Here is a 110,049-nt window from a genome sequence, read left to right on the forward strand (position 1 = left end):
ACACTCTTTTCGCCTGCTGCGATGGATTTCTCTGTCTCCTTCCCCATATTGCAGCCGCTTGAGTTAAGCACACTACCAGCTCCACTGCTTTTTTTTTAATTGACGGCAATTTGCCATTTTCATCTAGCAAAAGGTAGATTTCTTTGCTAAAACACAAGAGCAATGTCACTGTTCACTTAGCACTATCACTGGAAGATTCCCATGAAAGGTGTACATTCTTTTATCTATGATTATTCGTCTTACAAAGAATAACAAGTCTTGGTGAGCTTCAACACTTTGGTAGGCAACTGTGAAATATTAGCTTGCAAATACAACTGCATGCCGTGGATACTTTATCCAAGCCCATACCACTCCACATCCAGCACCACTGCACTACTCACCTCTGCAGCTTTAGCAGCTTATTATAAAAAACACATCTACAGTTTGAGCCTCAACCACTCATTTGGAGAGAACATCACAGCTATAATAGCCTATTGCATAGATGATATGCCCAGTAGTGTCAGGGCCTATTGATACGTGTTAATGCAAGGTAAAGCTTCTTTTTTTCCTCCATTTTTCGTTGGTCTTGATTGTCCACTGTTGCACTGATATGACAAGCAGTAGCTCCTCAAAGAGCTTCCAGACAGTTTTTGTGCAAACCGTCATTCACAGTGAAGTAAAACTGAGTCTGTGAAGCAGCCTAGAGCTAGAGTCTAACCCTATGAATTAACAGTCAGTTCCCCTCTTATCATTCAATGGTGGATTTCACAGCTGTGTCGATCAAAAACACTTTCTCTCTCACACACAAACACACACCCACATACACACACACACACACACACACACACACACACACACACACACACACACACATGCACACATACACATCCTTGTTTTCTTCTGATTACTCATCATTGGTTGCTCCATGTTGGCTGGTCTTGTTTCTCTTTCCTCTATATTCCCCTTGTGTCCCTGTGGGTTCCACTCAGAGGAAGTAGTCAGGGGGTGGGGAGGGGGGGTTGCTGTTGCGGGTCGGTGGAGCGTCGCTGCCGATGCTGTGGTTGGTGCTGAGGAGCTTCTCGTAGCGAGCCTTGTAGGCGTCTCGCTCCCTCAGCACTCGAGTCAGCTCGCACTGTAACTGCTCCAACTGACGAGGAAAGAAGAAACATGTCATGCACAGGTGATGTCACCTACGACCACGATCATCTAGGTGTTCACAAATTAAGACTGATATGAGATTTAGAATTAAGTAAGGGGTTGGACTAGCAGAGGAAACACCAAACATACACCTTTCTGTGTATGTGTACTTGTAAATGCAGCCTTTTGAGGACCATTGGATTTTAACCTGTGTGAGGACATTTTTGTAAAGTGTGGACATTTTGCCTGGTCCTCACTTCTTCAAAGGGCTTTTTGAGGGTTAAGACTATATTTTAGGGTTCAGGTTAGAATTAGGTAAAGGTTAGTGTTAGGCATTTAATTGTGATGGTTAAGATGAGGGTAACGGACTAGGGAACGCATCAGGTCAATGAGTGAAAATTGTAGTTCTTTCAAAGATAGAAGTACAAGGATGTGTGTGTGTGTGTGTGTGTGTGTGTGTGTGTGTGTGTGTGTGTGTGTGTATATTTGTGGTTGTACCTGGTTTGTGAGCACATGTTTCTCTGACTCCAGCGCGTGCCTGTGCTGTAAGCGCTTGTAGCGGCAGGATTGCGCATAGCCGCGGTTCTTTAGCGTGCGCCGCTTCTGCTTCAGGCGCACCACCTCGTCCTTACTCACTCCTCGCAGGTGTCGGTTGAGCTCTCGCACTGACAGGCTCACCAGCTGCTCATCAGAGAAGCGCTCATTCACCCCGCACTGCTCAGCAGATGGAGGAAAACAAAACAAATAAACAGAATATTCATTTTTCATTTTCCTTTATTTAACCTCGAAAGATCAATTGAGGAGGGACCCTCTTTTACAATAACGTCGAGTTATAATATGATGTGGCTCAATGTTGTTTGGCAATGAGACACATGGTGGCAGTGACTGGAGTGTGAAAGGTGAGATGAGGCTGAAGAGGGTTTATCTGGGATTTAGATTTAAAGCAACAATATACCTTTTTTGGTTTGGTGATCTATGGCGCCAACTAAAGGTCTCTAAATGGAACTGCACTGTCGTAGCCTGATCCAACCAGACCATTGGCTTCTGACGGTGCATTCAAGTTGTACAGGGAACTCGGAAATTTCCGACTTCACTACATATTGTAGTCTATGGATCTACCGGTACCTGGCAAAGGTAACTTGTTAGAGCCTAACGTTTAGTTATTTGGACGAGAAAGGTTGTCGGCGTCCATACTTTCGCGAGCAGATGCACTGGAACACAGACAGGTCAGAACTCGGAACTACCAAGTCGGAAATCTCCTTCTTCCGAGTATAAAGGAACGCAGCGTGCGACTGGAGTGCGACTTCGACGTCATCGTTCTCAGCCAATCGTTTTGTTCGCTGATTGGACAGGCAGAAATCTGCCTGAGCAGAATCCCAATACGCCCCGTCCCCAGACTACTGAAGGGAAAATGAAATTTGGCCGGAAGTAGGTAGGCGGGCGGAGCCAGGCTAGCACTGTCGTACAACATACATGACTCCTACGCGTTCCCCTTATGGACAACCTGCATTTGTTGACAGACGGAGGGTTGTGAAGCCAGTAAAGACAGACACCAAACAACAGTGTTGTCTGAGAAGGTACAGTAATGTTACAGGAATTTACACAAATTTGACTATATCGTCAACTGCCCGTTCTTTGCATGTGGAGTAATTTACGAAACACATATGGACTTGCAGCCCACCTTTTCGCGAAGATCTCTCCAACGCACCAAACTGAAAATGTACACATTGACATTGTTGCTTTAATTATGTAACTGTGATACAGTTGGTGAACATGTGATGCACTATGCAGGCTGTGTGTCTGTCGAGGGGAACATTTCGGCACCACATGTCCATAATCTGTAATGTAATCTGGCTAAGCGTGGGTGACAGTTATCAGGATTACGCACATCAATAATAGTAGATATTATCATAAGCTCAGACTGTGCTGCCCCACATAGAGATGCACCCAGACATCTTGATTCACATTCACATTCACATTCAAGCACATACACAAAAGTTTACCCACCAACTCAAATTTTTGACCGGTTTAAAGATTAAGAATTGGCCTGTGTAAATGTAAAAAAAACTTATAGGTGTATGTCAATGTTAATAGTGTATGTGTTAACAACTGTCACTCAGAAAACATAGTACCATGTGTTCTAAATTGTTATATACTCATTAATGCAAAATATGGGCTTTCAGAAAAAGTTTTTCTGTTTGCAAAATCTAGACTTCGTCTTCAATGAAAAGTTTAGACTTTCATATTGTTGCCATATGGAGAGTGATCCTTAAAGTGACCTTACCCTAAGCCCTAACCCGTTCAAACAAACACATTATAACCATGTTCTAATGACCTAATCCTAATCCTTCACCGCGCAATCCCTCTCTCCTTACACCCAGGCCCTCTAATGCAACAAGTGTCACTGTTTTCTCACCCTCCAAATAATATCCCATGTTTTATCTTTCAGCACTTCTCCCCGGGGCTGTATTATTTTAGCTACTGGTTCTGGATCGATTAAGTGATGCCCAGAGTTTAGTACCTGAATAACTTGTGAGTGGTGGTGATGGTGATGGCTGCCATGCATGGAATGGTGCGGGTGGTGCTGATGGTGGTGGTGATGCTGGTGGTGATGGAGGCGGCCCCCGGGGCTGAGGGGTTGTGGGTAAGGGGCCGAGGTGGGTCCGGTGTTGGGGAGCGAGGGGGTGCCAGACGAGAGGAAGACCAGCGGGCGGTGGCACATGTCGGTCCCTTTGGCGCAGGAGATGTCACCTCCGCTGTCGCTGCCCGAGTCTCCCAGGTTGCTGGTGGAGCTCTGGGAAAGACCTGGGAACTGAAGGGAGAGGGAGGAAAATGATGACGAGGAAGCAGCAGTGGTTGAGAAGATAAAGTCAAGTCTATACATACCAACTTCACCTTTAGAACACACCTAGGAAGATGGCTGTCCGACAACTATAACGGCACACATTAATCTCTGTCAGATGTGACGTGTGTTTGATCTGAAGTCATTGTTGCTGCTGCTCCATCTCTGCTATACTTGCCTGCACGTTATGTCTTGTGTGTGCCTTCAATGTGGCCTCTGATTAGTCTTAGAAGCCCCTTTCACACATGAATTTAGAAAATTATTCAGATAATCTGACCCCGAGAATGACGGGATCTACCCTTTAACACATGTATCACACAGCAGGAGATTGTCCGTGTGGGACACATTCACATATGTTACGCCCGTCCCCTGACGCTCCTGTCCCTGACTTATCACTAGGGTGCCACCTGGGTAAAGTTGGGGTAAAGTCAGGGTCAAATTACCCTGACATTTGTGTTCACACATACACCTCACCTGAGTAAACTCTGGATAATTTCAGAGTCACAGTGCATGTGCGAAAGTGGCTAGAGAGAAGAGACACACACACATGACAGATTGTTTACCTGCGAGCTGACAGCTGCAGCAGCCGAGTTCAGCAAAGCCTCCACAGCATCCTCGCAGCCCATGAAACCATTGCCCGGCCCCCTCTCTCTGTCCCCTCGCTCTTGCACTCCTCCTCCCCCTCCTCCTCCTCCCAAGGCTCCCAGCAAAGTCCCGGGCCCCGTCACCTCGCCTCCAAACTGTTGCTGAAGCGCTGCCAGCCAGATCAGGTCCTCCAGGGAGGCCGGGGTGGGACCCTGAGGCCCGCCGTGGCCCGGGCTGCCTTCCACGTTCCCCTGAGAGCCGGTGCTGATGCCCGAGGTGAAGCTATTGGAGAGAGATAGGGGGAAGGAGATGGAGGAGGATGACGAAGACAAGGAGGAAGAGCCCGATGGTGGCAGGTGGCCACTGTCGCTGAGCGTCGGCGAGGGCGGCAGCGAGTTGTAAGGGCTGGAGCTCAGGCTGGAGTCCGGTGGAGGGTGGCTGGTGTAAGGGGAGCTGGAGGGGTCGTGGTGGGGAAGGCCGGATTTGGGGTACCCACCTGGCGTAGGGAGTGGAGGGGTGTCGGGTTTCACCTCGAACTTGAGGAGGTCAAAGTCGTTCAGGTACTCCATGGCCAGAGGGCTGGGGGGGAGAGAGGGCATGGGGAGGGGAGGAGAGGACATAGTGTCTTCTGCCGGTCCGAGCATCAACAGGTGGTTTTCCTCGTGTCAGGATCGTTGGACAGTCCACTCGTCTGCCTCAGCGCAGCTCATAGACAGCAGCAGTGGTGTAGTCAGGAAGTAGACTGGTTGGAGAGTTCCCCCTGCGAGACACTCTTCGTCCCAGGGTCGTTGTCTCTGTCTCTGTTATTCTGAATCAAATATGGAATGGGAGGTTGGCATACAGGAACAAGAGAAAAGAGTGGTGTTACAAGTTTTTCATGTATACGTATGTCAAAAAGAAAGATTTCCTTCTAAGGATGCCCCCTGTATTCAGAACAAATGCTGCAGCTTCTTTTTCCCTGTTGTCTACACTAGCCACAATGCAAGTGTCTGATTTGGGTATGTGTTATGCAATGGGCAGCCAATGGCTTTATACTGCTTTATCCGTTTGAAGTCATAATAAGAACAAATTTCTAGTTTTTAGGTTGTGGGAAACCCTCCAGCATGATACTTGCGTTGTCCTTTTCACTCTAAAATTCATCATAAAATCCACATAAATGAGCCGACGCTATTTATCATAGCCAGTTAATGTATTAAGTCAAGTTAAGGATACTTTTTAAATTAAATAGCATGACAGCTCAAAGGAAAAAGCTTTCCAGGTTGAATTGCTGATGATTGTTGACAGCCTGGCAACCCAAAGGTTTTTCTGATCTATAAAGCCTGAGTAGAATATTTATTTACAATAAATAAAGCCATTCGTTACATTTTATACTGGAGTGGTACCATTTTATTGATAAAATGTTCCTTTAAAAATAAACAGTTCCAGTTTGTTTGAAGTGTTGCACAATGCTTGGACCATTAATACTTAGGCAAAAAGGTCATTCTCACTTTGGTCAGCCTGAAGTTCGACTGTGGGAGTGTTATTATGAAGACACCCCGCCCAGCATCTCACAGCGCGCGCACACACACACACACACACACACACACACACACACACACACACACACACACACACACACACACACACACACACACACAACTATTTGTGACTTCTTGAGTTGCACTAAACTTGTACAGTGTAATGCAACGTAACTGTGCGCATTGAACAATCGCTCAAATGTGGATTCATTTTATAAAACTGACAAAGGAAGCCATCTGTATGTGAAACACATACGTACATGGTTTGATTTTCTACATTTAAAAATCTTCTGCCTGCCAAGTGTTGCATTCATCTCTCTGTGGAGGTGATTGCAGGTTATTGTGCTCATGTAATCACACACACACAAACACACACACAACAGATATGACATGTAATATTTCTAGAAAGATCTGCCGACTGAATACAAAACCGAATGAAGCGCAAGAATTCACAAGGCCTAATATTTTTTTAATGAAAGATCCACAAGTCTCATAGGCCAAATCCAATTATCAAAAGGTTCAGACTTTAATCCAGAGCCCGAGACTTTTAAAAATGAATGGGCACAATCTTTTAAATGTGGCCGTGCTGATGTTGACTTTATATGTTATGCATTACAAAGTTAGAACTTGGTATTTTTCTGTCAGATGTTGAAAAAATGTTATCCTCAGTCAAGCATCCATCTAACAGATTAACACATTCACACACTGATGAACAAACTGTAAAATCTTTCCCCTCATTATATCAATCAAAGGTTAAATATTTTCAGAATTAGACAGTTACTACATGAACGAAAGCTGTTTTATGAGCAAAGCTGTTTCCTTCAACAAAACTGGCCTCAAATATAAAAGTTATTATTATTACAGAAATGGATTTAATTAAAAATGAATCTAATTAAAAATCCACCTTTGACTGCCGCCTCATTAGTTTCACCCCCCGTGGGTCAAAATGGAATGTAAAAGAAACCAAACAGTGACAGAGCTCCATGGAGGCCTCAATCTGGCCATGGACCAGAGTCACGGCAGCCAGAAAAGAGCAACACACATATACACACACACACACACACAAACACACACAGGCATGAGAGAAGCAAGTGGAATGAAAGCAGAGAGAATGATAGAGGCCCGACAGCAGAGAGATGAGTGAATGAGATGATCTTACCGTCGGTCAAAGAGATGAAGGATGGTTTGGAGCTCGCTTCAACATTGCCCCACACACACACACACACAGATAATCAACTGACTGGCTGACGGACACAGAGGAAACAGAGTTAAAGAGTGTGCGTGTGTATGCGCATGTGAGTGTGTATAGCACTCTGTCACTGAGTGCCACTGCCCCCTTTCTTTCTTTCCCCTCTGTCGCAAATCCCTGTTTGCAACAATCCCCTCCTCTCTCTCTCCCACATCCCTCTCTCATGGTTCATAGGCATGTCCATGCTCTGAAATGTCTCTCTCTCGCTCTCTCTCTCTCTCTCGCTCTGTTTTTATCTCTCCCTATGTCTATCTGTCACTCTGTATTTCAGGTTCAGTTCTTTGTATATGTCTTTCTCACCCCTCACCACTGCTGAATTTAATTCTGCGTATAAAGGAACACATATTTAAAGAGTTTCAGGCACATACACACACACACACACACACACACACACACACACACACACACACACACACACACATTCCTACATTACCAACAGTGGACTATATTGACTAAGTGTGGACCTCTATTTCTGGTCATTACATTTTTTTTATCTGAATATTACACACACAAAAAACAAACACACACACACACACACACCAGTGTTGCTAAGTTTTTTTGTGAAGTTGCTCACAAATATTTGTTGTCGTATTTTTTTAGGGTTGTTTCTAAAGTGAAGTCGCTTATGTGGGTGTGCTGCCTATGCATTAAATAATATTCAGTGAGCTATACGCATTTAAACATCTATTCAAACTTTTGTCATTATCATAATGGGTTTGCCTAATCTTAAAACTACAAACATTTATAAATCTATCACAGTAACATTAACCATTAATAATGCAGAAGTAGGCTAATAATAATACTTTAAAAGGTTGCTTCTTTTGGGCTTGTTTTCATAGGCCTGGTTGCTTGTTTTTCTCGCGAGATCTCGTAACACTGACACACACACACACACACACACATCAACGCACACACACTCACAATCTCTCTCTCTCTCTCTCTCTAATCAGGTATTTCATCACATCCTAAATCATGTCATGTTTCACACGCTCCTGTCATGGTGTCATCTCACATTGAGTAAAGTTTCGTAAAACAGTGATTTGAGTTGCACCCGACTCTCTCTCTGCACTGCCTCACAGTGGACGCTCGTAGCCTGCACTGAGAGGGAGATGGATGGTAACAAAATAGATTTACTCAATTGAAGTACTTTTTATACTTTTAAGTTACTTTACTTTTCATGTTATGATTGTTTTTCTTTTTATAATTATTCTCTTCTGTTCACTATATTTCAGAGAGAAATATTGTATTTTTCCCCTCCATATATGTTTAGTTATTGATAACCTTTCAGATCAGCATTTTGCATGCAAAACATAGGGGAGAACGGGGGAATCTGAGGCATCGGGTAATGTGAGCCACCCCCTGTATCTAGGCAACGGAAAACATTCATGGTCATGTGAGATATATGTTTTCAAGCTCCTTTCATTTCCCCTTGGCCATGAAAGAGAGGGCCTCATGGTGCTGTGGTTAGCATGTTTTTTTCACCAAAATAGGTATTTTGCATGTAAAAGTACATTTTCTTGCTGTCAACTTAATCAACTTCTGTGCCAAAGCAAATGTATTCACGTAGAAAAACTTCTATCATACGTGTTGATGAACTACCAACATATAAAAACCATGTGATGATATTAGCTAAAGATTAGCCTGAAATGCTAAGAGAGGTAGTTTTTTCTCAAATTGTGGTGGTGGGAGAAAGTGAGCCAAATGCTGTGGGGGAAAGTGAGACACTTTTGAATTATAATGTGTTGTATTTGATTTTGTTCAGAGTTACTTTCAAGTGTTTAGAAAATTTGCTTTGCTTAATTGACCAAACCCCATCATTATTTTACTAGTCTGACATTAGTTCTGGAATGTGTGGCTAACTTTCAGGATTCTAACTGTTACAATATGTGTTGTAGTTTCAGAGTGGTAGTTTCAGAGTGGAAAAAGTATGTGGTTCACTTTACCCCCTTGGTTTTTCTGGTCTGTCTCAGTTTACCCTACAGCTGGGGTAAAGTGAGCCACATGACAACTTTTTTTTAAAACAATCATATTTTCACTGCCCTTAGTCTTGAAAAAATTCTGCTAAAGCCAATTTCTAGGAAACATCCTAAATTAAAGGGAAATGTGTAAATTTGAGTGATACATAATTTTAGCCCGCTTAGAGGGGACCAAATGTAAAAAGTTGCTCAGATTACCCCGTTCTCCCCTATGAAGTTTATAAATATAATGCCATTATTTGCACTCCAGTTATAGTGTATAAAATAACTACAATTAAAAAACTACAATATTAAGTGATAATATCCAATTATATGTTTTTTATGATAACATACCACTGTTATAGGTTGTCTGTGCAATGAATATTTTTATGTTTGGTTAGTTAAAGGTGCTAAGCAGAATGGTTCTTTTAGCTAACTTCCTGTCAGTTACTGCAGTTAGCAGTCCCCTCGCTCGTCCTTACGTCACCACATTAATGCACTGCGGTCTTCAAGCAGCGAGTTATCTAGCATCATCTCAGATCCATAAGTGTGATAAAACATGATAAAAACCATCAAAACAGACATTGGGAAGGATTTTTACCTGCTTCGCCATTGTAGGCGCATACACATTCACCCATCTGTTGCTCTGGCGTGCACTGGCAGTGAGACCATGAGTGAGACGGGTGTCGGTTTGTAGCATTTTCTCTTGTGATTGAATAAAAATTTCGGAATCCTCCAATAAGTTTACATACTACAATAAGTTTATTTGCCGATTACATGCAAAGCAGCTGACTGAGAGATCGGCTTTATGAAACATGCACATTATGTAAGTGATCACTGTATGAATAAATAAAAAATAAATGATTTAACACTTATATTAACATAAATAAACCGCTTACTTCACCTTTAAGTGATAAAATCCAATTATGCTATGTTTTATTGATAACATAACACTGTTATAGGTTGTCTGTGCAATGAATATTTTTATGTTTGGTAAGTTAAGTACATTCTCTTGATAATACTTTTGTACCTTTCTTAAATAATACAGTACCTTCATAATTTCAGTGCATTATGTCGTGCAACGATTTGGACCTGTGCAGTCTTTCAGAACCTGTTATGGGCTTGACACCAATCAGTTTAAAGGCGTGTATGTCTCTCCCTAAGAACCAATTACTGTAGTTTAACTGCAATGAATCTGTCTGGGATGTGACTTTGATGTCTAAATCGAAGTGTAATCCTTCAATGTGACGTTTCATCAGCAAACAGAAGTCTAGACAATTTTTGAAAACCTTCAGCTGCAAAATGCCAACGATCCAATGAGACAGATCCGCGGCTTAAATATTTTAATATTTCCACAAAGAGGTGTGTTTTTGCTCGTGTCGACTGCCCCCCTCATGTGTCACCACCTACCCTGCCTCTTGCAGTTAGGCTCAAAACCTATGAATTAATTCTGTTTTTTTACGACCCGTCGAGCATAGAAATGCATAACAAGCATTCCTCGATGCTCCTTAAAAGCTAAACTTGTTAATCCGGAGTCTCTCTGTGTCTTAATAGTGTCTCGATAAGGAATCAGTGATTTAATAGTGCCCTCGCAAATCTGATCCGGACAGTAAACAAAACCTTTAAGACTAACAGACTATGCTGACTCATGAAAACAGGCTAAAGCAGACAAGCAGGATAGAACTATTTCACTCTGCAGTTTAACAACTTTAGGATCTTTGGTGATCAGACAGAGATTTAATTATAGCACGCACAAGACCCTTTGCATCTGTCTCTATTCTCTTCCTCCTCTCTTTCTCTATTTTAACCTCTCTATCTGTCCCATCATTTGTGTTTCCGGGGAAAGCTTAGCAGCTAAACCAACAGGGCCTCCCAATGAGGGTGAGGGACAAAGAGAGGGAGAGACACAGAGGAACTTACCTCATGCTTCATGCCGAACGCATCAGTGGCCTTCCTGCGTCTGCATCCACGCACACATATGTCCTGCAGCCGCTGAGACGCACCTCATGGCCTGGTGGGACTGGACTTACAGAGAGACTGTTCTCGTGCAGCCTTATTTCCAGAGGTGTAGTTTAGTAATCAGCCCTTAAGAATCCCCCACTGTGATTATCAGAATAGATAGAGGTAGTAGTCAGCGGTGGTTGTGTCCTGATTGCAGGTTGTGTGGTGGATTACAATACTTATTTTAATGTTCCAATTATTCACACAAAGTCGCTGTGTTGAAGAATTAGTGCACCTTAGCCAGGCTAGTCGTTCCCCATTGTTTCCATTCTTTGTGCTAAGCTAAGCTAAATGGCTGCTGGCTTTAGCTTCATACTTAAAGCTATAGTGCGTAACTTTTTGAATGAATGTCCGTTACATTCAAGCTATTGCCAAATGAGTTGACACAAAGTTGATTAGCGTAACAAATCTCTGTATCTCTGTATTTTGTGAGTATGACACAGTTTGCGAGCTGTTGTCATCCGGAACATTGGTACGCAGGAGACAAAGAGGACTGCCTTTCAGGTGAAAGCCCCATGAAGCGCCTACGAAATGTTTAAGTTGTTGATTCTACTAAGAAAAAACCTGGAGGTACAGCAGATGGAATACAATCCATGTGTGATCACCGAATACCTACGTCTTGTAGATGCGCAGCAGTGTTGTAATTACTCAGAATTCCTCATGGGGGTAACAGCAGGTACGCACAATAGCTTTTAACAGACAGTCATGAGAGTGGGGGGAGGAAATGTAGGATTTTAGGGCCTATGGGTAGTGGTGGAATAGTTTGACATTTTGGTAAGTGTGCATTGTCTAGCTTTTTGGTGTTCTGTTTTTCACAGGCAACGGGCAGAGACTGCAGGAAGTTACTGGGCCCATCCATGACCACCCCTGTAAAACTACCCCTGTATAACCACAATATTTTGTGCTGTTTCCGCCTCTTTCCTCGTCTTTGTGCAAGCTACGTGAACCATCAGCATGGTGTTAACTTGTTAACTATACTCATATTTACCTTCCAATTTGCTGCATTGATTTATATACTGTATTACATTTGTTTAACCTTTCTTACCCGGACAGAGCCTGGCTAGCTGCCTCCCCATTTCCCATTTGTATGCTAAGCCAAGCTGCTGGCTGTAGCTTCATAGTTTTCACACAGACATGAGAGCGGTCTCTGCAGGCCCGGTTCTAGAAAGTTAGATTAGGGTGGGCCTGTAGAAATTTTAGGTGTGCACACTGGGCAGGGAGCCCGAAGATGCGAGCGCGCTTAGCGCGCGAGCCAATTTTTTGTTGCAAATAAACTTTGAGTGTTGCTGTGTGGGAGATTTGATTCTTGCATGTTTTTTTCTCCAAAATGTTTGTGAATAACATATAATATACATTATATACAACATAATGTACCTTTTTTATCGCAGTATTAACTGTAGGCAGCTTGAGCTGATAGAAGAGAAAGCTTTGGGTCTGGGCAACCTGGATGGTGGTAGTCCAGAGCTATATACTATACACACTATATAGATCTATAGTCTTTCCACTATTGCCTCCGATGTCCAGCTGGGTGAACATATTAGCCAGCCGAGGTCACTACCCTGCTAGGAGGGTCCGGGGAGATTTTTTTTTACCTTTTTAAAGTGAAATGCATGAATCTGGTGCACTTTGAGAGGAAAATTAAGAGGCTAAATCTGAGGAATTTTGTGTGAACAAATAATTTGGAGACACTGGGTCGGATGAATTAGAAGCTATTGAAGACACATGGAATTTCCATAGAAATATAAATTTGAAATAAAATATTATGCAGGGCTTGGTGCTCTTTTTCTTTTACGGGACATATTTTTCTGCAATATAATGAATTCATTTAAATGCAGTGAGAGGAACGAAGCAGAAGAATTCTGTTGTCCAGTTATCTTTTTTTCCACAGACGAGGCTGAAATAGGCTATAGACCACATGTGTCAAACTCAAGGGCCCGCGACACGTTTCGATCTGGCCCGCGAATCAATTCGGCCGATTTGAATCAATTTTTATTTTTTGTTTTTTTCATTCTTCATGGAGCCTGTGCCATATCCGCACGTCACATTCGCTCCCAACTGTTAGGAAACTTACGTGGCTTACAGCTAGGAATGTCTGCTGAAAGTTCCACAGCTCAGGATTTTAAGCCATGAATTGATGAACTTGCATCTAAGAAGAGCTGTCAGTTTTCTGAGGGCTGTAAATAGGCCAATACATGTGGCTAATTAGCATGCTAATATTGATGATTGATTGTGTCAAGTGTCTAAGGATTAATGCCAAAATTATCTGGTTTCTAACTTTTGCTTTAAGTTACAATATAGCCAACTAGCTAACGTTAGCTAGCTGCTGATAGCCCACCCCTTTCGTTTCCAATGGTGGCTTGGCATTTCATTACCAATGTAAAGTGTCATAAATAGCTAACACTGGTGCTGCGTCATGATTCCTAAAAAAACAAAACATGTGATATGTGATATTGCAGAAAGTTTTGAAAAATCCAGGAGAATAAATATTGTGGCTCAATCCAGAATTCCTGAGAGCCTTACTGCATTATAGTCCTTTATAATTGTTTCACCAGGAACCTGAATGTTGTCTTTTCCTTTACAAAAATTAAGACATTTCCAACATAAATTGATGCCGAAAAGGCACAGATTTGTGGATAAAAATCCACCAGAATGCAGGAAATTAAGTGTTTGACATTCAAAAATTTCGGGGGGAGCACCCCCATACCCCCCACCTATCATTTGTCCCCCGAAAATGTTGAAGCGAAAACTAGCCATTGTACGCAGTTTATATACTTACTTAGATATGTTCTTTTTATTTTTCGATTATAAAGAAGGTATGTCAGTCTGGCCTTTGGTGTGATTATCATATCGTAGAGTGGCCCTTTGTGAAAATTAGTTTGACACCCCTGCTATAGACTATACACAGTGCATGGGCAACTGAGGGCAGCCCCATTTTCAAATATTTCTAAATAAACTGTGCATGCCATGGACTTGAACGTGACGTGATCAGTTAACCTCGGATTACCTCCCAGATGAACTGATTCAATTATTAAGCTATTAACTATCTACCAAAACATTGTATTCCTTTTATTGTATGATCATTTACATTTACATAATATGATTAGGGCTGTCAAGCGATTAAAAAAATTAATCTAATTAATTACAGGCTCTGTGATTAATCAATCTAAATTAATCGCATACTTATATGACACTTGTATGCCTGTTTATAAACAACTGTATAGGCTACCGTTCGTCTCTCTCTCTCTCTCTCTCTCTCTCTCTCTCTCTCTCTCTGAACTACTAGCGCCAGAAAAAAACAAGCAGGCTAAATGACGACTGTCTATCTCCCACAACAGACAGCGCTGCACTGCCACACAGGTGTGCATAGCCTATGCCGACTCATTCAACATCGTCCTACTCATAGCCAAAAATATTGACACACACACACACACACACAAAGGAGGAAAAAAGACAGGCATATGCTAGGAAGAGTGAGGGGGGCGGGTGTCCGTTTGCTGTAGACGATCGCAGCTAGCAAACAAAATTGAGACACAGAGGAAGATTGAGAGTTGTTTTGAACCTACATTTTTAATTAGGCACCCACTAAATCAACTGCGGAGAATAACATAAGACGTATTCCTATACCTTCTTGCTATTTGCCCGGAGCTTCCCATAAAACGTCCATAGAGTCCTCTCTATGCTTCTTTCTTCACTCTTTAATCCCGTGCGGGCCGTGTCCGCAAACTACAGGTGCAGCTCCGCTATCGTCTCACCTCTTTTGCACCGGGTCAAAGGGCAATATAGAAGTGCGATTAATCTGCATTAATTTTTTTAATCACGTAAATTTTTCTGTGATTAATTAATCGAAATTAACGCGTTAATTTGACAGCCCTAAATATGATGTTGAAATCAAACACACAAACTAAAAAAAAGACTAAGTAAAAAAAAAATTGGGGGGGGGGCCCTGGCAGTCGGGACCCTAAGCAACCGCTCATTTCGCTTATGCCTCGGGCCGGCTCTGCTGACCAGTGACCACTATAAGCGGGTGGGTAACTTGGAGGCAGGCTGTCCTGCCCACCCAATAATACAATTAGAAGCAATGCATGGTAATGGTATATTCTTTAGTATTAATTAATTGTCTGAATTTTATTTTACATTTTTTTGGACAGCGAATGAACTTTTCCGTCCGATAGTGGTTCTGGACTTCCACCTAAAAAAAAAATTGTTTTGATTGGGTGGGCACAGCCAACATTTGGGTGGGCACGGCCCACCCTGGCCCCTGGCTACCGCCGGCCCTGGGTCTCTGCCTTCTCATTTCACTCTCTGCAAAAACACTCTTTTGGGACTGATTGCTGTTGGTCTGTGTCTCAAACCCTCAACAAAGAAAACAAAAAAAAATCTGCACGTGAAGAAATGTATTTTGGAGATTTGGTTGAACTGACCCTTTAAGCTTGAGCATCTCTCATCATCAGCCCCAACACCCCCTCAATGGGAGAGCCAACCCCTCCGCCATACTGTACATATACAGCTTTTATCCTCTGAGGGGCTCTAAAGGGCAAGAAGAAGTCACGAAACAGGACCTGCTGATGAGGGAAAATCTAAGGTCAGGCCTGAACGGAAAGCAGAGGTTTTGTTCTGGAAAAGAAGATTTGAGTGAGAGGTGACGAGAGAGTGACAGAGTTGAGGACAGGCCAGGACCGTTTGGACAGATGGTGTGAAGTGGAGGAGGCCTACAGGGTCCCTCTAACTCAGCTTTATCCCACAGATACATGTCCTAATCTAGATTTACTCTGCTGCAAGCGGGAGGTTTACACGACACACCACCAAAGGGGCCTCCCCCTCTCTCCCTCGATGTGAGGATTGGTCTCCTTCACTCTCTTAAGACACACGCACACACACACACACACACACACACACACACACAAACAAACGCACATGTACGCACACACGCACACACACACACACACACACACACACACACACACACACACACACACACACACACACACACACAGAAATAGTTTTATGAAGTCACTTCATAATCAGCCTCAACAAAAAAATATATATATACAGTATACTGTATAGGGGAGAGTGGGGTGAGTTGTGCCAGCGGGCGGGGAAGTAGTGCCACCCCTTGTTTCTAGAAAACCATAGAAGAAATTGGAAATGTGACCACATATTTTTGAAGAGCCATCCATTTGACTCATCCTGTAAAGAAGGGAGACACATGGAATAAGATATAAGGACATTTAAGCTCAAAAACTGTTTTTTGCCCTTCAAAGAAAAATGTATATGAACAAGGTTTTGTGATTATTGTGTCTGAACAATTTTAGACATGTTTGAAAACATTTGACACATGTTTTAGTGCTTTAGTATGCTACAGTTTGAGTCTATACAGTTAGCACGATGTTAGCCCTAAACTGCTGCATCATGCTAATTATCCAAAATGCTGGGGTTGGGGTGATTTGTGCCAAAGGGCTTGGGGTGAGTTGTAAGTAAGTAAGTAAGTCAAATTCATTTATAAAAGCACATTTATAACAGTTTTCACTGACCAAAGTGCTGTAAAAAGTGCATTCAGTAGGTACAAAACAAAGGTAACATAACAATAACTAAAATAAAATAAATAAAACCCAGACATCCACATATAAAAAAAGATAGAATTGCAGAGGTAAGATAGTTAATGGGGAGGAAAAGCCAGGGTGTACAGATGGGTTTTGAGCCTTGATTTAAAGGCAGTAATGGAGGGGGAATCTCGTATGTCAGGTGGCAGTTGGTTCCACAATCACGGAGCAGCTACTGCAAAGTAAATTTCTGAGAGTTGTGCCAGTGGAATGGCTGTATACGCTGTCACCAAAAAGAAAGTGATTGTCTACAGTAGCTCAGAAGAGACTGACACAATTTGAAACTTGCACATGGCAAAGATTTTGCTCATTTTATTGATTGTTCCACATCCTTCACCACTCCCATACAATGGATCCAGCACTATTTAATTAGGAAACAAATGTGTCTTTTTCCATCTACTGTTAATCTGTAAACTGGGAACAATAATGATCACTCATTACAACCACTAACTAATTGATTATAACCACTAACCCCCTGAAGATATCAGCCTCCTGCCTTATCACATTGAGTGATATCACTTTACATGCAGAACAGGTTTTGCTCTATAATAGCATTTTTTTTAAATAAAAAATACAGGCAAATTTACTTTACATGGACTTTTAGTTAATTATTCACAATAAACGGTGTGTGCCTCCCTGGGTGCTGCCAATAAAAAATGTGCTGCCGTGGTTGTGTGACGTTGGACCAAAAACTCTCTCTGAAGTCGGAGTAATCTTCCGCCCCTGATCGTAGCGTTACAGAATTTAAATTAATCTCCAAAATTAACGCATTAATTTTGACAGCCCTACTTTTTCTTGGTTGTGTTTATTAGATACAGACCAAATGCAATTATTGGATCACAAATATGTTTTACTCCCTACAAAACTTCACACTGAAAACTGACATTTAGTAAATCATATAAAGACTCTTTTGCTTTTTATTTTCATGTTTGTAGGCTACAATAAATATGAAGCTACACTGATTAAAAACAAAAATCCTTGATCTAAACACATTTAGGCAACTTTTTGCATTAGATTCAATTTACTATAAATGATCAAGTAAAGCCAACTTAACTTTTCTTGAAAGTTGGTTTTGCTTGCTCAATTAAGTTGACTTCACTTGCTAAATGTATTCATTATTTTGAAGTAATTATGTAGTTCATACAAATTCTAGTCTTGCTTGATCTACATAATAATCCGATGCATAACGTTGCCTTGATTTCTTTAAGTAGATATATTTTCTTTAAATAGTTAAATATCATTGCCATCCAGTTATTACATTGTGTGATACCTTTTGTATAAAGTAGACATTTTAGTAATGAGTTAATCTAACTACCAGGAGTCTGTGAAGTGACAGCCAGCAGCGTAATGTAGCACAGAGGATGCAGGGAGAGGCAGCTATCTTGGCTCTGTCTATGTAAAAATAAGTTAAAGAAAAGTTATTATTTCAAAATATCTTGGGAAGTTTAGTGGATTTTGGCTACCTGTTTCCAGTCTTTATGCTAAGCGAACACAGTTTCCTGCATACCAGTGGAGGATCCCCATATATATTATATTAATCATAATTTCTGATAAAATAAGACATTTGTATATCTTAAGCCTGTATAAGTTACCCTATATAATACATGGCTACAACAGCATGTTATTTTGAGTGACATGACATATTATGTTAGTGGAATTTATATGGAAAGAGAATAACAATACAGTAGTTTAGGCTGGGACTGCAGTCAGACCCTCTGCCTACCTTTCATCTGCCTGCTGATCACTACCTACCTCTGTCCCTCTGTCTGAATATAAAACCTCCTCTTCATCCCTCACATTTATTTCTTTTTTTCCCTCTTCTCCTTCACTTATTTATTCATGTCTTTAACATATGATTATGTAACCTGGTTTAATTTGTGCAGCTTGTTTGCTGTGATATGTGAGAATTTTTAGTAGGCTACTGTTTGGCTATCCAAACAAAAAATATCGATCTCCTAGCTAGCACTGTCACTGCCTCAAAAACGGCGACTCTATCTCTCACTGTGTGAAATGCAGCAATGGTGAGAACATGGCTTTGCTTCTTGGTCTATTTTATGATGAAATTTTTCTTGAATATGAAACCATCTTTCTGTGTACCTGTGCCTCTCTCTCTCTCTCTCTCTCTCTCTCTCTCTCTCTCTCTCTCTCTCTCTCTCTCTCTCTCTCTCTCTCTCTCTCTCTCTTTCTCTCTCTCAAAACGCCGCCCCTGTAGAACCCCCCCTGCTGCACACAGACATGAGACATTTTCTTATTTACCTCTAAGCAGAAGAGCAAATAGTGCATTTCCTTTGGGATCAGCGATTCTGGAGAATGTTTGTTGTCAAAATCACTTTATATCAAAATCAGATTACCCTTTAATATTTCCTCACTACATGTTTGTATACTGTGTGTGAACTGAAAATAAATCCTATGTTAATACACAGCCATAGGCTCTGTAAACTGGTATTTAGATACATGGTATGTAAATAAAGGGGGCCCACCATTGCTAGCAGCATGGCCATTTACTGAGCCTAGGCTGTTTATTAACATATTTGTTTTTTAAAGTACGCGTAATGGACAGGTAGTTGATTGTGATGAGGTATATAATGATTATGACAGAAAAAGATTTTGACAACAAGTATTCTCCAGAATCACTGAATCCACCTTTGATGTTCCTATAGATATTGTTTATTTGTATTGCCTCAGGGAACATTGTTCATCAAACTTTTTTGTTGCCTGTAATCTCACTGTTTTTGTAATCCATCACCTCAACTGTAAAACCCTAAATTGCTCATTTAAATCTGACTTTGAGCTTGTGCAGCAACAATGTAAGCTATTTGTACTGCCTTTTATTGTTTTTTTTTATCCCAGACCAACTTGTGTTGTTGGTGTGAGTGTCTGTGCGCGTGATTGTGTTTACCCATGCTGTCCACACGTGGGGCGTCATTGTGAGTGGATTTATCAGGCTAGTCATGGGATTAGTGCTGATTCTCCCCCTGAAACTAGTGTCAGATTAACAGATACCCATGCCTTCATAAACCATCTGTAATGTCCCCATAAGCTGTCAGTGCCCTCGCTATTACTCCAGCCTTAACTTCAGATCAATGGGAACACTTAAGCATGATCAAATCACTTCTATGTGCTCCTGCTGTGTTTAGTGTGTTGATATTCAGGTGTTTAATAGTAATCCAGTCTTCCTTCTGATGTTGCTACATATGCGCCTTCACTGTCATTTTAATTATTTGCCACCATGTAAACACGCTCCTTACAGCATGTTTGTTAATAATTGATAAATGAACTCTGCATTTGTCTTCATAAATGACCAAATGTTGCTCATAAATGATCATCTTGCAACCATACTGTATTTGTATAATTCATGCAGAGCAGCAGTGATGATGAGCGGGTCGCTCGAGGACACTAAATCCAGACACATAAATGCTGACGCATACAAAGAAACATGAAGCATAAGACGTCTTAAATCTTTAAAAAACAAACACACACACACACACACACACACACACACAGATGAACAGAGAAGGAAATCAGAGGGTGCACGCAGACAGAGACGCATGTTAGGGGAGGATGAGGAATAAAGGGATGAACGGATTAAAGTGGTCGATACTTTGGTTCACCTCCCAGATTGAGAGATGACACTAAATCTGTTAATTCATTCCCTCTCTCCACCCCTCCCCTCCCTGCTCTGATTATTCTGTTATCTGCAATCCCCTGCAGGATTAGGTTGTTTTACTGTAACTTACTGTAACTAACTGCAACAATTAAGACAGGTGCTTGAGTGCACCTGAGTGTCCTAGTATGTTTTGTACAATGACAATAAAGAATATTACCTCATTGAAACACTCACTAAAGAGCTGACAAGCTTATTAATGCTGTTGGACACATTTTTTGAGTGCAACTATGTTAGATAAAATAGATTCAACTATTTAAGAGTGTGGGACACACAAAAAGTTAAGTGTCTGGGACACAACTACTTGAAAACTTGAATATTGTGTCAACAGGAATTTAACAGGTATTTAATTGCCAACTCTCATCTACACCCGAGTTTGGTGAAAAAGACTTCAGTCCAAACAGACACGGATGTGATCAGCCAACATGATGTCTAATGTAGGCTAATCTGTAATATTGATGTATTTTCTTTCTTTTTTCCTATTCCTTAAATGCAATTTATAATATATAATCTTAATGTTTTTCATGCCCCTGTATATTTAAACTTGCCTTGCGTTGCCTTATCTGATCTGTAAAAAACAAACCTAATATCCAATACAAACGTTCAATGTTTTGTGGCGTGTTAGTGCCTCAGGTTCAACAGTGCAACACACACAGGAAGTTCCCAGACATTTTTAACATGTAAAAAAAGTCACATTTTAAGTATACATGTTTATTTTATCTACACGCTGAACTTTAGTTTGAGTTTGGTTGAACAACAGGAGGCATTCATTTTATAGCTCCTAATTCTTACAACATTTTACTTTTGAACATTGTATTTGTGCTTCACTGTTCAGATCTGCTTCACAGTGCATGCTCAGGTATGCATACACACCAAATAATATGTGTGTTTGTGTATATATTTATTTATTTATTGAGACCAATTCCTGCATTTTAATAAAATGTGCTTAACTGTGCACATTAAATTAGTTGTTCTTGGAAAAACAAGGCTTTGGTAAACAATATTGATTTCCTCCCACTGCTGAAATGCTGTTTGCAATGCTGTGCAGCCATTAAAGTCCATAAAGGCCCATTCAGTACCATTAAATGCGAAGCTATACTGCACACCAACTGACTGTAAATAGCTCACAATAATGAGACTAACATGCATTAAAGTCTAATGCTGATATGTTTTAAAGCTCCCGTTCACTCCCACGCATCTATAATTACAGTTTTTCTCAGTGACTCTGGTGCCTTTCTTGAATCATCCTTAACATTTGCATTTGTCGAAGCAATTTTTACAAACACCACACAATGCAGAAACCTGCAACAGCCCACAACTTGATAAAAGCCCTTAGTTTCTCTCTCAAGTAAAAAGTACTTTGAGATGAAAACTATGGCCTAATGTTTTGATGAAAATTATTGAAAATATGCAAGGCTGCACCTTCTCTTTACAAAGTTACATATTCTGGATGTGGGAGATTTTATTGCAAGAGGTTGAACAGGATTAACATGAATGCCTTCGCTGTTTCTTCTGTTATTTGATGACACTGTTTGATGAGCACGAGCGATGGGATGATGTGGAAGATAAACAGGTAATTTAGAGGGATTTAAATTGTGTCCAAAACGGTTCTTTTGACTATAAACTCATCCAAAAATCAGACCGGTAACACCTAAGGTCATGCATTTCCATCTTCAGGAGAGGTTCAACATCACAAAGGCTATTTAACAAAACATTGTTCTGGACTGGAGCTTGTGACAAGGCCCACCACTCTGATCCTGACTATGATCTCTCAACAACGATTGGATGGATGCCATGAAATTTAGTATACACGTTAATATTCCTATTACTCTTTGGTGACTAACTTTCCCTCTTGCGCCATCATCAGGTCAAAACATTAAACATTTCAATTTTTTTTACTGCAGTACTAGTGATATACACATCAGACACAAATTTCAATGTTGTTATGTATTACTCGAAGAAGAATCATGTATTTTTTTTTAAATCATATTTTTGAATCAGCAGGAAATGGCTGCACCCTTTCATCTACACTACGATATCATTGTGTGATCCCAGCAGCTGTTCAGGTCTGTGTACATGCTGAGTGCCCACCTGTGCCCTGCTGCTGTCTCCCCAACAGGCTGCCCGGCCATAAGGTGACTCCAAAGACAGCGGGTCCCCTGTCACCCATTAGGGAGACGGTTCCCATGACGACCTATCTGAACAGCTCACTTATGACCTTTTGTAGACGTGGTTGTAATTACATTAAATTACACTGTTTCTTATCCATGTCTGCCTTCATGAGTCAGTTACCCATGTAACTGCTGCTGCACATGTTTTCCTCTAGCAGGCCTGCTGCTGCTGCGAGGAGTCACATGCAAATTCACTTTTCACAGCATGGGCGAAGATGTGACGACCTCATATGGGATTTTAATAGTTTAAATAGAAATGTGAAACGTGGATGTGAGCCTGGCTTCACTTAGTCATTAAGACTTTTTCTCCAACAGTGTGGATCCAACTTCAACTCTGAAGGAAGAGGAGAGGATTTGGATTTTTGGGGGTGAGGGGATATTGTTTGAGCACAATCATGCATATTGCTTTGGACTGCAAGCTTTTATTATTTGCACAAATCTTTCTCCTCTACCCACACATTTTCTTTTTCTCTCTCGGTCGCCAGCTCCTCTTTTCCTTTATGTGATCATGTTGCTTGGTAACTGCAGAAGAATGATGAGGAAGTGTAGGATGTGCCTCCCGTGTGATGTGATGTGTCTTCACTTCACCAAAACAAGCCTGTACAGGTTTCTTCCGCAGCCACACATGTACTTATATGTTTTATCGCTATGTGTTTTTATATTGTTTGTATGTGAAATAATTTGAAACTGGTTGTAATTATGGTCTGTATCATTTCAATGTTAAGCTAAATTACCCAGAATAATAGCATCCAGCAAAAAAAAATAAACCAAATGTCCCTATCTTTTTCTGTGAACTGTCAAAGCCTCAAAGCTGCATTGTTCTCCGGATGGTTCTTCAATAACAGTGGGCTCATTCAGTTTTGAGGGGCATCATAACACCAGAAGACTCTACACTGTGGACTCTTGACACATCCTATTGGAGCTAGAGGAAAAGTGAAAAGTTCAAACAAACACTGGGGTTATATTTCACTGTGCTGTTATGAAGTCATCGAGGCAGAGAGACTGCCTATACACCGCCTGTAATCTCACCATCAATCTAAGTTTGTGCATGTTAAATTGCTTCAGGAGAGAGCGCCGCTCATCGCTCATACTGTGTGTGTGTGTGTGTGTGTGTGTGTGTGTGTGTGTGTGTGACCTGGCCTAGAGAGTGGATGGGTGACGGGATATTAGATCATTTTTAATCTGGAAAAAACTGCAGAGATTCATTAGCGAGGATATTGATGCTGATGAGTGATAGGATTTAACTGTTTGAGTGCACTCGTAACAGAATTCACACCTGTGGAGAAGGTGTGTGGCTGAAGCATTCATAATTAACACGTGTAACATTTCAGTGTGAGGCAACTCCTCAGTGGTTCCCCCAGACACTGTTTGCTTGTTAGAAAAAAAAAAAAAAAACTCTGTCTCTGTTCAAACAAACTGTAGATATTTCCTTCTGTTTCCTATCTGACTCAATACAGCATCTTTTGAAAAAAGGTCAAGGCACAGTTGCTAATGACAACCTGTGAGGCTGGTGCTCTGCTCCAATGATGTGTGTATGTGTGGTGTGTGTGTGTGTGTGTGTGTGTGTGTATGTGTTTGTCTCAAAGCCCAGTGGCTCCATCATGTGTAGGGATCAGTCGCCCCCTGCTGTTTCTAACATTGTTTGACTCCCATGAATAGATGAGGTTGCCATGCCAACCGGAGAGGGGACATATCTTAAATCAGAAAGTAAATTTTGCCATCCAACCCAGTCAGGCAGTGGGATCGTTTTATTCTAGAACCAGCTTTTTTGGTTTCGTTATTGGCGTTTTCTGGTGATGAATACGTTTTAATCATAGGCAAGGTGCAGTTTACCATGTACATAAATAACAGCAACTGAATTAATGTTGAAAGATTTGAGATTGTTTGGCCATATAGGAGGTGGCAGAAACAAGCCTGAAAACACAACACTTATTATTACATTTTAAGTTGAAATTAGAGACGATTTTTTTGTAGGATGAAAGTACATCTTTACTCACTCTCCTTTTCGCTGTTTTCCACCCAGTAAATAACTGAATGTGTAGTTGCTGTGTGTTCATTAGCTCGATGCTAACAGTGGGTTTTTATAGCTTCCTGCTGTGACAGAAAATACCCTTGTGAGAGTGAACCAAAACAGTTACAGCCATTAATTTAAAACATTGATGCCTTAACACTGAGGTGAACTGAGCAGCCAGTAGTCTGCTCAGTTCATGGTTTTGAACTGAAGGATACCCTTATTAGGGAACAAATCTCGGTTGAGAAACAACCATTGTTAAGAATGTAGCCATAGCAGCTGTTTCCATTAGTGTTTTATTCATACAGTGACAGTGCTCATACATAATATTTATTTTGTTCTATAAAATATATTACCTTTCAGTTCCTGAAAGCAAAACTAGATATAAATCACCAAGTTTCATCTGATAAGAAGCAACTCATTTTCAAGTGTTCAACCAAGGCAATCAGCTGTATCAGCGGTCAGAAAATGCATCGCATATTGGACAAAAACACATTCTAATAAAGACATTTTTTCTTTTCCGTCTATCAAAGCCACGACGCTCCGACACTTGGCCCTCTGCTCCGCCAACACAAAAGACAAGGATCTTTTGGGTTTTCTAACATAACAAATACTGTTAAAATACTGTGGCCACACAAAGAGTTGAGCATGTGAGAGGGAAAACAAAGACGAGAGGACAGTCTTTCAACAGAAGTCAGTGACCGATGTTTTATGTCGTCTGTCATGTCATTTCTTTGTGTCCTCGCTCCTTGTTGTCATGACAACATCACGGCCAGATGATGGCAGTTGAGATCTCTCAGGCATCACAACAGATCGCTCTGACCAGAGGCTGAGTTGAGACTGTCTGTGAAGTAGAACAGCAGAGGAACCTGGTCACTGCCAGGCTCTTATAACAAAAAGACAATATATTATTGACCAATACTAGTGTCTATTCTACAGTAAGTTACAGCAACATTAGCTGCCGAAACTTGTAGACATACACCTTTTTCTATTATAACGTCATCTTATAGACACAAAAGCACATTGTTGATTTACACTGTAACATCTACTACTACTACACACACACACGTTGACCTAGGTCACTTTTGGGGACTTAACATAGACTTACCCATTGAGCGACAGAATTAGTTGAGGCAATATTGCACTGCAGAATGTACATCTGCAATAGCATATGTTGTAAACAACACGACACAGCTTTTGTCCCTAATTGCAAAAGCCAATCCCAATCAACCGGTCTGAAGTCTAGTGTGTGTCCCTGAAAGTGTCTTAAGTCAAACACACACACACACACACACACACACACACACACACACACACACACACGCAAATACGCACGTGCATGCACACACAGTTAAATAAAAAAAGAGACATATACCAGACAAGTCCAGTGACTTATTTCTGTTTTGGGGTAGTCTAGGTTTTTTCATGGGGGGTTTGCGATTTGGGGGCTTCTCAACGTTATTAGGGCTTTCCCTGTCAGTGCCTGAGTTGAGTGAGGACAAAAGAAACACACATTAACGATAAAATACGATAATACAAACGCTTTACACACAAAATCAATATGTACACACGTGTTCCAAGCAGAATTATATTGTGTGGCCACAATTTATTAGAAAAAAATGTACAAGACAGTTTGTACCTGTGTCACAAGACATGGCCTTTCTGTGTCTCTGTGGTTTCACTGGGGCCTGAGATCTCAGACCTTCGTCGCCTGAACAACAGGAGGAAAAAGCTTTATATACATGTGACACAGTTTGTGCACAGTAACATTTAGCTACATTGCCATTAGCCAAATAAATTAGTAGGTTAAATGGTTCCTCTGTATTTGTTATTGTGCCTGATATGATGATTTTATGGCTAACATTTTAGTGAAATGTCCTTTATCTCGGTTAACTTCCTCTGTTTGGAGGAAAGTATATGTATATTATCTATATATTAATATATACAGTATTATATGAAGTTGTGTTTTAGAGGAGTACTTAGTGGGGCATGTTTTATATTCAGAGCTAAATAAAAAAAGACAAACTTCTTTGTTTGTAATGTAATGTTATATGTATGAAGATATGGTTGCAGTATCGGAATAGTTCAGCTACTAGTAACACTTCCTTGTTGAGAGGTGTAAGAGGAGTTCGATGCCTTGTGTCTGTTCAATAAATGCAATCCTACAGCCAGCCGTTAAGTAGCTTAGCTTAGCATAACGACAAGAAACTTAGGGAAATTGATAGCCTTGCTCCATCTCAAAAGGGAACCAAATCAGCTTACCAGCATATCTAAATACCTATTTAACAATTTAAATATCTTGGTTTAATTCGTACAAGGGAGGAAACACATGACGTAACAGTAGACCTATCACGTAGGTTGTGCTATGTATTTGCGACTTTATATAATTTGATTGAATGTCCATGATGCCTTCAATAAACCAGTTCACACGATATTCCTCTCAGCTTGCAGCTTCCTGCTCCAAGATAGACCAGAGCAACAGATAGCTAGAGTGAAACCTACACGTGTCAACACCATGTTTAAGTGTTGTCAGTGGAGTTACCTTGACTTGCAGCTCTGTCTGGTAATCCGTGTGCAGGCTTGTTAACAGGTGGTGGAACAGGTGGAGGAGGTAAGTTCTTCTCATTGGCTGAATCTTTTGGGAAAGTCACATACGAAGACGTCTTTGGCTGAAACAAAAAAAAAGAGGGAAAAGACAATCAATGCAACTGGTAAATTGCTTCTGGATGCACAGTAGCCACTCATTGTGAATAGTGCAGATTATATTAGCTTTCGACTCAAAACCAAACCATGCATATAATGGTTATAAATGACACACCTTTTCTGGAATCGGAGGAGGATGACCATCCGAGTCTCTTCTTCTTCTTCCTCCTCTCTCTTTCCTGTCCATCTTTACCGGATCCTCCTCCGTCTCTTCCTCCTCCTCTGTACCTATGAATAAAAAGAAGTAACGCCTGATTTTGGAGAACTATTTACTCTCAAACACTCTTTACAAAGGGCTGACCTCTCCTTTTTTAACTAACTATATTACTTAATATCTCCCAGTAAATGTTGAATGTTTATGTCTCTGTGTGCTACCTAAATGCGATTGTATTGTTGTCTGATCTTCAATATAATGACAAACAATACACTAAACTACTATAACAACTTTAACTGCTACTGTAGCACAGAAACTTGGGGAGGAAATGAAGTACCTGCTAGAGCCTCTGCGCTTTCCAGCCGATGCCTGGTCCTCAGTTTCAGGCTGGGCTTGCTGCTTTGCGGCGGGGGATCGGGTTTAGATGCACAGGGAGCAGGGCGACCTCTCCATCCCTCAGTGAACCCGCCATCGGGACACATCAGTCTGTCTCCTGGCACGTCCTGCTGATTCCAGTCCGTAGCTGCTGCCTCGTCACTTTTCAGAGAATCCGTGTCCTGTTTGGGCGAAGGCGTCCTGTCTGACGGGTACGGCGGCAGCGGCCTTTGCGCCAAATGAAGCGTCTGCACTACCTGTCTGTCTGTCTTCCTGCCCGGCTGCCTGCTCTCAGTCCACACACTGTCCACCTGCATGTCTGGCGATGGCTTGTTCTCCGACCACGACCGGTCTAGCTGTCTGCCGCCCATCCACTGCCTTTCTATTTTTCTGTCTATCTGCCGCTGGGTGTGTCTGTCCACAGTCCACTGTCTGTCCACGTGTCTGTCCGAGTGGTGTCTACTCTCAGTCCAGTACCTGTCTGTTGGTCTGTCCATTGTCCTGGGCTCTCCGGATGTTCTTTCTTGCAGCCTGTTATCAAAGCGCTGCCTCTCTGCCTGCAGCGTCTCTGTCGGCCTCTGTTTGTCGTCCATCCAGTACCTTTCAGTATCCAGTGGCGGCTCAAACACAGCATCCAAGTCAGATTTCTGTCAAAACACAACAAGAAGAGTCAATATACCTTCAGAATGCACTGTGAACTCAATACATACTGATCTCTATCATATTCTCTGTTCCTCCACACACAGCCACACTCTTCTGCTGCTCTCTCTCTCTCTCTCTCTCTCTCTCTCTCCATCTACTCTCCTTGCTCGATCGGACACTCCCAAACTACAATCTGGAATCTATTGCAATTTTTGATTTGGAAATTGTGAACATGAAAATGAATGTAAAAATGTGTTGGTGAAAATTCCAAGAGGAAGAACACAGATATAAAATTGCAATGCATAAATATTCAGTGCTAGAAATTCAATGATTGTTTTTTCATTAAAAACAGAAGATATACTTCCATATGTGATGGGTCACACTGACTGTACCTCTCTTGGAGAAAAAAAGAGGTGTTTGCTTCCTCCCATGCCCGGATGAGGGATGCCCGGCACCATTGGCGGACTCAAAACCAGAGCGTTCTTCCCCTGGTGCTCGCTCATTTTCCCGTCAGAACCCTCGCCAGGGGACCCGGCTCTGGCAGCGGACCTCGGAGGCTGGAGGAGTGTGTACACATTCTCTGTGGCAGTCCTAAGAGTTGGAGGACACAGAAGATGAAAGTCTGCCGCACATACGTATGTTTCCATGCATTCAAAATACAGGACGAAGAGTAAAGAGGAAACACATTTGAAAAGAATGTTATTTTAAATTGTAAATATCCCAATCTGTGTTTGACATCTAGCGTGTCGATTTCTAAATCACTTGGCTGAGAGCCGAAGCTTGCCGGCTGTCATTTAATCTGTGCACACACGCTGGCATCGGCCGCTTGCACTTTGGCAGCTACCAGCCGCATATCGTAACAACAAAGCAATGAGGGAGATTTAGAGGGAGTTTTGTCAGAGAATGTCTGCATTTCAGTGCTGCAGATTTTTTTTACAAGAACACTGAAGAAACAGCAGAAAATGTCACGTTGTGGAGTAGAATACTGAAGGGAAAAGAAGGTGTGCTTTATTGTTACATAGTGCATCACGTGGGCACATTGTTGTCTATTCAAGGCCATGACATTCTACTCAGTAGTACAGTGTGTTTCTTGTGTTTGTGCATACACCAACCCCATGGGTGCCGTAGCAACAGTGTGACACACATCTGCGTAAACATCGGCTTCAGACTCCGGCCCCGGAGTGGACATGGTTTGGTTGCGGTTCTTACGGAAACCGAAGATGGCCAGCATGTTTCTCCTCTTCTTCCTCCTCAGTGAGTGGGCTTTGTGCAGAGAGGAGAGCTGACTGAAAGAGGACAGGGAGGTTCAATGTCACACATACAGCCCAGTGCAATCCTCACAATGTCTCTGTTTGGACGTGGGTGACTTCGCCACAGCTTTCCACGCCAGCGCTTTGTCTGCTTTTTCCTCTGGCACGTTGCTCTGCCACACAATGATTTGCAACTTTTTTTATACAATAAATCTAATTCTATTAAAAGCACTGACTTATCCTGATGATCTGCAGTGTGGATGATAAGCTGTGGCTGTAACTGAATGCAGCTCCGGCAGAATAAAAGCATACTGATCTGCTGTAGCCTAGTATCTATACGATTAAATGGATCACACTGGTGGCTGTGCAGGTTATAAGATGGTGTTTTCAGTCCGTTTGAAAGATGACAGTAGGAACAAACCTTAATTTCCTAAAGCAGTAAGTATTATTTCATCTTTGATTTCTGCTCATGCCTTGTTCAAGAGCTTTTAGCTTCCTATGAAAACATCCCACTTAGTATAACGAACGCGTAGTGACTTTATACAACTGATAAATTGAATGTTATGCCCTCAGTTAATTAGCGAGAGACTATAATGACTCCTTTAATACAACAGCTCCTTTGTATCACAATGACAGATCGTTCCTGGAGAATAAAGACATGAGAGGAACAGTCCCTACCTGCAGCACCATCGTTCCTGCTGCTCAGATTCATCATTGATCAATGATTTTATTTCCATTAAAAAAACACTTTTCACTTATTTATACTTTTAACTGTGATACATCCATTGTGTAGTGTGTATTGTAGTGTGCCTTCCTTCCTTTCTTTCTTTCTTTGCTTATGCCCACTGTGATTGATTACCCATCTCAGGCAGGTTTGGAGAGCCTTGAGTTGATTTACAAGGCACGATGAAATCAATAGAGAATAACGACTGGTCGGAAAGTAGGGAAATCGTTCCAAACGTTCAAAATGTGAAAAGCAGAAGGAGTGAAAGTGACGCAGTGTCTGTGTCTATCCCTCTTCTTTGTCTCAACTGATGGACTCATCCTTTTGTTTCGTTGTTATATTCTACTCTGTCATGGTCGTTATGGTACGTGTCATACCTGCCTCGTAACCATTACCACAAAGTTATCGTTGTCAAATAAATCACTGAGAGCTAAATTGCTGTGCTGACTAACCCGCTCCCAACAAGTTGTGACAAAATGTAGCTCTCACCTGTCAGGGAGCACTCTTTTAGTGTAGAAATCTGGGAGTCCGTCATCAAGAGGGCTTATTCCTCCGTTTTCACTGCAATGCTGCGCTCACACACGCACACGCACACGCACACGCACACGCACACGCACACGCACACGCACACGCACACGCACACGCACACGCACACACACACACACACACACACACACACACACACACACACACACACACACACACACACACACACACACACAAAAAAAGTCAGTTAACTTGCACTGGGTTTCATTTGTAAATGTTTTGTATGCAATAAAAGAAATGGATTACACTGGCTTCCGTGAGATGACATTATCCAATTGCAGCCATCCACTTTGTATAGATTACCTCTGACAAAGACACGAGTCACTGCCAGCGGGCACGAACATTAGGGAATGGGAGAATTATGCAGAGCGAGAGAGAGAGAGAGAAAGAAAGACAGACAGATGGATAACTTTTACTTTACATAATATTAAACGCCAAAAAGTGCCTTACTGCCTCTGTGGGGATGTGCCCTCCTTTGTGCCTTCGTGGAGGCCTTGGCCGAACCCGCGTCACATGATGTAGAGGCAGACCCTGCGTGGGCAGCTCCGACAGGCCTTCCCAGGATGCCGAGCGGGACAGCGGCGAGGAGTAGGACGGCACGGAGGGGGGCGGGGAGGAGCTAGAGTCGTCACACAGACCTGACGGCAGTGATGAAAGGTTTATCGGGGATGTGAAAGTGAGAAGGCAAAGGCACTCACGTCAGACAAGATGTGGGGATCGAAGGGAGCCATCGCTTCAAAGTGGGCAACTTTGAAACATTCGGCGTCTGCTCTGAGATGTACTGGCTCAAGACTGGGCCTGAGCCAGATTAAAGCAGCCATTAAGTGACTTCTCAAATGGAGAAGACAGGAAAGTAGGGAAAGAGAGCCAACAGAAAAAAACACACTAATGGAGACGGGATGGGGTTAGAGCGAGACAGGAAAGAGGAGGATAAGAGGATATACAGCAATACTCACTCAGTCTGGTGGAGACAGGTCGTATTCGTCTTGTTCTCGAGCTGTGCTTCTTAATGGCTATTGTGTCCTGGGAGAAAAAAAGGAAAAGCTGATATTAAGATGCTTGTGGGGGGGATTCGGGGAAAGAAGAGAGTGTAATGCAGAAAATCAGGAACGGACAAACATGATCTCTCTTAGGCCTCTTGTCAAATCAAGTCACTATTGAAAAAACAACACTGCACAAAGGGTAAAACTGGACGATACAACATAACCAACTGTCACATTAAAAAGGTGAACAACAGTACAAACAATTGATGCTCTGAGTAATCAGTGGCTGGAGGCAAAAGCCTGATTATAGGAAATATTGTCAGCTGAAGGAAACTGATCCAAGTATTGAAATCGATTGTTAATTAAAATGAGGTCAGCGGGAAAGATTGCGCAAAGATTTTGGCACAAAGGTTAACCACGGCAGATTAATGGTTCAGCTTTGTAGACGTGGTGGGACTCTAGGGATATTAATGTTTGTTTAACTGCCACTTTGGCCAGATATTTCAACAAGTTTGGGGAGTATTGCTGTGCAATTCTGTACAGATATGTGTTCCCCTCAGGATGGACTGTCATAACTGTGGAGGTCATATGAATTTTCATCAGGTCAACATGTTGATGTCTCCAATACTTTGATTTATACTTGAACTTTGGGTTTTGTGTTTATTAGCAAGTGTTAGAATGCTTAACTAAGCTGGTGAATATGCTGTGTTTAAACTGCTACACATATTATATTTTCGTTTTGAGCATGTCAACATCCTAACATAGGCATTTACTGTTTTTTTCGATTGCTAAACGACAGTGGGCACAACTGGAGCCACATGTGCAAAGCTCTTTACACAGTCAGCAATACAGAAGGTCCAAACTGTGGTTTATTTTTGTCATTCATTTGACACAAAATACATTCAGTTAACCAAAACTCAAGAGTTCTTGTTCCATTAATACACAAAAACCTGACAACAATGTGTATTTCTGTAAAAATGTTCAATTGCTAAGACACTGTTCTCAAAACTATAAGGAACACGTTCAAAACAAAATATGGGATTCTGCATTTACCTTATTAAAATGTGTTGACATTGTAGAAGAATATTACCAATATGTACAGTAAAATACTGTGGCAGTCAACTATTTTCTTGGTATTGTTTTGTTTTGTGTTGTGTGTTTTCGTGTTCAATATGGCTGGCTCTGAAAGTGATTGGCCTAGGATTCTAATCACCTGTGGTGCAAACTGTGGAGCCTGGTTCCTTTGATTGAAGTTGGGAGCAGCTAGGTACAATTTACCTCTGGTCAATCAGGGTGCCTTTTTGTAGGCATAACACAGGTGGGAAATGAGAAATGTAGGCGGGCAAGCTCTCATTCTAGAAAGTGGGCAATCGGCACTTGCAAATGTCCAGCGCAGACAGCCCCATTGCATACTGGCAAAATACAACTCAAAATGACACCCATATTTAGGGGGAATAGGGTTGTCTGCCATTGGTTAAAGTTCATGTTGGGTCCCGAAAGCTCTTGGTCTTGTGCAAAGTGATTGATTTTTGATTACAAGCCTTTTTGTTTATATATAGTAATACAATCATTCAGAAGCATTCGTTATTTGAAGAGGCATTTGTTCATTATATCTGAAGAGGAATGTGTGTGTTATTATTGAAGGGGGGCATTTGTCCGTCCAATTTGGTTTCCTTTTATATTTTTACGTGGATGGGAAGAGCTCTCAGGCATTTCACTTAGAACTAAAGTCGGGAGGATCAGTACCGCCAAAATACACTGCTTATTGGGGAAAAACCCTAAGCTGACAACATAGCTGTAGATGATCAGCCTCGACCAACTCAGACTTGCTCTTGTTGTAGCTAGAGAAAGTCTGTTATCATTGTTATGTACCATGAGGCAGGACCTTTCAAATGAATTGTATTGTTTGTTTTTACACGGAGATGCAAAAGAGTGTTGTCAGCCTAAAAATTAAGGAAATATACCCACGAGTAATGAAAGAGAGGACACATGTAAAGAAAGAAAATTATGCTACTTGGGATGGTTCCCTGAGGCACCTCAGAAACTAGCCAATGAAAACAAAAATAATACTGTTATCAACATCTAGACTAAGGCAGATCATTTAAAAGAGAAACAACCTTTTAATTATTTTTTCATTTCCATGAATGCAGATTAAAGCTGATCACAAAATGTTTGTTAGCTTGGAGGGAATCATTTTACTGAATGAAAAGTAATTAAACCTGTCAAGGTCTTGTGAAGAATTGCTGCACGGCTGAGATAACACTGGACTATGCAGTAGAATGAATCAGCTTTACAAACTAAATGTTTTAAATTCATGGCAAGTAAAGGAGACAGTTACATGAATAATTACTGAATGTCTGGCTGAATGAAACAGGCTTATGGCAGATTGTTGAGATAATGTCAGAGGAACACTTCACTCCTGCAAATGAACCTGCTGTCCAGTAAACGTTTGAGCTGCTCTTTTACTCTGTCAACAGATTTATGCTTATTTTGTTTCAGTAAGAGGTTCAGTTTTCTCACCTTTTCATAAATAAAATGTAATGTTTTTTGCAGGTAACCAAGAAGGCACTTGTTTGATAAAAGCGGTGATGAAACTGAAACCTTGCTATTTAAAGTAGCCTAGTTTCTGTCAATAAAATAAAACTTAATGGAGACGTTTTAGATTTGAACTACAAACATGAACGATTTGTAAAAAACGTTAATATTTGGAAAAGCAGATACTAAGTAACCACACAATTAAAATACGCTCAGTGACAGTTATTTACAAAATAAATGAGCATATAGCCCTAAGGAACAATATTTTAAAATTCTTGATGATGTGAAAAGTTGAGATAAAGAAGAATGGACGGATGGATATATGCCCAAAGAGAGCTTGGCCATCAAAACACTGCATGTTAAAAACTCACTATGCTGGTGCTGAGCTCCTCGTCTGTGATGTCCAGAGAGTCTCTGTGTCGGTTCAACCTCCAGCTGGTCCCTTCTTCACATGTCCCGTCCCAGCCTTTAAGGTGAGACACCTGCCGAGTCTGAGACGGACAGACGGACAAACAGTCTTTTTGACAACCTAACTTTAATCACTATATTTTTGCCTTAGACACACTGTATGTGCTGACTGTGTTACCAGGGTTTTATGGGTGGCGTAGAGCTCCTGCAGGATTTGGTCCACGATGGAGTTGGTGAGATAGGAAACCACTGACAGCTTGACTTCTCTGCAGGCGATTGGGGTTGGAGCAAAGGGAGAGAGACAGACGGGAAACGATTTGGTTAGAGCGAGAGGAAATCAATAACCGGCTTATCAGATTCAGACTTATTGCTGCCACCCTTTACTGCTGCTCTTCCTTTTCCCCTTTTTCCCCCCACCTCTCTCTCTCTCTCTCTCTCTCTCACTCTCTCTCTTTTTCTTACTCCAAGGCTCGGTGAACGTCCTGCGCCGCTCTCTCCATCAGAGCTGTCCGAATGGCGGAGCGAGGGATGGACACACGCTCGGAGACGGACGAGAGCGGAGGACTCAGCCTCTCCGCCGCGGACGAAGACAGAGGACAGAGCTCGCGACAGAGGGATACCATGGAGTCCACGATCACCTGCAATGGAAAGCAGCGATTAGAAACTCGTGGAGGATCATGTGCTGCATTCCAATATACCCATTTACTTCCCTTTTATTTAGTATGGTAGAAAATTTTTTAGGTTGTCCCAAAAATACCCGGATGATTTATTACATCCGATCGTGGATTTTAGTGTTGAAATCAGCATGCATTTTTGGTGATTCTGACAACCAGCAATGCGACGGATATAAAAGCGAGAGGAAAGCTCAAGGTGCGATATTATGATGAAATAAGTAAAAGTACAGTATGTCCCAATTGTAGGCCTTGTGCATGCTAACTACATACTTTTAATGATCAGCTTGAGTATGTAGAATAGTAAAAAGAAAAGAGTATGCGATTTGGAACGCAGGGTCTGTGTGTGAATAGAGGCTGTTGGAATTACCTGAAGCTCTGTATCCGCAGCTTTGGCCAGTTCCCCAGCCAGGGAGTCCAATCTCTGCCGCACGGGCCCGTCCACAGACAGCACATGAGCCAGTTCGCACAGAGACGGATACAGCTTGGGAGAAAATAAAAATGCTTTCAAACGTCTGTGTGACAGCAAAGAAAAAAAAAAACGTACGCTCATACACATTTCACACCACTCACAGCGCGGGAGTTCCTGGCCTCTTTTAGCACTTGTTTAGCAGCTTGAATCTCCTCCATCTCTCCCACACCTCGTAACAAACACACCTGCTGCTGGACTCGCACGCACAGGCGCTCCATCACCTTGGAAGTAAGCAAACGGGGGAGTGTTACACACACATTAAAAAGGTGGAGTCAGCAATTCTGGATACTCACACAGGCTAGGGGAAAGGGGGGGGGGAATCGTGGGGGGGGGGGGGGGGCTACCTGCTCGGCTGTGCTCGTGACCAGGCCCTGGTGGAGCCGCAGAGCCTGCCTCTGAGAGAAGCGCTGGGTCTGGTTGTTCCTGACCAGGGAGCGCTGGATCTGTGGCAGAAGAGAGGTGTCAATATAACACGTATGTTTTTTTTTTTTTTTGTGTGGCCGCAAAAACACAGGAAAGACAAAGCGATGATGCAAACTGGCAGATTTGTTGCAGAGGAAACAGAGAGCAATGATGAAGCAGAGTGAAGGGAGGCAGAAGAGAGGAGGCTGTGTCTTGTTATAGTTTACATTCCTGAGCCCTGTTTCCACAAAGCATCTGAAGGCGGAGAGGTTTGTCTAACTTTCTCTATGAAATCAACAAATGAAACCTAATTATAGCTGAAACAACATTTTTCTCAGTTATTTTAATGGATTTTGCTCATTTCCTTTCACCCTTAGGAAGCAAGTTCATTGAGAATGTAATGTATGTTGTAATGATTTTGGAGTAAACTGACCATTTGTTGTGTATCCACCACTGAGTGATCTACATCTCCCATCCCTTTCACACTGTGTGCAGTAATGAGCGAAAGCACTTTGATGGAGAAAGGTGTAGGCGACTGGAGTTTTGCTTGCCTCCAAATAAGCAGCTTGATCAAAAGTTTCCATCTTTTTCTTTGCAGACACAGTTTCCTAAAAAGTTTCTGCTCATTCCTGAACACCGGCACTTAATGAATTCATGAGGCAAATGCAAATGGTGGAAGCCAAACAACGTGATGAAAATGTTCTGCTGCTTTCATCAGATTCTGTTCGATCTGTCAATCTCTCTCTCTTTCTCTCTCCCTCTCTCTGTCTCTCTCTCTCTGACAATGACGGCTGGTCCGCGATGCCAACCTTAGTTAGTGCCTGCTCTGTCCTCTCGGGGGCGCTGCGGTAAGCCTGGCTGATGTCACTGAGGGGAAGAGGCATGTACTGCAAGGTGAAATTACTGAGAGAGAGAAAGAGAGAGAGAGAGAGAGAGAGAGAGAGAGAGAGGAAAGAGCAGAGGAAGTGCTGGAGTTATTGAAGGGGTTCAGTAAAAAGAGAGGAAATAAAGTGGGTCACATCGTTCAAGGGTTAGTTAAGGTTAATATCCCCCAGTGGAAGCAGCTCATCCCTAAAATATCCCTCCTGTACCAAAGAGTGAGTAATACTTTGATCTCTACAACCATATCATACTTCGCCTAAAGGTAGGACTGGTCCATTTAAGATACCGAAGTGGAAAGCAACGATTTGCTCGGCTCACGTCACGTCGCAAATGTCAACGTGTTACTTCAATAGGGAGTGAATCCATCATGCTGTCCTAAATTCAATACTGTTCATGCAGCCGGTATACAGTATATAAGGTGTTCTCTATCTAGTGCATATACAGACTTCATATTTAAGATGACCTAGTCCTGCTCTTACTGTTCAAGTGCCCGGGCCACATCCAGAAATCCTGATGCGGAGGTGTTATTGCGATCCCATGTCACACTCCTGCAGGGTAAAGTCAAGAGTGGCACTGAATACAAACCTCCATATGGAGCACAAGTTATACTGCAGAAAACCTAAGAAGTCCCCCACCCACCCCCCTCCCTTAGTGGGGTTTGCACCTCACCTGAGCGTGGTGTTGATCTGCAGGGCTTTGCTCAGCATCTTGGCTCCGATGTCCTCCATGTTGTTTCCGCTCAGGTCTACTTTCCTCAGGCAGGTGTTGCTGCCCAGGGCGTTGACCAGCACCGTGCCCCGAGAACGCAGACGCGACTCGGTCAGCGACAGAGACTGCAGGGCCTGGAGAGAGAGGCAGAGGAGGATGACGAATGTGTGAAGTAGCGAGTGTGTGTTTTGGGGGGTTTATTTCGGAGTGAATTAAGTTTTTAGTAAACACTGAGAGTTGGATAGAGAAGAGGGGACCAGGGGGCCGTGAGAATAAAGTGCAGTTATGTGACTGCTGCTTGCCAATATGACTTTACACGCCGTATGCGTGAATTATTAACAATATGTGTGTGTAGTGATATAGACACTACGCCTACAAGGGTTACAGAGAGACAGTAATTATTAATGTGAAACATCATGCAAAAGTAATGTTTCCGGGAATCGAGAATATCTAGCTTGTTGGTACACATTTGACGCTGCTTTTATTTATTATTTTACTGAAGGAATTAACGTTAAACTGCTTTACACTTAAAAGTATCTAAAGTCTAACAAGTTTATTATCTGTGGTATTTTTTCCTTCCAGAATAAATGCACTGGAATTGTGAATTTTTTCAGATTTTTCTGTTAAATGATCATCTCACAGCATGTGTGTATTAGTGCTGACGCTCCCTGTGTTATCACTCACACATTCCTCCTCTTGTATGAGCTGTACCAGCTTCTGCAGGACTTCATCCAGAACCCTGCGGACACAAACACAGAGAGAGCCCGGGCTGGGTGAGCTGGCGCCACTCATTTCCTGCTGCCAGCGAGCAGTTCGCCTGAGGCAGCCGCTTATGAAAACGGAAATACAACCACAGACGTGTGTATTCATGCGTCATGCACATGTAAGCGCATGCGCTCTCGTGTTCACCCGCACACACAAATAACTGCAGTGATGCATGACATAGATCAGCGGCATAGAGCACCTGTTCTTGATGTTGAAGTTCTTGCCCAAGTGAAGGTGTTTGAGGGAGGGGTGTCTGGAGAGGGACGGCAGCACTGTGAGCAAGTCTGCATCCAGGCCTGTCGACACAAGCACACACACACACACACACACACACACACACACACACACACACACACACACACACACACACACACACACACACACACACACACACACACACACACACACACACACACACACACACACACACACACACACACACACACACAAATATATATATATATAAATAGAGCTCAGCATGGCCTAGTCATTAATTGGCCACTCAAACCAAGGACACAGCGGGATGTGTTGCGGCTATTCACAGTACCGTTGTCTGAGATATCCAGAGTGGCTATGGAGGAGACTCTGGGAAAGAGTTCCTGGATAACAGCGGCTCCTGCAGACCTCAGCTGGACACCGAGAGAGAAAGAGAGAGAGTGAGAGAGAGTGAGAGGAAGAGAGAGAGAGGGAGAGAGAGAGAGAGAGAGGGAGAGAGTATGAGAGAGAGGGAGGGGACGCCAACATTTGCTCAGGAATAATACAGAGGCGTTTTAGGTTCAGTCGTTGGGGAATTGTTCTATTTTTTTCCACATTGAGGCAGATTTATGGATGCTTTTTTTATGTCACTGCAAGCAGTCTGAAGATGTTTTCGAATGCTGAGCTCAGTGGTTGGTGAAAGCATTTTTTCACTTGAACAACAACCTTTATTAGACACAAGGTCTCATCTCAAGAGAGACCTGTAAGACAACAACAGTAAAACAAAGTTATAATGTAATATCCTAATAGCCTGGAAAGCTATGGGGGCACATAAACAAGAAGTGAATTAACCTGCTTTGTAAGATTTACTAACGCATCAATAAAAGGAATCCATTATTATTAGTATAACACAGTATTAGTATAACACAGCTAATGCATAGTCACTACTCTATTACTTAAAATACTGCTGATAATTCTCACATAAGCCCACTGTTTTGAATGCAGTGGTTTACTTTAGCAATTTTGCATTGGGGAATTTACAGCGATACACTTTGTGAGTTGCTCAATGGCTCAAATAAAGGCCATGAATACTTTTCAATCAGCTGTGGGTTTTTTGGCTCTGGCTCGAGCCATAACACGTGGACATCTTTGTACTTGTGAGCTAAATGCATGTGTTTATGTGTGACTTGAGTGTCACTCACAGAATGGGAACTGTGCTGAGCCTTGAGTCTTGACTGTAGTGTACAGATATTCACAAAGAGTCTTTATGTAAGCTCACTATTTAATTTTCTATAGACACACATCTTTTCTGCACATTTCTATGGCATTATGTTCCACAGGTTTTACAAAGAGAGGCACACCACGTGCTTGGGATCATTTCACAAGCTTTAAAAAGTCTTACTGAGGATGAGCTCATGATTCGGGATAGATAGCCTCCACTCTGGTTGGGGAGAAAAAAATACCCAACTGTCCCTTTAACTTCAGCTTGGAGTCCATCGCATGACAAGAGATGAAGTCTTACCTCGCAGCCACTGATGTCCAGATGAAGGTCATTGATATGAGGATTGGAGATTAGCCCTGTAAGCAGAGCCCTGTGGAGAAAGCAGGGAAAGAAGTGATAGACAAAAGGGAAGACAAGGAGAAGAGAACATATGGGGCTTGTCAACTGTGTGTGCTTGGCTGGAGAGGTGGTCTTATGAAAGGAAATAGAGAATTAAGACTCGGGTACCTCAGAACATCAGGGGGCAGCTTCATAGAGGCCAGGCTGACATAAGTGAGGCTGAAGGCTGAGCTGAAGAACTGACGAAACAGTGGCAGCGAGTCCTTCACTTTTCTATTGGAAAGAAAGAGACAGAAAAAAATTGGGTGGACATTCTAAAGAGACTGAGTCACATTGTTGACACACAGGGTAAATATGAGCGCAGAGTACACACACAATGAGAATCAGAATGAATATACTGTAAGAGGGAGCGAGTGGGGTCAAATGATGGATAGCTCTGCTTAAATATTCATGAGTCTTATCTATGCAGACAGCGCCCTGAGTTCTGGTTCTTAAACGGCAGTAAAAACACACACACACACACACACACACACACACACACACACACACACACACACACACACACACACACACACACACACACACACACACACACACACACACACACACACACACACACACGCACGCACGCACACACGCACAAACACACACCCACACACACAAGCACAAGCACGCACAGTGTTGCTGTGATTCACACAAAGCTTTTTTCTGATTCCCCATTGAATGTGAGAGGAAGATAATGGAAAAAAGGAGGAGGGACAGAGGGAAGAGGATGATATATTCCCAGATTTCCCTTTATTATTTAGGGTAGTGCTAAATGTACAACTAACCTTTGGGAGAAGGAATTTTTGGAAAGATTCAGAAAGGAAAGATCAGCACAGCACCCCCTCAGAAGAGCCCCAAATAGCTGCGTGAGACACAGGTTGGAGACAGTTAATCTGGGGCTGAAGCACAGCACGAAGATTAAAGAATGTTTCCCTCCCCCCCCACGTTTCATCGTACTCGGACAATTAAATACTCACAGAGTCCACGGAGCAATCTGTGCCCGACAGATCCAAGTGCACCAGGCAGTTGGGCTGAGACAAGAACAGATACATGGTCTGGAAACAGAGAGAAGGAGAAGGAGAAGGAGAAGGAGAAGGAGAAGGAGAAGGAGAAGGAGAAGGAGAAGGAGAAGGAGAGAGAGAGAGAGAGATGTGTTATGTTAGGCCCGGCAAAATGGCGTATAAATAAAGCAGTGTGTGTGCTTTTGTTTTCCAGGTGGGTTGTGCTTTCTGACCGAGGCGTCCTCCCCTGAGAGGACCCCGGGGTTCTTGCTCAGGTCCAGGTGCAGGAGAGAGTTGGAGTACTCATCGCTGGAGCACAGAGCCTGAGAGAGAGACACCACTCCTGAGAGAGAGAGAGAGAATGAGAGAGAGAGAGAATGAGAGAGAGAGAGAGAGAGATTAAAGGAAGAACAGAGAGAGCCGGTGTGAGGAAGGGGGTAGTTGTACAATATTAAAACGACAGAGAACACTCTCCAAACATTTTGTGCCCCTCCATTATTCATTCACATCTGCAGCAGCAGCAGCAGGTATCAGAGGGTGTAAAGGGAAGTATCTGCTGCTTCAATGTAATATTTAAGTTCTCTGCTGGCTACACGGGAAGATGAGACAGTAACAGGAGGTGTGCAGCCTGCGGGGCAGAGCCAGGCATCACACAGTATGTCAATACGGAGTCAAAACATGAAACAGAGCTTCCAGGAGGCCCAATTATCTGGGAGCTTTTATTTTCCCCTAAACCCAAACTATGACAGCTGCAGCATTGTGTGGGTTACTAATTTGATTTATTTCCACTTTATTTTGGAGAGTCACTGTCTTGCAAACTGTAGTTGCACTTGATGGACATAACTGAGCTAGAGACTAGAGAGGGAAAGTAAACAGAGAGTGGACAGGCTCAAACCTTTGGAGGTGAGTGAGGTCTTGGAGAGGTTGAGGAGACGAAGGCCCTTGCTGAGGCGGCACACCTGCTGGATTAAGTTGGACACACCTGAGGAACACATACAAGAGGTGGTGTTGTGCTTTGTTTGATCACTTTCTTTCACCTTCTCAACCTAGACGTTTCATTTTCTGTTTTCCTGCAACCTTTACTTCTACAGTGAATACTTATTATGTTTTGAGTTAAATCCCGAGGCACCAGGTGATGTTTGAAATGAGGGACTTTTTTTTATACTAGGAGAGGAATATACACCAAATACAATCTGTTATCATCATTATATGCTAGGTGTTAAGTAGCTGATGTATTCTAAATGTTTAAGTCTTGTCTTGAGTGATGATTATCTTTATTTACGTGGCTTATGAAAATCAAATCAGACCTGTCCTTGGTAATATTTGGAGAGAGGTATTTGTGCAGTGACCAACAGGCATAAATGTGGGTCAAGGTCAAAGCCAAATATTACACTCAACTTAACAGGAAATCAACCAATTCTCCATGTTTTAAAGCAACATTAAACTATATCCCTTTGTATCATCCAAATGAAACACATGTCTCAATCTGTTCATTTTGTATCTGTGTAATGAATTGAAGTCGATGTTGTGTCTTTGTACCCTGATTGTCCAGTGAGTTGTGGGCCAAGTTGAGCGAGTGGATGACAGCAGCAGGATTTTCTGAGAGCGCGGCTGACATCTTCTGTGGGAAGTCTCTGTAAAGTGGGTCCACAGATAAAAAACGTCATAAATACAGACACCCATTTGAAAAAGGGACACTGTGGCAATATGCACTTTCAAAAAAGACTCACAAGAGACACATAAAGAAAAAGGTCACAATCAGTACAGCAGATTGTGAGATATCCCGTGGGCAAAGCTCTACAAACACTGCATCCTACACTTCCCATAATGCAACTCAATAGTTTTGTTAATTAGACACCTCGACTAGTGAATGCATCTTTGAAAGACCCACAGTTTATTTCCATTAGAAACATCAGGGCTCTTTTAATTGAACAGATGATACAGGATATCCAATGGTTAAAAAGTAAAAGACTCACGATTTTAAGCCCGCATTCTCCAGGGTGATCTCCTCAAGGCTGGAGGATTTGCTGACCGTGTGTAGGACCTGCTCAGTGACTTCTGACCCCTGAAGGCAAAATGTTATCATTCAAAATAAACTTCTTCACCTGTAGCTTCTGCTTATTGCCTCCGTCCATCACCGAGGAACACAGAAAGGTAAAGCAGAGAATAGTAGACTTACTATGCGCAGGTCTTTGCAGTACAGTTTGGTGAACCAGGTGTTGTACGCCATCGATGCAACAATCACCGCCAAATCCCTGGGAAAGATAAAGTAAGTAAGTAAGTAAGCACATTTTTATTTATATAACACTTATCACTTAACCTGAGGTCAATGAGGTGACACACTCTGGGAAGGACAACCGTGTTGGAACGCTCCCCCATCCCCTCACCTGCTCTCCAGGTGACTGAAGTCCAGCAGGTTGAACTCTCGGTTGTCCTGGGAGTGATATATGGTGTCCACATCCTAGGAGCAACATTACCCATGAGCCTGTTTGCTGCAGTACATGACCCCCTTCAATTTGTGTGCACGGTGCTGTGCGTAACACTCAAAAGCACTCACAGCGACACAGGCACAGTCCCACAGCTCTTACCCACTGCACTTCCTCCTTGCAGCTGATGCCGTTATAGTCGCACAGAGCCGAGTACGTCTCCGAGAAGCCTCCTGAGACAAAACAGAGAGGAGAGGAGAGAAACAATTAACTGTGAGTTTGTGCCAACAGCTGCTTCCGTCAGCCATATTGATGGAAGCAGTTATGAGCAATTATCAATCTTTTATTTGCGTGACAATGCACTTTAGAAAGAACATCTGGGAGACCATTTGTGAAGAGCGCGAGGCGACTTCCTCTCAATGCTCTGGCATGTGCCCCTTTTCTGTGTGCATGTGAGTGAATGCACGTGTGTGTGTGTGTGTGTGTGTGTGTGTGTGTGTGTGTGTGTGTGTGTGTGTGTGTGTGTGTGTGTGTGTGTGTGTGTGTGTGTGTGTGTGTGTATGTGTGCAGATCCCCATGTTAGATGATAATGTGTTTTTATTACCACAGGCCCTCTGGGTTTCCACTGAAGTCTCGGAGCTGGGCGAATACTTCCTGCTGCCCTCAGAAAGGTCGCTGTCCGAATGACAGATGGAAGGGCTGCGGAGATACAGAAACACAATGGTTGGTGTTTTGACGATCGGATTCTTGAGCACAGCGGGTACAGTATGTGATTATCTCAGAGGGTTTTCCCGTGACACTTACGCAAAAATGGAGTTGTTGAATATTCGCGACAGAGCAAAATTAATATGGCTGACCACATGGTTGAGGTGCTCGCGGGACTCAAACCTCAGGGAGAAGCTGGACTTGTCAGTGTCGATGATAACCTGCGCAGAAAACGGTACTGTGAGAAATCAAGTGAGATGAGGAGGAGGGTTGAACCTTATTTTTCAGAACCTCCCTAGAATTATTCAAATTTTCTTTGGATTTTGTTACCTATGTAAATGAATGGAGAAATAATTTTCAATATGCCTGGATTAGAAGTGAAAATGATTACGCTATTGATACACAACAAAATTATTGATATTCCAGCAACTTCAATTTCAGATTGAAAAGATACTGAAGAAAATGGCAAACTCAAATGAACACCCATTTATCATATACGTATAAGCAGTACGAAAATGTATAATAGATTGCTTATGTTACACATTATCATTATAAGCAGGTGAAAGATGTAGTGTTTAATAACGTACGTTGTCCCTAAAAATGATACTTTCTCCTATGAAGAGGTATTTTATATTAGATTGTCATTCAGCTAAATTACCCTTAAATATAAGCCAGCCATACAGGCAACATGCAGACTTGTGAAGGAGGAAATGAATGTTCCTACAGATATAATTTCACTGACATCACAAATGACCGACATCACTAATGACTGTCATCAATAATGACTGACATGTCGCTTGTAATAATAGTCGACTGTGATGGGAAGAATGACGCCCTGTCACAGTCATAGGATTGATTGACGCGGCTCAAACCAAAGTAATAATTTGTGGCTACTTGATCATGTTTTCTCCTGTAATTAATCTCAAAAGCGAAGGTTGAAATATATTTTAAAAAAAGGAAAACTAAAAGAGCCTCTCATAACATGTTCTCCCAAACAACTCAGACCCCCTTTTTTTTTAGCTTCCCTTCTTATGGACTTTCCACTACAGTTTATCATGTTCCCATAATACAACTGTGCAGACAATCGGCTGTAACAATTGAGGGTGGTGCATACAGACTTCTGTATTAAAGATGTCAGTTACCTGATGCTCAGGGTGGGAATTCAAAGCTCGAATCTCCAAGAAGTTGAATGTGGTTTCTACCTGTTTTCACAGAGAGACAGAGCTTCCAAAGTAATTGACAGAAGAAAAGAAAAAGCATCGTACTGCACAGGAACTGGATGTGAAATAAAAAAATACCTTGGCGGGGATCTTCGGCGCCAGGAAATAGAGACGCCATGTTGTGAGGACCTAAAAAAAACAAGGGAGCAGAGCAAATTGGATCAAGATTACGGAAAGGTTCACTGCACAGTCCCGCTCCCCGTGGAGAGAAAGATGTCCCAGGAGTTTCCATGGTAATGATGAGAGGGAAACGAGGACTCCTATCTCTATATTTGTGAATCGATCCAGCTAAAAGCCCTCGGTGTCACAGACGCGTTGTCCAACATTAATAGATTAACATCCTGCGATACGGGCTGAGAAATGGCGGCTTGTTGCAACGTTTTAATCACATTCTCGCAAATACGAGGTGTAATCTCATTAGCCTTACATTACGTCCGCTGCGGCTCATTTATTTAATGTGACACATGAGGTGTGGCTTTGGCCCCAACAGACAATCATTTCTGCTCATTCAGCATCTCCCCACATCTTTGGTGTCCGAGCTTAAAGGGAAGAACCGCCCACTTTTTTAAAGCAGTAGATGATGTCTGCGCTCCACCTTTCAAGTCGTGGGATCTGTTCGAGGGCCAGAAATGCCGGTCATGCTGGGTCAGGATGCCAAATTAGTGTTTTTTGCTACACAACCTCCGCCCCTTTGCCCTCTGCAGCCTTAAAGTGTGTGTGGGATAATTTGAAGTGCAACGCAAAGTTGACGGGAGTTTGGACAGGCGTGACAATCAGAAGGCAAGCCGAGAGCTTATTTGTCATCTGAACGAGCGCACGCAGCATTCCTGCACCCACTTATTCTCGGCATGGAAGCATTGGTGTCACGCAGCTGTTAAATATACCTGATTCTGCCTCCGCTTTTTGCTCATGAGCGGCAGTTTCTTCTTTTTTTGTAGTTGTTTCTTGCAAACACACCCTACAAAATCTGTTTGTCTCTCTCCATCAGGGCATACAATGAGCCGTGATATTTTGCCATTTCGCTGCTCTCCACCAGCCCTTGAGTTGTGCCCTCTGCTCTTTTTCTTCTCCTCTTCTGCTCCGTCGCTCCCAATCATTTACTCCATTCTCTCTGATGGCCCCTGCTAAAACACTCCCTCGAGGACCAAGGCCCCACCCCGGAATGAAAAAGCAATAATTGAATTACAGCGCTACCACTCCACTGTTATGTTTTTTTTTGCTTTAGAGTAGCCTGTCAGAAGCACACGCTGACAGCCTCTTACGCCCACACGCAAGTCTGAAGTCACTCAGAGTGTGCAAGATAGAAAGAGAGTGAGAGAGAGCAAGAGAGAGAGGGAGGAAGAGGGAGAGAGAGGGGGAAGGTTGATTAAAAAGACCAGACTGTATCACATTACGGTGATGAGTTTGGTTGGGGGGCGGGGAGGGGAGGGGAGGGGGGGGGGGCTAGTTAAGAGCAAGCGTACAAGTAAACAGGAATAAATCATGATGATGCAGACTTATCCAAGTATCCCACATCAAAGAGAGACTACACACTCATCGCGGTGTATAATTTTACAGGAGAGCTTCTACAGGGCTGATATTCTAATGGGCTCTAGTTTGACACTTTGGCTAAGGCCTCCGCAAGGAATCATTTAGATAAATTCATGTGATTGACGGTGACAGGGGAGAGAAGAAAGATCTTCCACTCAACTCCATCTGTCCAACCTCCGTGAACACAAACCCTTAACACGTTCAAGCTCTGCGCTTTCCCCAGAACTCTAGCCCACTACGTTTGATCAAACTCCAAGCTACGTTTTCCTATGTGCACACAGCAGGTGTGAGAACTCTAGCTTTTAAGAGGGAGCAGTAAATGAGACATGGATTGGAGAGAGATTATAGGACAGATTTTTTCTTCTGGAGGATTGACATATCAAAGTGTCTGAATATCAAGGACGGAACATGCAGAAAAGAATCTTTAAAAGCGTCCGTTGAGTGGAAGCTTGCTCGGCTGAGGATTGAAAGCTCATTGGCTCATCGGGGGCTTGCAGGACGGGAACCGGGAGTCACTAGCCTTTTAAACAGTATGAAAAATTCACTGACTTCCTTGCTGTTGGATGGGGAATCGTATACGATCCTGTTTATACAGACATGTGGCCTTAACTGCTGCACTCAATCAATAATCCCTGCCCTCCACTGTGTACGTATGCTGCGTGCTTTCACACACATATACGAGTGCATTGAGAAAACACAGGCCTTCTCTCAGGGTCCAGTCTACGGTCTGGTCCTCAGTGTTAGAGTTGACTGCCCCACATTTTATCCAGATTGCTGGCTGAGCTGCACTCGCTCAAATTGAGATTTCATATCTTTGTTTCATATTCTCAGATGAAAGCCACCAAGAATCAAAGGCTGTGAGCTGCCAGCCCCCCTACTACTGCCTCCCCACTGTGTTCCACAGCCCCTCCCACAGATACTGTCTATCCAATATTCATCCAGCCAAGCCGCCGACAGCCATCGCAGAAGGGGGGCAGCGGTTACGACGCAGTTAAAAAAAAAGTGGCGTTCCCCTAGCTCTGTTAAATCTCTACCTCTGCCGGTCCATTAACGCTGCAGTGGAAGTTAACATCAAAGACAGGACACATACATGATGCATGCATGGGACTGCTTATGCTGCAGTAATGAAGGTGCTGTTCTCCATCAGCAGCCCAGTGTTACTGGAGCACAGAGGCCCATTCAAGCTAGAACAGACCATGAGTGCAGAGACTTACCAGTATTCTGTCCTCCGTTTTGCCGCTTTTGGTGTCGAGCTTTATGCCATGGGCAAACTTGGTAGAAGATTTGTCAATTATCTTCCTGATGCTGTCTGTGGAAGGAAACGACAACATAATGTTATGCTAATGTTAGAAAAATGTACATGCATACAGTCGCTTAAAGGACCACCCCAGCATCTTTTAATTTTTCAGAACATTTAATAAAAAAAACACATTACTCCGGAGCATTTTTCAAACCATGCCGTAGTCTGTTTTTGACACTCACTGTCTTCTGTGATTTCAAATTCCATGCAGAGTAAAAAATCAAGTTGGAGTGAATAAAACCCTTGAGATAGGTTATTTATTATGGTGCAAATGATGTCTGCATTTATGTTTGTCAAAGTCAGGCTAATGTTGCATCTTCAGTCTACAGTATTTGATCTGAGACGTCCAAACAGCAGGAGTTTGACAGAAATAAAAAGGGATACAATGCTTACTGCTGGTTACTTCCTATCTCTTTTATGGTATACCAAAAAAAACATTTAGTAGCACATACTTGCCTTGCCTATAATGTCCCTGGTAGGATACCTTTGCACAAGTCTTCCCTCATCACTCTATTGCCTCATTTCCATGTCATGCTATACAGTCAAATCTCTGATAAAAAAATGCCCCCAAAAATATCTGCAATCAAATACGTGTAATAATCATGGCATGGTCATTTCAGATAACAATCCAATCAGCCCAAACCAAACTGTGCGCCACTAACCACCTTGACCTTTGTGTGGACAGGCCCGTATTCATGTCTTCATCTAATAACTGAATGATTTGTCGGCTTGTCATTTGAACAGACCTGTCGTGACATTTCAGACGATGAAATAATCCAATGAGGTCCGAGTCTGCGCATGTCCTGGACAGTATCAATAAGTTACAAACCTCTCAAATGCAAACAGCACAATCTCCATGCAACGTAAAGCAAACAGACTAACAGTTATTTTTGTTGTGCTACAAAACACAAAAACACTCCCACATGTAGTTCTATGGGGCCTCACATCTATTTTCATCCTCTTTCTTCTAAATTAGTTCAGCACAACGCTTTCACCAAGTTACTTTAGGTTGTGACTCACTATATTAGAAGAGGAGCGTGACACATCAGTGTCTGTGTGTCACTGGGAACTGTTCCTGTCAAACAGCATACTGTGACCCCCGACATGCATACGGCACATACTCCGCCTGAGTCGCCACAGTGTATACTGAATATTTTGACTTTGACTTATTCTGAGCTTGTTTGGCGATGGCTTGAATGTAACCGGCATTCATTTACTGTATATGAAAAGGTTACGCACTGTTGCTTTAATTGAAATTGGGCTTACCATACCACAGCACATTCTAAGCCTCAAAACACACATACATGGCAGTTTGTTGTGTGATGATCACCACTACACAAATCAGCACAGAGCCAGATATGGAAACATTGATAAAACACTGAGATGAGATCTGGACTGGAGTCTCTCACATGTGACCTTGTGAGGCCCTTTAGGCCACCAGGGCCTCTGTGGCCCCCGTGGTGCTCCTCGTGTCAGTCAGTGCATGCAGGAGGAGGCAGGTGACTGAAAGAAGAGGCAGGGATTCCTCTGGATTTAATCACCACAGAGCGCCTAATAGAGCCATTAGGAGTAATTAACACAGCAGTACTGCTCCGGATACCCTGAGCATGTGTGGAGTGTGTGTGTTTGTGCGCGTGCATGGCGCCCGTGGACGATTTTCAATTGAAGGCTGTGCCGCGACTTTGACGCGTGTAAGCTGTTGCTGTTCAATATTTGTGCATTCTGTAGGTTTGTCTCGCCGGTGCATTTTTGTTGCCAAGATACGGTGAACATCTGCCTCCATCCATTCCCTTCTCTTCACTTTCGCACGCACATGCGCGTGCGCACGCAATCACTATAGCGCTCTATAGGCTGCAGAAAAACAAAGATAAACTACTACGCACGGGTTCCGGTACTGAGGGAAAATGTCATCTTGAAATCATGCATGTTGGTAAAAACGGGGAACAAAACGCCATCAGTAGGCTACACACCATCATCTACTACGCCCCTTTTCCTCTTTGGCCTAAGGCTGGGGTTTTTATTACCTGATCCCCCCCCGTCCCCCTCAAGAGGGGCGGATTTACAGCAGGGTTTATTTATACATAACACTGTAAATAATTAATTTGCACATGGACTAATTCACATGCACGGGGAGGGGAAAAAGACACCCCGCAAAGCATTCAGGACAGAATGCATGAAGGTGTAGCTCATGACAATCATCATCCAATGCGTCGCATGCAGCCCCGGCTAGACGCGCGCGGAGGAAAAGCATCCCGAGCCTGAACGCAGACACGCCAGGGGTCGACCGCGGTTATAACCCGAGACGAGACGCGTAGCTTACTCGGAGCAAATTAACCAAGCGGCGGTCTTTACCCACCTGTGATATCCTTGCTCACACTTACGAAACCAGTGGCAGTGATCTCTTTAGAAGCCATCTCTGTTCGTCGATTTCCTATCGCCACCCTTCCTCTTCTCCTCCACCCCGCTGGCTCGCCTCGCTCTCTCTCTTAGAAAATGACAAAAATGATGGTCTCTCTTCCAGGCATTCCAGCAGAGCCTCCGACTGCCCGATGCACTTCCTGGAAGAAGAAGTAGAAGAAGAAGCCTTGTGGATGTTTGGAGGCTGGATGTGGGAGCGACGGGACATGGAGGGAGGGATGAGGAGGAGGAGAGGGCGGGGACCACTTGGGGATAATGAGGCAGCTGTATAGCTACCTGTGTGAAAGCCGGCAACAGAGCGCATGCACAAGTTACACCTTTTTTAGAGAATTAACAGTAGTTTGGCTGCTGAGAGTCCTAGGTGCAGCAGAACACCCAAATAGGGCTGAAGAAGCTACTATTTATTAAAGATTTAGCCTTCAACATAAGGTGAACACTCAGGAGAACACAGGAAACGTGATGTGCATGACAGACATGTAGAGCTGTGAAATACAATACATTTGATTTCACATAGACTTTCAAGCTATAGTGTTTCACTTTTTCAAATGAATGAATGTTGGTTTACATTCAAGCCATCGCCAAACAAGTTGACACATAGTTAAATAAGCCTATTAGCTCCACAAAACTCTGTATTTCTCAGTAAAGCAGCGTTAACAAAGTTAGTAGTTGATTCTACTGCTAAGAAAAAATCTGGATGTACAGCAGAAGGTATAAAATTCAAGCACGATAATTCGAAGGCTTACAACAAAAGTGCTGCACTATACCTTTAAGCTTTGAGGTAATGTTTCAAATGTTGATACAAAAGACAACAGTCAGCTGTTTAGAATCAGTGAGTTGCCAAAGTTATGACAATTTATACTGAAGGGAACATGAAAGTCAAATGTCAAAGTCTGTCACAAAGTTTAAGTTGGTGGAGTTGGTCTTGATTATCCAGCTTCGGACATGAGCGGTTCTTCCAGACCAGAGAGAGAGTTGGTGCCGGTCTGGAACCTGTTTTCCTGCAGGAACACTGTGTGGTCGGTATCTTTGTGTGGCAAATGATTGCTTTCCTGTCTGACCCTGGATTTTGCTGTCTGCCATCCGATGGCTCCGCCTGTTAACTGGCTGACAGAGGAAGGAAATGTCTCCACCAAGATAACCATCTGTGGTCTGCTGCTGTGATAGCCAGTCCAAACTCTTCCTGCGAGATGCTATTACCCTTGCTCACAAAGCTTCTAAAATAAAAGAGACCGTGGAAAACGGCAATGGACTACTGAAACGTATGGTAACCTACATCACTTTAAGTGGCGGGAATCCTAATTATTGTCACTTTCTTTCTTTTTATAAAGGATGGCAGAGGAGCTGCACATCTAATATTGGACAGAATGAACATCGTCGTCCTTATCTCCTCACTGCTGGGTGAGTGACACAGATGAAACCTGACTAACTGACAAGAACCTGCCTGTATTTTCACTTGTGAATGATTGCATTCACTCAGGCCTCTACTGGTAAAAAAATGAATAAAAATCAGTGCGTTTCTTCTACTTGTGGGCAAAACAGTGTCCGAGACATTCAGGAACCGTCTGCATTCAGCTGTCAGATAAAATGCTGATTGCAGTATTGCAGCACAGCATGCAGGGTTATACATTTTACTGGGATGTTAGCCTGCAGCTGGGAGCGTCACACAGGGCTAAATAAAAATGATGTGCACCAGCCAGAATCTGAATAGGGCTAATGGAAATGATTTGGACAGGTCTGCCAAATTGACGGGTTGGCTATTCCATCATGGCAGCCCTGGGGGGTTCAAATATGTGTGGCTGTAGTAGAAGTATGTTATGTGCATGTGTGTGGTGTCTAGCAGGAAAATACAGTTAAACATTCCTTCTGTTCCCATGGGGGACCATAACTGTCTAAACAGTGTCATTAAGGACTAGCAGCCTCTCGTTGCTGTGGCACTGTGGGGCAGGACTCTGCCTCAGCATGATGACAGTTGTTTTAACATCTTAAGAGTTGCGAGTTTTGTTGGTGTAACACCGATTAAATCTGCTTGCATAATGAACCATTTGAAATATTTACTTAAAATTGTCTTGGTTATATATTCTAAAAGCAGCAGTGGGCCATATCTGACGATCTGGTTTGCGACCATGTGGGAACAAACCATCTAGGCCGCCTGTGGTGTTCATGTTAATACATTTGCCCCTGATTGGCAGAGCAGATTGAAGACTAAACATGCTGCACCCAGGATGCCAGGAATGCAGCAGTAACAAGCTGTGGTAGTGTATGATAACATAAGGAGGTGTGTGTGAAGTAATATATCTGTATTTCAGGTGTAGCTGCATTTCTTCTCCAAGTTGCTACATCTAAAGGTACTAGTAAAAACAATAAACACATTAGAAAAAGGGCATTAACCTGTCTCATACACTTACTCCTACAGTAGCATGAAAACTAAAAAGCCCGTACTGGACTGTGGTCTTCCTGCAGAGACTCTGAAGGTCACCGTGTCACCGGGGTCCAACATCTACCTCGGTGAGTGCGTGTTTCTGCAGTGCAAGCTTCAGTCAAACACCAGTTCTGCTTGGAGCTACCGGTGGTTTAGGAATGGATCACGCCTTGTCTCTGGTGACAGCTACTCCATCACTGCAGTGACGAGGGAGGATGTGGGCAGCTACCAGTGCCAAGCTGAGCAGCGGGAGGGCAACACCACCTCGGTGATGCTCCGCAGTCAGCCGGCTGTTCTCAGTGTGTCAGGTGAGACGCATCGGGTTTAGAAGCACACGACAACACACAAGATTGAAAAGGTTAGACTGACAGGACTAATTGCCACTGCAGTGATACACATCAGTACCTAATATAATTGTTCTACCTCAACATTTATTACAGGCACTGAAGTCATATTGTAATAATGTAGTCTATATCGTGGTTAATATGAATTTTTCTGTTTTCAATCATGTTGATGAATTTTAAGTTTTTTTGTCCTTTGACCTTAATGATGTGTTTAACAACTGAACATATATTACTGGTTCATTATCCATGCAGTTTGTTTCTTATTGCATTTTATCAGCATGACTGCTTGGATAAATATCGAATCCTAAAATGAAAATAACACATAAGACTTATTGGAGTTATTTTGAAGTGGAACCATTTGTCAGCTGCTACGATTTGAAATGCCTCTCTGATTGTCTTCTTCTCCTCCTCCTCAAGAGTGGCCTCTTCTCTCGCTGACTCTGACTCCCAACACCAGGCAGATCTTCAGAGGGGAGCGTTTCACCGTCCAGTGCCCCTTGTCTCAGACTAACTCCTCAGGCTGGACGTTGAGGCGATTCCCCCCGGGCCGTAGAGTGAGGAACAGGGTCATCGACACAGACCAGTGTTTACCACTTGGGGGCGCCATTAGTGCTGAAGCGTGTGTGTTCACCGCTGACAGTGATAATGGTGGATTGTACTGGTGTGAGGGCTCCAAGGGCCGCAGCAACTCAGTCAGCATCACAGTAAGCTGTGAGTCTGTGTAACAGGCAGAGGGTTTAAATGTGTTGTGTGAGCGAGTAGTCAAACTAAAGAGGTTTTGTCCGTTAACCACACGTTCTATCTTTGTCCCACAGCTAGTACCATTATCTTGAGGACTCCTGCCTCCCCTGTGTGCGTGGGCGATACAGTGGTCCTGTATTGCCAGTACAGGACAGGCAGCCACAGTAAAACGACTTTCTTTAAAAACGGAACAGAAGTCTTCACTTCCACTTCTACCAGTCCGGAGAGGATGGCAGAGATGACGATTGAGAATGTGACACAGGAAGATGAAGGAGTCTACAAGTGTGCATCCCAGGACAGAAAGATGGAGAGTCCAGAGAGCTGGTTAGCTGTGAGACTGGACCCAGGTCGGCTGTGTGCTTTCACTGCATTTAAAGATCGTCTTCATCACTCTATTTGGTGTAATATATCAGTCGAACTGGTTCTGTGTTGTTTTGTCTTTCAGGCAACTTCACAGCAATAGATGGAACAGCAGCCTCCACTACTGGTAAAACATTTAACACGTATTTACTTGTTTTGAAAGGGAATACTCAATGATAACAGTCCCAACTTTCTAATAAGGTATTCTTTACTTTGGGATTAATAGCTGATAAACCATTTAGTAATACTTAATACATCCATAATAGACCATTACTAAGGACAACTATAAAGTTACCAGCACATTGTATTGCCCCTCCAATAAAATAGTTTAAAGATCCTATATTATGCAATTTTTCAGATTTTTATTTTGTGACTACTAGACACTGTTTTCATGGTGCAGTGTCCAGAAATCCCTTTTTATTTCCCACACTGTTTCTGCTGTATCGTCTCGTTTAACATGACGAGAACACATTATTACAACAAAACAAAAAAGCATTATAGGTGCCCTTAAAGCATTTACAATTTTAGACTCATTTGCCTATTGTTATATGCATATTTTCTTCTGTAAATCTATGAGTGTACGATTTTCATGCTGTGCCTCTTTTCACATATTAGTAATCAGTCACTGATAACTTACTGATTGAAATTCCTTGTTCCCTTTGGCCAAAATGTGAACCTTTTATTACAGACTCATACTATCTAAAGCATAGAAATATACTCATATATAACATGTATGCCTGCCCTTTATAGTACAATGTCCTCTGCGTGCATGAGATGAAGACGACATTACTGACATTCCATAACATAAAAGAGCTGATGCTATTTTTATATCTATATATAGAGTGTATATATACGTATATGTATTTTCAATCAATCATCTAAAAGGGGTCTAGTTGAGGTTTAATATTAATAAAATAACATTAGCATCCATTACTCATGTGTATCAGATTGCTGTATGCCATTTTGGAAGTTCTTCCGGTGTGATAACAGCTGCTAAAGAGGAATAAGACAAGATGATGTAGTGATTTGTTACGATGGCACATTTAAACAAATATGATTGCTTCTCTTCATCAGACTCCTGGAAATGGATCGTTGTTTCATGCGGACTTGTCCTTCTGGTACTCATTCCTCTAACTGTTTGGATCGTTCGTCGATACAGGTCAGCCTACTTTATCTCTCACTCCACTGTACCAACCCAGTAGGCGCGTCGTATCACAGATAAGACTGTGGGTCAAATGCGTATCTGATAATTGTATTTGTGTGGTAGGTACCAGACAGTTTGCACCCGTATCAGTTGGTCGGTTTCCAAAGAGGATGTATCGACAGTGGAGCTTCCTGAGACCAAGCTGGACGTGACAGAAGTGCAGTGGGACCTATCCTGGATGGAGATGTCCGATCTGTTGGATAAGCAGAAATATCCTGGCAACTGAAAGATCACAGAATGAGCCCTGAAGCGTATATGAAATGTGAAAAAGATTGACACCAATGAGAAAGCTCAGGTGGTGCTGTTAAAACTGTTGTTTTTGTTATTGATGCTGTTTGTAGTTATTGATGATCACATGTCAAAGAGGTCGGAGCTTCTTCAAGGATCTATTCTTGTAAATCATATTCTTGTTTGCCAGTAAAGACTTGCCTTGTCATTTGATTCCCATAAAACATCACCTTCCTTAAAGGTAACACTCCACCTCCACAGTTTCCTGTTATAAAATAAACACCTCTAGACTACTCAGAAATCAAATGCAAATCTAATATTTAATGTTCTATATCAAGTTCCTGGCTAATTGATTTACAAGTCTGGGGAGCCTTCCACATGTGCCCAGGGGCCGACTGTCTAATTGTTAGTCCATTGTCCCTCCCGAATTTCCACTGTTCTCATATTTGGGTATCCTTTTGAAGATTGACAAAGTAAGAGCCTAGACATCAAATAAAAGCAAATCTGTACATATTCTGCATGCACATAATAATAGTCAAGGTTTTATCACTTTATCCTGTAATTTCACAATCCACTGGTAGCTACATGCTCTGGATTTAAATGATGCCATTTCTTAAAGAGATAATTTTGTATCTGTCAGGAAAATGATAATGACATGCACTTCATGACTCATACCCATATTATATTTTTGTAATTAAAATAAATACATATGCACACCACAAGCAGGATGTCTTTATTTTTGTTTGACTTCCTTCCAAAGTGCTACCAGGCATCTTTCTGGTCTTTGTTGCCTTAAAGGCAGAAAAAGGAACCTGCGGACTTTCTCCCACTTACTTTTAATTAAAAACTAAAATACATTATATTTTGATATTTTAAATTTAGATTTTTATAAGCTAGATATTTACTGAGTATTGAGAGCCTAGCTGGCTCACAGTTGAGGAATGTGAAGTGAATGTTATCATACAGACTATAGAATTAAAATTATTCTCACACCAGCCATCACACTCCTGTCTTGTGCCAGGGATCGAAGCAGCAACATCATGGTTACTAGTCGGACACATTTCCTCAAGGCCATCTACCACCCATAGCAAGTAAAATGCCTGTTTAAAAAGACTAAGTTGAGTATTAACACAGTATGCACAGGTGGCGGATGGTGAGGAGATTTACTCAGATTTTTAAAAAAAATAGTTTTTGGCAACAAGCATTCTGCAGAATCGCTTACAACAACTTTATGCAGTAGTGTTTTGTGTTGAGCAAAGTTGACTTTGACTGAACTTGTTTTCATTATGCAGCTTTGTCTAATGCCCTACATATACAAAAAACCAGTTCCGCCACTTTGTGAGAGCCACGCCTTTAAAAATTCCCTACCTGCACTGTTGTGTTTGTTGTCTCACTGCATCTTGGAAGTATGTGCGGACTGGCTGTAAAATATACCTACAGATACATACAAAATATATTTTTACTAAGGACAGACTTCCTCCCCTGAGTTTTCAGCCGGTGGGAACGCAGTTTAGAAAAGACTGGACCAGTGAAAATGGAAGAGTCTCTCGGTAAGTTAATTAAAAAAGTGATGTTAAATGGTAAATGGGCAGCTGCAAATGTTATCCGCTTTGAGCTAAAATAACTTAAAGGCCTACTTCACCGGTTTGAATATGAAGGTGTATTGAATTCTGAGATCCTATGTAGTATAAATGTGCAAAAATAATTGAAATCGGTTCATCCTAGCCTGAGAAAAGGCAGAAAGAGTTTTTTTTTTAACCCTATATTTCTCTTTCTCGTGACATCACAGAAAGAGAAATATAGGGTTAAAAAAAAACGTACTTTGTAAATATTACTGTGATGTCACAGTAAAAGACATCACAGTAATATTTACAAAGTACGTTCTTTTTTAACCCTATATTTCTCTTTCTGTGATGTCACGAGAAAGAGAAATATAGGGTTAAAAAAACACGCTTTCTGCCTTTTCTCAGGCTAGGATGAACCGATTTCAATTTTTTTCGCACATTTATACTACATAGGATCTCAGAATTCAATACACCTTCATATTCAAACCGGTGAAGTAGGCCTTTAAGTTCCTTCATTTAACGAGGGCTTAATATGTTTTATACATTTCGTGGTTTCTAAATACATACTTCATTGTATTATTCAGATTATGTTTTGCCAAGTGCACCATGTAAATCTGTTACCAGGTTTTGTTTCAGCAACAGTGAATAACCTGTAAAAAGCTGTTAATGCACTTCGGTCAGAAAATCAGAATCAGTTAAATTCGGTTCATGGGAAATCAGTTACAACAAAACTTGCAGATATGGTATGAAATCATTACTGTATAATGAAAGGAAAGTAAAACCGGTTGGACCTGATTCTTGTTTGCCAGTAAACTGACGTGTACTTGCCTTGCCATTTGATTCCCATAAAACATCACCTTCCTTAAAGGTAAAACTCCACCTCCACTGAAACACCTTCAGACTGCTCGGAAATCAAATGCAAATGCTCTATTTAATGCTCTATAGTTATTGTTTCGGAGGGTCAGTCTTGCCTCGGTTTCAGACTTGAGCCCCTTTTCCACAGCAGGAAATTTCCCCAGGAACAAAGAACCTTTGGAGGAACTTGTGCGTTTTGACCACAGAAACCTGGGTAATTGATTTGCCCTCTGAAGCGTCCCTGCTAAGGGATAGTACTTAACAAAGGTTCAGGAACTAGCTATTATCTTCTTTCCTGTTTGGATTAAATCTATTTGCGATTTACTAAAGCAACAGCACAACTTGAACATCATCCATGCCAATGCCCGGGCCACACAACCTGCGTCTGCTGCACTTGTGTCTGCCTTTTTTTAATCTGCTCACCAAACCTTTGCTCTGCGCTCCATATAAGATGACAAAGAATGATTTGAATTGTGATATTAAATATAGCCTATAATGTTAAATGTGGCAAGCTGGGATGTGTCCGTGTTTGGCTCCTCGCACATAGATGATGACATGCACAATGTATCAACAATCAAACTTTTTAAAAGGGATTTATTTGAATAGAGCAGCGTTTCCCCTATATTCATTCTATAGCTGGGCTGCATGCTGCTAAATTTTGCGTCCGTGAGGCTAATTGACTGATTTTTGGGAGAGAAGAGAAATGAGAATTGCTCTGTGCTGCGCAGAGCAATCTTTTTTTTCCAGCGCGCATTGGCTAGGCGCTGCTTCATATTAATAGGATACAAAATTAACATGAACACAAAACAGAGAAGAGCACCTGTCTAGTTTGTACTTTAAGGCATCAAGAGCCATTGGTGGATTAGACACACACACTTGAATCGTCCTAGGATGGCACATGCAAATACTCAAAACATCCTTGCGCGCCAAAATGCCCCGCTACTATGTCCCAATCATAGGCGAAAAACTGTAAAAGTATACATTTCTATGTTAACACATCTTTATAAATGTTTATTTTCATAACTTATTACTGTAGGAAAAGCTTAAAAATGCGCCTATTGAAAATATCCCCTGTATCGAGCTGCATGCAGTGCAGTGACGTAATTATTTACCCTTCTTTTTAATTAGCCTCAGAATGATTTATTTTGGTTCAGGGTCATTCTAAAAATGTTTTGCTTGTTTGGTTTGGTCCTACCTTGCTGTTATTCTTCATACCCCGTCGCTCAAATGAAAGGGATTAATGAAGACAAAAATAACTCCAGAGGAACAACACTAGCACAAAAATACTCCTTCTGCCAGTCATCTGAAGCAGAAGAGACACCTGGTCTAACCTCGTCACTCGTTCCCCTCCTCATGAGGAAATCTGCCAACTGTGTGTTATGAACGTTTCTATTCCAATGTGATCCTATCAAAATGCACCAGGCTAAAAATATGACAATTTGGTAAAACTGTCATTCTTGATCTTGTCACATCTGGTCCAAAAATGTTTTAATTTGTCTTTCAGGGGAGAGTATCACCATGCTGCCAGAGGTCAGACTCATCCTGATTGGTGGGAGATGGGCTGGCAAGAGCTCCTGTGGCAACACCATACTGATGAATGAAAGGTTTGAGTGTGGCAGAACCAGAACAGCTCAGTCCGAAGTGAGACACAAAGAGGTCGGGGGCAGGCGGCTCATCGTGGTCGATGCTCCAGGATGGAGCAACTCCCTTTCTCTCACCGAGATCCCGGAGGGGGACAAGCAAAGATTTAAACTCAATGTGTCAAAGTGTCGGCCTGGACCACATGTCTTTCTCCTGGTTATCCCCATAGACATTGCATTCTCTGTGGAGCAGAGGAAGACCGTGGAGGAGCACATGAAGCTCCTCGGAGAGCGGGTCTGGAGGTTCACCCTGGTGCTGTTCACCTGTGGGGATTCCCTCAGGAAGAAGACGATCGAGCAGCACATTGAGAGCGAGGGAGACGCGCTCAAGTGGCTGATAGAAAGATGCAGCAACAGGTACCATGTGTTTAACAACAAGAATAGTAACCCATCCCAGGTGACTTTGCTGCTGGAGGAGATAGAAGAGATGGTGTGCCACAACAACAGAACTTACTACGAGTTAGATGAACACACAATTCACATCATTGAAGATAAGCAACGTGAAGTGGCTGAGAGGGCGGAGAAGAGACGGAACAGGGCAGAGGAACAAAGACGATACATGCAAACTCTTATCCCAGGTGAATGTGACAGCAGATGCATGCTAACATACACTTCCTGTATTACAGCTTCCAGTGTCATTTATTCCATTCCATCTAAAGCTCACAGATTAGCACTAACACTTTATCTTGTTTCTTTAAGTCTAAAAAACTAAACTGTAAAAAAGGACCAGTAACTAATATATAATTATAATGTGTTAATCAGTGAGATTTACTGACTAAAGAGCATCCCTTTAAAGACTGTATAAGAGAGTCTTATAGAGAGCAACTTCATTGATTAATACACATTTTAAAAATGAATATCTCTTTTAATTTGCAATGCTGACTTACAACATCCACTAAAGGTTTTATTCTTATATGATCAATGCACCGATGGACTGTTCATAAATCTTTTCATTGTCAAATTAAATATGAATAATTTATTTGCTCGGGCTCCGAGATAGTTTGTTTAACAACTTTGCTCCATGACTGATTCAGCTTTGTTATGTCTGACAGAAGAGATGAAAACCAACCCAAAACGTAGGATGATTCTCTTGGGAAGCCGAAGTGTTGGGAAAACCTCTGTAGGGAACACCATCCTGGGAATCAAAGAGCAAGAAGATGGAAAAAGAACGGCACAGTCGGAGGCCCGGCATGGTTTTACGGGCAAAACTGAAATAACTCTAGTTGACACGCCCGGTTGGTGGAAAGGCTTCCCTGTGTTAGACACTCCTGCAGCGATCCTAGAGGAAGTGATGCGCAGCGTGTTTCTGTGTCCCCCTGGACCTAACATCTTCCTGCTGGTGATAGATGCAGATGCATCCTTCAACGGCAAACACTTACACGCAGTCACAACCCACGTAGAGCTTCTAGGAGAGGGAGTGTGGAGACACACTTTTATAGTTTTTACCAGGGGAGACTGGCTGGGAGCTCACAGCATAGAAGAGTACATCGAAGGGGAGGGGGAGGCCCTGCAGTCTCTAGTTGACAAATGTGGAAACAGATATCATGTCATTGATAACAAGAATATAGATGACGGTACTCAAGTCACAGAGCTGCTGGAGAAAATCACTGGCACTTTAGCAGGAAACGGCTGGGAGTATTTTGTCCCGGATGACGAGATTTTTCGGAGCATTGAGGAGAAAAGAAGAAAAGTAGAAGAAGGAGCAAGACTGAGGCAAAGCCAAGTGGAGGCCAAGAGAAAACACCTCACAGGTAAGGTCCAGTCCTCAGGCATCAGTGTCACCAGTGAAGTAGTTCCAGCAGTTTAAACACTGTTAGGGGGCATACAACAGAAATACTACACAACACATTATCAGCACAATGGTATTAAGTCAATATTGTGATGTAGTTTCTCCCTCTGCAATGACCATTGTTTATTTTGTCAGTTTCCAGAGATACATTAAAGGAGCTGAGGATAGCGATCCTTGGTCAGAAGACATTTGGAAAGAGTGCAACAGGAAATAACCTCCTGGGTCAAGAAGTGTTTGCCACCCAGGCGAATCAGCAGTGTCAGATGGAGGAGTGTCATGTCGCCGGCCGATCGATCACAGTGATCGACACTCCGGGCTGGTGCAAGGAGGCCTCCGACTGCACTGAAGAGCTGGACAAAGAAATCGTCCGAGGTCTTTCGCTGAGCCCATCAGGGGTTCATGCTGTTCTGCTGGCTGTCCCCCTGGACCTAACGTTCAAAGTAGCTCAGCGGCACGCTCTCGAGGAACACATGAACCTCTTTGACGCCGGCGTCTGGAAACACACCATGGTCCTGTTCACGTATGGAGACAAGCTGGTAGATAAGTCCGTAGAGGAGCACATTGAGAGGGAGCACGGTGATCTACGCTGGCTGGTAGACAAGTGTGAGAACAAATACCATGTGGTGAACAATAAGAAGAAATTTGATACGAGTCAGGTCATCGAGCTGTTTGAGAAGATAGAGGAAATGGTGGCAGGGAACGGTGGTCGGCTTTTCTGCCCTGAGATGAACGATGTCCACATGAGAATCGATGAGAAGTTCAGGAGGAGGCAGCTGAAACATGTGCTGAAGGAGCGGCTGGTGGAGGAGTACAGGAGGAGGGAGCTGGAGCTGATGATGGGCTTCAAGGACACCCTCCTTCAGCTGCAGGCTGATGTCAGGGGAGGTGTGAGAAGAAATTCAACCAAGTCACTGAGTGAGTGTCACGCTATAGGATTTGAATGATCACTTGGTATCTTTTTTCCATCATTATATTATAACATTGTGTCGTTTGAATCTTTTGTTCCACATGACTGAATTCAAAGCCAAGAGTATTAGTCAATGGAAGAAAGATGGAAAGGAGAAGGAGGAAAACATAGATGCAAAAATCAGCAGGGAAATTGAAAAGCTGGATAAGGATATGATGAGAGCCACCCATTGTCTATCGAGCAGCATGGACGTCTTGACCCCAGATTGTAAGTAAACGTGGTATTTTTTACTTTTAGAACTCACTATAGTAGCCCCAGAGAGACTACGAAGTCAAACTGTGTTTTGTGGTTAATTACAGTGAGAGAAGACCGTCCAGCTCCACCTCCGCCTCTTTGTCACACCGAAGAAATTCCCCCGGCAACTTTGAAAAAGTTATAGGGTGGCTGTCCACCATTCAGATCGGCACCAATTACGACAACCAGCTGACCCTCAACTTCTCTCAGACGTCAGGATACAGATCTGTGCTGCAAGACTCCGTGGACGTCGATACACACACTGATAATCCTGAATGAATCCTCTCAATAGGCTGAAGTATTAGAAAAATGCCTTTTGGAATTAATGATAGATAGATAGATAGATAGATAGATAGATAGATAGATAGATAGATAGATAGATAGATAGATAGATAGATAGATAGATAGATAGATAGATAGATAGATAGATAGATAGATTTTTCCTTGAGGCAACTTTAAAGCAAGAGTTAACTCAACACACAATAAAACTTTTGACAAACTTGAAACTGCCTCTAACATGTTGGTGATTCGTTTGTCATTTAAATAAGAAAAACAATTATCAGCTGATATTCTAATGGCCATATCTGTGACATATAATTATATTAATAATATCAGCTGACAAATTGATATATCGGTCCAACACACACAGCTGATCAGATGGTCAGATTAAAACATTTGAGAAACATTGACATTAAATGAAAAATCAGGAACATAGAAAATCAATACAGATAACTTACTATTATTCACTTACCATTACGATAACACTATTACACTGTACTGTTCAATGCATTATTGATATGTTATTGATGCAAATATGTTAACATATTCCGTAGGCCTATATTGTAATTTCTAAATATATTGTGCTTAGGCTATAATATTATGGCAGATATTGTGGTAGTGTATAATGTACATATTTACATACTTACTATTCTTATTATTTTTCTTCATTTGTTGTATAGGCTATATTGACGTTTGATGCATATATTATTTTTACATTTTGACCTTCTGTGCTTCTTATTTCTATATTTGCATAGGCCAAAGCATATATTTATATTAAAAAATTAGAGCAATTGTAACAACACCGGATTACCCATCAATAAAGAGTCCCTAAAGTATTCATGATTGTTGCTCTGGTTTCTCTAAGTGTTAACTATAGACCATAACTTTAATATTTACTTCATAAAATCTCCTTTCGGTAAGTGGGAAAGGCAAAAGCACGAGTCCACTTTAATGTGGTAGCCTACGTTAGCCAGTGTAGCCTATAACCACGATGCACATGACAGACAAGGTGCACTATATTTTATGTAGCCGAGTTATGCTATGTAGTTTTGTTGCCTAGCCTACATTAAATGTATAGGCCACAAAATTAATCTTCAAAACAAGTATTCTCATTACATTATTTAGAGTAAAGTTCTATCCTATTTGAGAATACTGAGAGAAAAACCTAAGAAGTTTAACTTCACTCTTACCTGTATGGTGTCGACTCTTTTCCAGTATTTTGGTATTTCCATGCGGTCCTCGCGAGCTCCCACCGTCTGGTGTTTGCCTCGCGTTGTTCGCTATTCTCTCCACCGGGTGGCGACAAAAACACCGCGTCCGTATTGTCTCTGTTTGACGTAACGTCCATTAGACCGGAAGTGAACCGCTTGTAGTCGTTTTAGAGATCCGGGATAGTGACATGACAAAACAAACTGCTCTCTGAAAAACACAAAACAACGAGTCAGGCCCTCATTAAACAGGTGGGTGCTTTCTGGCATACCGGCTGTGCTATGCGTGTTTTCTTCCTGCGTTGGTTTGAATGGGCTCAGTGTTGTCTGGTGACTGCGGTGCTAATTATCAAGCTAACTTAGACATGGGGCTGTCTGTATTCAGTATGTGTGTCTATTACTGCTAGATGAATATACTCTGGATCATACTGGATTTGTAATAACGACCTGTCATTTCTGTCCGCTGTTTGTAATGTCACGTTAACCCTTGATTGTCACCCTTCATCTTCCTTCATAAACAGATTGTAGGTTAAGTCCTATCCACGAACACCCAGCATGGTAAGATATTCATCATTTACTCATTTCATTTAGCATGGAGTCACATTTACTGCTTTGTTATACTGCTATATTGTGTGAGTGTGTGTTACACTCATATATATGGTGCAATCAAGTGTTAAGCATACGCCTATACCATCAGATTATACAGTATATCAGAAGCCTTTAGCATCAGAGTGATGTGCACCCTTCATTTTCCATTATTTGCTTCTGACAGCACGGCCGAGTGAAAGTTAAGACCACAGCCCAGCAGGAGGAGGAGAAGAGGAAGGAGAGGGAGAAGAAGCTGAAGTTATATGTGGCTGCACGGGATGCCTGTTTTTCTAAGGTGGTGAACCATAAGCATGACATGACAAAACAAACAGCATTAATTTACACCTATAAACGTGTATTACCGGTGTAGCTGAAGCCTGATAGAACTCACCATCTGTGTGACATGAACACACATTTCAACCAAAAACCACAACACCTTCTTTAGATAACCAAATATGGATTCATCCCGATGAGCTATATTAACTGACGACAAGCATTATCCAGACAAGCATTCTCCAGAATTGCTGACTCCATCTTTTACATAGGAATTAGCGACGGACTAAACGGACGATAACCTGCCTCATCCTTGGCAAGCCTGGTCTATAGTGACAGTTAAAGTACATTAATAATACATATTATGTGTTGGGCTTATTGAATATTTTCACTGAGTGAGAAGTGCCTATCTATCAATACCAGTTTTTTGAGCTTATTTCTTCTTGTTCTATCTGTCTGTCTGTCTTTCTGCCTGTCTGTCTGTGTATTTGTCCTTTCTCCCTTCCCTTGGTGCTGTCTGACAGAGGAAGGAGGGTGTTTTTGATGATGAGGCTCTGCAGCTAACCCAGCAGCTGCTATCATCCAATCCTGACTTTGCAACCCTTTGGAACTACAGAAGGGAGATCCTAATGCACCTGGAGACTGTGAAGTGAGAATATCACCTTTCTGTACATTTACAGTGCAGCACTATTTTTGGTTAGTGTATTGTATATGTCTGTGAAGTGACAGGAGAATAATTGTTTTGTGTGTTGGTTTGGGCTCCAGGGAGGAGGACGAAGTGCAAAAGATTTACGTGTCCGAGCTGTCATTCCTGGAGTCTTGCCTGAAGGTGAACCCAAAGTCCTACGGCAGCTGGCACCACCGAGGTTGGGTGTCAGCCCGCTTACCGAGACCCGACTGGGCCAGAGAGCTGAGCCTGTGCGATCGCTGCCTCAGCCTGGACGACCGCAACTGTGAGTAAAGTAGTAGGAGATAGAAGCAGCAGGCTGAAACTTAAAGCCTCTGGAAACCTAAAACCTAAAATAGTAATTATCAATAGCCTATATGATATCAAAGTTGGGTGTCTCAATAAGCTTTTACAAAAAGCCGATTGAAAATCAATGTTCATTTGTCTAGACGGTTTGACAGGGCTGTGTGGGTGTGGCCGTATCAAATGGTCGCCATGGCAGCAGTCACAACATTTGTTATAAGAAGAACCATAACATCGCACTCCTTATCTAAACAGAATTTCTGAAAAGTTGATCAAACTTAAATCAATGACAACATCTTTCATTTGGATTGAAAATATGTCTTTTCAGATGCTAACCATCATGCAAGTAACTCCCCAAATGACCTAGTTTGAAAGATCTTGTTGATTTGGTTTTACAGGGGCTCTAACAATTGAAGTAATCTGGATGATTCTGCATTTGTTTTGTAATTCATATACTGTACCGTTGGTTATGGTCACTTGCCATATTTCTCACACCATTGTTCTTCCATCTGGACCAGTCCATTGCTGGGACTACCGGCGCATGGTTGTGAAGGTGTCCGGTGTGCCCGTGGATCAGGAGTTGGGCTTTACCGACCGTCTCATCGGCTCCAACTTCTCCAACTACTCCAGCTGGCACTACCGCAGCACCCTGCTGCCGCTGCTCCACCCCGAGTCTCCAGAGCCCCCCTCCCCATGCCACCAGCCTCCCCAGTCCTCCCCTCCACCCTCTCCTCAAACCCACTCCCATCGCGTCTGTGAGGAGCAGCTCCTCAAAGGTAAAGAGTAGGCAGGTTGAGTAGTCAGCGATACCTACTAGCAGCAGATAGGGGGCGGTGTTAGGCTGTACAAAGACTTGCTGGTAGAACTTTGCAAGCGAGGTCTGATGTGCAATGTAGTTCAACACAATACCCATCTGAATATAGCTCTTTATATTTCAGAATATGAGCTTGTACAGAACGCTTTCTTCACCGACCCCAACGACCAGAGTGCTTGGTTCTACTATCGCTGGTTGCTAGGCAGAGGTATGAACAAGTATATATGATTGTGCATGGCTGTTCTGTGCAGGCAATTATTTGCTGTGTTATATTATTTGCAAGAGTTGCACAAACCAAAGTTTTCTTTGCCAGCCGAGCGCGAGGAGATGATCAGCTGTGTGTACGTCAGTCGGGCTGAGGAGCGAGTGGCCGTCGCTTTCTCCAGGCCTGTCAATGTGAGTCTAAAGCCTTCTCTTTCCTACACTTTACCAACTGGTGACTCTCCACTCTCTCAAAAGTATTCACACGGTTGTCTCTAATCGACATGCAGCTCAGCACTGCAGCTAATCTCACACGTAACCAAAACGCTTTGTATATATCTCAGGATCAACACGGACATACCCTGTCTCCCAACATCTCATGACATGACAATTAAAAAGGACAACTCCCCTTCACAGCACAGGTTGTTGGCCTTAGCGAACATATTGGGGAAATGAATTACATTTAAGCAACAGACCAGTGAGGCTGGTGTAGACAGCTGGATTATTAAAATAGGAGAAATAATAAATGAAATGCTGTGTAGTGCATCGTGGGAAATCCCCTGGCAGTCTGGGTCTATACCAGCATAACAAGGAGATTTTCCAAGGTCAGCCTGAGTGCGCATTAACCGTGAGCTTTATCAAAAAGGAAAGTTTTAAGCCATATTAGAGGGTGTCACAGGCTGTGAGTTTGACTCAAACCACACGTGAGACTTGGAAGACGAGGTCAGTGAATCGGTTTTGTGTCAAAGCATAGAGAAGTTTAAACCCACACTGACTGTGTAAAATAAACTGAGCACTGAGAAACCAATAGTAAGAAACTAGTGTATGGTGCCCTGCGTAGAGCTGAGTCACCATACACTAGAGCCGATATTGATTCAGATAGCAATACCTTGACTTCGATATTTTTTTCAATATCAATTTGATGAGATCTGTTTCAACAAGATGACGTTACACATTATGGTTTACAAAAAAAAAACATACATTTTATTTTTAAGCGCTTTGACATTTTTACATAATATCAATAAATAAACTGAGATCGAACAAACTGCCTTCAGATTACCACAAATGCCCTATCTCCTGAGCCACTGCAGCTATTACAAAATCAATACGATGGATCAGTGCAAATATTTTTCAGGGCAAAATGGTGAGGTGTAAAGCTCACTGATACATACTGCGTTACGTGTTGTAACTTAATGTTTTTCTTGCCTCGACACAGTCAATGACCAGCACTCTTATATCCTGCTGCATGCTTCTTAGCTCACTGACGTTGATGAGATTAACCCCTTAGGTATTGCATGAAATGTTCAAAACTGAATCATATGGAGGGCATTTCGATTGGTGCTAAAAAAAAAAAAAAGTATTGAACTTTGATAGCCGGCCATAGCCCTGCGTTAATTCAATCAACTCTCTCCTTTAGGCGAAGTCTGTGGGCCTGCTGCTGGTCCTGGACGGTAAGCCCCAGAGGGTGGAGTGGAGGACTGTCCACCAGCGCTTCAAACACAGCCCCGTCTGGGTATCCTTTTCACACGATACATCTACAGTATGTTGACTGTCGCTGCAACTCACTCAACAGGAAGTTACTTTTCACCTTTCTGTTCTTGTCATTCTTCACATACCACACGTTTAATGAAACCTGCGCGGTATGTGCAGAGAGAGAGAGAGAGAGAGAGAGAGAGAGAGAGAGAGAGAGAGAGAGAGAGAGAGAGAGAGAGAGAGAGAGAGAGAGAGAGAGAGAGAGAGAGAGAGAGGAGAGAGAGAGAGAGAGAGAGAGAGAGAGAGAGAGAGAGAGAGAGAGAGAGAGAGAGAGAGAGAGAGAGAGAGAGAGAGAGAGAGAGAGAGAGAGAGAGAGAGAGAGAGAGAGAGAGAGAGAGAGAGGAGAGAGAGAGAGAGAGAGAGAGAGAGAGAGAGAGAGAGAGAGAGTTTATCACAACTTGGATCAGTGAATGCTGTTGGAAAGGAATGCTGTTGTTGTAGTTACCTCCTCCACAGAGTTGCAGTGTGACTTCCTGTCATGGTGTCCTTGTCTAACAGGGATAAGTGACACACAGAAGTCTTTACTGAGACAGCTGACAAAGAGCTGTCGGTGCATCCTCCTACAGCCTCCGGAGCGCTGAGCTTCCTGTGTATTTTTTATTTCTGTTTTTCCATTTAATTTCATTTAATTCCTTCTTTTAGATTAGATTAGATTCAACTTTATTGTCATTGCACAAGTAAAGACAACCAGTACAACAAAATGCAGTTTAGCATCTAACCAGTAGTGCAATCAATAAAAACGTTTTTTCTTGTTATAGCAGCGCTATAATAATAATAGTACATAATACACAGATTGCAGCTGGTCAACAAAGTTAAAAAAAAATATCCAGTCAATATCAATATTAAAGTGCATATAGTGCTGAGGGTCCATAGAATGCAGTATGAATATAAAGTGCAAGTACATACATACATAAGTCTCAGATTGTAGTTGATCATAGTTAAAAATTCAGACCATTTTAAAGTGCATATAGTTCTGAAGGGTCCATAGAATGCAGTATGAATATAAAGTGCATTATTGAAGTGCATAAGTAAAGTGCATAGTGGTAGAGGTAGTCAGACAGACCATGGTCCAAGGGGGGGAGGAGGGGGGCTAGTGTAGGGGCTTGGAGTTGAGCAGTGTTACAGTGTTATGGAAAAAGCTGTTTCTGAGCCTGCTGGTGTTCTTCTGTTTAAAAAAAGAGAAAAAACTCACTTTTAAGATGAATCCATATTTCACATGGAATCATGGTGTTTCTCTATTTTTACGAAACAATCCCAACAACTCAAAGTCAAGTCACTGGCCTTTTTTCCTGGAGCCCATAATCACAGTAAGTGTGGATGCAGTTTGTTCCGCCATCATGGAAATGGATCTGTTGACACGCGAGAAGGAGCTAGTTATGATTTCATCTGTAATCAATCATAACCCCTGGTATATATAATTTGCTGCGTGGTGAGAGCAAATGCAACCGCAGCTGTTCACTCACAGAGTCTGAACGTGGACACACAGTGAGGTCACTTTACCCTTCAGCGTAATGTGTATTTTTTTCTGACTTTAAGCTTGTAATTTAAATAATTTCCCCAAAATGTAAAAGGAATTAATTTATTAAAGCCTAGTGTGTTGTCATGACTGCTTTGCTTTTCAAACTAGGATGTTATGTTTTGGTCTCATTGTCTAGCTCTACAATACTCCTGTTTTGGTGTGGAAATGGGACAGAGCAGGTTTATTTTAAAAATCTTGTAGTACTGTTGGGATCAAACTCTTCTCTCTCACTTATTAACCTTAACGCAAACTCAGATCTGTGATCTACCGCCTGGAACGATAAGCGACATCACAAACGAACACAACCTGACTGTGCACTGGACTGAAAAATACACTCACAGAGACTGTGCTCTGTACACAGGTGATTCACTTTACATGGCGGGTTCTATCAAATGTCTATTTCCTTGAGCCTCCTCAAATTGTGAACTTTCCCCCTTCCAAAAGGTCGTGATGAGAGTTGGTGTCGGGACTCTGCTACGGATCAGGAGCTGTTCAGGTATTTTCTTGGCACAACAGCAGCGCACTGGAGTTTTATTTAAAGGAATGAAGTCTGAACATGCCCTCTTTCTCTGCAGGAGTGAACTCTCAGTAGAGAAGACCTCAGTGTTACAGTCTGAGCTACAATCGTGTAACCAGCTACAAGAGCTGGAGCCGCTCAATAAGTGTAAGTGCTTTGGAGTGCGTCGCAACCACATGGCTCCTTGTTCTTCTCAAATCACTTGACATAAACTTTTGTAAAAGCCATTGAAACTCTCTGCTTACTTTTGTAGGGTGCTTACTGACCATTATTCTCCTAATGAGGGCGCTAGACCCTCTGGGATATGAAAAGGAGACACTTGCTCATTTCCAAACACTTAGAGTGAGTACCAAGCTTGTATCTGGTATTTGTCTATGACAATACAAGGGAAAACAAATAGGCATCACAGACTGAATGCTCTCGTGTTCTCCCTCAGGAGGTGGACTCCATGCGCTCTGCGTACTACAACGACCTGTGCAGCAAGTTTATGATTGAAAACACCATCCTGAAAATGGAGTATGCTGAAGTACGCGTCTTCAGTATTTCTAATAAGGTTGGTTCAGAATGATTAAATGCATCCTATTGGCTTATCATGAATTTATTTTGCCATACAGGGACATTTGAAAAATAATGTCTCTTTTTATTCTAACAGAACCTGACCACCTTATGTCACCTGGACCAGCTGTTATTGGTTACCCATTTCAATCTGTCCTCTAATCGGCTGCAGCGACTGCCTCCTCAGTTTGCCATGTTGCAGTGCCTGGAGGTGACAAAGCCACAACTGAAATCTAATCATGTGTCCTGCATTTACTGTGTTTTTCTTTCTTCTCTTGTGTGTCTATTTGGTAGATTGCATTAGAAAATATTGAATATTTTTCTGCAACATGTTTGAGGAAATGACTTATTCACCCTGGCAGGTCCTGGAGGCTGATAACAACTCCATAGAAAACCTGGAAGGATTGTGTCACCTTCCCAAACTGGAGGAAGTCCTCCTGAAGAATAACAGTATCCTTAAATCAGTCGTTCACATTCACATCCTCTTCTGGAGCCGTTTAGATCAATTAATAATATAATATATGTGTGTATGTTCCTCTCACAGTGAGTCACTCACCAGTGACTAAAGAAATGTGTGAATGAGCTCTGAGTGTGAAAGACTTAATGCTGCAAAACGACCTTGAGTATAGTGTGCTATAAGCTGATGGTCTGTAAAGAGGTGAGAGACGCCGCGGTGCGTGCTACAAACAAGGACCTTTACAGAGCTTAGAAAACTCAATGCATAGATAATTAGTTTTCGCCTGAAACTTTGTTTACAGATTGATTGAGTATATGAATCAGCGCTGCTGTTCCACAGGTCAAACAGCATCATTAGGAAGGGAAGAGACACTCTTTGTGCTTCACATCCCCTGATAAAACTGAGAGGAGCTCATGTGCTTTGCGGGTATTGACACCAAGGCTATATTCATCGTCTTGTAATGACAGTTTCAGCGCCCACCTGTCTAGTGTCAGCTTACGCTTCATACTCAGAATAATAAATTCAAGGTGGTGGGCAAAGAAACGCTGCACGTTGTTCAACATGCCTGTGGAGCACCTGGTCAGGAGGCAGCAGCATGGGCTGAACGTCAGGACTAAAAAATGGGCAGACAAATAAATGCTATATATGACGATAAATTCAATCAGAGTTCAGGGGATTGAATGGATTGATGATTGAAATTCATATTTCATTTTCATTTCATTTTCCTTTATTTAACCTCGAAAGATCAATTGAGGGGTGACCCTCTTTTACAATGACGTCGAGTTTGTACATATACACAATATACAATGAGAATACATAACAAGTTTACACACACACACACACACACACAGACAACAACAATTTAAAACATTCAGATCAATTGAATGAGAGACATAATAGCCTAATTAAAACAGTTACAAGTGTAGAGGGGCTGATTCAAAATAATAATTTTAAATTGGTTAACAGTTATGAGTGTATTTATTTTAATTGTATGTTGTAGGCTGTTCCAGGAGTCAGGGGCACTATGGCTAAAAGCGGTTTTACCAAGCTCAGACCGGGCATAGGGGACATATAACATGAGCATGTCAGTTGAGCGGGTTTGATAAAGCCCATCTGAAATAAGCAGCATTTCTGTCAAATATAGTGGTAGCTTTCCAGTCAGAGCTTTATATATAAAAATATGCCAATGTGCATCACGTCTCTCCTTAAGGGAGGACCACCCAACCTTTTCATATAAAACACAATGGTGTGTATCATAAGCATCTCCTGTAATGAATCTCAAAGCAGAGTGAAATACAGAGTCTAGGAGTTTAAGGCATGAACGAGATGCATGCCGATAAACCACATCACCGTAATCAAGGACAGACATAAAAACTGCCTCAATAATCCTTTTCCTACTGAACAACGGGAAGGTGGCTTTATTCCTATAAAAATAGCCAATCTTTTGTCGGAGACGACAGACAAGATTTTTTATGTGAAATGTAAAAGAGAGTTTTTCATCTATCCAGATGCCAAGATATTTATATTCAGTGACTCTTTCAATATGAGATCCATTATTTGTGTGAATAATAAGATCATTAAAATGTGTAATTCTTGCTCTGGAAAAGCACATATATTTTGTTTTTTCTATATTAAGGACAAGCCTGAGATCCACTAGACAGTTCTGCAGGGTGTTAAAAGAGCTCTGTAGGTTCTGAACAGATTGTTGCACTGAATCAGAAATGCAATACAGTACAGTGTCGTCAGCATACAAATGGGCATGGCAGTTTTGTAGTGATGAAACAATGTTATTGATGTAAATTGTGAATAGGACTGGACCTAAAATTGAGCCCTGCGGAACACCATTTGTAACTGTTAAAAACTCAGTTTGGTAGCTTCCCAGCTTAACTGACTGCTGTCTATCAGAGAGATAGTCCCTAAACCAGCTACATGTAGAATAATCAAAACCAATTTCAATTTCTATATGCCTGTTGTCTTAAGGTGAGGAGCTGGGAAGTCTGGTGAGACATATTAAAGACCAAACATCACGCTGGCAGGGATGTGTGCTTGAAAAACAAACTATAATTTGGAGTCTCCAAAAACTAATTTAAACAGAGGAAAACTTAATATTGTTCTCACAGCTTATTCCAGTCCCGGCGCTGCTTTTCAATACATGACAAAAAATATACATGACACTCAAGTCTCTTCCTCCACATGCCCATATACTGTATATCACAAGAGTCTGTCTTCCCAGTTCAAACTGTCCTGTCAGGTCAGGGCTCTACGATTGCTTGTTAACACTGAAAACCACAAAAATACATTGATATCTTGACCTGCTCATACAGTTATGGCCTCAATTCACTCTTCAAACTAAACATATTATTTATACATCACTCAGTTTTTCCCTTTATTAGCTGTAATTGGATCACATCAATTATCCTCTTATCAGCTATGAAAATCCACCTACTCTCACACCACCCCAGTCCCCAAATAGGCTACTGGTTATAGTTTATACAATTTAAAAAAGAAACTAAAGTGTGTGCGTGCGCGTGCGAGCGGCTTTGATTTTGGCACCAACTTCTCTCCTTCTGTTCACTTGTTCTGAAGCCACTCACCACAGCAAACACATTTTCATTAACCCACATGCACAGACATCTCCACATTGGCAGATCTTCAGCCCCTGGCCTCCTGCCCCAAGCTGAAGCGCCTCGATCTCCGTGGCAACCCTGTCACTCAGGCGGCCAACATGGAGTCGGAGTTGAGAGAGCTGCTGCCGTCGGTCACAGACCTCCTGGTCTGATCAGCCCTAATCTGATCGCCCTTCACATTCTCGGGCGTGTTTCTTTGTGAAAGAGAAAGTGGGTGTTATTCAAGCGTCTTGTGACTGTTTTGTTTAGGAGATGTTCATCACAGCAGCCCCCTGAGGTTATGAGAGAGCCCAAGGCTACAGAGGAAATCTCAAAAACTCCTCTTAACACCTTCAGAATCATGTCTAAATGTGTGTGTGTGTGTATGTGAGTGAGAGGGTCATAATAACCGATATGCATTTCTTTATTTGTGTGTGCGTATGGATGTCCTTAATACATCACGCCTACAGTAAATGCATGCAGAAATACTGATAATGGAGTAAATTGACTGGTTGGCGTGCAGCAATGCTGGCTTATTGCTTCTGTAAGCTTTGAAACGGTCGAATATGAAGAAAAGCATTGCATTGTTCTCATACACATTTTTTTTAAACGGTTGTGTTAAAGCATTTAATATATGACACTATACTGTTGCACAGTAAGTCACAGATCCAGTAATAAAACAGCACACATTGTGTCACTGCCTTCCATATGGCGCCTTGTGGTTTGTTGTTTTTGTCTTTTCTCACCTGAACATTAAAACATAATGGCATTCTTTATTGCACCATAATCCCTAATCCATTCATGACGGCAGTATGAAAGGTGTGCCAAGGTCGCCACAGTCTGTGTCATCTGACTCACCCTATCGTTATTGCTCTGGCTTTGTTCACCTGTCTGCCTTGTTGATGTGATACATTTGTTTTTGCGACATATGAAGTTCCTGAGAAAAAAAAGCTTTAGGCGAAACGGTTTGGGAGGTTCTAACAAATACAAACAAAATAGGGAAATTAAATGGAATTTAAACAACCTTTTAGCTCCTAACACAACAGGTAAAACGACATAAAAAATGATTTTGTGTTCAGGTTCTACTTGGTAATAAACTTCCTTGTAAATAAGCCACCATGAAAACCACATTACTGCATGCCATGGCAATATTTTTCCTGTTGAATCATCACATTCTTATTTCAAAAGTGCACGCAGTAAATGTTGCCATGGGATTCGTGCCTTTATTGATTTTTTTTCTCAAATGACATCACACAAATGTTTCTGTAATCCTCGTACTGGGTCCTGACTTGTTCAGTCTCCCTCTTAATTGTGCAACATGATAAAACAGCTCCTTTTGTTCAGGTCCACTGCCACACTGTTGAGAAACACTGTGAAAACCAACTCAACCAGTCAGTGTGAATTACTCAGATGTGCACGTCATGCCTAACAGGCTCTACACAGCAGTATGTGGACACGCATTCCCTTGCAGAGATCTCAGATCTTTACATGAACAAGGTGTGGACCCTCCCACACAGTTGGTGGGGGGAGGAGACCTGTCATTTTGTCACAGTAGGAAAATCACAGGTCCAGGTGGGCCCTTGTAAAGTCCATGCTGGCTCACTGTCTTGAACAGAACAGTATATCTTAATGTCATTAGTAACACCAAAGCCTGACCTGTTGTTGAGAAAAATACATACTACTGGTTGATTAATTTCATCTTTTTCTTGTGGACTGCATTCGTACCTGAACAAGTCATAACCTTCAATCTCTCGCTCTCATATACATTGAATGAGTTAAGTGAATGATGGCTTGAAATACTCACACTGCTGAGTATAACACGCATTTTACAAGCCTTCACTACTTTTCCATCTCACCCTCACAACAGTTAATAGTGTAGAAGGTTCATACAGAGATAACTTATAATACTTAGTTAAAATAATGAACGACGACTGAGAGATAGCACTCATCCGTTGGACTTGAAATGAAGGACACACACAAATAAGAATTCCAGATTTCCATATTTTACTAGGAAATGTGTGTTTGCTCCGCTGCCTAAAGGATTCAAGTTGTTGCTTTTTTAGTTAAAAAAAAACTGACAGCAGGAAGGCGTGCCCTCACTTTCTCACTCCTCAAGTATTTAAAGGAGGCCTGTACTTGTAGAGTCTTACACACTAAGACACTGCCAACCCAAGAACTCCTCCCCGGCTCTGAATTACCACACTTCTTCTGCCATTGAACTGAGTAAGTTGGAATCATCTGTTTCACACGCTGCTCTGTCGGCTACAGCCGGAGCTTTAGGCCTCTGGTGTATGCCTCAATGGGGTTAACTCATAATTAATTTACATCCAATCTTTTTTCCTGGACTAATACTCTTTGATAGGTAATTATCTTGGATTCATTGCTGTGTTGCTGCCTCTTGCTGCCAGGATTGTGCAAAACAAAAAGAAAACATTTCTAAAAGTTCAGTGCTTTTTCTTGCATGTTTTTAATCTTGAGCTGCTTACTCTTTTCATTCTTTTCTTAAATACCAGCATGGTCTGAAGGAGCCACATCTCTGTAGTTAATCGAGTGTCAGACCAATATTATATTGATTTATGTGAACGTGATTAAATATTTTCAGTACTCATCTCTGGATCAAACTCAGTGTTTGTGTGTTAAATAGCAACCTAAAGACGTTGGTGAAGGTCCCTTTGTTTCCCACTTTGGGGTTCAGAATGAGGGGTTCCCAATACCCGGAGAGGGTCATGATTGCAGTTGGGGGGAAATGTCCAACTCTTAAGGAATAGCACAGTCAATGTTATGTCTGCTGCTGCTGCTGCTGCTGCTGCTGCTGTGAACTTAGACCCACGTCTGTATATGTCTGATCTGTAGTACAGTATGACTCAGTTGAACATATAGAGGCTGATACATTACGCTGGATGCAGACATGTGGCACGGTCCATGGGGACGGAGAGGCAGAGTAACACAGCAGATGATGAAGTGATGACAGTCTCAGATAATAGCAGGTTCAGCTGTCACACAGCCTCGCTTTTAGCCTGGTGAGGTTGCAGACTAGTGCAAACATTTCGTATTTTACTTAACACATTATTGGAAGAGTTGTGTTGATCTTTGTGGGCGGTTCCCATTATTGGGGCAGAGATACCCTGCAGACTGTACTCTCAACCATATGGAGCACTAGTCCATGTGTTTCTCTTACATTCTTGGCTCTGAGGCGGGCGCTGTGGTGGATTTCATTCTCCCTCCAGTGGTTTGTGAGGAGACCCCGCCCTACATTAAACTCTCACACCGCACTGTGGCTTGCCAGTTATAAATTGGTGTAGTGACTAACAGATGGAGATACGTCACAACCAGGCTAAATCAGAGCTAGATTTAGTTTTAAGCCATGGAAATTTCGTCATCATCATTCATCAGCATTCTTCCTGCTATTTCGCAATCAGTTGAGCAATCATTTGGTCATTAAAATGTCATAAAATAGTTACACATGCCCTGGCTCCTATATAGCCCAAGGTGATTCCTTCAAACAGCAGTCTTAGAACAGTAGAAAACCAATGAATAGTCTGGTTGACACAACAAGCTCCAAATCATTATTATCATCACACATTAAATGATAAATGGTGTACTTTTTAGTGGACCAGTTATCATTAATAAATGGTCTACCAGTTATCATCAATAACTGGACACTAAAAAGTAGACACACTAAGAACAACCTCAGCTACTTGTGTGTACTGCTGATTAACACATTTTATAATATGCTAAAACAAGATTGTAAACTTGGTTAATAGCATGTATTAGCCTCACAAGGCTGCAGATATGGCCGGTGTCTCACCATCTTGATGAATTATATTGAACGTTTTATCTGCTTCATTGAGAATAATTTGGAGTAAATACCAGTACACCAGTTATCATCTAATGCACAAATACAGTATCATGTTTTGTTGAGCTGTTTTTAGTTTTTGTGTGCCAGTAGAAAAAAATAGGTCACACAATCCTCAACAGGGTGGAGGCCTTTCCCTGATCTGCCATTGTGTCTGTCTGGTTTATTGCGCTCGCTTTCTCAACTTCATTGGCACGTAAACAAGAAGTAACCATGCTGTCAGTCGTGCCTGCTTCCATACCAAGCCCATTTTGTAACCGACAACGCTACAGAGGAACATGTAAAGTGTGAGATTGGGAAAGAATTTCATTGGGTTCGTAGCATTTCCTGAAAGGTGCAATTACTCACAGAGGGACGCAATGGGAGAGGGAGAGCATGTGAGACACATAGGATGGACTTGGAGGGTTTCTCGAATAGTTCAGCAGAGAAAACGTGACTCTAAAACTTTGTTGCCAAGATGTTACAAAGCATAGGTCATTATTTCTTAGCGTATAGCATACATTCTCTGATTTATATATCAGTAACTCAGAGTCAGTGAATCAGCTCCACGTGTGTCCTCCTGATGGTATCACAGAGTCACAGCAGGGTCTCAAAATCCTCTCTGTGTGCACAACTAATTCAAGATTGATTGTATGATTTATTCTCTGATGAGCAGTATATCAATGGTTTTCATTCAAAGTGGTATTTAAAGCATGACACGACATGATCAGCTCATCTTTGGAACAGGTTATCAAAATAAAGGAATACGGTCATTTCAGTTAAAGCTATAGTGCGGAACTTATGTCACCCCCCCCCCATGAGTAATTACAACAACACTGTCAGTGCATCTACACAAGGTAAGCCTTCAGCGATCACATATGGATTGTATACCTTCTGTCCTTGCATGCCTTCCTAAAAAAATAATCAGACAGCTTTAGCTAATTCAGATCACCCCAGTTCTGAGGTCTTTACATTGGCTTCCTGTCAACCAAATAATTGATTTTAAAATATTGATGTTGGTCTATAAAGCCCTAAATGGTTTAGGGCCTAAATACATCTCTGACCTGCTGATCCCTTATGAACCAGTCAGAGCTCTCAGGTCGTCTGGGACTGGGCTATTGAAAGTTCCAAGAGTAAGGACTAGACAGGGAGAGGCAGCCTTCAGTTTTAATGCACCCAATCTCTGGAATAAACTTCCAGGGGACTTGAGGTCTGCTTCAACACTCAACTCTTTTATATCGGGTCTGAAAACTGTTTCCGTTTTAACCTGTAATTTTTATTTTTATTTATTTTTAAATGTTTTAATTATTTTATGTTTTATTTCTATTCATGTTTTTCATTCGCTTTTTTTAAATGTGTGCTCTATACTTGATGTATTTTGTTCTTGCTTCTGTAAATCACCTTGAATGGCCTTGTGTCTGAAATGTGCTTTAGAAATAAACTTGCCTTGCCTTGCCTTGCAGTACGTCCAGGTTTTTTCTTAGCAGTAGAATCAACAACTGAAACATTTCTTGGGCTCTTCTTGGGTTTTTTCTGTGCTACTACGCCAGTCTCAGGGGGCAACACCAGTTTGTAAATGCTGTCTTACTTAGAAATACAGCAAGAGTTTTGTAGAGCTGATAGGCTCAATCAACTTTGTGTCAACCCGCTAGGCGATGGCATAAATGTAACTGACATTCATTTATATAAAAAAAGTTAAGCACTATATCTTTAATGTTTGTAACCTCATAGCACTAAATGAACACACAGAGGAGGGATATTAATGTGACAATGGGTGGCTGGGGCTCAGGAGGTACAACGGTTGTCTACAGATTGCAGGGTTGACAGTTAAACCCCATACTACTGCCATTTGTCCCTGGGCAATACACTGAACCCCAAATTGTTCCTGATGGGTGGCCAGCACCCTGCTTGCCAGCCATTGGGGAGAATAAATGCAGTCCATTCACTATTTGGACAGGGAGTGCACACTGTGTCTCTAAAAATAGATATGTACATACAATATAAATCTGATTTCCTACAGTAGGTGACAGTCGCTTACTGGAAAGACTGCAGGGGGGATCAACAAGGCTATTTAAAAAAAGAAGATATTACAGTGATTAAAATATATATTGAGTCACCTCCTATACGTGAACACTCACTACAGAGAGTGTGGGAAAACTAACAGACCACAGCAGTTTGCTATAAACGGTTTAAATAAAAGGACCACTTAAATCAGAGAGCAAAAATGTGCGGTTGAATATTTAAACTGAGCTTCAATTGTCTGCTAAAGTTATAAAGATAAGCCAAAGTAATGGATAGGCTACAAAGCTCAGGATACACATGAGAGTTAGCTAAATGAATCAATCAATGTTTGAAATGTCCAGCTTCTCCCCAAGTGGAAGTACAAATGTGAACGATATCGACTCAAACACTGGCAGTTAGGGCTGATGTACTAAAAAATTTACAATGTTTAATATTATTGGAACCAGTTCTAATGGATGTGTCGGAACATGATGAGTCAGCCTGTGGTTCATCTGACAGCGTCTGTATTGATTCACCCATGACGTCAGATTTTGAGATTTTCATGGAAGCGTAGACTTTTAGTTTAACATAATGTGCTGGCTTGAAATCAATTCCAACTGACGGATGTGTCTGAATATTACATTTGCCAACACAAAGGGCCTCAAAACAGAAATGTCTCACACTCAGTGTCAGACTAATTAAAACATGTTGTGTAGGAGTCTCCAGTAATGGGGCTGTGAGGCCACATGAGAAGGATTGAGAGTGAGCCTATTTATTCCTCATTAGTTTACTGTAGTAGTCTAATTACCTGAAAGCAAAGTGTTAACGGACTGCATGTCTGTTAGAAAAAGTATAATCAATGACAAAGCCCTATAATGTCCTTCATTTGTGTCTGTCTCTTGCCCAGGATGCCTGTAGGGACGCGGTCAATCAGAGACAGATCTGCAGAGGGCCGGTTTCCCTCTGTCTCTCTGGGGTTTGGGGAAGACTCAGAGGAAGAGAAGGAAGAGCCAGAAGAGGACAATGCTAAGGGAGAAAATGCATGTCAGCAGTGGCTGCGTAAGGTGTGCCCATGCTGCTGTCGCCAGCCAAAGGATGAAGACAACCTAGATACTTTGATCACAGGAGTTGATGAGGGGGATAAGGATAAGGATAAGGATAAGGATAAAGGGGAAGAGACAAATGTCGAGAGTGAGACTGATGGCACAGAGCTTAATGGTAACTGGCACCTTGTAGCGCTCATAATACACCAAGTAGATGCCAGCCACATGATAGACTTCACTCACATATGTAAGGGCCTATGTACAATCTTCTTTTTTTTCTTTTTTTTTTTTGCAGAACTCCTCCTAAACGTGCGATCAATAGACCTGCTGAAAAGCAAGTCGGGGGAGAACCGCAGAGAGCATCACACTAATCTCTACCAAAGTGATGACTGTATCATTCGCAGAGGACAGAGCTTCCAGATGTGGATCAACCTGTCGAGACCCTTCAGCCCAGAAACTGACAAACTTCATCTTGATCTCAAAACAGGTCAGTGAATTTAAATCCTCTAGTTCAACACAGATAGGGCTTTCCCACCAGCAAGACTGTGTTGGTGTGTTCAGACCTAAAATAAACCTGAAAAGTTGGTTTGGCTGGTTAGCCAGAAAGTACCAATGGTTCTTAGAGTCCAGAACTGAACCAGAGCTAGAACCAGAACCGTGTTTGTATGAAAGCAGCAAGAATGTTTTCATGTCTTATGGCTCATTACAGAACAACGTGATGAAGATACATGAGGCTTCCTTAGGCAACAGCCATGCTTATGAAAACTAATGCATTGATTATAGTTATCCAGATGACTGGCCTCTAATCCTAAGAGTCAAGTGTAGAAAGTTGATGGAGCGACCAAATAAAGTGCCCTCACATGTCCCCCTGTGCAGAGCTGCTCATGATGAGGCAGTCAGGGAAAGGAGAGGAATGTGTGACAGCCGGTGGAGGGCTGTGGAAAACGAGACATACCGGTGTTGTGCCATATTAAGAACCCCTGCTGTGAAAAGCACCCCTCAACCCAAAATCTGTATATGTTTATCCCATACATTTTTGTTGAGGGTATACGGCTATAGCACTGGTGCTGATAAATTGAGTAAGTTTAGAATTCATTTGTGGAAATTTCAACATGGACCAGTTAAATCCTAAAAATCAGTTAGGACATTATTTGACTGATGATTTTGTGAATGGTAATATCCAGTGATCAGTAAACCAGGCAACATCAGATAACATCAAATTGTGTGTCTTTAAAATAATGTATTTACAAATATTAGGCTATGGAAGACAACACAGTGTGGGCTTTTGATTATTCACATTATAACCTATGTTTGGTTTTCGTTGTAAGACAACCAGCTTCGAGCGGTGCTGTCCCCGCAGGGGTGCTGAATACGGCACAACACCGACAACAAGTTCCGCTTCCAATGCTCATGTCTCAGAATGTCAGTTTGGCTGCTGGGGTGTGTGGAGAAGGCTATTTATAGGCCTGCACACACTGTGTTACAGAATAGATAGATAAATAAAATTGAATGGAAGCAGGAAAAAGAGGATGGAGGCAGGGAGATTTTTGGTTACTATCACTATGGTAACAGTTCTGGTGGTTGCTATGGGAGTTGGGCTTGAGTCCTCAGTCCCGCTCAAACTAAATATCTAGTCTAGTGACAGTTGAGCGACAGTGCTGCCACGAGCTGCTGTCTGAGCCCCGGGGGCTGCTCTCTCTCTCATTGTGTTAAGTCCTTTTAAGGCAGAAAGGACACCGACCAATATGGATCCTGCAATTATAGCTGTGTGAGATAACAAGTGAAGCTTGAAGAGAATAATTATAATGTCCCTTTAACAGAAAAGGGCTTTTCATCCATATTATAGGACTGAAAACCTTACTTTATGTTCAGTGCTTTGCTCAGTGCCGTGGAAACAATCAAGGTTTAATGAATGAATGCTACTCTACAAAGTGACCAGAAATAATCCCAAGGTTTTTTATTTCAACCATATTCTATATTGTTTCCCAGAGAGAAAATAAATGTTTAGTTAATGGTTGGTTAAGCAAGAATTATGCTTAGTTAACTAATTCTTAGTTAAGCATTAACTAAACCTACATGTTATTTAATACTTAGTTCATTCTAATTAAGCCTTAAATAAGCAGCTAATAACAGTTAGTTAATGCTATGTTAATGCTCATTAAGAATTAACTTAGCATTAACTAACAGTTCATTAATATACCCTATTGTAAAGTGTTACAGTGATTTTAAACAACACTGATCATGAATTATCTTCCAGTAATTTAACAATGCCACCTGATCGCAGTAGGCCTAAGCGGGAGGACAATTGCAGCAGCAACTGATAATGACAGTGTTTAGGCTTTTGAAAAAAAAAACAGATCCCCTTTTCTGCTACACCTGTGTTTTCATCTTGGGCTACAGTCCCTGTGATCAGTATTTTTGTGATATACTATCTGTATAGTGTCATGCCACTGTGTGACACTATACAGACAGATCTAAAAGAAACACACAGTTTTTTTTATTTTTTATTCAAGTGACAGTCAATCTCAGCTGACAGTCTGACGTTGTGGTTTGTGGAGCGTTTCAAAGTCTGAAGTCGCGCCGACATCTCGGAGAGGCTGCAATTCTCTTCACACCTCAGGGAATTGTGTGTGGCGGATCGAAGTGTGCTATTCTTAGATGGAATTACCTGTTGCAGCCTGAAAAATGAAAAGTTTTCAAAGCTTACTGTAGCTTGGCATGAAGACTGTAAACAGAGGTAAACAGTGAGCGCTGGTCAGAAGTCTCACACCTCTAATTCTTGCTGATGAACATTATATCTCCTTTGTTTTATTTATACAAAAACTAGAATGTTGTGTTTGATTAAGGTTGTTCAACCTTTTTCTTCTGACATTGTTGCGTTGTTTGGCTGGAGTTGGTCTGCATGCGGCCTAATGGTTCACCTGGGGTGTGTGAATGTTCTCATTCAATTTTATTTTGGTATTGCTCTTAGCCTTTTTTCGTGGTTGTCGTAGCGCAGTGGCTCATATGTTTCTATTCAAGATTGTTGATTCTTTCATTTCATTAATTTCCTTTAAGACGCAGGTCCAGGATGTTACTGTCACACACGCATGCATGCCAGTCATCCATCTGTCCAAAGTGTTATCTAGATGATGAAATTGCAGGGTAGTGACTTGGTTGTGTTTAGGCATGTGAAATCACAGCCAAGAAAGACAGGGTCGCACCCACAAAGGGTGGAGTCTGGAAGCTCTTTAATATGATGACATATGGAGCGTTTCCCAAAAGCATTGTGTAATTTCAGAGTTCCTTTATCAGAGTTTTTCTCTTCAAAGATTTAATCTCTATTTTAAGGTCACATATTTTGCTAATTTCTGGGTTCAAAAATAGTAATTTAGGTTTCTAATGGAAATTGTTTTCATGTTGTAGTGTCCAAAAAAACGTTTTTCACAGTGCACGTGTGAGTGTGTATGTGTTGTGAGTTCATGAGTGTGCAAGTGTGTGCACGAGCGTGTGCATGAGTGTGTGCAAGTACATGCGTGTGTGTGTGTGTGTGTGTGTGTGTGTGTGTGTGTGTGTGTGTGTGTGTGTGTGCATGAGTGCATGCATGTGTGTGTGCATCAGTATGAGTATGTGCATGGTGAAGTGTGTTTTACGTACAGTACATGTTGTGTGTGCATGAGTCTGTGATCACCAAGGTGTGGGAGGTAGGAATGCAGGTGTGGCTTGAATTTATGGACACACTGTAAACTGTGGTGAAAACCCAGTGCTTGATCTGTGCGGTTCTCTTCTGCTTCTGTTATCATGTTGTATGTTTGTGCTGAGCATCTCCTCTCTCTTTACCAGGGCCACTGCCAACGGTGTCAAAGGGAACCCATGTGATCATCCCTTTGGTGGAGGAGTTGCAGGAGGGCCGTTGGGAGGCTGCTGTTGTGGAGCAGGACAACAAAAGGATGAAGCTGTCAGTGAATTCTCTGCCCACAGCGGCTATAGGCCGGTATCAACTCACAGTGGAAACGCATTGCGCTAACGGCCAGGCTGTTTCCACACATGACCCCGCTAATGACATCTACATGTTGTTCAACCCCTGGTGCGAAGGTAAAAATGTGTGGCTGCTGACACATAAACACCCGTGGAAAACTACATGTACATGTATTCAACAAACCAGATGGAGGTGCAGGTAGACTGGTTTTGTTGCGGCTGAAGATTTATTACCTTTTTGCTAAGCAAACTTACCAGCTTCTTGGTCCTTGGTTACTTTCTGCTGGAAAGCACAATTAAAGGTGGAGTCCGCGATTCTGAAGAACTTTTGTTGTCAAAATCCAATTTTTGTCAAAATCAGTGAATAGTTCCTCACAATCCGCTATCTGTCCGTACTGTGTGTGCCCTGAAAAAAATTATTTATTGTTAATACACTGCCTAGCCTCGTCTCTGTAAACGGGCATTTTGCTAGTTACGGTGGGCCTCTTTGTTTACATACATTCACTGATTGTGAAGTGCTCTCCAGAATTGCTGACTCCATCTTTAAATGACAGATTATACTGCAAAGAGTATAAGACCTGCAATTGACAAACAAATAAAACTGTGGCCAAAAACAAGAACCAATTAAACATTATTATTTTCTGTCAGATGACGCAGTGTTCATGGATTCTGAGGAAGAGAGGCAGGAATATGTCCTGAACGACATCGGACGAATATACTATGGCACGAAGGATCAAATTGGAGAGCGGACTTGGAACTACGGACAGGTGGGCAGGCTGTGGGATCTGTCAGTGTTTGGGGAATTAGACTGAGCAGCAGAAACTGACTTCCTCCTGTGTGTTTGCTCTGCTTTGGTTTCAGTTTGATGAAGGGATTCTTGCTGCCTGTGTCTTTGTCCTGGAAAAGAGTGGGACTCCTCCGTCTGGCTGGGGAGACCCGGTTAATGTGGTGCGAGTCATCTCAGCCATGGTGAGACTGCCCTGATTATTCTTACAGTAACCTGCTGGTATTTAGTGACCAGAACAATGGAGAGCCCTGCTCCGCGCCATGTTTAACAACATTTGGCAATGATAACAGTTTCTGAACATGTGGTTCAGCAGGATACCTGAGCATGATATATATCTCTAGATATCACACATGCAGTGTATTGGTGCTCCTGTTTGGGCACCAGTGCAACATAGTACATTTACACAGAATGTCTTTGCAATGCTTAAATATTCCCCACTGCCATAATCTCAACAACTATTGCCAAGACAATTGGTATAGATATTCATTGTACCCAGAGGTTGATTCCTTCTTACTTTGGTAAACCAATGACTCTTCCATTCCATGTGGTTTGTTGAAGGCTTGTGGTCTGTAGCCACCACAAGAAGCTCTTGGTGTTCACTGCAATTAAGCATATTTCAGCATGCTAACATCCTACACTAAGATTCTTCTTCTTAACATTATCAAACAAACCTTAAAAAACAACAAAACAAAAACGATTTCTTCATTTTTCTAGATCAACGCCCCTGATGACCAAGGAGTCTTGCAGGGAAACTGGTCAGGAAACTATGCCGGTGGAACTAGTCCAACAGTTTGGAGTGGAAGTGTGGAGATACTGAAGGAATACCATAAAAACAATGGCAGCCCAGTTAAGTACGGCCAGTGCTGGATCTTTGCTGGCGTAGTCACCACAGGTCAGCTGATTGTTTGATCTTTTTTGTTTATTTACGTGAGGTGTGCCTGTATAGGTGTTGACCACTCATACCTTATCTTCCTTCCAGTCATACGTTGTTTAGGCATTCCCAGTAGAACTGTGACCAACTTCGCCTCGGCTCATGACACGGACGTCTCCTTGACAACAGATATATATCTGGATGAGAACCTGGATCCTATAGCTGAGCTCAACACCGACTCTATCTGGTAGGTCCAGTCAACTTCACTAAGACGCTTCCTTGTCGTGACATCTCTCCTTCTCTCAGAGCCGGCCCTACCCCGGTATCAGTAGATGCTTACAAAAAAATTCCTGGCCCCCAAGAAAAATATTTATTTCATTGGAATTTAGTTGGGCTGTCCCCTACGAAACAGGCACACACAGTTTTCAAAAGGAGTGAACAAGACAAGGAGAAAAGCCCACTTAAACAAGTCTTTGCAAGCTATTCTTGGACAGTTTGCAGCACTGCAAGATAAATAATAGACATTCAAAGGTGTGTTTAGCCAAGTGGTATAATTGTTTTCTGGTTGCAGCAGCCATATGTTATGTCCTTACGTGCTGCATGGTTGATGTTTCAACCTTAGAAGTTCCTCATATGAAATCAATAGGAAAAGCACAGATGTATTTATATGCTTATTTGTACATTATGTGAACATGTAGAATACACAAGTTGGTTCAGGTCCATGTGGCGTGGCAACAGATAGCAATGAGGGAGGGAGGATTCCTGCTTAGTGCCCCCAAAAGTCTAGCGCCAGCTGAGCCCTGTCTAGTAATTGAGCCTGACCTTGAGGTCTTTTCCTGAAGGAACTTCCATGTGTGGAATGACTGCTGGATGGCTCGTCCAGACTTGCCTGCAGGCAATGGAGGCTGGCAAGCTGTGGATGCCACACCTCAGGAGACCAGCCAGGGCACCTTCTGCTGCGGACCTGCTTCTCTGGCTGCCGTCTGTCATGGTCAGGTCTTCCTCAAACACGACTGTCCGTTTGTGTTCGCTGAGGTTTGTGGAATATATCATTTACCTCTAGAGACCACTGAATTGCAATAGTGCTCAGAAAAAAAGGTTAACACATATTTGTTCTCCTGGAGTGAAAGGCTGATCCTTTGTAGTTTTTCTGTGTGTACAGTGTACTATTAAGCTTATTAGCCATATGGCATGCATCAAAAGAAGCATGATGTTTCCCATCTGTCTAGGCTTTGTTTTCTAAATCCCTCTCTCTCTCTCTTTCTCTCTCTCTCTTTCTCTCTCTCTCTCTCTCTCTCTCTCTCTCTTTCTCTCTCTGTCCTGCTCCACTTATGTGCTTTTTGTCAGGTGAACAGTGATAAAATCTACTGGCAGAGGAACCTAGATGGGACTTTCACTCAAATCTTCAGCGAGAAAAACAGTGTGGGCCACTTCATCAGCACAAAGGCTGTGGGCTCTGACGAACGCAGTGACATCACACACCTTTACAAGCACTCCGAAGGTATCACCGGACTAGACGCAAACACTGCAACGCTCACAAAGGTGTTTGCACTCTCAGTGAATGATATTTGGACATTTCTGGTTCATTCTCAGGCTCAGTGCAGGAACGCGTCGCTGTGGAAACGGCGTGTAGCTACGGCTCCAAAGCGGAGGCCTATACCTCTGCCACAGCACAGGATGTCACAGTAGAAGTCACCATGGACGGCAAAGGTCCTAAAATGGGAGAAGACGTAGAGCTGACCATCACCTTGCGAAACAGCAGCTCAGAGGAACGCACCATCCTCTTGCACAGCCAGGTGGGGGTCATGTACTACACCGGTGTCCACAAGGTCACAGTCAGGAAGGACCAGATGGACGTGGACCTGCTGCCCAATGAGGGTGAGTGGAGCCCGTCAGTCAGGGGGGCTTTCAGAAGGGGGACTTCTCCATCACGTTTAGAAAGAGCAACTTTAAGAAATACTGGGTGTGAGGTCCTGGTTCTGGTCCTCAACAGTCCTTTCCATATGCTCCTGTTTCCATTTGTTAAGTTGAGTTGCTGGCGTGATGCTCACTCTCTCTCTATTTATTCTCCTCAGTTTGGTTTTGAGGACCGATGACAGAAAGCCTTGTGTTTTGTTTATTGATTTAGTCCAGGTGAATCTCCTATGTGTCCTGTCAATATTTCCTATCTTGTCTTCCCTGCCTGAATGAGCATGTGTTTTTTCAAATGTCCCTTTTGTACAAAACACATGAACATGTAAGTGGTTTCAATATTCTGATTGAACACTCAGCGACCATTTTCAGGTATTTAAAAAGTTGGATAAAGGTCTGCAGATGTAAAAATGTGCTTGTATGACTAAATCTGGCACCTTGTCCTTTACACAATGGACTCTGGTGCTCATGTTGATTAATGTATACAAAAAGAATAAAAAGTGAGTGAATAGGCATTTTCAGGCAATAGGGTAGGTGATAATAATACATACATCCTCTGTCTGCAGATAAGGTTTTAGAGTGGACCATGGTGGTCGAAGACTACAAGGACAAACTGATAGACCAGGCAGCCATGATGCTGACGCTGTCCGGGAGGGTCAGAGAAACACAACAGGTCCTGGCCACTCAGTTCAGTTTCAGGCTCAGGACCCCAGACCTCATCATAAAGGTGAACCAAACTCCTCATCGGCAAAATATTACTGAATTTCAATTCATTTCATGGTTTTTTGATAGGGACAGATGCCAACACATAGACACTTGAACAAAAAACCTCCCTGTCCCTTTGTCACACAGCCGGTGGGTGAGGCCGTGGTCGGGGAGAAAATGACGGTGGAGATTTCTTTCACTAACCCACTGCCGCAGGTGCTGAAAGCTGTGATTTTCCACTTGGAGGGCCTGGGCCTTCAAAATGCCCAAAAGATAAACTATGGGTGAGGAGGAAATATAAAGTTAATATTGTGTATATTGTGTTTGGCTTTTTTTTAAACTACCCTTCCTAGCTTTTTGTTTTGTGACGGCCTCTGTCATTTCCTCCCCTCCCCTCAGAGATATTGGCAGCCATGCCTCGGTGTCCCTGACGGAGCACTTTGTCCCCACGTTGCCGGGCACGAGGAAATTAATGGCTTCCCTGGACTGCAAGCAGATCACACAGGTTCATGGTGTGAGTGACATCACTGTGGAGGAGTAAAGCCGGGCCGCCGCTCATTAGTGATTTGAAAATTCAGAGGAACTGAAGACCGCTGTCATTTCCTCCATAGAGGCACGGATTTACTTTCTATGTAGTTTATGTGGAAAGCTGGAGTATGAATTCACTAAGGTGCTGCTTCATTTAGTAATTGACCACAGAGGGACGACTAATCATTACAACTCGAAGGAAAATGAAGGATTTGACCGCAGGATAAACAGACCCTTTGATATTATATGAAACCAGTACAATCCACAGTCCCACAGTATGGTTGCAGAGGTTTAACAGTGTACCCTGCATTGAGATCCTGTTTGTGTATTTATATAATATATTTATTTTGTTTACCTTGATGTAAGTATCTATATACTAATGCTTGTGTTTTATTAAAAAACATTTTTTTACAAGAATTGTACCCTGGTGTCCTGTGTGGGAGGTTGTGGTTGCCATGGACTATCAGAGGTTGCTCTTGGTTACCAGATTGCGGCGACTTGTTGGAGTAACAACCAAAAATGAGAAGGCGCTGTGAAGATAAGAACGTTCACAGTGGGCCCGCCAGGAAAAAAGCGTTGAATTATAAAGTCAGTTCAGTATGACTCATGCTGTCAAACTGACAGGTTTTGTTTGAGCTCTTTGCTATAGTTCGGGTTCCTGTCAGAGAAAAGAGTACCTGCTGCACGGATAATATGACACTTGGGACAATTGGCAGGCAGACAGTTTCTACAGGAAATCTCATGTGCATTGTGGCATGGGTTCCCATTCCATACCCACCTTAGCACCTGATTAAGATGGGAACAGTCAGTTCAGAGTGCTTACATTTCAGTTTCATCATAGAATTGCATACAATCCAACTTCATATAAAATATAATACAATTCCTTCCTTACGAGGAGAAACAGATACTACTGCTCAGGCGCAAATCTGTGTTATTGAGTAGGGCCAGGGGCTCAGGTTTGGCAGGTGGTAGATTTTTCCACTGTAGAGTTACTGATTTTTGAGTGGCTTTAATTAGTTTTGCCTTCTGTGCAGAAGGAAACATCCACAGTTCCCTCTTTTCACATAAACATAATAATGTTTTGCAGAGAGGGTAAAATAGCGCAAAACTCTTCACAAATATTTTGTCATCAACAACCTCTCCAGTTTTTTTTTAATGCTAGCGCGAGAATCGTTTGAAGTGGGGTGTTTTACACATGGAGTACAGCATAAGCAGAAGCTGTGATGATGAATAATGTGAATGGGGCCCCCTATCGAAGCTTGCATTTGCGCCACACAGTATTTTTTCTTTTACACAGAAGGTTTGCTTTTATCCTTCATGCTCCATAGTTTGCCTTCATGCAGTATGATGAACGGTGTGTCGATGTGGGATCAACAACACTTTTCTGCACACCGCACTGTGCATATTCACATGGTGGAAAACGCACGGGTGTAATCCATAACGTTCATGAAGAAGCTAAATGAAAACGGTTATTATGAGTGTAAATATTTGTACCTGTGTTTTCTCAAATCAAAATGTCGATAGGAGTACAGACCATGCTGTAGAATGTTAATCAATACTGTACACACTTGCACTGCAAAAACCACTGCCTGAGGAAAACGGATGTGTCTATCTCAAGTGTGTTTATGGGAGGTTTTGAGGTTGTACAAGACTGTTGTATTGATTGTATCCCATTGCACATATGTTTCTGTATTTCTGTTCACTCAGTACATCTTAATAGTGCACATACTGTACAGTAGCAGAGTATTAGATATTTAGATGTTTCTAGAGTCTGTATTAGAAAGTGTATACGACCTGGTCCAAAGACTTCTATCAAAAAGGCCAGCATGTGTGGAGAAAAGATTGGTTGATTTTCTTTTAGTATTAAATACTCAATATCCTGCCCTGAGTGCCCTCTACTCAAAATGGGTCGGTAACATTTCACTTGTGATGGTCAGGATGTGGACAACACAAGAGCAGAATCAAGACACACAAAATCTTCAAAGGTAAAAAAAAAAAAAAAAAAAACATCATTAAACTAAAAGCACTTCAACGAGGCTGTGGAGAGAATCTGGTATTTAAATTAACAGAATGTCTGCACCTGTGTCAAATGTACAATAAAGAATATAGTAAAAAATATTTTTTCTAAAATACCATAACCCTGATTTCGTAAAGGGAAATTAGTTAAAAATGTCTGACTCACTATAGCAGAGTTGTAGTCATTTCTCATCTTCTTGCTTCTTACAGTGTCTCTAACCGGTTGATAATGTTTGCATTAGGGATGCATTGTACACACATGCACAGGTGGTTGCATTTGCACAATACAGCGAATCTGTAGGGAGTACCAAAACACTTGGGGTCGTTCAAATACAAATTTTATATGATTATCATTACCAAATTTGGTGTTTTTATCCACAATCTTAATCTTAAGCCCGATCTCCCAGGAGGTGTCACAGAAATGTGTCGAGTAGTTTTTTTTAAAGCCCCCCTGAGGTTTTGAAGCTCTCATGTCTGACACTGTGCTGATTAACTAGAGTGGCTTCCCCCTGTGCAGACGGGTCCTTGAATTCGGTGCTTTACATAATGAATTTCATTTTTTTTCCATTGTTGTTTCTCAAACTTCCAGCAGCAGCCTAGTTTACCACTTGTTACTACTTGAGACAGGAAGCTGACCATCATTTTCCTTCTTTTTAACTCTAAACAAAGGGCCGGTTTAGCCCCAAAGGAGCTGCAGGTATGTGTTTTAGTCTGTGTAGTATTTAAACATCAGGTAAATAGCTATGTATGCTGTTTTCAACATCAGCATGGAATGAGCTCAAACCATGAAACAAATATCCTCAGCTACAGCTATTGATTCAACTTTTATATAGCTATATTTATAACATTTCTAAAAAATTAATATACGTATATATTGCTCAAACTTTCAGCGTCGGCACAGCTTTAGAACACTCCCCGTCCTGAGTCTCCTGTGTCTGGAAGGACCTCAGAAGTGTTGCGACACTTTGTATTTTAGTTAATGATGTTGTGGGTTCTTTTAACGAGATGGGCCTTGTGTTGTAGGGACTATATTGAAGCATTGGTTTAAATTCTGTGTCGTAATTGGTCCCGAGAACCGAGAGTCTGCCTCATGTGCCCTCCCTGTCACAATGGATGACAAATTCATCGCTGCAACAGTAAAAACATTTCTCTGGTTTGTTCCTCTGTTCGGTCAATGGTGTGCAGAACCCAGACCGCAGGGGGACGATAAGAAAAGGCAGATTGCACTTCGATCAGGTCTGACATTTTATCACAATTGTTACGTCTGATGTTTTTCTCCTGAGCAATAAACCAATTTAGCCATGACATGTTTGTTTGTTTACGCGTGTTACAGAAGCACTCAGTCAAACCTCTGCTCGGTTATTACAGACAACCAATTCTGTGCTGTCCAGGAGCATCATCAGCCACTGTGCCGGGTTCACGGGTATAGGAAGGCCGAGGCTCGAGAGACATGATATAAAAGAGTTTGCAGAGAGAAGCCTGATGGAACTGTTTCGTAGGTTATACACATGAGTATTTGTGCTTTATTAGTCAAATGAAATTGATATTTGTGTTCCCCTCCACAGACATCACATTTCACCACCTAGCATCAACTTGAGGTCCGAGCAACTTCGCTATTAACTTTGTTTATATTTTTTGCTAATTTATGGATTTCTTTTATTTTTGTCCTCTGTCCACTTTGCACTTCAACTGCAGATTCAAGCGTATCTCATCTTATATTGATCTGGAAAGGGAAGGGACATGGGGTGAGATTTGTGTTGGCTGAGTGAGGGTCGAGAGTTGTTAAGATTCTTTAAACAGAAAAAAATGAGAACTAGGAGTAGAGGTAGTTTATTACTTAAAGTGACTACGAGGAACTTTGAAATGTTTGTGACACATTAATTATTTCCTGTAATGACCATAATGACCTGTAACAGCAAATCAGTGAAAATAAGTTAATTTATAGATATTGTAATGGCTTTTCCTGTAGCATTACCGAGGGGTAAGGGTTAGACGGAAGTCTGACGCGTGTGTAAATCAATGCAATGTCCAGAAGATGCCGTATTGTCGGATATGTCAATCCTTTTATTGACTACAAAAAAAACTGTTCCAAGGATTATTGTTCTTTCAGATAAACACAAATAGGCTTTTTCCAGTGTACAAACATTTGCACGAGCACGAGCACGGTCAAAAACTGTGTGGCCTTCCCCATTACACATCAATCTAATCCCAGGTTGCCAGGTATTTATGCTATCCACCCTCTGCAGACACAAAGGCCACACCTCTTAATAATCAATTAACTAAAACAAAACTAAACAAACATAAACAGCAATTTGGCTCCAACAGATATGACTATTATTAATAGATATTACTATTAATAATCTGACATAGTCACATATAAATGCATTACCTCACCAACATGCATCCTGCTGTCTATTTTTCTCTCGCTTCCTAAACAGATTCACACACCACCTACATACTCTCTAGCAAAGCTCTTTAAGACAGAAGGTAGACTGCTTTGGCCCAGAGGGGGCGCTACAATCAACAAAAACTCAAAGTTCCTCATAGTGACTTTAACAATTTCATTATATTCCCCGTCTTTCATATTTTAGTTTTCGTGCCATGTGATTGACAGCTCCTATGTATAACCCCAGTGACACTGGTCTTATAATACTATGGAGTCCCCAGGCAGGGACTGAGATACACACCCTCACAACCAAAATGTGAAGGCGGTGACATTAGCACAAAATCTTCCTAAAATAGAGAAGGTCACACTGATAATGCAATTGTTTTTCATTTAAGACGCATTCAAGACAAAACAATCAATCCTGGAAAATGTGAGTCATAATAACTCCATGGACTGCTGTTGTTTGTGGGGGATAAGAACAGACATCGATATTGCAATATGCTCTTGACTGATAAAATGTTTGCCCTCATAGCTGAACGGCTGCATTTATGGCTTGACATGCTGTCTCTGGAATCAATACAGCCCCCTCGAGGGATCGATTCTTCTCCCTCACCCTTTTCTAAATACTTTTTCTTTTTTCTTTGAAGACTACCTGCTTTGGTACTCCCAGCTTGTGGCAAATGTTATATCAGTGAGAAGCATCTACTTGCTCATCAGGTTCCTTCATATCATCTACAACACACCACACACTGTCAGCGTCCCTCCACAGGCCAAACTGTGTGGCAGACTTGCTGTGCTTGTTGTGTCACCGATAGTGTTGGTATTTAAGATGCTGTGCATGCACAAGACTAGATACTTTGGGTTTTTCTGTTTCTCTTTTGCATTAGTTTTGCAGGAAAAGAAAACAGCTTCTAGTCATGTGATGCATTAATAAAAACGACATGCCTGGTATGAAGTACCTGCAGTTGATGTGTCAAAGCGCAGGTAGCTTTGCTTTCTGTGGGCGGATGTAAAAACTGCGGTAATGTTGATCAATACGTGCGTTGTACATGTAACCATGCACACAGTAAAAAGAGAAGGGGTTGAAATTATACTGTACATGTTCATTGTGTCAGCCTGTTCTGAAAAATGAATCCCTCTGAATCGCTGTATGCCCTGGAAGCTCAATAAGAAAGATTATGTTGTCATTTAAGAGCTGCAGCCCAACGCAGTGTCACTGAAAAGGTTGGGTTTGTTAGTGAGAGGCTCTCAGACAGCAGTCAATAAAATCTAAATTTTTTAACGATTCAAAACAAGCTGTAGAACAGCACTACAGGCTCAGACAGCAGACAACAGAAATGAAGATTGTGCCGATTGAATTCATTCAGAGGCTTTCTGAAACAAGATACGAACGTCCCCCTTGATTGATAGAATAATTAGGTAAAGCAGCTATTTAACAAAGTATAAAATGACAGCTTGTTTTAGGGTAGTCTCTTTGGGAGGGCATTCGGAAACAAACTGCAAACACAACACTGACATTTTAAGCTCATTTAGCTAACAGTTGGCTACATAGCATCTACAGTATCTCACAAAAGTGAGTACACCCCTCACATTTCTTCACATTTGTCTTTATATCTTTCCATGGGACAACATTGAATAAATTACACTTTGATACAATGTAAAGTAGTCAGTGTACAGCTTGTATAACAGTGTAAATTTACTGTCCCCTCAAAATAACTCGACACACAGCCATTCATGTCTAAACTGCTGGCAACAAAAGTGAGTACACCCTTTAGAAAAAATTTACAAATTGGGCCCAAAGTGTAAATATTTTGTGTGGCCACCATTATTTTCCAGCACTGCCTTAACCCTCTTGGGCATGGAGTTCACCAGAGCTTCACAGGTTGCAACTGGAACCCTCTTCCACCCATTTATGACAGCATCACAGAGCTGGTGGATATTAAAGACCTTGCGCTCCTCCACCTTCTGTTTGAGGTTGCCCCAAAGATGCTCAATAGGGTTTAGGTCTGGAGACAGGCTTGGCCAGGCCATAACCTTTACCCTCAGCTTCTTTAGCAAGCCACTGGTCGTCTTGGAGGTGTGTTTGGGGTCGTTATCATGTTGCAATACCACCCTGCGGCCCAGTTTACGAAGGTTGAGTGCACGTGGTCAGCGTCGTACACAGAGGTTGGCTTTGGAAAATAGACGTATGAGTGCTGCCAGCATTGCTGAAGGGCTTGAAGGGGTGGGGGGTCAACCTGTCAGTGCTCAGACCATACGCCACACTCTGCATCATACTGGTCTGCATGGCTGTCATCCCAGAAGGAAGCCTATTCTAAAGATGGTGCACAAGAAACCCCACAAAAAGTTTGCTGAAGACAAACAGACTACGGACATGGATTACTGCAACCATGTCCTGTGGTCTGATGAGACCAAAATACATTTATTTGGTTCAGATGGTGTTAAGAGTGTGGAGTGGCAACCAGGTGAGGAGTACAAAGACAAGTGTGTCTTGCCTAGAGTCAAGCATGGTGGTTGGAGTGTCATGGTCTGGGGCTGCATGAGTGCTGCCAGCACTGGGGATCTACAGTTCATTGAATTCTAACATGTACTGTGACATACTGAAGCAGAACATGATCCCCTTCCTTCATAAACTGGGCCGCAGGGCAGTACTGCAACATGATAACGACCCCAAACACCCCTCCGAACGACCACTGGCTTGCTAAAGAAGCTGAGGGTAAAGGTTATGGACTGGCCAAGCATGTCTCCAGTCTTAAACCCTATTGAGCATCTTTGGGGCATCCTCAAACGGGAGATGGAGGAGCGCAAGGACTCTAATATCCACCAGCTCCTTGATGTCGTCATGAATGGGTAGAAGAGGGTTTCAGTTGCAACCTGTGAAGCTCTAGTGAACTACATGCCCAAGAGGGTTAAGGCAGTGCTAGAAAATAATGATGGCAAAACAAAATATTGACACTTTGGGCCCAATTTGGACATTTTTTCTTAGGGGTGTACTCACTTTTGTTGCCAACAGTTTAGACATTAATGGCTGTGTGTCGAGTTATTTTGAGGGGACAGTAAATTTACACTGTTATACAAGCTGTACACTGACTACTTAACATTGTATCAAAGTGTCATTTATTCAGTGTTGTCGCATGGAAAGATATAATGAAATATTTGAAGAAATGTTAGGGGTGTACTCACTTTTGTGAGATACTGCTATGTGTTACATTGTACAGTTCTGTGCTACTGTAGAAACAAGGCAGTGCAACATGGCGGCCACCGTGGATGTAGACATAAAATGTTTATTCTAAGGTGATAAAATAAAAAAAACACCTTTTCTTTTCATGCATATTCCATTTCTACCAAGTTTGTTCTGAAAAAGACCAAATCCCTATACACGTTGTACCTTTAAATCAATGATAAAGCCACTTAAATTATATAAATTGGACAGAACCGATAGCTTTTTGTTCCACTAATTGCTTATAATGAAAATTGTGCCTTTAACTTTGAAGTGATGGGTCCTATGCATGTTCATAGCTTTAAAACCTATGTATTGACCTACAAACACATGGAAGATCATCAAGGTAATAAATCAAATTAGTACAATAAAATAACATTTTGCTGTGCAGATTCATGTTTCATGTTCAAACTGAAGATCACTGTAGAGATGCTGGTTGAGTATGATCTAGTTTTGTCTGAAAAGGCATTCTCAACTTCTGTGTTAGACTCCTCGGGAAGGATGCCAAGTTGGGGAGAATTGATGCATCTTCACTCTAAATGACAGCTGCGTATTCATGTGAGGCAAATTACTTTTCTGGATTCCCTCATCTGGTTGAGCTGTTTGTTTGCTCACCTCCGTGTGCTGAATTAACATACAAAACAAGGTCAGAAGTAATCATGGCAGTGTGAGTGATTGACAAGTGACAGGTGTGGGGAACATTTGACAGATAAATATAGGGCACAAAAACATCAGGCAGGTTTTTTCATTTCTGTATGCGAGAAATTGGATCGAGTCACTGAGATAATTTTGTCTTGCTATTACTTACTACTTTGTCATTATCATAATGAGCCCTCTATGACCCTCTTTTCAATGTTGTTTTAAAATGAATTACGCATTATTATGAGCTGCAGCCACAGACATGGAGCACAATGTTCATATGAAGAAACTCATTTCTTATAATACATACAAATGGCCTTGATCTGGTTTCACTTTTCGAAAAAAATAAATAATTACATGAATGAATGAATGAATCAGAAAATCAGGCTTTTTTGTGATGACTTTTAAGTAGAGGCTGTAGTATCTGCCTTGTGTGGGCAGGGAGCAGGGACATATGACTCAGACAGTAATCAAGTGGAACAGAGGGCTGTCCATTTGTACACTCGATCTGCTCCATTAGAAAAATAACAGGTTGTCAAATAGAGATGTAGAACCTCTTGGCTTTTTGGTTGAATAAAAAAAAAGGGGACAGCAAATCAATAGCAGAGAAAAATGGTTCAGCTTTTCTCTGCACACAGTGTTATCTTTGGTCCTAAGAGGGAAAACTGTTAGAAACAATCGTTCCAAAGACAACAGCAGCAATATTATAGTGTCAGTCTTTGTCAAATCCACCGTATGGCAACCTAATCATACTCATTATTTCAGTGTGCACGTGTCTGTAGGCTTTGGATAGTTCAGGCTGAATTTGGGAATAGGATCAGAGTGAAAGTCAGCACAGAGAGCAACAGGAGCATTACATTAGAGGGCCGGCTTGAGCTCTCAAATCAAAATGACCCATTGAACCTTATCCCTTTTAAATTGTCTCTTCCCTGGAAAAATTAATTTCAACAAAGTGCAAAGTCCCAGGTGTTGCAAACTCTCTTTTAGATAACAGAGCGGTACAATATACTTTCTTTTTTTAGAAACCCAGTGATGAAGTAAGTAGAGAAGGTGCCATCTTGTTCATCTTAATAACCTCAAACTGAGTTTATTTTCCCTTTAACTCTATAGAAAACCTATTTCTTAGGCAATATCGTAGTTGAAGTAACATCAATGGCCCGCCCAACAATAAAAACCTTCTTTGTGTTTCTTAAGAGTGAATGTATGAACCTGTATCATTTGGATGACGCTAAAAGGGAATGTGACATTTTGAGGATTCATTAAAGCTTTCAAAAAGCACTCCAGGTATTTGTGTTTATTTTATTTTCATCATCTGTTATTTGGATCCAGTAGGCCTAGTTGGCAGAAAAACAAGGAACCCTGATTATCTTAAACTATATTTTTGTTTGTCGGGAGCAACATAAGTGCTCCTCTCTCCTGTCTGAAGTTGAAATGCTGAACGCTTGATTATATGTTTTAAAGCAACATTTTGACTTTTCCTGGCTTTTCATCCTGGCACAGACAGCCAGGAAAGGTCATCTGAATGGAAATTGCAAACATAGTTAAAAGGGGCATCAATCTGCATACACTGTCATAAATGAAGGCAAGAAAATGTCTACAAAACCTCACAGATACATTCATGGTGCCTGATGGATGAATGCCACTGATTTCAGTGATCTCTCGACTTTTCCTCTAGCTTCACCTGAGTGTACATTTGGTAGCTGTTGTGTTTACTGCTAACTAACTAGTTAATGTTAGCATGCTGACATGAAACCTTCCCTACTTTAAGCTTTTGGCTGTGTATTAACACCAAATTTTCTTTCAGCGCACACATGCAAGTGTTTTTTTGTATTTTTTTTTTACATTGATATTTCTAGACCACACCTCCACAAAAAAAAAACATTTTGCACACTGTTTGAATCCCCTTAAAGGGTTGCTTACAGCCTCATCGTTGGCTGGCAGGTCGTGTCTTTGTTCATACCCAACTGTAAGGTAGGAAATGAATGTTCAATCATCTCCTTGCATTCTGTCTGATAGGATTTTCATTTCCATGGACAAAGCTTTTACCGTCTCAGCACAGTAATTGTACTATGTGATACAGCTCATTAATGGTGAATTTACATATTGAACCATCCCGTAACAGCTTTCAAAAGCATTGTATTGAAATACTGGGGGGTTGTGTCTCTTTTCTTGTATTGTGTTGCCGTGCTGCCAATCATCACCCGGTGAGCAGCAGCTTACACTGTGTATCCCTTTCTGAATCATCTGACCTCTGGGAATTCCTCAGGGATCTCATTGGCTTTGTTTATCAGCAGATAATGGCTCAATAACAATTATATGACTCTCCCTATGTTTGTGTCCCAGAACAATCCAAACCAAGGATTGGGACCACATCCAATTTTCTTTCTCGAAAGGCTGTGAGTATTGGTTCTTCTCGTGTCTCCCACGGCGCACAGAAACAATGCCAATACCCGTGCAGAGCAATTTGTTTTCCATTTGCAAGTCCACATGCGTCTCTGCAGAGGTCGCCTAAACCGCAGTCTATTCATCTAATTTTTTCGACTGCCCTTTTTGGGAAATACCTCCAAATTGACATTGTCACCTGTTTTGGAGGGGGGGTGAAGCAATTGTACTCGGAAGTCTATTTCCATTCTGACAGATACAGTTTGAGAAACCTTCGTGTCCCATGGGTTTCACAGTTTACGGAAAGCATTTTTCACTTTTCAGCTGTCGTTTTACAAACACAACATGTGTGTCCAAACGCAGCACTGGGCTGCATTTTAAACGGCGACTACTAAACGGGGTCAGTGGGAGAACAACACCCCCACTCAGATTCGAAAAATTGTTTCATTCCCAAGAGCTCTCCACTAAAAAACGTTGTCTTCTTCTGAATGATGTGTATGGAGACAGAACTTTCTTAAAACAAAAGCCACTTAATGTGCTGTGTTACACTCACAGCGTAGAGACATAGAGATGGAAAATGTGATAATACGAGCTGTTCAACTGAGATGTTGCTGGATGACTAAAGGCTTAAAAAGATACTGATCTCCTGGTGAAAATGGCCCACTCTCTGAACTTTTGACCCTACCATATAAACAGTTTACACACGCGGCATGCTTTACATCGCTGTTTGTGTAGGAGTATTTATCACTATAGGCGCCTTTCAGGACACAGTGTTCGAGTATGTCGAGTGGAAGAAGGCAAAAATAGAAGCCCTCATCACGCAGTTATTAAGGCTTTTCTCTCAACACCAACATGGTTGGACAAGGGTCTGTTTTCTCTCTCGAGTGAAAAACCTCCCACATTATTCCCGCAGGGCAGAGCGATACTGTTGGTTTCCCATGGGGTTGCTTTCCCGGACGTATTTTGTCTCTCTTCATCTGTGCCGGAAATATGTAACAGAGTTCAAAGCCCTGCAGTTCTGTCACTTATCAAGCACTTGTTACCAGACAATAAGAAGCTCAACGATGTTCTTCAAAACAAAAATCTCCCTACTTTCAGTCTTAATTGAAGACCTCTTTTAAAAAGCAACCTCACTCTTCCTTTATAGTTGATGTTTTCAACAGTAATTTGACAGGTGTGTAGACAGGTGTGTATCGTGCAGCGCCCACTCATGCCTGAACCTGCTCATCTTAATATCTTCACAAGAAGCAGAAAGAATTAAAAACCTATCAAAAGACAAAAGGACTGCGCCTCCACATTTTCTAAAACAAACAGATCTGGCCAATTTTATGTTGAGCCAAGCTTCTGACTGACAATTACTTCTTACTGTTCAATTCCCCTGCAATCTCTCTCCTTTTCCCTCCTGTCTCTGGACATTTGTGCAGCAGCTTTTTCATATCAATGAAGACTGTCGGTTTCATTCAAGCCATTACCAAATGAGTTGATACAAAGTTCATTAAGCCTATCAGCTCCACAACTCTCTCCCTGTATTTCTCAGTATGGCAACATTTTAAAACTGGCGTCGTTCGGTGACATTGGCACGTATAGCTCAGATGCATTTCACTGCTGAAAACCCAGAGGAACGTTCATTCTGCAGTTAAAGAGGACAATTGTACAAATGTTCAGGTCTTTGTTTTGGATTTTGGACTCCTATAGAGGATCTAGACAGCAGCTATATAGTTCACCCCCCTTCTTGCCGACCCACTCAGCCCCTGGTGTCCAATTACTGACACAAATTAAACACAGGTTGGACACTGATACAATGTTACAGCTTGTGCTCTGCGTCAGTGCCGTCCTTGTACATAACATGTCATTACATCCCACTGTATATCCATGTCATGTGAAAGACAACAGCGCTGTTTGGCCGCAAATCCAGCTTCATACTGGGCCATGTTGAGAAAACAGTGCTGTGTGAAGTGTTTTGAATGAATGCAAAGTGCAGTGCAGTGCTTTTCAACATGACCATGACTGAAACAACCCGTTTACAGCGGTGCAGAGCAAACCAAAACACCGTCAGAGCTCACGTACAAATGGGCGTACCTCATTATTAGATCTTTGGCATAGTTCAACATGCCTATTAGACATTGTAACAACATGTATAAGTCATACATTCTTCAAAAGCATAAAAGGTCCCCTTTAAAGCTGGGGTGGAGAATTTGGGGAGAAAATAGCAGTTGGGATAGAGATTTGAATCCAAATACCTCAACCGCTCCACTTGTTCTCTTTGGTCCCTCCCCTATGGTCCCTCCCTGACACGCTCTACACCAACAATGTCGGTGCCAAAGTGAACGGACAGTCCCAACAGCCAATAAGAACAGAGAATCAGATTTTTTTAAGAATCAGAGCCTCGCTCTGATTGGTCAAAGTGTACCACTCATGTTAATTTTGACCAAACAGAAATCACATACCCCAGCTTTAAGAAACAACCTGGATGTTCAGCAGAAGGAATAAAATCCATGCACGATTGCATGCTGACCATGTTGTTGTAATTTCTCAGATTTCCTCATGGGGGGTAACAGAAGCTACAATGAATATCTCCTCACATTCCGCTACCTGTCCGTACTGTGTGTGTGCTGAAGAAAAAGCGCTGGGTGCCCTTTGTTTACATACCAGTTTACAAAGCCTAGGCTGTTTATTAAAACCAGATTATTTTCAGTGCACACACAGTATGGACAGGTAGCAGAAGGTGAGGAGATATTCACTGATTTTGACAACAAGCATTCTCCAGAATCGCTGACTGCACCTTTAATATAGGACTGTATGTTTGCAAGCTAGACATATGTTTTCTTGTTACTCTTGACCATGGAATAATTTTCTACTGACTAATTTTTAATGCAATCTGCATATCATTTTATATTATCCCCAGTGGCAGCTAAAAAAAAAGAACAATTTCCCCTAAAATGTTAAAGTCTTCCTTTTGACGAACCCTTGCTCCAAGTTTGACCAATAATACAGTTGTGAGGGCTGTGGGCAGTCAGGTCTTTATTCTGCCTTTGGCTTCATACACCGACAAACATTCATAGAGTCAAGATACAAAGTAGTCAAGTATTGTGTAAACCTGTCAAGAACTGAAAGAACACAACAATCTAGTTTGGCATAGAGATTAGTGTACAAAACGTTTTAATACTGCTCTCATATAATAGTGCTGTACATTTTTTCAACATCAACAAGAACGATTTTGCAGATTCAGTGTTGGCAGCTGATTCCTGCAGCTCCCCCCTCCCCCCACCCCGAGCCCACCTTTCAAATGAAATGAAATAGAACATCAGTCAGTAGTCAGTCACCAAATACAGGTTATTCTCTTCTTTTCATGTGCTTTGAACTTTGCGGGGACCACATTTGTCGTCCCATTGCTACATGATGAAAAGCTTCAAGTGTCTTTTTGAAGATGTGGGAAAAAAAGTGCCCTTATGTTTCAAAATAACTGCGACATATACATATGTAAATATATGCACACTCTTACGTAACTGTAAAACGAAAAGGATTTTGTGTGCCGAGAAACAATGAAACCCTATAAAACCGTAAAAGACCATAAAAGCCTTCCACTAGGAGGGGAAAGGTTTCTCGTCACACGTTGTTTTCATCCAAATGGACCATGATTTAATAACCGGTGTGCTGAAGTTCTCATAAAATATCTTGGACTAAATTATGGTCGTCAGTGGCTCCTTCCTGTCCTACATACAGAGATCAGAGGTTACAGTACAATCTGAAAGCAGGATGCGCCCTATTAGAGGAATTGGACATGGGACTTTAGCAAGGGGCATTTATGTCTGCTTTTAAAGCTGCCATGCCAAGAGTCCACTGCTAGAGTTGGAGTATTGCTGTCAGATGCACAACTTAACTTCAAAGCCAAGATTTTCTCATATTATTAAACACTGGATTTTCTTTTCTTGATGGAAGAACAGTATATGGATTTCTACAGTGTTTCACCAAACAACAGTAAGTGCATTCAGAAAGCACGGAAATGCAATTGAGTTCATCTAACACGACTGAGCCTCTACCTGAGGCTGCACTGACTGTCTTTTGGGACACAGTATCTTGGAGAAAGCCCTTCGGAAGCTGCTGTGGCACAGAGGGTAAAGGAACGGGTTGATGGCAGAGTTCAGCCACAGGAGCCAGAACGTGATCTCGTACCAGTAGTCCGCCACGCATTCACCGCTACAGGCGGCGCGGATTATCATCAGCATGGTGTAAGGAGCCCAGCAAATCCCAAATATGCACACAATGATGGCCAGAGACTTGGCGATCTTTTTGTCTCGGGAAAGACGAGAGACGTGTGTAGTCCTCCGGCCTGGCTCCATGCAGGAGGCCGAGTGCTGAAACAGCCGTGAGGTCTTTCTGTTGTTGGGAGAGAACTTCTCCCTCTGGAGGAAGATGTGACTGTTGTTAGGGTCGGTGCTGGAGCAGGGGGACAGGAGGTCGTCGTCCTCGATCACAGCGGAGATAGAAATAGGCTCACTGGAGGACACCTTCCTCGTCTTCACAAAGAAGACGTTCAGGCTCGCTCCTCCATCTTTGCTCTTCTTGCTCTTCCTCTGCGCCTTGGGCTCATCCTCGGTGCCGGCGACTGCGTTCTTGTTCCTGCGCTGGATGTTCAGGTAGATGCTGAGGTTGAAGAAAGCCACGGACACAAAGGGGGTGAAGAACTCAAAGGTGGAGGCGCTGAGCAGGAAGTACCAGGTGAAGTAGAACTCTGCGTAGCACTCGTGAGCGGGCACCACACTCTCACCCACCAGCACCTCCCAGAAGATGATGGCCGGGCCGTACAGGAGGAAGGCCAGCACCCACACCATGACCATCTTCAACACTGCCTGGCGGGTCATGTTGCGCTGAGCCCTGTATTTAACCTGCGGGCAAAAGAGAAAAGGCGTGCATGTGACTCACAAGCGATGCAAGCCGCGGGAACATTAACTATGCTACACAAACAGCTGCTAAAAGGTTGACACTGCTCTGAGTGCCTCGTTCAAATGAAGCCTGTTTGTATTGTGCTGCCTCAGAGACGCTGTATAAAAAGAAGAAGAAGGAAGAAAAACTGGAGAGGCTCTCGATCCTGTGTCACTAAAGCCAAAGAGAGGAGGCCGGGAGCCACATTCGGTGTGAAAGAGACATCTGGGTTCTCACCCATCCATCCATCCCTCCTTCGTTGTCGCAACGTGGCTCATTCTCTTCACACATGGCTGCATTTTCCCTTCATTTCTTTTCAGTCAAACTCTGTCAATCCACCACTCTCTCTCTCTCTCCCTCTCTCTCTCTCTCTCTCTCTCTCTCTCTCCCCCTCTCGTTTCTTTGCTGATTTTTTTTCAAATCTTACCTCGGCCTCGCCTGCAACAGCTGCTAACTTTGCAGTGAGACAATGATGCTGCTTATGCGATCAAGAGCAAATCCACTTCTATGAGTCAATAAATAATGAAATACAGCCACTTTGCGATGCTAATAATTGATTCTGATTCTCGAGTGGTCTTTACAAAAACAAAACACTTCCCATTTCAATTGTAAATGAAAGGAATCCTGCTCTCAATGGCGGGAGAATGAATAAGCAAATGAATGGGATAACAAATCTAATGAGATCAAAATGATCAACCACAAACAAGGAGAACTTTTTACTGTGTCTTTAAATGTGGCCAACAACTTAAGTACATTAAAGATTAAAGATAACAAACACATTGAAATATTCAATGTTATGTCAATCGAGTACAAAGTACAAGCACAATGTTGTACTTGACGACTAATACTGTAGATGGGAATGTTAAATATTTGTTTAGGTTTTACACTGATGAAGCCAACAGGGGCAATAAATACCAGGCGGAAATTGTTCTGTGCAAAAAAAAACTTTTTAAAGGCGCACTCCTACTATTAGGTATTTTACTCCCACATAATCAGGAGACTCAAGATACAGATTTAAAAAATTAAAAGAAGGCATCGACGTGGCATACGGTAAGATATCCTAAATTCTAGTTTCAAGTACGAAAGGGTCCTCCATTTTCCATGATACAACTCAAAAAACATGTTTAGACTCATTCATACCCTTGGACCCACTTGCTCCGTAACCTCCACACATCCTTAAAGTGTTCTAAATTGTCTCAATCCCAAACGGATAAGGCCTTTAACACATCACAATGACATCATTTATTCACACTTTAAAGAGCTGCAAGAGGGACTTCACAAATAGCGTTTTAAATCTTTGTACTTGAACTGAATTATATTCGTCACAGCGGAAGGTCTGACTAAATGATTAAAGCCAGACACCTTGTAAAGTAATCAATAAGCTGGGTTTGTTTATGTGTGTGTGTGTGTGTGTGTGTGTGTTTTAATGAGCACCTTTGCAGCCTCTACTTACTGCTCTTGTGACGGACAGGAAGCGGTCGTAACTAATGAGGACAATGTTGAAGACTGAGGCGGTGCAGAGCAGGTAGTCCATGATCAGCCACACCTTGCAGAGACCCTTACCCAGCATCCACCTGCCTGTCAGGTTGTAAGGGATGTACGCGGGAATGCAGAATGCACCTGGAACAAGTACACACGCACACGCACGCACGCACGCACGCACGCACGCACGCACGCACGCACGCACGCACGCACGCACGCACGCACGCACGCACGCACGCACGCACGCACACACACACACACACACACACACACACACACACACACACACACACACACACACACACACACACACACACACACACACACACACACACACACACACACACACACACACACACACACACACACACTGCATGATGATTCAAGCACCTCCAAAACACCAATACTGTGTTAATGTACACACCTCTGCATTCTCTCCAGACCTCCTGATAGCCAGACCTTTTACATATGTGACATAAAAATGAAAATGACCAAGACAAAGCCTGCATGGATGAAACAGGGATCTTCCAACAATGAGAAGGGTATAATTTAGATGGTAAGAGGGGTTATGAGTGCCTTACATATATCAAATAGAGCGAGGCTACTGTTACACATGAATGAAGCAGAATGTCAATATAATTATATGGTGCGTCTGAGGCGTGTATACTAATAGCCTTTTCTTTCAAAGCCAGGAACAATAGACTTGAAATAAAGGAGAAGATGCACCAACTCACCTACGAGGAAATCAGATATAGCAAGGTTCAGGAAGAAGTAGTTGCTTTGAGTTCTCAGGCTTTTATCCACAATAAACGCCATGATGACCAGCGCGTTCCCGGCCACTACAACGACCACCAGGGTCACCATAAGGACCGAGAGGATGACCGCCAGGTAGCCCGGGAGGACAGTCCCCGCCTCGGGCACGGCGGGAGTCAAGTTGCCGCTGGAGTTGGACTGCAGAATGTGCGCGCCCATCCTTATTTGAAATACAGGATCATCGCAGACCTTTTTTCATTTCAAGCACAGAAACAGCGCACAATTCTAATTACGCGCCCACACGTTCCGCTGCACTTGATCAAAGAGTCAGACAGGACTGAGGACCTGTGATCACATGTAAATAATGTCCTCAAATCTTCCATTTTCAGCAGAATACCTCTGTATTTGGAGAGGTACAAGTTTAAGGTGAAAGCTATTTTATTTTATTTTTATTTATTTTTAAATAATGATAACTGTAGATCCTTGCGCGCTCTCCTCTACGGTCTGCTGGTTTACTATCAGAGCAGTCTGGATGTGTGGGTACCGCGGAGCGCACAGCTGCCTTTTGTCACCATTGTCAAATGTAACTGCTATAGCAGAAAATGACTACTAAATCCGGTCATATTTTCAAAGTAAAAGTCTTAATGTAACTTTTTTCTTAGACGAGACATTTCCAATTACGCATTTTGAAGTAATCGAATATTTTTGTATTGCATTGACAATTTCCACAACATATCCCCTTACATGACATGTAAATGTAATCCAACATGCAGCCTAAAGGGCAGTCCATTAAAAAACAATTCCATATGTCAGTAAGCCTATTTGGAGTCCAGTTTAAATGTATCAGATGTTTTACCAGATCAAAACAATCTCTAATATAAAACATTTGAAATTCCCCGTTCACCTTTCACTTCTTTGTCCGTCCAGCCTGATCAAAGAAGACTGAAGTCGGCAATGAGAATGTGGAGTGTGGACCAGAGGTGAAGCAGGCTGAGATGAATTGTTCAGAGCTGCAGGATCTCTGGAGGAGCAGGCTCCAAGGGATTCAGGGGTCAGAGTCCTCATGAGTCCACTTCAGAAAGACTGAAGACACATCCTCTCATGCCTTTGTCTAAATCCCATTTAATGAAAATGAATCAATTAACTCATTCAAAACCAAATACACCAGAGAAAGAGATTAGAGCATCAAAGAGCTGCAGCAGCTTAAAGCCTCAGAATCGGTCCCCTGATCCTGATAATTCAGCCTTCTTATGGTTTAAAATGTTTTTAAATGAAAGGATGTAGTAGGCCTAGCCCTATAGGGAGCCCAACCATGTTTATTATTAAATACATTATACATTAGGAAATATATGAGCATATCATAAATATAAAATGTGTAAAATATATAAATAAACAAGAAATTACTTAAACTC

At 42.2% G+C, this 110,049-nt stretch overlaps 6 protein-coding genes across 8 annotated transcripts; 3 read left to right on the forward strand and 3 right to left on the reverse strand.

Annotated features, from left to right (window-relative positions):
- Positions 1-964: 964 nt before the first annotated feature.
- Positions 965-5,163, reverse strand: nrl (neural retina leucine zipper; the record flags this gene model as incomplete). The annotated part of the gene is made up of 4 exons (XM_080033005.1): positions 965-1,126; positions 1,615-1,830; positions 3,638-3,928; positions 4,522-5,163. The coding sequence occupies 4 exons, from the start codon at positions 5,161-5,163 to the stop codon at positions 965-967; spliced, it is 1,311 nt and encodes a 436-aa protein (XP_079889131.1).
- A 20,351-nt stretch (positions 5,164-25,514) lies between these two features.
- LOC307254566 (capping protein, Arp2/3 and myosin-I linker protein 3-like) lies at positions 25,515-51,328 on the reverse strand (the record flags this gene model as incomplete). The annotated part of the gene is made up of 40 exons (XM_080032998.1): positions 25,515-25,555; positions 26,087-26,194; positions 26,351-26,422; positions 27,254-27,380; positions 27,530-27,642; positions 27,906-28,590; positions 28,978-29,176; positions 29,698-29,871; positions 31,049-31,128; positions 31,556-31,743; positions 32,062-32,128; positions 34,995-35,114; positions 35,210-35,297; positions 35,494-35,669; positions 36,073-36,186; positions 36,276-36,395; positions 36,519-36,617; positions 37,386-37,479; positions 37,938-38,006; positions 38,128-38,300; positions 38,851-38,905; positions 39,131-39,227; positions 39,479-39,560; positions 40,649-40,718; positions 40,856-40,960; positions 41,518-41,594; positions 41,710-41,787; positions 41,967-42,076; positions 42,629-42,715; positions 43,273-43,367; positions 43,710-43,798; positions 43,913-43,988; positions 44,121-44,194; positions 44,322-44,392; positions 44,764-44,858; positions 44,964-45,085; positions 46,007-46,066; positions 46,163-46,213; positions 48,829-48,923; positions 51,271-51,328. 40 exons carry the CDS (start codon positions 51,326-51,328, stop codon positions 25,515-25,517), a joined length of 4,554 nt encoding a protein of 1,517 aa, XP_079889124.1.
- Positions 51,329-58,017: 6,689 nt separating this feature from the next.
- LOC307254142 (GTPase IMAP family member 8) lies at positions 58,018-64,795 on the forward strand. 2 transcript variants are annotated; one of them, XM_080032399.1, is made up of 6 exons: positions 58,018-58,178; positions 60,553-61,266; positions 61,741-62,439; positions 62,613-63,392; positions 63,502-63,651; positions 63,744-64,795. In XM_080032399.1, exons 1-6 carry the CDS (start codon positions 58,163-58,165, stop codon positions 63,821-63,823), a joined length of 2,439 nt encoding a protein of 812 aa, XP_079888525.1. In that variant the 5' UTR covers positions 58,018-58,162; the 3' UTR covers positions 63,824-64,795. The 2 variants fall into 2 exon arrangements, with proteins under 2 accessions (XP_079888525.1, XP_079888526.1); XM_080032400.1 differs by having other exon boundaries at positions 61,744-62,439.
- Positions 64,796-65,343: 548 nt separating this feature from the next.
- rabggta (Rab geranylgeranyltransferase subunit alpha) lies at positions 65,344-75,877 on the forward strand. The gene is made up of 17 exons (XM_080033158.1): positions 65,344-65,417; positions 65,687-65,723; positions 65,938-66,048; positions 66,551-66,675; positions 66,792-66,979; positions 67,515-67,772; positions 67,935-68,018; positions 68,124-68,206; positions 69,429-69,524; positions 71,319-71,424; positions 71,508-71,559; positions 71,639-71,727; positions 71,834-71,922; positions 72,017-72,133; positions 72,233-72,346; positions 72,498-72,585; positions 75,223-75,877. Exons 2-17 carry the CDS (start codon positions 65,721-65,723, stop codon positions 75,369-75,371), a joined length of 1,752 nt encoding a protein of 583 aa, XP_079889284.1. The 5' UTR covers positions 65,344-65,417; positions 65,687-65,720; the 3' UTR covers positions 75,372-75,877.
- A 1,476-nt stretch (positions 75,878-77,353) lies between these two features.
- On the forward strand, positions 77,354-91,246 carry LOC307253836 (protein-glutamine gamma-glutamyltransferase K-like). 2 transcript variants are annotated; one of them, XM_080032020.1, is made up of 14 exons: positions 77,354-77,421; positions 81,942-82,252; positions 82,373-82,564; positions 85,900-86,151; positions 86,683-86,801; positions 86,896-87,003; positions 87,536-87,713; positions 87,801-87,939; positions 88,535-88,727; positions 89,040-89,193; positions 89,286-89,570; positions 90,170-90,330; positions 90,456-90,592; positions 90,708-91,246. In XM_080032020.1, the coding sequence occupies exons 2-14, from the start codon at positions 81,943-81,945 to the stop codon at positions 90,847-90,849; spliced, it is 2,370 nt and encodes a 789-aa protein (XP_079888146.1). In that variant the 5' UTR covers positions 77,354-77,421; position 81,942; the 3' UTR covers positions 90,850-91,246. The 2 variants fall into 2 exon arrangements, with proteins under 2 accessions (XP_079888146.1, XP_079888147.1); XM_080032021.1 differs by lacking the exon at positions 77,354-77,421 and adding an exon at positions 77,444-77,560.
- Positions 91,247-105,498: 14,252 nt separating this feature from the next.
- LOC307254331 (histamine H3 receptor) lies at positions 105,499-108,856 on the reverse strand (the record flags this gene model as incomplete). The annotated part of the gene is made up of 3 exons (XM_080032673.1): positions 105,499-106,365; positions 107,856-108,022; positions 108,619-108,856. The coding sequence occupies 3 exons, from the start codon at positions 108,854-108,856 to the stop codon at positions 105,499-105,501; spliced, it is 1,272 nt and encodes a 423-aa protein (XP_079888799.1).
- Between the last annotated feature and the right edge of the window lie 1,193 nt (positions 108,857-110,049).

This window comes from Ammodytes marinus (assembly GCF_949987685.1).
Source record: "Ammodytes marinus genome assembly, chromosome: 8".
Taxonomy (NCBI): domain Eukaryota; kingdom Metazoa; phylum Chordata; class Actinopteri; order Uranoscopiformes; family Ammodytidae; genus Ammodytes; species Ammodytes marinus.

Excerpts from the sequence above, each read along its gene's own strand:
- LOC307254142 (XM_080032399.1), top strand. Across the intron at positions 61,267-61,740 it reads CATGCAAACTCTTATCCCAG|AAGAGATGAAAACCAACCCA; the intron begins GTGAATGTGACA and ends TATGTCTGACAG. Across the intron at positions 63,393-63,501 it reads AAATTCAACCAAGTCACTGA|CCAAGAGTATTAGTCAATGG; the intron begins GTGAGTGTCACG and ends CTGAATTCAAAG.
- rabggta (XM_080033158.1), top strand. Across the intron at positions 66,980-67,514 it reads CAGCCTGGACGACCGCAACT|TCCATTGCTGGGACTACCGG; the intron begins GTGAGTAAAGTA and ends CATCTGGACCAG. Across the intron at positions 71,728-71,833 it reads GCTGGAGCCGCTCAATAAGT|GGTGCTTACTGACCATTATT; the intron begins GTAAGTGCTTTG and ends TTACTTTTGTAG.
- LOC307253836 (XM_080032020.1), top strand. The coding sequence starts at position 81,943 with ATGCCTGTAGGGACGCGGTCAATCAGAGACAGATCTGCAGAGGGCCGG. Across the intron at positions 86,152-86,682 it reads GTTCAACCCCTGGTGCGAAG|ATGACGCAGTGTTCATGGAT; the intron begins GTAAAAATGTGT and ends ATTTTCTGTCAG. Across the intron at positions 90,331-90,455 it reads CCCCAGACCTCATCATAAAG|CCGGTGGGTGAGGCCGTGGT; the intron begins GTGAACCAAACT and ends TTTGTCACACAG.